This window comes from Sorex fumeus, unplaced genomic scaffold (assembly GCF_029834395.1).
Source record: "Sorex fumeus unplaced genomic scaffold, SorFum_2.1 ptg000092l, whole genome shotgun sequence".
Classification (NCBI taxonomy): Eukaryota; Metazoa; Chordata; class Mammalia; order Eulipotyphla; family Soricidae; genus Sorex; species Sorex fumeus.
Window position 1 is genome coordinate 10,408,653 of NW_026606149.1, and position 128,843 is coordinate 10,537,495.

The 128,843-nt window shown below is 62.4% G+C and overlaps 2 protein-coding genes across 2 annotated transcripts; one reads left to right on the forward strand and one right to left on the reverse strand.

Moving 5' to 3' along the window:
* Nucleotides 1–34,554: 34,554 nt before the first annotated feature.
* ZNF236 (zinc finger protein 236) lies at nucleotides 34,555–70,474 on the forward strand. Its single transcript, XM_056131506.1, has 30 exons — nucleotides 34,555–34,755; nucleotides 35,364–35,528; nucleotides 40,702–40,880; nucleotides 42,514–42,638; nucleotides 44,014–44,186; nucleotides 45,576–45,719; nucleotides 46,843–47,046; nucleotides 47,744–47,972; nucleotides 52,097–52,369; nucleotides 53,272–53,475; nucleotides 54,791–54,932; nucleotides 55,575–55,835; nucleotides 56,348–56,583; nucleotides 56,779–56,877; nucleotides 57,932–58,083; nucleotides 59,058–59,161; nucleotides 59,831–59,982; nucleotides 61,108–61,320; nucleotides 63,312–63,594; nucleotides 64,260–64,363; nucleotides 65,021–65,386; nucleotides 65,990–66,135; nucleotides 66,226–66,469; nucleotides 66,833–67,012; nucleotides 67,573–67,757; nucleotides 68,300–68,431; nucleotides 68,519–68,716; nucleotides 69,403–69,532; nucleotides 69,684–69,860; nucleotides 69,946–70,474. Exons 1-30 carry the CDS (start codon nucleotides 34,555–34,557, stop codon nucleotides 70,068–70,070), a joined length of 5,526 nt encoding a protein of 1,841 aa, XP_055987481.1. The 3' UTR covers nucleotides 70,071–70,474.
* A 6,946-nt stretch (nucleotides 70,475–77,420) lies between these two features.
* On the reverse strand, nucleotides 77,421–113,670 carry MBP (myelin basic protein). Its single transcript, XM_056131492.1, has 10 exons — nucleotides 113,562–113,670; nucleotides 104,696–104,766; nucleotides 96,574–96,655; nucleotides 88,887–89,296; nucleotides 85,501–85,578; nucleotides 79,743–79,850; nucleotides 79,424–79,459; nucleotides 79,298–79,330; nucleotides 78,078–78,185; nucleotides 77,421–77,515 (listed from the first exon to the last, which is right to left on the reverse strand). Exons 2-10 carry the CDS (start codon nucleotides 104,744–104,746, stop codon nucleotides 77,471–77,473), a joined length of 951 nt encoding a protein of 316 aa, XP_055987467.1. The 5' UTR covers nucleotides 104,747–104,766; nucleotides 113,562–113,670; the 3' UTR covers nucleotides 77,421–77,470.
* Nucleotides 113,671–128,843: the final 15,173 nt, after the last annotated feature.

The window sequence follows — 128,843 nt, forward strand, 5'->3', positions numbered from 1 at the left end:
TGTGTATCTTTGTGACTGAAACTCACACAGAAGAACCATCTCATGGGGCCGGGAGGGCAGGGACCTCCACAAATTCACGCAGGACTTGAACTCACTTGGATGAAATGAAATCAATTCACTTCCAGATCTGACAAATGGGAAGACATGTAAAGATCGAATCAGAATTCCAAAAGAATTAATTTTCTCCAAGCTACTTTAAGAAACGTAACAAATGTGATAAAATGTAAAGGGGGACGCCTTCGGTCCAGAAATAGTATTTGAGAATAGCCAATAAAGTCAGGGGGAGGGGAATCCCTAAGCTAGTGAGAGTTTCTTCTGGTGGACGAGTGGAACAGGGAGCTGGGGCAGGGCTGGTCCCCAGTAAGCCCCAAGCCTGTGCTCGAGTATGAACTCAAGTACCGTTGAGTATCCGCTGTACCCAGGACTGCCAGAGGAAAGCTCGGCTTCAGGCTGATCTCGGAGATGCCAAACAGACACAGGCAGCTGATGGCCCCAGCTCCAAAGTTCCCGAAGCATGTGGCCGCATATGCGGCCAAATGACACCACCGAATGTCACAGAGCTGACAGTCCAGCAGAGGCACAGGAAATCAGGTGGGAAAAAACTAAGGAGAAGCTCATCTCGCCGTAGCAGCCAGTAGGTCCTCAGGCCATTCCTGAGCATTCCAAGATATGTGTTGTCACGAGCACATAAAGGAGCCTAAGGTCGATCTGTGCCTGCTAAGGGCACAAGCAGGCGGGGGTGGTGGGCAGCACACATCAGGTGGGAGTGGTGTTGGGACACTGACTACCTGAGACAACGATCTTGTGAACAACTTGATAAATCATGGTGTTTCAGGTTTCATTCAAGGGGCCGGAGCGAGAGTACAGCGGGAGGGCGCTTGCCTTGCATGTGGCCGAATCGGGTTCAATCCTGACATCCCATAGGGCCCCCCGAGCACCGCCAGGAGTGATTCCTGAGTGCAGAGCCAGGAGGAAGCCCTGAGCATCGCCGGGTGTGACCCAAAAGGGGGAAAAAATCAAAGTTTCACTCGATTCACTCAATTAAAGTTTTTTTGAAAAAACAGGGGCCAAAGCGCTAAGACGGCATGTAGGGCGCCCGCTTTGCACACAGCCACCTGGGTCCAATCCCCGGCCCCCCACGAGGCCGTCTGAGCGCATCGGGAAGGGTCCCAGAGTGCAGAGAAAGGGGTAAGCCCCGAGGGTCCCCAGAACAAAACCGAAACGGATCCGCCGGAAGAGAGAACACAGAAGCCAGTAGCGGGACGCAGGCGGACGCGCGGAAAGGCGGCCGGGTCGGAAGGAGCCAAGGCCCGTCGCCGGGTGCGCGGCTCAGGTGGGTGCGCCCAGCGCTGCGCAGGGTCCCCAGACTCCGCTCGGGAATGGCCCTGAGCACAGAGCCGGGAGCAAGCCCGACACTGCCGGGTGGGGCTCCCAGACAAGCGCGGCGACGGCGAAAGAGGCGCCGGTGCCAGTCTCGGTCCGGGGCACCGCGGGAGTCGCCGCGCAGCGCCCGCGCCCCAGCGCCCCGGCACGAAGCGGAGCCTCGCCCGCGGGACGCGGCCACGGGGGGGCGGAAAGCGGCGTGACGCGTGGCCCGGGCGAGGCGAGGAGCCGGGCAGCCGGGCCCAAGCACGCGGGCACGGCCGGGCGCGCACTTCTGCCCTCGCGCGCGGCTCCGCGGCGCGGGTCCCGTCGGGTCGCACTCCGGACCCCGCGGCGGGGCTGTCGGGCGCCCACGGTCCGCCGCGCGGCCGCTTCTCACAGACGCGCGCCTGATGCCTCGCCCGCGGGCAGCGACCGTGCGGACCCGAGAGCTTCGGGCATCCAAGCCGCTTCTCCTCACAGGAGGGGCCGGGGTGCGGACGGCGGGGAGGGGGCCGGGGTGACGGGCGGGGAGGGGGCCGGGGTGACGTGACGGGCAGCGGGCAGGCGGCCTCCCGTGCGCGGGCCGCCCCCGTTCGATCCCTGCCAGCCCGCAGGTCCCTGGGCAGAGCCAGGGGCGACCCCTGAGCGCCACCGAGCACGACCGGAAACGAGGCGAGGGACCTACTGTGTGCTGGGCGCCGGGCCGTCCACTCGGGCAGGGGTCGGGCCGTCCACTCAGGCAGGGGTCGGGCCGTCCACTCTGGAGCAAGTGCTTGGCAGGCGCGCTTGGCTCCGGGCTCGAAGGGCGTCGGGGGAAGTGGACCTGGACACGTGGGGAGCAAGGGGCGGGGCTGAGCCACGTCACGTGGCCTTGCCAGCCAATGGGGGGGAGAACTGGGTGGCGTGACTGGATGCAGCATCCAATCAGCTCCCCGCTTTCCATCACGCCGGCCCCCCCTGCCCACCACGTCCAATCGGCTGCCAGGGCGGGCCGGTTGCGTTCAATTGGCTGCCAGGGCAGGCCAGTTGCGTCCAATCGGCTGCCAGAGCGGGCCGGCTGTGTCCAATCAGCTATAAGAGTGGGTTGGCCGCATCCAATCGGCTTCCAGAGCGGGCTGGCCTCGTCCAATGGGCTGCCAGAATGGGCTGGCCTTGTCCAATCGGCTACCAGAGCAGGCCGGTTGTGTCCAATCAGTTATAAGAGTGAGTTGGCCGCATCCAATCGGCTTGCAGAGCAGGCCGGCCTTGTCCAATGGGCTGCCAGAGTGGGCAGGCCTTATCCAATGGGCTGCCAGAGTGGGCCGACCTCGTCCAATCGGCTGCCAGGGCGGGCCAGCCTTGTCCAATCGGCTGCCAAAGTGGGCTGCCTTGTCCAATGGGCTACCAGAGCGGGCTGGCCTTGTCCAATGGGCTACCAGAGCAGGCCGGCCTTGCCCAATCGCTATCAGAGCAGGCCGGCTGCGTCCAATCAGCTATAAGAGCGGATTGGCCACATCCAATTGGCTTGCAGAGTGGGCCGGCCTTGTCCAATGGGCTGCCAGAGTGGGCAGGCCTTATCCAATGGGCTGCCAGAGTGGGCCGACCTCGTCCAATCGGCTACCAGGGCGGGCCGGCCTTGTCCAATCGGCTGCCAGAGCGGGCTGCCTTGTCCAATGGGCTACCAGAGCAGGCCGGCTGCGTCCAATCAGCTATAAGAGCGGGTTGGCCACATCCAATCAGCTTGCAGAGCGGGCCGGCCTTGTCCAATGGGGTGCCAGAGCGGGCCAGTCTTATCCAATGGGCTGCCAGGGCGGGCCGGCCTCGTCCAATCGGCTGCCAGGGCGGGCCGGCCTCGTCCAATCGGCTGCCAGGGCGGGCCGGCCTCGTCCAATCGGCTGCCAGAGCGGGCTGGCCTTGTCCAATGGGCTACCAGAGCAGGCCGGCTGCGTCCAATCAGTATAAGAGCGGGTTGGCCACATCCAATCGGCTTGCAGAGCGGGCCGGCCTCGTCCAATCGGCTGCCAGGGCGGGCCGGCCTCGTCCAATCGGCTGCCAGGGCGGGCCGGCCTCATCCAATCGGCTGCCAGGGCGGGCCGGCCTCGTCCAATCGGCTGCCAGAGCGGGCTGGCCTTGTCCAATGGGCTACCAGAGCAGGCCGGCTGCGTCCAATCAGTATAAGAGCGGGTTGGCCACATCCAATCGGCTTGCAGAGCGGGCCGGCCTCGTCCAATCGGCTGCCAGGGCGGGCCAGCCTCGTCCAATCGGCTTGCAGAGCAGGCCGGCCTTGTCCAATCGGCTACCAGAGCGGGCTGGCCTTGTCCAATGGGCTACCAGAGCAGGCCGGCTGCGTCCAATCAGCTATAAGAGCGGGTTGGCCACATCTAATCGGCTTGCAGAGCGGGCCGGCCTCGTCCAATCGGCTGCCAGGGCGGGCCGGCCTCGTCCAATCGGCTGCCAGGGCGGGCCGGCCTCGTCCAATCGGCTGCCAGGGCGGGCCGGCCTCGTCCAATCGGCTGCCAGAGCGGGCTGGCCTTGTCCAATGGGCTACCAGAGCAGGCCGGCTGCGTCCAATCAGTATAAGAGCGGGTTGGCCACATCCAATCGGCTTGCAGAGCGGGCCGGCCTCGTCCAATCGGCTGCCAGGGCGGGCCGGCCTCGTCCAATCGGCCGCCAGGGCGGGCCGGCCTTGTCCAATCGGCTGCCACCCCCGGCGGCCGGCGGGCGGGCGGAGGCGTTGCTCGCGCGGCGGGGGTCGGGGGGAGGGGGAACCGAACGCACCGTTTTGTTTGTTGGGAAACGGACGCCCCGGCGCCCGGCGCGGTCCTTGCTGTGGACCCCAGGGGCCGGGCAGCCGCTCCTGCGCGCTCGCCCCGCCCTGGACGTCCACTCGAGCTCCCGCCCCGGGCTGGGAGCCGGCCGCGCCTGTGGTCGGGGCGCCACCGCCCCCTGGTGGCCGCAGGCCGGAGGCGCACGCGGCGCGGCGGCCGGGACGCCCGGGGCTGGGCCGGGCCCTCGCCTCGGCCTGGGGGAAGGAGGGACAGCGCGGGGCGGCCGAGGGCAGCCCCCACCCCGTCTCCCCGCGGACACGGAGCCAGGACCCGCCCCGGCTCGGACACGAGGCTTCCGCGGGGGCTGGCCGAGCAGTGGCCGCCCGGCCTGGGCCGCTGCCGCCTCCCCGGGGGCTCCCGGGACCCCCGGCCTGATGAGCGGAGAACCAGCAGGGGTGGAGGGGCCGCGAGCCAGCACCGCCGGGGCAGGGAGGTGGACAGCCCAGCGGCGAGCCTCGGCGGGGGCCAGTGGCCTGCCCGGCTCCCCCGGCCTCCAGCCAGCCTCTGCTGCAGCGCCCCGAGCGCTCAGGCCAAGAGAAGCCCCCGGGAGATCTGCAGCTCACGCTCAGCCCGGGGGGATTTGCAGCCCACGCTCAGCGTGGAGGAGCCCCTGGGAGAGGCCCCAGCTGCCCGACTCCCCTCCGTGACATTCTGGAAGAGGCAAAACCATGAGAGCGGCGGGCGCCTCTGCCCCCTCTTACTGGAGCGCAGAGACAGAAATGGCTCGACAGCACGTGGACTCGGGCGGCTGCACATTTGTTCAAGCCCATAGAATGCAAACTGGTGTTTGGGCGGCGGTGACGGTCCCCGAGGTTCTCCACGAGTGGCCGAGCTCCTCTGATGATGTTGACAAAGAGGGCAGCCGAGTGCGGAGGCAGAAGCGGGGCTGGAAAGCGTTGGCATGCTGCTCTCTTATTTCGCTGTGAGCCCCAAAGTCTCCAGGGGAGAGTGAGTTTGGTGTCTCTGGAAACGCGCCCTCTGCTGCTGAGTGACGCTGCTGGACAAGGAGGAGCCCTTTGCCCTCCTATTTGATGCTGCTCCTCCAGGGAATTGCCTGCTTCCCGGGTGGACCGGGCCAGAGCGAGGCTTTCTGCAGCCCCAGGGAACCCACCCCACCCCGATCCTGAGCTCTGTCCGGGCGACGGCGAAGGCCTTGGGAATCAACCTGCTGGCCTCTCAGTTGTAAACCAGCAGTAGTAGCTTGTATGACCCCAGTTATAGGCTCAAACTTGCCACGCCCCTCCCCGAATCTCCGGCACCTTCCATGGGCTGTCTCTGAACTCTTCAGTAGGGAAATTCCTTCCGTAACCAAACGCTCTGCTTTGCAAGTGAACGTCCCGGGGAGAAAGCGATGCTGAAGGACGCGTGTCTGGCATTGGACAGTCCCTGCGCTATGTGCAGCCAGAGTGGCCTGTGTCCGTGACTCCCCTTGTGCAGATTTTGATTGGCCTGAGAGAGGTGTTAAGAATCTACAGCTGTGTCCTTTTTTTTTTTACACGTTTTAAATACTTTTCCTCTCCCTGGCTCCTTCGGGTTCTAAAGACTCTCAAGTCACCCCGCCCTTCAGGCCAGTCCTAGTTGGCCCATCTTGGTCAAGGCAATGCTCTGCTGGTGTGAGATAGTGGCTTCAAGAGGAGGATCTGTGGGTCCCAGAGGCCTCTGTGGACCTGCCTTCCTCCTCACCCCTGTACAGGAAGGAGAGCCGCGACTGGAGGCAGGCTGGCAGCCCTGACTGGACAGAGCTTCAGATGCCCACTAGCAACAGGTTGGCAGTTCTGACTGGACAGAGCCACAGATGACCAAGAGAGACTGGATTGGCAGCCCTGACTGGAGAGCACCTCAGATGCCCTCTGGAGGTGAACTGGCAGCTGAAACCAGAGAGTCTTCAGATGCCCCCTGGAGAGAGGCTAGAAACGGGGACTGAAAAGAGCCTGAGATGCGCACTGGAAACAGGCTGGCGGCCCTCACCGGAGAGGTCTCAGAGGCCCACCGGAGATGGCCTGGTGGCTCTGAGTACATGGCGCGTCAGTGCCCACAGGAGACTGGACTTATGGCCTGCCCAGAGAGAGCCTCTGATGCCCAAAAGAGATGAACTGGCAACTGTCACTGGAGAAAGCCTCAGAGGCCCACAGGAGATGGACTGCCACCCGTGACCAGAGAGAGCCTCAGATGCCCACAGGAGCATCTAAGCCGGGCATTTGTGCTGGGGTCAGGAGATCAAAGAAGGATCCAATGGGGCGAAGAATGTTGGATCCTGAGCAGCAAGAGGTCAGCTGCAGGGCTGCACCCCTGGCCTGGTGGTGACCAGACCCTGGACACCAGGGGCTGGGCCTGCAGTAGGCCCGGACAGTATATGCTGGGAACTAGAGATGAGGTCAGCGCGAGGCCTGGACATCACACACTGGGAACTAGAGGACAGGCCGGCGTGAGGCCTGGACATTACACACTGAGAAATGGAGTTGGGGTCTGCGTGAGGCTTGGATATCACACGCTGGGCTCCGTGGGCGGGGCCGCAGGGGACTCGTGGGGCTGGAGGCTGGCAGCTGCCGCCCCATCTTGGGGACAGAGTGAGACATGAGCGGCAGCCAGTGACAGAAGCGTCCCCGCTTGGGCTGTTCAAAGGCGATCATTGTGCTACCAGTCTGGGTGTTGGTGCCATTCACACTCAACACGGAGCAGTTGGCTGCGCGAGAAGACGACTCTGCGGTGGTGCCAGCACCGACGGGAACCACAGCTGGAAGGTACGTACCTTTCCCTGCCTCCCCCTCTGAGCCCTGGCATGGGACTTGGGCAGAAAGACCAGTGAGAAGGTCAGCCTACGTCCTGCCCACAGACACAGCCTGGAGTGGGAGCACAGAGTTTACTCTAGCCCTTTAAACTCAGAGGTGCCATAGTTTTGTGTCGGCCCTGTGACACTCTTATTTAAAAGCGAGCACTTTCCAGGACGTCCCGTTCCAGAGTCAGCAGTGAGCCCCGGTCCAGGTGCTCCCAGCCCTCCACTTGGCAGCCCAGCTGCATGGCAATCATTTTGCCACCAACTGTAGGTGTTGGATGGGCCAAAATCTCTTTCTTTCCACTGTTCGCGGGGGTTCCACTCTGCCGCCTCCCCCATCCACAAGCCGCAGGGCTTATTTATTGGGCACAAGCTGGATGTACCAACTCCCTGAGCTAAAACCCCTTGCTGGGGAACGGCTATCGTCCTGTCACTTAGCACAGTGATTCTCTTCTGTACACCAGCTGCCCGGCAGGGCATTGTGCACCATGCCCAGGGGTCGCACGGACTGCAGGGGCTGTTGCCCGCATCTCACCATGGGTCACCTCCCATAGAGCTGCTGGCTTCCCTGCGCCCCATGCGTGCTCTGCTCAGAGATGACACTCTGGCTGCGGCACCAGGATTTCCCCTTTCTCCGCATCAGCAGCTCCTGTGGCTCATCCTGGTCAACCATTAAAATCGGCTTATAACCGAGCACTGGAAGAGGAGCACAAGGCTCTGGAGCAGGGCCACCACCCTCAGGGTCCCCCATCTATGTCAGTTTGTCACTTCTGCCACGAAGAAGGGATTGGGGGACAGGCACCCAGACAGGCCCTGTGTGAGACCTGGCCTCGAGGTGGTTAGGACTGTGGCTGGCAAGCTGCCCCCAGGCTGAGGAACAGAGTAGAACAGAGACCAGATGACCTCACCGGGGTGACCACTGGGCTCTGGGCTGCCCCTCTGACCTACGGAAGCTTGTGGAACTCTGCCGTTCGAGGGTGGCGGCGGCTGCCTCAGCCTTACAGATCGCAAGGTGCCCAGAGAGGCCAGCACGAGCACTGCTGGGCACGTGCCACTTCCCCTGACGCGGTCTCTGAGACTGGGGGAGACCGTGTCCTCGCTGACCGCTCTCTGACTGGATCCCGCCCTGCCAAGCACACTCCCTCCCGCCGCCGCGCCTGTCCCTGGGACGGTTTGGTCGGCAAGTGCTCCACGAGCCGCAGGGGCCTCTAGGGGCCTCTTGGCCCCCCAGGTCGGGGCGGCGGGGCACAGTCCCAGAGCACAGCTCTCCAGGGGCCCTTCCGGCTGCTGCTGTCGGGTCTCTGGGAAGGCCAGGCAGGATCCGTCAGTGAGGGCGGGGAGGAGGCCGAGGCCACCGCCACCCTGGCTCACATAGCTCTGGGCCGACAGGGCAGAGAACCCGGGCACCAGCACGACCAGGACACACAACACCGCTCTCAGCTTCTGGAAAGTTCTGAGGCTCCTCTCAGACTCCGCTTACTCAAGGCACACGGACCTCATGCTCACGCTGTAAGTAGAGGGACACCCCCACCCCGACCTTGGGCATCAGGGGCCCGTCACCCACCACCCAGTGTCCCCAGGGCGACTGCCTGTTTCCTGACTGAGTTTTTCTTCCCAGAGAAATCCAAAGTGTGGTTGGACCAACCAGTTCAGACAATGGCTCGGCCTCAACTCCTCCACGGGCACCCCTGACGGGGCAGGAGGTACCTCGGGCCCCGAAGAGGAACCTGTACCCAAGATGGACCTTCACCCTGTCCCCCGAGTATCTGGGCGCCTCTCCCGGAGCGGGCGAGTGTGGAGCGGGGCACTACTGAATCCACTTGGACACGAGGGCTTTTGCCCGTGGTGATGACCGACCGGTCAGACATGGGAGTGGCTAAAGGGGCGGAAGTGTGAGGTTGAACGCGTCTGTCCCCAGCTCTCGCCCTCTTTGTGGCCCCGAACCTGCACGCAGAGGAACGGCAGGCAGAGCTCACACACGTGTGTGCGAACAGAGGGGCCAGCAGGCAAAGCGCCTCAGGTGACGAGGAGGCAGAAGGCAGCCACGGGGCCCCCGTGGCCTGGGCCCTGCAGAGTAGGCCCGCACAGGCGCGCACGCGCCGGACCAGTGTGAGAACAATATGCGGACCAGACCCCCGGGGTCTAGAAGGAGCCCGTGGGCAGAAGCGTCCCCGCCTCAGCTGTTAGGGGCTAATCCCCCAAGCATCTGGGGCTCATACCGGCTGCACAGACCCCCAGGCCGCAGTGGCCGGGCACCAAGTGCACAGACCCCTAGGTCGCAGTGACCACACAGACCCCCCTCGTTGCAGTGACCACACCAACCCCCAGGCCATAGTGGCCGCACAAACCCCCAGGCCGCAGTGGCCGGGCACCAAGTGCACAGACCCCTAGGTTGCAAGTGACCACACAAACTCCCAGGCCATAGTGGCTGTACGACCGCCAGGTCGCAGTGGCCACACAGACCCCCAAGCCTCAGTGACCACATAAGACCCCCCCCCCCAGGTCACAGTGGCCACACAGACCCCCAGGCCGCAGTGGCCACACAGACCCCCAGGCCGCAGTGGCCACACAGACCCCCAGGCTGCAGTGGCCGGGCACCAAGTGCACAGACCCCTAGGTCGCAGTGACCACACAGACCCCCCTCGTTGCAGTGACCACACCAACCCCCAAACCTCAGTGACCACATAAGACGCCCCCCCCGCCCCGGCCGCAGTGGCCACACAGACCCCCAGGCCGCAGTGGCTGACTGGTACTCACCGTGCCACCCTCCGCGTGTCAGAGCCCCACACACAACCACGCACGCGCCATTATTCCGTATTTCTCCAGGTTGGCACCCTTGCCCTTTGCTAGGCCAGTTTTGTGGTGTCCGGGGCAAAGGGGACGGGAGTCTGAGAACCACATGTCTGTCGTGAGCTCCACCCAGGGTTTTCCAGTTTTGTAAAGGCTCATCTAAGGGAGAAACTCAAGACGGAGAGACTTTGCCGTGGCCCATGTCTGAGGGTGGGTTCCTAACAAGGCCCCCACGCCAGGATGCTGGCTTGTCCCGCCCCTTGGGGACCCCACGCGCACTTCCCTGGGGAAAGATCTCCTTCAGCTCCCCAACCAAGACTAGTGCCAAAGAGAAATCCTCGAATTGGGCAAATCAGTTCCCGCTAAGGCTTTTCCCAAGAGAAGCCAACACTTAAGTGTGTGTGTCCCCTCAGTAGGAGCCTCGTCTGGTAAATGGCTCTTCAGCAGGTGGGCTCAGGAGTCTGGTGGCTTTTCTCACTGTACTAAGAGTGAATTCTTAGCCCAAAGCACCAAGGGCACATCCTGTCTCAGACACCCCAGATGTCAATGCCGCCTTGACCAGCCAGAATATTGGAAGTGACAAGAGCCGAGATCCTGCCAAGGAGAAATTGTCTCTTCTGGGGTTTCTTCCTATGTGGATTTCTTCTCACTGAAACCACCCTCCTTGAGAAATGCTTTTGAGACCTGAAACTCCTGCATGAACTGGGGTAGTTATGGGCGCCCTTCTCGTTCCTTTCTCAGGGTGAAACAAGCTCTGAGGGGTTACTTTTTTTTTTTTTAATCTGAAGTCAGCAGTGACGGGTGGCACTTGGCAGTTGTGTGCAGTTCTTCCCGGCTTCCCCATCTGTATTCTACGTGAATGACTTGGTGCAAAGCCAGGCCAAACATTTCAGGATTTAAGGATTTCAGCCTGGGGATTTAGGAGGCAGATATCTTCATTTGACAGGTGCTCTTTGGGGCAGCTCCCAGCTGCACCCTCTGCAGAGGGGCCATCCCTCTCCAGACGCTTGTGCACACAGTCCTGCGCCCAGAGCAGAAACCAAAGGACAGGAGTCCTGGTGCGGGGTCTGGGAGCCAGGCTCTGCTCTAGCGAAGGCCCATTGTCCGTTTCAAGCAGGAACGGCCTGAGCATCCAGGCAGGTGTGTGCCTGGTGGCCATGGGGACATGGCCCAGTGGGCCAGCACAGCCCAGGGTCTGCAGTTCTCCTGAGGCCTGCCGGCAGGTCATCTGTGGGTGAGGAGGTCAGGGTCCCAGGGCAGCAGCTGGCTGGAGGCCACCTGGTACTGAAATGGGAAGGCAGTGACAAATGCTCCAGTCTGTGACGCAGTCCCACTCTCCGACCCCAGAGTGCCTCAGACAGAGCCTGGGGGAAGGGGGAAGGCGTGGCAAGCTTCTTCCTGAAAGCCCCAGGTAGAAAATGCTGTGGGCTTGGCCATTGTCGCACCCTTACAGCCCAAGAGTCTGTCATGTGACAATAAAACTTCCTTTTCATAGGGTGAGGCCGGCCCTGGTCCCCGTCCAGCCTGGTGTGCCCACCCCTTGGATGGGAGAAGGCGCACAAATCTGTTAAGCTGGACCCAAACCCACCCCTTCGCCTGCCACGCTGCAGACCTGTGCCCGGACAAACGGTTTTCTGCGAAGGAGCCGCAGCCTGAGGCACGCAGCTGTCGGGTCTGTGTTGTGTGCCCGGCCCTGGCCACAGTGTCCCCGCCCATTTCTGCTCTAAAGCAGGAACTGGCGGGGGAACTGATCTGACAGCCTGGACGCACTTTCAACCCTGACGGAACCCAGACACCACCCTCTCCAGGTTGGGGGGTGGGGAGCTGTGGTATGACTGTGCCCCAGGTGCCCTTGGGCAGCATGTGGGGGGCAACTGGTGGCAAGAGCCGGGCAACAAAAGGTCCCAGTGTGAGGGAGACTGCAGTGTTGTTTGAGTCAAGGGAAGCCTGGCAGGTGCGGGCGTGGTGCGCACTCTGCATGTGGAAGGGTACGACCGACCAGCAAACAAAGCCAATGGTGGTCTTGGTGGGGTCCCTAGTCCTCTGTGAACTGAGTACTGGCGCCAAACCAGACTGCTGGCTGGGCTGCTAGGCACATGCTGTCAAGGGCCCCCAGGCCGCTGGCAGTCCCCGGGCACATGCCTGCAGCCTCAGACCAGTGACAGTTGGGAGGCAGGAATGGGCAGCTGCTACTCTCATAAACTGGAACAAGAGGACGACAATGGCATTACTGTTCAAAAGGGAAGGATTTTGTCAAAGATTGTGATGCAAGTATGTTATATCAAAATACATTCTTTTCTGCCAAGAAAAGTTTATAAAAGGTTTTTGCAATACTGGGAATTGAATTGTGGTCAGCCACACGCCAGGAAGGGCCTCACTTCCCGTCCCCCCCAGTCCCTTAGCATCGCTTACTCGAGGAGATATGGATGGGGTATCTGGGATGAATGGTTGTATAAAACATGGCATACGAAATATTAAAAGGCCTGAAATTCTGACTGGCTACAGTGTGGGTCAATCTTGAGGGTGCCGTGCTCAGAAACACCAGTTGCAAAGGAACCAAGAACGCTCAGGTTCACAGAGCCAGCAGGGACGTGTGTGACGGGGGCCGGGAAAGGTGAACTTGTGTTTCAGTTTGAGGTTTCCATTTGGGAGGGCGAACGAATGCTGGGTGGATGCGGCATATGCAGCACTGTGAAGCTATCGCTGATGCATACACGTGACACAGCTTTTGTGGTAAGATTTGTGTATTTTATCACAATAGAAAGCATCTGCAAGACCAGGAGGAACCTGGCTCCAAGAGGAAGAGTACCAACTTTGTATGTGGGACTCCCAGCTTTGATCCCCGTCACCTCAGGATCCCAGAGCCCCTTCAGACGTGGTCCTTGAGTACATCTGTACACGTATAGGTAAACACTAGCTGCCATATGGTCAAGCAATTGCTCCCCTCAGTGTATATCCCCGAGAACCGAGAACAGGAACAAAGGGCATGTCTGTGTGTGCAGGCAGCAGCCCGCAGGGGGCACAGGCTAAGTCCCCAGAGAGGTGGGTGGAGGAACTGTGACCCGGACACAGCACTCCACCCAGAACACCAGGATGCCGCAGGTCAGGGAATTCAGCCACAAAATGGGACTGCATTGGTGGGAACTTTCTGGAAGATGGAACACAGGGGGCAGGGTAGGAATGAGGAGTGACTGCCATTGGGAAGGAGGGAGAGATTTGAGAGGCAGATGGAGGCGGTGGCTGCTAAGACAGTAAATGCTGCTAAATTGTTTCCACTGGTTTGGCCACACAAATCTTGATCATTTAAAGAGATGTTTGTGACTAAGAAGAGCTTCGTTGTGTTTGTCTGGGGGCCACTTTCCTGCGCCCACGGGCTGGCGTCCATGCTTCGTGTATGAGAACCCTGGCTTCTCCTGGCTGGGGGGAAGACTAGCTCCTCCTCGTTGGGTTATGCACGTCACCTCTTCAGTTACCATGATGAGCCTCATTTTATCACCATGGGAACTGGAATCAAGGGCTGATGGTTGTGACGGGAAGCACCTGAGGGCTTTGGGGAAAATGCATGAGCAGGGAGAGGTGGGTGTCGCCCAGCCCAGGTGTAACTGCTATAGTTTGTGAGCATGTGCCCACAATCAAGCATGGACTCCATCTCCTCACCTGCAGTTAACTAGGCCTTAGGCTCCCCTCATCTCCTCACCTGCAGTAAATAGGCCCCGGGCTCAGTTGAGGATTACCTGGGTGCCAGGAAGCTGATTTCTGGTCTGTAATGTCGTGAAACACAGGAATGCTGATGCCTGTGGTACCATGGCAGATGTGCCCGCAGGATGAGCCCGGCGCAGTAAGGAGCCCGTGCGGTGCAGTTCTGGGGGGAGGAAAGGGCAAAAGAGACAGGCTTGAAAATCCACACGAGGCCTGAGCAGGAGCTAGACCTGCATCTGGCAGGGTCCTGAACTAGCATTTGCCACAGGGACACCCATCTGTGACCCCAGGAGAGGAGGTGACAAGGTGTGGCCCCCCTCCCCCCAAACTGCACCTTCCTTTAGATCTTCTTTCAGACTCAAGAATTTCTCCCTGAAATGAGGTTGGTTGTAACATGTTAGTAATCTCTTATACAAGGGTTTAATGGCTCCAGGGTGAAATACAACGATTTTCACCCACTGTCCTCTGAGGAAACTTTTTGGGATCATTTTCAGTGGATTATCCATAACAAGCAATACAAAATAAAGTCTTGCATTGGGGGCAGGCTTTGGGGAGGGTGGTGGGAAAATTCTAAATAGGGTGGTGGGAAGATGTATTGGTGGTGAGATTGGTGTTGGAATATTGAATGTGATATTGTGAACAACTTTATAAAAAATAAAATTAAAAAATAAAAAAAAGGAAGGTTGGTTCCGGTGAGTACAGGACTGAGCCCCCAGGGCCAGGGTGAGGCACTGGGAACGGAAATACAGGGAGGTGGCAACAGTCTGGTCCACAGGCTCAGCTGTGGCTGGAAGCCACAGAGCCCATATGTGGAACCAGAGATGGTGAACTCGAACGTGAATCTAGTCTGCACAAGCCCAGGAGCTCCTCCCCCATACATGCACAGCCTGCTTTGGGCTCCTCTTTTTGGGTCATGTTCTAGTTTGTTAAGTTGTACAGTCTGTGTGTGCCCGCCCTTCCTTCCTTTCTTCCTGCTGAATGCTTAGTCATCAACTTTCCTTTGAACACTGCTTTTGCTGTGTCCCACAACTTTTGGTAGCGTGTGTTCTCATTCTTGTTTACACGAATCTTTTAATTTCCTTTGATTTCCTCTCTATCCCACTGGTTGTTCAGTAATAAGCTATTATATTTCTAGGTGTTTGAGTTACTTCTCCTTTTCTGTGTGTGATCAGCTTCTATTTTATTGCATCATGGTCTGAGAAGATACTTAGTACGATTTCTATCCTCTTGATTTTATGGAGGTATGTGTTGTGTTCAAGCATGTGGTCTCTCTTAAAGTGTGTCCCATGTGCATTGGACAAGAACGTTTTTTATCGGCTTTTGCGGGATAAAGTCTCATATATTTATCTACAAAAACCCTCTCATATTTCTTCCTTCAAAGCAAGTATTTCCTTCCTGAGCTTTAGCCTATTTAATCTAAATACTGGAACACTGGGGTGGAGGAAGCTGATGATCAGTGAGAAGTACCAAGGAGAATGCTGCTAGTAACACTCCTGGAGCAATGACAGGAGTGAGCTGATGATCAGAGGAGCAACAGGGAGAGCTTAGCAAGTAATAGCACTAAGTGATGAGTAACAAGGAGCAGTTCTGCAGTGGCATTAAAGTCTCCACTATGGGAGCAGCTCTCCAGCATGGCCATGGCACCGGAGGCACACGGACCTAAACCAGAGCCCAGCAGCTTGCGGCAGAAATGTGAATGGACTATGCGTTAAACTACAGTGTCAGGCCCCCCTGGGAGGGAAAGGGTGTTCGTCTCTTCTGCCTCCCGCCCTCTCCCCCCCGGCAGCACGGTGGCCGCCACCTCAGAGCTTACTGGACAGCCAGGTATGAGCCGGCGGTGACGGGACAACTGCAGCCTCATGGGATGGGGGGCGGAACCGGCATGTCCTTCATGCCCTACCGAGGCCATGAGCTGCCCCCCATGAGTGGCTCTTTGGCACGGCCATGGCACCAGAGGCACACAAACCAATCTCATCATTATCCGGCTGACGGCAGAAATCCCTCCAGACTTAATTAGTAAAATATCAGAAATCCAAATTTGTACGACCGCTATTGCGGCCGCATGACATCATATGGTTTTCATAACCAGCAATAGAAAACAAATTATTTCACAATGCCTTTTCAGCATTTCTGATTGTTGGGGGGAAATTCCAAACCATAATGGTGCATCTTTTGTTGAAATAATGTAATCAAAGTAGAGAGAGAGTTAAGTAGAAATCATCTGCCTTACAGGTATCGGGAGGGGTGGGGGTGTATATTGAGGTTCTTGTTGGTGAAAAATAATTACTGGTGAAGGGATGGGTGTTTGATCATTGTATGACCGAGACTTAAACCTGAAAGCTTTGTAACTTTTCTCATGGTGATTCAACAAATTTAACAACAAGTCTCCACTATGACTGTGTTGTTATCAGTGTCTTCCTTCAAATCTATTAGCAGTCGTTTTAAGTAGTTTGCTGGTCCCTCATTAGGTGTTCATGAGTTCTTCCTGCATTACATATCCCCAGAAATGACTGTCTCTTGCTGCCTTTTCGAGCCTAAAGTCTATGTTGCCTAATATCAGTATGGCCACCTTGTATTTTTATTTTTTAGCTTAAACAATTGTCTTCAGAGGCCGGAGTGATAGCACAGCAGGTAGGGCATTTGCCTTGCATGAGGCCAACCCAAGTTCGATTCCCAGCATCCCATATGGTCTCCCCGAGCACTGCCAGGAGTAATTCCTGAGTGCATGAGCCAGAAGTAACCCCTGTGCAATGCTGGGTGTGATCCAAAAAGAAAAGAAAAATTGTCTTTCAATCTTTAGCTCTGAGTCTGTTTGCTCTGGCTATTCAAGCATGTTTCTTGCAGACAGTAGTATGTTGGGTTTAATTTTCTAATCTATCTTGCCACCATGTATCTTAATTGGTGCCTTTAATTCATTGACATTGAGAGACACTATTGTCAAGGAGTTTTGTGCCATCTTTCTTTAGAAGTTTGGTGTGATATGGGATTCATCTTGCCTTAAGGAGCCTCTTTAATTTTTCTTGTAAAGGGTTTCGTATCTATGAAGTTCTTGAGTTGTTGTTTATCCGTGAAGTTTTGTATTGTTCCTTCAAATCTGAATGAAAGTCTGGTTGGGTAAAGTACTCTTGGTGAGGCATTCATTACATTGGTTTTTCTGTTTTTAATTACAGATCACTCTTAACTCTGGGCTTGGAGATTCCATTCGGCAGGTATGCAGGTCTGCTGTCAATTTTAAGGATGTTCCTTTGTATGTAATTTTCTTCTTTGATCTTGCTGCTTTCAGTATTCTATCTCGATCTTGTGTTTTCATCATTCTCATTAGGATGTATCTTGGATGTTTTTATTTGGATCTTTTTGGTTCATGTGCTCTTCAGCTCTGGGAACTTCTGAGCAATGTTTTTGACTGCTGCTATTCTTCATCAGTGTTGTCTTCCTGGCCCTCAGGGAAATTCATCCAAAGCTCTCTTGTCATCTTTGGTTTATTTTGAGGCTTTTCCCCATCTTCTGCTGCCATCGGAGGGTTTTCTGTTTCTCATCCTAGAGCTCACAGAGTCTATCCTCAGCAGCGGCCACTCTGCTGCTGTGGCCTTCTACTGAGTTTTCCCATTTTACATCCTAAGAATTTCCACTCTGAACTCTGTTTTGGAGAGACTATATGGGGGTTGTTACTGATAGGGTCTTTAGGATTCTGATCTTTGTCCACTAACCATGTTTGGCTTCTGCACTGCTTTACCGTAGTTTCTTTGTAGTCTGGAGGTGCATGTCCCCAATGCTAGACAGGTCTCTGGGAGAGTTTCATGGGGGCAGTATCGGGGGGGGGTATGTATGGGCTGCCAACTCAGGAAGCAAGCCTTTGGCCTTTCCCACTTCTCTGACCTGTGGGAGGAGTGGGGAGTCTTGTCTCCATGGTGGCCCAGGTTGGGAGGGGAGGTTGTCTTGGCCACTGCTGGCACCGCCTCACAGTTTCACCTCCTCTCTGACCATCAGCTCCCCAGCACCCCCTTACTCCAGTACTGCTCCTTGTTAGTCATTACCGATCATCAGTTCCCTCCCACTACTGCTCCAGTATTATAACTAGCAGTGCTCTCCTATGCTTGCTGCAGTGAGTCTGGAACGGAGTCTGTCTAAACCTTCTTGCCTGCCTCTGAAGAAGCAGGTAGCCAGAGGTGGGCGTCTGCAGACTGCCTCTGGGGTGCTGGGCCCAGGACGCACAAGGCTGAGGTCCCAGGGATTTTCTTGTGGATGCTGTGATGGGGCTACACCTTGCAGTTCAGTCAAGCCCTGGCTGATGTTTCCACAAACGCTTTTGAGCTGTGGACTGCGTCTTTGTCCTCTTCTCTAGACACGCCTGCCCCATGGCGAGAATGAATAGACTGAAACAAGTTCATCCCCTGGAGTGGGAAAGTGTCATAGCTTGGGCCTGACATGGAGGGGCTGACAGGGAGTGCAGGGCCCAGCAGAGCTCCAGAGAAATTGCTGGCAAAGTCAGCTGGAGCATCTGTGGAAATGTCATTAGATTGCTGTATCGGAAACATCTCTGAGAACTTTACTAAGTGGAGAGCACTTTATCTAAGAGTACTCCATTTTAAAATACCCTCTCCACTTTAAAAAGTGTTTTATTTAGGTTTTGGGTACACCCACTGGTGCTAGGGCTTATTCCTGGGGGTACTCGGGGAACATGAGGAGCTCAACGCCAGGTTGGCTGAGTGTGAGACAAGCGACCTACCTGCTGCACTACTGATCATGCCCCAAACATTGATTTGTTTGAAAAATGCTGATCTGTAGGAAAACACAGTTCCCCGAACAAAAGCAAAGCATCACACCAGCCTCACCTTCTGTTTCTACCTGCATACATGTACACACAACACACATGCACACACACGTGCGCACATGCATACACCTCATGGGCAAACTTGTGCACACACATGCACACTCATGCACATATATACACATAATCATGTACATACACTTGTGCATTTGTATATACACACTCGTGCGTGTGCCCACGCATACACATGCATGCACTTTGCATGCAGGTACACACACTCATGCACACGCGCACAAAGGCACACACATCTTACTGCAGTTGAATAACCAGAAATGCTGTATACCTGGTAGTCCTCCTGGAAGGAGACTGAGGGTGTGTCTAGAAGCCGTGGAATGTGCTGTGGCACAGGAAGGGGCACGCCGTGAGCTTGGAGGCACTGGCACAGTTGCTCACAGGGGACAGCAGCAGGCGGCTCTTGACCAGGTGGAACACAATGGGCGCCCTCCAGGGGTAGAGGGCCGAGGGTGGGGAACAGAAGGTGGAGGGCATGGGGTGCGGGCCAGGGGTGGAAGGCAAGGGTCGGTGCTGGAGGTGGAGGGCAGTGGGTACTGGGCAGGGGGTGGGGCACACCAGGCTCGGTGGAGACCCCGAGTCTGATCCCCGGCCACGCACGGCCCGACTGCAATCCCGAGGGCTCCCTCCAGGACTCCATGAACCCTCCTGCACCTGTAGTACACCTGGGTTGGCTCCACCAAGCAGCAGGTGCACTGAGAGAGCCTGTTTAGGGTGCAGGGGTCTGACCATCTTTCTGGGGGGCTGCTTCTCCCTGTGCCCCGCCCCTGCCCTCTACCTTTGACTGGCAGATTGTGGGACAGGTCGCCTCAGGCCTCTGCCCAGCCCTGGGTGGGGCTAAAGGCGGATCAGGACCCTGAGGGGATTACACGGCTGTTCTTGTCAGCACTGAAATCTTGTCTGCCAGTCTGGAGGAAGAGGCTGGTGACTGCAGATGGGAATGAAAGCGTGCCTAGAGGCAGGCCCCGCTGAGAGCCCCTGGGTATGGGAATCTGCACCGCACAAAGGGCCTTTTACCCTGCACGGCCACGGAAATGCCAAGTACTGCTACACTATAATGTGCTGCTTGTCCACTCTGCAGACGTCTTACTGCTCTTTGTGTGACGAATGAGGCGGGGTGGGAGGGGCTGGGAGCAGGACGGGCATGTCCAGGGCCCCTTTGGCCTCCTCCTGGGCTCCACCGAAGAGGGCCAGCACTGCGGGCGGGAGGTGCCAGTGCGCCCATGGAACCCTGCAGTGAGGGATTTTTGGTTTGTTTTTTGTGTATTGATTTCTTTTTTTTGTTAGTCCCACAATGCTGTTCCTTAAAAAAAAAATTAATTAAAAAAATTGCCCAAATTTTATTAAAGCCCATGAGTTAAAAAGTTACTCATATTGGGTTTCTTACATACAACATTCTGCCACCAACCCCGCTGCCACTGTTCCCACGTTCCCTCTCCTCGTCCCCTGGGCGGGTTCTAGGACCAACACAAGAAGCCTCTCAGGGCCCCAGGAGGAGCTGCTGGTGTGTCCAGCCCAACAGCAAAAGGGTCAAGGGCCCAAACACAGCCAGAAAGAAGGAACGAGCGGCAGCAGCAGAAATGTGGAAAAGGCCCTTCTGCTCTCCTCAAAACACTGCGCACGGCAGGCGGCCGGAGCACTCTCTGGCGTTGGGAAGTGGGCTCCTCGGAGAGCAGGAGGGACACTCGGGCTTGGGGGCCTGTGAGCTCACAAGTCTGGTCTGCACTTGGCTGAGGCCTACCTGCACCCCAACACCTGGATGGATGCGGGTGACTCCAACCCCTCTGCCTCCACTAAATAATACCCGCTAGACTTGGGGAGCTGCCAACGGCTGGGCCTTGTCTCCCTCCCCCCGTGCCCCCGTGGCCAGGCTCCATGATGCATCTCTCCCTGAGCTGGCAGGTGCCACAGAGGCTGGGGGTAGGGTGTAAATAACGTCTGTGCCCTGCCACGCACGGGGTCACCCTCACACGCAGCTGCCTTGAGAAGTTTGCAAGAGCAACTGCCTACTCCACACCGAGGCTGGCTCGTCCCTGCTGCCGTTCACATCCCAGTGTCACACCCAGTTCCTGCCCTTGCATGACTGTGTCCCTGTCACTGTCCCTCACAGAGCACGGCTCACAGGCCACACGGTCCCCTACGTATGGGCATGCAGACACGGATCACACATCCCGGCATAGCTTACTTCATACCGCACCCGTCACACTGCTGATCCCACTTCTGAATATCTAATAGGTCATAGCATTTTTTTGAGGGCCAGAGAGATAGCACAGTGGGTATGGCACTGGTCTTGTGCACAGCTGACTCCGATTCCAGCCTAGGTAGCGTTTGGGATTAAAAAGCAAATGGAGCCCACGAACGGCCTCTCTGGCTCCTGATCAAGCAGCTCAACAGCCATGATCCCAGAGACTCAGGAGCAAATCTCGAAACCCAGTGGCTTTTGGCAGAAATCCCTCCAGATTTTAGTGTTAAAATTTCGGAATTTCAAAACCACATGGCCCTACTGCAGCCACGTGACATCATATGTTATTCATAACCAGCAATAGAACACAAATTGTCTACTGTTGCCTTTTCAGCAGATCTGAGTGTTGGGGTAAAATCTCAAATAATAATGGTAGGTCTGGTGTGAAAATATTGAATGTAATCAGAATAGAGAGAGTAGTGTGGAAATCATCTGCCCCACAGGTGGGGGGAGGGCGTGGGATGGGGGTATACTAGGGTTTTTGGTGGTGGAGAATGGGCACTGGAGAAGGTACGGGTGTTTCATTGTATGACCGAGACTTAGACCCAAAAGCTTTGTAACTGCTCTCACGGTGATTCAATAAATAAAATTATAAAAAATGGAAAAAAAAAGTAAGGTGGAGTTCATGCACAATTCAATCAGCTAACCAGTGACTGAATAAATAGCAGTACTCCTACAAAAAAAAAAAAAAAGCAAATGGAGACCAGGGAGATAGTACAGTGGGTACGGTACTTGCCTTGCAGGTGGCCAAGTGGGTTCAATCCTGGTATCCCATATGGTCCCTGAGCACTGCCAGGAGTGATTCTTGAATCAGGAGTAAGAGTACAGCTGGGTGTGGTCTGAAAACAAACAGAGACCAGGGAGACACCTCAGCACGTCAGGCTCAGGCCTGGCACGAGTGAGCCGCAGCACCACCAGGCCCGAGGGTCACAGCGCCAGGCAGAGCATTGCTGGGGTGACCTTGGGCCCCAAGTACTGGCGGGTGTGGCCCTAAAGAACAACTTGAAAGTAGATTCACGGTCCTGGGGTTAGTCCGTGTCTGTGCCCCTTGTTCCCTCACAGCCCCTCTGGGCGGGCTCCAACTGCAGCTCATACCCTGCATGCCCGGAGGGAGTCAGCCTCAGGGGTACAGTTCCACTGCAGCCTTCTGAGTCCGAGCGCCTGGCCACAGGGATACAGGACCCAGACACTGCCTGAGTCCTCTGGAGACAGGGACACCCTCCCTGGCTGGTGCAACGCGGGGATTCCGGTGCCTGCTGGCACTTGGCACCACAGCCATGAGGAGGTGCCGGGTCTGGGGGTGGCCCTGATGTAGTGTCTGGCTCTGGACATGAGGCCTATTCCCCATCAAAGTGGTCTGGGGGCCATGCCCAATCCCTGCTCTCCACAGGTGAGCACTCCAGAAGGTGCCCGAGTCTCCTGGAACACTCACGGGGCCAGGGGTCAGGCACGGGGAACTGGACTGGCACTGCTTCCAGCATGAGGCAGCTGCTCACCGGCCCCCGAGGCTTCCCCAGAGCGCTTCTCTTCCCTACTCAGTCTTCTACTGCCGAGTTGACTCCCTGCACTCTACACTCATACTCACACCCACAGACATTCACTCACACATCTGCACTATACACCCACACAAATTCATACACACACTCACGTGCCCACTCACTCTCACACACACATAAACATCACATGATTCTCAGGTCTCAGCATCCTGGGGTGGCTCCCCTGACCCCAGACCTCCCACCAGGTGCCCCGTTAACCCTGGGCTTCTTCCCCCCGGGGCTCTCTGATCCACCCCCACCCCCAGGAGACTATGTGTGGTTATTGTTGCTGCCGGGGATGGAGCCCAGCTCGCTCAGCTGAGCTGTCTCAGGCCCACTTCTACATGGGATATGTTTGTAACCATGAGAACTTCGGGGGACTGGAATTCTTTGGTGTGTTGCCACCTGCCTGTCAAACCAGGGCAGAGAACGGGTTTTGGCACTGGCCCCACACCGGCTCACTGATGACACAAACACAGGGAAGGAACCAGGAACTCCCATTTTTGCTCTAAACCTAAACCTGGGAAGTTGAGACCCTGGGCGGCACGAAAACGAAGGGGTTACTGTGAACTGAGGGTGGGGGCGGCCTAGGTGCAGAGGGAGGGGCTCACTGGTGGGGATGGAGCAGTGCCGTGACAGGCCACCAGGGGGAGCTGCAAGCCCCAAGCTTGCTGGCCATGTCCCTTCCAGCCTTCCTTTCACCCCCGTGCCCGTGTCTGGCCTTCTGGTCAGAGGCTGGGGTCACTCTCCTCCTGATATGGCCCAAGGGGTTAGGTGTGGCTGCTGCCGAGGGGACACGGTGTCCCTACCTGGGCTGAAGAGCAGCGCTATCTGCACAGCCCCTCCCAGCAACCTCTCCTTCACCCACTTTCTTCCCGTCTCAAAGCTCCCCTCGCCTTCGCTGGGTGGAGTTCTTCCCCAATGCTGCCCGTGAGCCCCCAGACCTGGCCTCCCCCTCCTGCTCCCAAGCACCCACCAGAGACGCAGTGGGAGATAGGGCCTTGGGGAGAGGTGGGGAACTGGGTCAAAATGAGGGCCTGATACATGGTGGCAGGACAGTCCCTTAGAAAGGACCTTGCAGAGCCCCCCTGACAAGGAGCCATGTGGGCGCAGTAGGGTAGGGTCTGGAGAGCGAGGGGGCAATGAATGTAGTGCTGAGGAAAGTACCATCCCTTGGGAGGGGTCAGCGTATGCTTAAGTGCTTTACAATCAAATCTGGATTCCTAAAGTGATGAGCACTCAAAAGAGGGCCAAAAGCAGAGGACGTATTTCTATTATGTGTCTGACACAACACTAGTGCTCCGAAGATACGAACAAGGACATTCTCCCAGTGTAGGGATACGTGCCCGAATGTGAAGAACAGAAGAGGCGGCTGGGAGGTGCTCAGCACACACATCTTGGACACGAGACCTGAATTCCAGCATCACAAAAAGAGAGAAAAATAACCATTAGCTGACAAGGGAGGAGGATCAAGTGAAGGGCAACTGAAGCGCACTAGAAAGCAGGGTCTCAGCTTAGCAGCGGAGGGGAGGCGGGGGGAGCTGGCTTAAGGGGCCAGAGGACATCCTCCGCACGGCTCTGGGAACCCCCCGCAGGCAGGATCCGGGAACCCAAACCCAGACATACAAGACAGACATCTTCTGTAGGGGTGGAGAGGGAGTGGGGTAGTGCATTGCCTTACAGTGCAGCCCACCTTGGTCGATCCCTGGCACCACGTTAGCCTAAGCAGAGCCAGGAATAGGCCCTGACCGCTGCTGGGTGTGGGCCCCCCAAACAGCTTCTAGACGTAAAACAAATCAAACTCCAAGAGTGAGGGCCGAGAGGTCCTCCAGCCCTGCCTGTCCCCTCTATGCAGTCCTGGGGCTGACACCTGGGCCAGAAGGTCCAGACTGTCCAGATCAGAGAGGAGGCAGAGGGAGGAGGCAGGGCAAAACAGACTCCACTAGATGGATTCCTCGTGCTGAGCCCCGAGGCTCCTCCTCATAAATACCCAAACGTAGGCCTGGGGTCACCATAGGGGATACGTGGCGGAGGGGCAGGACTGAAGTCGGCCACCTGGGCAATGCCTCAGCAGTGCCACTGGGTAGAGGTCAGCGGTGTCTGAGGTTCACTTGACCTACACGACGCAGATGCTGGTCCCATCGACCGACAGCCACGGACTCAGGCTGAAGCCAGAAATCGTTCTTTGCAGGATCAGATTTGCTGACTTCCTTTAGAGAAGAGAGTTTCAGCAGGTGCCAAACAGTGAAGTTAAACAGAGGAGAGAAAGCACGAGAGTTGCGTTCGTTGCATGCCTGGGTTGGGATGTTGAACAAAGTCCGAGACAGACTGTGAACCCCTCCCCTTTCCAAAGGCCTATACTACTATAGTAGGACTTTTCCCAAACTGCTCTGCCTGGGGTTGTGTTGCGAGGGTGTGGCCACTGTTCCCATAGTTTCGGAGTATTGTAGTCTTTTTCCTGTTTGTAATCTTACAACCGTCAGTTTTTGGAGCTTTTCCTTTCCTGATGGGTCTATATTTCTCCAGGTGGCGACTTCAGGGCAGGTGGCTTGGTAACTTTAACATGCTGACTTTGCATGAAATTTACATACAAGCGGTACTACATGGAAAGGATCATGCTCAGCGAAATGAGTCAGAAAGAGAGGGATAGAGGTAGAAAGATTGCGTTCATCTGGGGAACACAGTAACAAAATAGGAGACTAACACCCAAGAGCAGCTGTGATAAATACCAGGTTGTTCACTCCATGGCTTAGAAGCCAGCCGCACACTGCAGGGGCAAAGGCAGCTCAGATAGAGAAGGGAGCACCAAATAAAGGGTGTTGGGAGGATCCCCCCAGGATGGGAGACGCATGTTGAAAGTAAGTTATGGACGGAACATGATTGCCGCTCAATGTCTCTTTTGCAGACCACAACACCCAAAAGGAGAGAGAGAACAAAAGGGAATGCCCTGCCACAGAGGGAGGATGGGATGGGGGGTGGGAGGGATACTGGGATCCATGGTGGTGGGAAATGGGCACTGGTGGAGGGATGGGTGTTTGATCATTGTATAACTGAAACCCAAGCACAAAAATCTGTAAGTCTACAACTGTACCTCATGGTGTTTCACTAATAAAAATTTAAAACAAACAAACAAACAACAAAAAAACCATGCTGACTTTGGCCCTGGTTGATCCAGGCATGGTATTGATACCAGAGGCAGCTCACACTTGGATGTGGTTCACTTAACAGGAACTACAGTGCCAGCATCAGAGTTAAGTCACATCCTGGTACTCTTAGTTCCCAGGAAGCTGATCATCCCTGTCTCTCTGCTATATTAGCCAGCTAGAATTCTCAAACCAGAAGATGCAAGGGCCGAACCAAATTTGCCTTCAGAAAAAATAAAACAAAAAATGAGTGCTGGTCACTATTGACATGTTCATGCAGAGAAACTTTGGTCTGTACAGGATAGCTGACTAGCAGAGGAAGGTCAGAGATACAAGGAATGTAAAAGGAAAATTTGGACTCTAAGACATTAGATGAAATAGAGTACCACTGCCTCTATGGCTTAAAAGTGGCAAGTAAACACAGACACATGGAGTGTGTAGATCAGGAGTAAAGTCATCCACATTAAGGGCCTGGGAGACCGTACAGGAAGTAAGGTGCTTGCCTTACAAGTGGCCTGACCCTGGTTTGAAACCCTGAGCACAGAGCCAGGAATAGCCCTCGAACACTGTCAGGTGCGGCGCATGCATGTAAAAAACACTAACACTCAGCTTTCAGAACCATCATGTTGGAATGTCTCGCATACTTTCAACAGGAGAGAATGAGTAACATTCGGACTAGAAAAGGGGGGAAGTAGGGATGAGGAAGAACCGGCAGGCCAGAAGACAAGAAAGAAGAGAAAAAGTAAACTTAGAGAATACAAATCCCCGCCCCCCTCCCCAGTGCATCAATAATCACTAGAAGGCAGGACCCAGCACCTGCCCAGGAGCAGGCCCATTAAAGACTCTACAGGAACTGAGTCTTACAATGAAATACTATGTATCGGTGGGACAGGTGAGCTGCAACTACAGGCTTCAAGAATCCTCTAAACACATTTTGGAACAAAATAGCAAGACACAAAAGAATCTGGGAGGACTTTAAGAAAATGGTCAAAAGCTGGCTGGACCAATACTTCATTAATTTAGAGGTTTTCCAATTGTCAACTATCCACACTCAATTCTCAAGGCCTTTTCCCTGCAACCACACCCAAATTAACTTCTGTATATGCAGAGAACCCTGACTAAAATTTACATGAACTGTATGCAACCTTTTCTCCCTAGCCACATAGCCATATCTCTGCTTTTTCTCCCCTGTTCTTGAATACATTTCTCCTTTTCTTTCCCCTCACTTTTCTCCGACTAGGTTTCAACAAAGCTATTCTGCGTTACTATTTTGCCTCCTCCTGAAAATTTTTGTGAGGGAAGGCGACATTCTTGGAATACCTGGGCAGACGTTAGGGCCGATTTTCCTTTAACGGCAAGGAGCAAGCCCTTGCCTCGGCTGACCCCATGGCTAGCCCTGCTGTGCAAGGCCCGTAGGCCTCAGGTGCGGCTCAAGAGCTGCCTTGTTGGGACGGGGGCACGTGAGCGTCTGTGGCATGGCGGTTCTCGGAGCAGTCTTGGCCAGCCCTGACGCTCGCCGGCTCGTGCCTGGGTGGCTGAGGCGGCCGGGCCGAGGTGGACGGGCTTTGCTTGAGGCTGCCTCCCTCACTCCCCTCTTGGCCCCTTTGCTGAACTACGACCAGAGAGGCACTGAGGCGACTCCAGGGACAGTGTTCCCGGGGAGGAGCAGCCGCGGAGGGACAGGTCTGGGCCTGCTGGGGGTTCAGGTCTCAAGCCTCCTCCGCCCAACTGCAACGATCACAGTGAGGGGGGGAGAGGAGCGAGAGCGGCTCTCCCGGCCCTCCCCGGGGGCAGTCAGGGGGGCCTAGAGGGGAAGGCGAGCGAGCGAGTCAACCGGGACTGCAGAGAAAACCGGGTCTCGGTGTGGGGGAGCAGCCGGTCAGCAGAAGCCCCCCGCCAGGAAAAGCCCCGCACAACTGGTGTCGCCCCGAGCTCCACCGAGCACCGAGAGGGGCGGCGCCCAGGGCTGAGGAGACCCGGGGTCGGTTCCGAGCCAAGACGCGACACGGCTCCTTCCCGAACGCTCCCCACAAAACCAGGGGGCAGACGCCCCCAGACTCGGTTCGGGAAGCCAGACTCGTGTCGACAGCAAAGCCGGGAGCTGTGAGCGGTGGTGGTGGTGGGGGGGACCCTGAGCTTCGAAATGTCGCCGCTGTCCCCCGCCGTCCGTCGGTTGGCTCGAGCGGGTCCGATAACGTCTCCGTCGTGAGCCCGTCGCCGTGTCTGGCGCATCGGACGCGTCGGGGGAGCTCGCCGGGCGCTGCGTGCGGGCAACCCGCTTCCGCACACGCGGGTGGGCGACGCCCGCCGCGGTCCGGGGGTCCTTCCCGCACCGAGAGGCGACGAACGCCCCGCACGGCCGGGACGCGGGGCCCTCAGGGCCGACGCCGGACGCCGGACGCCCGACACGACTCGCAGCCCGGCCGGCCGGACGCCCCCAGGAGCCGCTGCGGAGCGACGCCGGAGACCGGCCCGGGGGCGGCGGGGGCCGAGGGGGCCCGGGAGAGGCCGTGGCGCCGCCCCCCTCGTCGCTCGCTCGCGGCGGCCCGGTCGGGCGGGCGCGTCTCCTCGGCGCGGGCCTCATCGAGGTCTCCTCAGCGGCGCCTCCTCGGGCTCGGCCTCGCCGTCCCCGCGGCGCCTCCGTCCCCTCAGCGCGGCCGCCGCGGCCCGGCCGAGACCTCGCAGCGCCCGCCCGGCGCCTCCTGCGCGGCGCATGCGCGGCGCCCGCCCCCAGCGCCCGCCCCCCGCCCGCCGCGGCCCGGCATGGACGCCGCCGCCGCTGAGGGCGCGGGCCCGGCGCTCCCGCCCGCCCGCCCGCCCGCCCGCGCCCCGTGACGCGCCGCCGCCGGCCGCGCCCGCCCGCCATGCCGCGGGGCCGCCCCCCGCAGCCCAGGGACGCCGGCGACCGCGGTAAGAGCCGGGCCGCCGCGGACGGATACGCGGGGCCTACTTCGCCGCCCCGCCCCGCCCGCCCGCCCGCCCGTCCGCCGCCGCGCGCGCCCGCCCCCGCGCCCCGGCCCGCGCCCCGGCCCGCGCCCGGCCCGGCCCTGCCCGGCGGAACCGGCCCGGCTCGACCCGGCCCGGCCCGGCCCGGTTCCGCTCGGCCCGGCCCGGCCCGGCCGCCGGCAGGGGGCGGTCGGGAGGGGCCGCGGGAGCCCGCCGGGTGGGCCGCGCCGCGCCGCGCCCGGGACGCCCAGGGGACGGGGACGGGGACGGGGACGGGGACGCGGACGCGGACGCGGACGCCGCCCCGGCACCCCGGCCCGGCAGGCCCGAGCAGACCCCGCCCCGCCCCCACCCCCGGGTCCACCTGCACCTGCCCTCTAGCCCCGCCCCCAGCGCCCACCCGCCCTCGGTGCCACCCTCGGTGCCCGGCGCTCTCCCTTCTCCAGGTCCCCAACCCCCCCCCCCACCCATGGGGACCCGGGCGGCCACCCGGTGGCCTGGGCCAGGGGCCCGTGGCGAGCAGTGGCGCCCAGCCTGGTGGCCGGCGGGCGGTGGAGGGCCTTGGAGACCCGCCCTGCCTCCCGCCACCTCGGCGTTCCCGGGGGCCCCGCAGCAGCCCCCAGGCCAGGTGGCCCGAAAGCCGCTGTCCCCGCGCACATCTCGGCCCGCACCCGCCCGCCGCCCTGGGTCCACCAGGCCCTGCTCCCGGCTCTGTCCGTCGCAGCCTGCACCTGGTTTTCGCGTGTCGCCGGTCCTCGGGGCCCCAGGCTCCAGCCTCGCACCCGCTCCCGCTTGGCTCCGACTGTCCGGCCCCGGCGTCGCCAGGCTGGCCCAGGCCCGGGCGCAGGTTGGGTGTCCCAGGTCCGGGTGGGTGTGTCGTGGGTTTTCCTGAGCCCTCTTGCCTCCCTGAGTAGAGCGGACGCGGTGTGAGTGGGGATGCAGCGGCGATTGCGATGTCTCCAGCCGTTCCTGATGCCTGGATCTGGTTTTCTTCCCTCCGAGTTCCCAGTCTTGCCGTTTCCATGCTGTTGATCTGTATCAGGAGCGTCTCTGTGTTGTCGATCGCAAGCACGGACCGAAGCCTCCTTCCCTTTCTCTCCTCTTCCGTGTAAGGTGGGATTGCCTCGTTTCCAGATCTTTGGTAGAATTCCCTGTGGACGCTACCTGGGCTTGGAGAACTCTTGAATCGCTTGCGCATGTTCTTCTGAACTTAAGCGGACTGAAAGTGTTTTCTTTCTCGGTAGGTAGCAGTGCAGTCGCCTGCCGCAGGCCTCCCTGCCCGCACCCAGCGTCTTACTTAGGTCCGGCGGTGGGGCGCTCCTTCCCGGTGGCTCTGTCTGTCTGCTTGCGGGCCTCAGGGCTCCTCGGGGGCTGGGAGGAGGTTTGTAGTGCAGGCCTTGCCTCTGGAGCTCGCCCGCTGCCGGCCCAGGAGCCCCAGGAGCCCGCGCACCAGGGGGGCCGGGAATGGGCCAGTACTGGGGGCGTCCTGAACAGAGCTTTGGGGAGCGGGGGCCACTTCAGGGCCTCTTCCCCCTGCCTCTTCCTCCTTCCCCTCCACTTCCTCTTCCTCTTCCCGTTCTGCGGTTGTGTTTGGTGTGTGATGTGTGTGCCCTTGACGCGAGCGTGTATCTCTTGCTCAGGAAGGTGACTGCATCTTCTGTTAGGACTAGGGCCTCGGCCACGCCGCCCTCATCCATCCTGTCAAGCCTGCCTGCCATTTTTGCAGCTAGTCATGTTATTCATTTTTAGGTCTTGGTTCCCAGGCAGTAGGGCTCGGGGTCCCTCCCGGAGGAGCTCAGGGGTCCCTGTGTTGTGCATTTGTTTGTCCCCCTGCCCTGGAGCTGTGTTAGCGACACGCGGGTGTGTGGCTTTATCTTCCTGCGTGGCCGGACCCCAGCAGCGCTCTTGGCCTGCCTCCGTCCCCCGCTCAGCCCCCCGGCTGCTGATGGTGGGCGCCGTGAATGGAAGTCATGTCTCTCCTAAGTTGCTCGTCTTTGACCTGGCCCGCCTTCTTGGCGTCACACATTCCGACAGTCTTTGCTTTTCAATGGCCGTGTTGAGTCGGGTTACACGTAGGTAGCTAGCGTTGGATTCATTGGGGGTTAATCCCACCAGGTTGGCTTTCTAGTTGATTCGCCATTTTATGTTCCCTTTCGATTCTTGCCTATTTTTGGTTTGATGAAGTATTTTATTTTATTTTTGATGAAGTACTTTAAAACTGTAATTTGCTTCTCCCTAGTAAGGTGCTCGGTACACATCTCCCCCTCCCCTCCCCCGGTGTTTAGAGAATACGATATCCTTGATACAGTATAATCGACTCTCACCACTTCCTTGAAAATCCTAGTATGTCACATCCTTTCATTCTCTTGCCACACACTTCCCCGTGTTTGTAGCGCTGTCATGTCTTGGACATGCGGCCTGTGTGTTGCTTTCATGCTCGAGGTCAGACGCACCTGCCAGGAGCCACCACGAGAGCCACTAACGCGGCACAGCCCTGCGTTGCCCCGTGACGGCCTTTCCCTGACCCGTAGAGTCCCCCGCCCTCCCTGCTGTCCGGGTGCTGTGAGTCCGTCCTTCCCAGACTCGGGCCCGGGCGGGTGGGGTGGGGGGTGCTGTTCGGGGACCCTCAGCGCTGAGACCGACATGCTCCGGCCAGCCGCGCGCTGATGGTGGGGCCTCCCCGGATTTCCCACTTGTGGTGCTTCTGGTTTCAGCTCCCAGCCCTCGAGAGGAGAGCGGCTGTGCGTCCCCGCAGCCTCCTGAGTGTGACACCCGTGCTGACTCCTTGCGGCCTGGTGTGCTCCTCTCTGCCGCCTCCCTGCCCCGCCTGGTCCCTCCTCACGCCCAGGCTTGGGTCTTTCCTGATGCAGCGACGGAGCAGCTGTTCACGTGCTTCTTGCCTGTGTGCTTCCTGCTGCGAGTTGTCCCTTCGCAGCCGTTTCTCTTTGGGCTGGGCTGTTTGTCCTGAGTTGCAGGAGTTCTCCTTCTCAGGGAGGGGGTGTCGGGCACTCTCGGTGCTCAGGGCTGCTCCTGCGACTCTGCGAAGGTGGTGCTGGGGATTTGAACCAGGGCCGCTGCCCGCACGGCAGGTGCTCCGTCCCAGTATCTCTCCGAGCCTGAATTGTCAGAACTCTCTACACCAGCTGCCGGGCCTTCGTTAAAGGGGATGGACGTGGGCGTTTTCTTTTAGCCTTTCTTGGCTTTGCTGATAGCGTCCTAGGATAATTTGATGACCGTTTATTTGCTCTCTCGGGAGCTGTCCGTTGGGTGTCGTATTGAAGGAGTCCTTGCTTGTGGCCTGGTGGGCCCCGGTGCGCCCTGGCACCGCAGGCTCAGGTCCTGTGCCGCAGGGCCTCGCACGGAGCCAGGAGCCCAGGTGCCAAGGCTGCTGGGAGGGGCCCCGGGGCCGCCTGGCCGCCACTTGGGAGAAATTATTGCCAGACTCACCGTCCTTCAGCTTTTTGCCCTGCTTGCTTTTGAGAGGCTGGTCTGGCTCCCCGGTGGGGTCTCGGGTCCACCGAGCTGGCCCTGCCCGAGGTGAAGGGGAGCTCCTGGATCGGCCGGAAGAGGCTTCTCGGGCGCGTTTCCGGACTCGGTCAGTGCTGTTGGTCTTTGTCCATCTGTCCACCAGGAGCCCCCGTGTCAGTGTCGTCGTGGTCATTCATCCTGAGATGCCTGTTGCTTCCCCTCAGGGGCTGCAGCCTGGCAGACGTGACTGTCACTGTTGTTCCAGGGACACTCTCCCTGCCCGGTCACCCAGGCCACAGGGCAGCGACTTGCTGCGCTCTGTTGTGTGGGCAAACTTGGATCTGCCCGGCAGGGAAGAGGGAACCTGCACTCAGACAGTGGGCGGGGGGGCCCCCAGACCTCAGCGGGTGGGAGTGGGGGAGAGACCCCCTAGTGAGTGTGGAAGCGCAGAGCCCGCGTCCCCTCCTCCTCTGAAGGCGCCTGTGAGGGAGCTGTCACTGACGCCCGGCCCTGGGCGCAGAGGCCTTACGAGCGGTGGACGTGACCCAGGGGAACTCGTGGTACCTCCCGGTGGACCCACGGCGCAGTGGCGGGGAGACTGCAGGAGTCTGGTGCTGCAGGAGGCGGGCGGGATGAAGGTCCCAGTGGTGGACCTTTCTGGAAGGAGCCTGCCGGTAGCTGCTTGAGGCTGGAGGCACAGGATCTCTGCCCGTGGGTGAGCGTGGGGCTGCCCTTCCCTGGGCACTGGGGCCTTGGCGCCTGGCTGCTAGCGTCCGGCCTCCCGCACGTCTGGCTCGGGGCTGCCTTGACAGGAGTGTGGCCTCTGCTTCCCAGGGACAGGAGGGCCAGCAGGGACTCGGCTTCATCTCCGTGTGCCAGAGTCCCTTCTTCCAGGGCCCGTGGACTGTGGACCTCTGGGCTGGTGAGCAGGAGGCAAGACTGGCCTGTGTCGGGGAGTCAGGTTGGTGGAGACCACCCGGCTGAGGGACCCGCGCCCTGTGGCACAGCCCAGACTGACCCACTGCGCAAGAGGTCTGCTTTCCTGGCAGGGGCCCGACCCGATGCTGCCCCAGACCCTCGTGACTGGCGCTGCCCACGGCCCTGGGCCATCCCCCCCAAGCCCCACACCTAGTGCTCTGCCCAGGCCTGCGGCGCCCCTGCTCCCCTCTCGAGCCCGCTCGCTCCTCTGCTTTAGCCCGGGAAATGCTTTCTTTTCAGTTAGATACCACTTTGTCATGGCCTAAAATGGGAAACTCCGGGTGTTCCACTCCCAGGCTCGTTCCCCGTGGGCAGCGCTGGGGCGTCAGTGATGCTGCGTCTGTGCTTCATGGGTGACCTCCCCGGCGTGCGGCCACTGCCCCTCCGGGGTCACGCGCGTTTTCCCCATTCTCAGTGTTCATGTTGGCCCGAGTGATTGCTTCAAGTTTGCCTTTGAAGCAGAGTGACGCTGTCAGCTGTGTGTGTGTATATGTGTGGTGTGTGTGTGTCTGTGTGTCTGTGTGTTATTGCCCCTGTGAGGGGAGTCCTGGCTCTTCCTGATCAGCGCTTTCCCAAACCTTCTGGAGAAGTCAGCTCTCGGCGACTCCTTGGGACTGTCTCTTCTTGTTCCTTTGGGTTTCCACTGTTCCTGCTAAGTCCCGCCTGATGCTTGGGGCACACGGAGTGATGTCCGCGGGTCTGAGGGAACCCTCTGTCCTGAAGTAGCCCCTCCACGGCCATGTGGGAGCTGAGGTGTGTTCCGGCCGGGCCCTCACCAAGCTCTTTGGGGCATGAGTGTTTGCAGAGGGAGTCGGGGACGTCTGCCTGGTCCTGCCGCTCGCAACTCCTCTCCTAATGCTCTGGAGACCCACCAGAGCCGTGGGCTTTCGGAGGCCGGTCCTGGTGACCCTTGGATCCACCATGCAGGCCCAGAGTTCTTGTTCAGGCTACACCCGGCGGCGCTCGGGGCCTTCATCTTTCTGCATGATCCGCTCTCGAGTTCGGACCGTTTCCCTGGACCTGTGGTGGTGCTTGTGGACGCGGCCCTCCCTGCTGCATTCCTGCCCCTTTGGGCTAGGAGCTCTGACCTCGCACGTGGTTGGGGACTCTGCCGGGGAACTGGTCACTTACTTCCCCGTCCCTCGTTGGGGTCTGGGAGCCCGAGGAGGCGTACAGAGGTGCGGCCTTCGGATGGGGAGTGGCCCGGTCAAGATGGGGCGAGGGGGCGCTGGGCAGACGCGCCGGGCCCGCCCCTGAGGTCGCAGTCTTCTCGAGTTGTCAGCATTTTGCAAGCTGGAGTTTGCTCTTCTCAGGGACCTGCTGGCGGGTTTTCTCTTCTGGTGCCAGCCTGCTCCCTGTCCGTCCCCTGCTCCCTCTGTGTCCTCCACCGGCGCCGGACAGTCGCCCAAGCTGGCTTGGCTCTCGGGTCTGGGCCCCCGCTTGCCCAAATCTCTGGGCGCGTGTGTTTCGGGAGATATCAGGTGGAGAGACTTAAGATATTTCCGGTCTCTGTAGAGTTAAGATGTTACATACTTACTCCCGAATGTGAAGAATTGGAGCGTGTTTACTTATCGTAAGCCGCTGTAGAGGGTCAGGATCTCTCTGTTTTAACGTCCGCAAAATCTGAGACCGTTCCACATTCATTCCTATTTGAAAGGACTTCAGAGCTCAGACCGCTCAGCGGAGCCAGAGCTCGAGCCAGTGGTGGGATCGGAGAGGAGAGACAGCTGACACGCGGGGGCTCTCCCGAGGGGAGGGGCACCCAGCGGTCTGGGAGTTGGTGCTTCTGCTGTGCGCGGGTCGGTGGGGCCTGCAGGCGACCTTCCCCCGACTCTGCCTTCGGTTTTCAACGTTTCCCCGAAGCCGCGAGGCATCCCACTTTCGCCTCTCGCCCTGACACCGTGCCCAGTAATTCCATCTCTCATCCGCCTCTGCATTTGGTTCCCAGACAGTAACCGCTCTAGTTTGATGCTTGTGATGAGAATAACAATTGGTATTTATTGTCTATACTTATGCGATTTTGTAGATGGAGTTTTAACATTGACCGCGGAGAACACTAGCTATGCCTGTCGAGTTCCAAACTCCCATAAATGTGAAATCTGTCTGCTATCTTTTCCAAAAGAGTCCCAGTTTCAGCGCCACATGCGGGACCACGAGCAAAATGACAAGGTACGTATCTCCGAAGCCAGAACCGTGAGCTTTGGAACTGGACGCAGTGTCACACTCCGCCTGTGTTAGGATCGCGCCCGTCCGGGACGTGGTCTGGCGAGGCCGCGTGCCTTGACGCGTGGCTCGGTGGCCGCACGCGGGAGCGTGGCGAGAGCCTCTGGGCAGTGTGGATCCCCTCAGGCTCCTGCGGAGCTGCCAGTCTCGCTGTGTCTCGCTCCCGCGTGGCAGAGTCTTCGCCTTCAGTGGTTTGGCGCAGCGGGTGCTGTTCTGGGCTGCGTGGTGGTCTCGGCGGGAGCAGCACCCTGGAGTCTGTCCAGGATGGGGGCGGCCGTAGGGCAGGGTTTGCCTCCTGGCCGGGGAGAAGGCGCTGCAGAAGGCTTCGGGGTGCAGCAGCCCGGTGGTCTGCGTCCGCTCAGTGGTGGGGGTCTGCCCTGCCCGACCAGCAGTCCTGTCACAGTTTCTGCTTCCCTGTTTTCCTGAGGTGGTTTTGGAGCCGGCCGGCGGCTGTCGGGGAGGCCTTGGGCAGGGCGCCTGCGGCGTGTCGGCAGCGGGGTGGCCTTGGTGCGGGAGACTCTCTCAGTGCCTTCTCGACTTTTCTCTCCGAATAGCCGCATCGATGTGACCTGTGCCCCCAAACCTTTAATGTTGAGTTCAACCTGACACTTCATAAATGCACCCACAGTGGGGACGACCCCAGCTGTCCTGTGTGTCACAAGCGGTTCTCCAGAGTGGCTAGTCTCAAAGCGCATATCATGCTCCATGAGAAGGAAGAGGTAATTATCCTGGCCTGTACGCTTCCCGTTGGTTTCTCTCATGTTCTGGTCCTGTGGAGGAGGTTCGGTGTCAGCTAGATGACGGAGCCCTTCGGGCGGAGGTCCAGGAGTCCAGGTGACCGCCCAGGTGACCGTCCCGTCTGCTTTGGCTGACCTCTGGTCCGCTGACACATCTGGCCAAGCCTGCCTTTAGGCGCCAGGAGGCTTGGCGGGGAGGACATCTGGGAGAGCAAGAACCTGCTCTTCCCTTTCCCCCTCCGTAGCAGAATGAGCCTTTGTCGGGGTCTGCAAGAGCCCAGAGTCAGGTGTGCGCCTCTGAGGGGACAGAGGCCTCGGCCTGGGACTTGGGAGGGGACAGGGAGTTCTGGATGCCCCAGAGTGTTAATTCCCGAAAGTGACTCCTGCTGACAGGCTGCATCTGGGGGGCATCTCAGGACGGGGCGGGGGACTGGTGTGGGTGTCGGTGCGGCTGGGGCTTAGGAAGTATTGCGCCCCTGCCACCCCCTGCTTCCACCCACAGTTGTTGTAAGTGACGTCCGGGAAGGAGGATGAGAGCACAGGCGTCCCCACGTCCCACCCTCTCACCGTCTCAGTGCAGTCGCCGATGACTGTTTGCCGGTGTTCCCTGCCTGGACCCCAAAACAAAGGTCTAAATACTGCATCTATAAAATGTGCATCCTAAAAGTCGAATTCATAATTTTAACATAGATGTGTATCATCTTTTTGATGTATCTTTAACTTTTAAAATTTTTTATTATAAAATGACTTCCATCCTCTGAAGCAAGGTATTGACAGGAGTCCCATTATCAATAGCTGTTAGTGGTGCTGATCGGCGAGAATGCAGGTATTCCACGCCCTCCTTTCGTTGTTTTGCTTTTCGTGATGTTCACAAGTTTCGAGTTGTTTTCTAAATGCCAAACTAGTGCTGCTGCCGTGGAGGGTAGCTGCTGACCCTCCCTTCTCTCCCTCCCCTCCCGCCTTTCTGTCCCCATCACAGTGTCCCGAGTGTGTCCCCCCACCCCTGCCCCCGGCAGCTTCTAGCTCACTGCGTCACCATCTTCAGCATCCGGGTACTTGGCCTTTCGCTCATCGGTGTTTTCCGGGGCGCTAGTCTTCGCGTGCGGACCTGTTGTATCCCGGGGTTGTTCCCACGGTGTGTTCCTGGCACACGGCTGCCTTCTTCCTGGGGCCGGAAGCTGGCGTCACAGCGCGGGCTCCTGGCTCACACGGCCGCAGAAACGGGCCTTCGTGGCCCTGTAGCGTGGAAAGCATTTGTGTCCAAGTGTGTCGAAGCTGCTCCTGGCCAGCTGCGGAGAGGGGCTGGGGCGGGAGCCGGGAGCACTTCTGGAGGCGGCCCCTCTGGCCCGACCGGGGTTGGCCGCCAGCCTCGGCTGCCGGTCTTCCCCTCATCACAGCCCGCGGCGTGGCACGGGGGTCCCCACACACAGCTGGGGAAGTGCGCGTGCTTGCAGGCTGCAGGGCGCACCTCTGGCCAGGAGACTGCCCCAGAGGACGTCTGGGTCATCACTGCTGTGGGGAAGGAGGGTTTGAGACCAGAAATGCGTCTGAGCACCCGACTCTGCCCAGTGACAGATCCAGCCCCTGTGTCAGCTGGTGATGGGGCTGCCACAGCAGTCAGCGCCGTCCTGTGAGACGGCCCCCTCAGAGCTGACGGGGGTGGGGTTGTTCGGGGCGCCCTGCCAGCCCATGGCCAGTGGATAGGCCACGGGCATGCCGACACCCCTGGGTTTCTCTGTCTCTGTAACGTGGTGTGTTGGGCTTGTTTTGATTCTATCCCGTACCCATTAGCGTCTTTTTAGCCAGATGTATTTTTCTGTCTTTCGGTTTATTTATTACTGTTCATTTTGCCCGTTTATGCCAGTTCTTTGACTCTCTAGAAGGTTCATTGTTCTGCTTGGGGGGCAGAATTAGTTCTCAGTTCATTAGCTTCACCTTTTTCTGGTGGTGCTTAGGACTGACTCCTGGCTTTGTGCTCAGGGTCACTTTGGGCAGTGTTTGGGAGACCCCTCTAGGGCGCTGGCGGTCGAACCCAGGCTGGTGGCATGCAGGGCACGCTCCCCTTTCCTGCCGTGCTGAGTTCCAGTTCTCATTACTTTCTTGGTACTGTTTTAAATAGTCGCAGACGCAAAATTTCTCTTTCTGCTCCTCTGCAGACTCTTAGAGGCGCCACCCCACGCGCGAGGGAGATCGGCCCTCGGGACCTGCTCTTTCTCTCTGCTCGCGGTGTGACAGGGCTGGAGAGCGAGTGGTGTGGGCCCCCGGGTGGGGTGCAGGGGGTAGGGCCTGCCACCACACCATCCCCCTGTGCAGCAGCTGCAGGGGGGCTGTGGCCTGCCCTGCCCTGGTGGGCGGGGGGCGGGGGGCGGCTGCCGGCGCGCTCCCGGGGCTCGGGCCCTGCTTGAGGCTGCTGCCCTCCCAGAGAAGTCGGGCTCTGAGCGCCTTGTCTCCAGGGTGGAAGGAGGAGCTGGGGTCATGGCGGGCCGGGGACAGGGGCGCCATGGGCTTCCTGTCAGCTCTGGGTTCGGCCTTCCCGAGGGCGCCCCCCTTTCATATGCGCTCGCCCCATTCCTGTCTGGCAGGGCCGCCTCCCAGGGCAGCTCCTGGACCGCCCCCTCTGCTTATTGGGGTTTCCGGTTCCCACCCTGTCCTGTCACTCGGACTCCTGAGAGGGTGCCCATCTCTGCTGCGGTGTCTCAGGCGACCCCGAGAGGGTTCCCCATCTCTCCTGTGGTTTCTCAGGTGACCCCAAGAGGGTTCCCCAACTCTCCTGTGGTTTTCTTTTTTTTTTTTTTGCCTTTTTTTTGGGTCACACCCGGCGATGCACAGGGGTTACTCGTGGCTCTGCACTCAGGAGTTACTCCTGGTGGTGCTCAAGGGACCATATGGGATGCTGGGAATCAAACCCGGGTCGGCCGCGTGCAAGGCAGACGCCCTACCCGCCGGGCTATCTCTCCAGCCCTCTCCTGTGGTTTCTCAGGTGACCCTGAGGGTTCCCCATCTCTGCTGTGGTTTCTCAGGTGACCCTGAGAGGGTTCCACGTCTGCTGTGGTTTCTCAGGTGGCTCCGAGGGTGCCCATCTCTGCTGTGTGGAAAGGATGCCTGTCAGGGGGTTGGCAGCCCTGGGGAGGGAGAGTGGCAGTTGTTTAAGGGGGAAGAGGGAGGCTGCAGGCTGTGCTCCTTACTTCAGGTGTGGGGGTGTCCCGGCCGCATCTGGGGAAGAGGCTGGGCTGGGAGGCAGGGTCAGTGCGCCTTGGGTCCTGCTTCCCCTGCCCACCGTCCCTGGCCGGGAAAGGAAGGAGGTGCTGGAGCTCATAGCGTCTCTTCCACTGTGTGTGTGTGTGTGTGTGTGTGTGTGTGTGTAATATCCTGGGCTCCCTCCGTCTCTCTTGGCATCTCCCTCAGGTGTGTGTGTGTGTCTGTCTGTCTGTCTGTGTCTGTGTAATATCCTGGACTCCCTCTGTCTCTCGTGGCATCTCTCCCTCGAGTGTGTGCGTGTGTGTGCACCATGTCCTAGGCTCTCTCGTGTGTCTCCCTCGGCGGTGTGTGCGCGCGCCCGCCGTGTCCCGGGCTCCCTCCGTCTGCTTGCTGTTTCTGGTTGTCACTCACTGAGCTGAATGCTGGGTCAGGTATGACTCCGGAAATCACCTCCTGTGATTAGGCCATTCGGAGCTCTGTGCTGGGGTAGCCTCTCGACCCTGGGTTCCTTCTCTTCTCTCTAAACCCACTTGGAGAGAAGACCCTTACCTCGGAGAGGGCTGACTGGGGTGGAGGGGCCTGGCTATGAGCACCATGGCAGGAGTCCCTGTCCTGCTCCCCTCCTGGACCTCTGGGGCGTCTGCCAGTAGGACATTTGGAAGGGGCTGCATGGCCTAGCTCCTGTGCCAGGCCTCAGGGAGGGCCCTTCCTGACGCCCCTGTCCCGCTCAAGGTCGGGTCGTGGGTGCAGCAGCTCTGGCGGGGTTGGCGCTCGGAGGTGCCGGGGTTGTGGGGGGGGCAGGCAGCAGGCAGCCTGACTCCCAGATGTGCAGGCCGGGCTGCTCCATGCTGTGCGACCTTGGACCAGAGCGGCTGCCTAATAATGACTGCTGGGCCCCGACAGCCAAGCCCCTGAAAACCGTCCCCACCAAGAACCTGGATGGACCCAAAGCCCATGGGGAAGGCCGCGTGTACCCCCTGGGGGGCCTGGGGACTGGTGGGGGTTTCAGCTCCCCGCCACCCATCGCGCTGTGTGGGCTATCCGCAGACAGCTGGGGCGATGGGAGAAACAAGGCAGGAAGGAGAACCCGGAACTTACAGGTCTGAGCCCGCCCAAGACAGGTGAAGGGCCATGTCGAGGACTCACAGCAGACAAAACACAGGAAGGAGCTGACCGCCGGAAATACAGGCTGGAAAAAAGGCAGCGCCTCAGGGACCATTAGGGCAAGAGTGAGAATCCAGCCTTTGTACCCTGAACCCCAGAAGGGCAGGACCAAGGGGTGGGAGGAAGTGTTCGGGAAGAAAATCGCCCACACTCAGCAGGAGAGGAGTGTAGCCCTCAGGGAGCACGTGGGCCCCAAGACCCACGAGACACAAGAACAAGCCGATGCTCTGACAGACTGGCAGGCCCACTGGTGTGCCCGCGGAGGACCCCCGAGCTTCTCAAGAGGAGGGGGACCTTATTCGCTTGCTGGGAGAGAACTTAAGGTGCATTCTTTGCAGGGTGAAGGGACCCTTCAGGAATGGGAGGGCGGTGGGTTTTCAGGTGGACCGGGGAGCGCTCACTGTGCGACTCAGGGAAGGAGTCCTGAGACAGGCCGGGGAGAGGGAGCCTCAGGGGGCCGCGGCGAGTTGTGCTCCACTGTGGCGACTGTGAGGCGTGTGACTGGAGGGTTCCCGTGTGTCTCTCCCTGCCACGGACTCTGGGCACCAGCACCTAGTAACCTCATTTGAATGAGGCTCACCGACATTTTAAAGACCGGTTTTAAGTTCTGTTCATCCTTCTCCCTGGGTTTCTCTGTTTTCCTTCCAGTAAAGACATGGGTTTCACGTGTTCGCACTTGGGCGTCGTGGTCTGTCTTTGGAGAGGAGAAAGCACTGTTTCCCCTTGGACCCACGCGTGCCTGGCTGACGCTTCTGCGTGGTCGCTCACGGACGCCTCTCCCTTTCCTCTCCAGAACCTCATCTGCTCCGAGTGTGGGGATGAGTTCGCTCTGCAGAGCCAGCTGGCCGTGCACATGGAGGGCCACCGCCAGGAGCTGGCCGGGAGCCGGCCACTCACGTGCAAGGCCTGCCGGAAGGAGTGCGAGACACCCCTGCAGCTGAAGGAGCACACGAAGACCCACTACAAAGTCAGGTGCGGGCGCTGCGGGCGGGCGGCCTGGTCCGTGTGGCTCCGTGGTCACAAGCAAGGGCCGCCTAGGGACACGAGCGCCGCTTCCGGCCTGGAGCTCCCTCTGCAGCTCACACCGACGGAGGAAAGAGCCGTGGAGACGGAGAAGCGGCGCCAGGGCCCGGGAGATGGCACAGTGGGTACAGGGCTTGCCTGGCATCCCTGATGGTCCCTGAGCACGGCGGGGCGTCACCTGCCGCCCGCACACCGAAGAAAGAGTGTCAGGGCCGGAAAGGTGGCCCAGGACTGGGGCACACTTGCCACGCCAGGTCCCGAGTTGGATCCGAGTCGGATCCGAGTTGGACACCATGGGCACTGTCGTGTGTGGCCCAGGTGTTCCGCAGCAGTTTGGGCCGTGAGCAGTGGACTGTCCGCCCCACCCGGCTGGGCCAGATGTTGCCAGGCCTGGCCGTGGGGCCTGCTGAGAAAAGGGGACTCCCTCCATCCACCAACAGAGAACGTCGGCTGCCTGGAGGGAACTTTGTGGCAGGTATTTAGAGACAGACGCTGGCCCTCCACCATGCAGGGCAGCGATGGGACGAGACACCAGCTCCTTCTGCCTGCAGTGGATCAGCCGCTCCCGCTGTGCGTGGGACCAACTATCCGTTCTGTGATGGGCACAGAGCCCTGCCGGCTGTGTCTCTCCTCCCTGCTGAAGAGCTGCCTGGGCGGGGTCAGGCGTGTGCGGCGGTGCCTGGGCCCTGCTCGGTGCCAAGAGCCCCACCTTTCTTCGGTGACACTCTTTCTTCGGTGTGGGGGTGGCGGGTGATGCCCCACAGTGCTCAGGAACCATCGGGGATGCCAGGCGTCGTGTTTGACGCTCCAAGAGCCCCAGCTCGGATGTCTCCCCTGACCTGCTCCCGACCCAGCCTTGCCCCTGTGGTTTTGGGGGGAAGAGCCGAGGTGTTCCCTGTTCAGGCGAGCCAGTGGGTTCCTGGAAAGGCAGCGCCCTCATCTTGGTCACCTGGTCCCCATTCGAGTCTCAGGTGCCCCAAATAGCGGCAGCCACGCCCCTCACAGAGGCCCCTGGCCACTTGGTCAGGGCGTGAGCCCAGGCTGAGGTCCAGGGTTCTAGCACGGCTGGTGGACACACTGAGGCTCCAGGACTCAGCCCGTGGCCCCCTGAGGCTTCATGACTTGGGGGAGGGGGGTCGCGGGAGGGAGTGGTGGCTGGGGGGGGGGCGGCCGGGGGGCTTGGTGACGACAGCAGCAGCCCTGGTGGCGGGTTGGGGCGGGAGGGAAGGGCCAGAGGCCCGGGGTTTAGGCTGAGGGGAGAGGTGTCCGGGGCCCGCCAGCCTCCGCGCCCTGCAGAGCTGTGTGTGGGTGGTGAGTGCTGGAGGGAGCCGACATCCATGCAAACACCTGCACGCGTGCCGCGTTTGACGCTCCAGGGAGAGCTCGTCTCCGAAAACAGTCATTTCCCCTCCGAGCCCGGGGAGACCAGGGCTCTTCCATGGGGCATGGAGGCCGCTTCACCGTCCAGAGTCTACCCTCGCCTGTCTGCAGGTGCCTGGAGGATGCTCGGTGGCCGAGTCCCCACGGAACTGTGAACTTGGAGCAGGCGTTCACTCAGCCGGCCTTTCTCTTGTCCTGACAGGGTGGCGAGTACGAGGTCCTACAACCGAAACATCGACAGGAGCGGGTTCACCTACTCATGTCCGCACTGCGGAAAGACGTTCCAGAAGCCAAGCCAGCTGACTCGGCACATCAGGATCCACACAGGTAGGCCCTCGGAGCTCGACTGGGCTGGCTGGAGTGGTCCCTCTGCGGCTTCATTTCTCCCCTTGAAAGACGTGAGCGGTCATTCTGTCTTCGTCGGAAGGACAGAGGGAAGGTGCGGGTGTGCCTCGTCTGTGACGGGTCAGGGTGTAGGGAACGGTGCTGGTGTCCGTGCTGATGAGTTCGTGTGGTGCTCAGGGTCCTGGGCACCCGTGGGGGCGGCCAGATGCGAGTTCACACTCCCGGAAACGGTTCCTGGGTCCCGTCTCTCTTGCTTGCTGGCCCCGCGGAGCCTTTCAGCCTCGCCGTCGGGACCCCATGACAGTGTCCCCAGAGCTGGCCAAGGGGACTGCTTGCCAGCCTTTCCTGCCCACGGCCTGCCCACTGCATCCTTCCCGGGGCTCCTGCCCTACCGCTTGGTCACTGAGCTAACGTGACTCCCACCTGTGGCCCCTGCATCCTGGGGTCCGGGGAGCATCTCTGACTGAGACGGCTGCGCTGCTCACAGGGCTCCAAGGAGGAAGGACCCGTGTGACTGCCCTGTAGCGGGACTGACTCGTGTTGTGTTGTTTTTCCTTCCACGCCCCTGACGTGACCTCTCTGCTGCGTGGCCGGTTCTCAGCACACGCCATGTTGTCCCCGATTCCGCTGTGGATCCCGGGAGTTTTGGGTGCGATTTTGCGGTGTGACTCAGGCTCATTTGACTTTGTTTTTTCAGAACACCAGAGTTTGGTGGTTCCTTAGAGCCAGGGAAGCAGAAAATGGCATCTTGGGTCAGGGTGCGTCTGCGGGGGCAGAGCCAAGTATCCAGACCGCAGAGACACAGCCCGACGCCACGAGACCCAACCTAGGAAGGGGCTTGTCAAGAAGGAGGCCTGGGTGTGGTGGAGGGGGCCTCGGGAGGGACCCTGGGAACGGTGCTGGAGGGAAACGGACTCGGTGCTGGAGTACTGGGTGTCAGAAACCCAGCTGTGGATGACTGGAACTCACAGTCCTTTAATAAAAGAAAACTTAGGAAAAAGGAAGGAAGAAAATAACACCTTCAAAAACGTGACGAGACGTTGGATTTCCCAAGTGTTAAGCTCGAGTTTATCTTCCCCCACTTGCCGAGGCCAGCCTCTGCTGCCGAGCGTGTCCCGGCCCCTTGATGTGTCAGTCCGTGAAACATCAGGCGAAGGATGTTCCGGACTCGGCCAGCGGAGAGCCAGAGCGGAGAGACCCTCGCGCCCCCTGTGCCCTCCCCCGCCGCGCGGGCTCTGCGCCCTGCGCCCCCTGCTCGCGGCCAGCCGCCCTCATGCTGGGGGCAGAGCCCGTGGACGCTGGTGGGGGCTGAGCGGCCGTGCGGGCGGTGCAGGGAGTGACGCTGCCCTCTCCCCAGGTGAAAGGCCCTTCAAGTGTAGCGAGTGTGGAAAAGCCTTTAACCAGAAGGGGGCGCTGCAGACCCACATGATCAAGCATACAGGTGAAAAGCCCCACGCCTGTGCCTTTTGTCCCGCGGCCTTTTCTCAGAAGGGGAATCTCCAGTCCCACGTGCAGAGGGTCCACTCCGAGGTAAGTGGCGCAGGGGCCGGCGGGGGCTCCGTGTTTCCGGAGACGGAAAGTCCGAGTCGCTCGGACCTGTACGTGGGGCGATGCGAGTGGTTTCTGCCTTCGTACTGGCAGCTCTCGAGAGCCGAATCGTTTGTTCGCGTGTTTGTCAGTGCTCGGGGCTTACTCCTGACTCTGCACCCAGGAATCACTCTGGGTGGGCGGCGGGGTCCCTGTGGGTCGTGGAATCAATCCTAGGCCAGCTTCCTTCCCACTGTCCTCTCACTTGGCCCCAGTATTCAGCGTCTATGGAAAAACACGTGAAAACAGTCCCCGCACGGCCCAGGTCCCAGGGCCGAGGCACGCTCACACCTTCGGCAAGCTCGGTTCAGTGTGAGGGAAAACGAAAGGACACCTGAGGGGAGCAGGACGCTCTGCCCTGGCCATTCCTGTGGCGCTCTCGCTGGCTCCGTTCCCCGCCGCTGCTGCCCACGCGCTCTGGCCCAGATTGCGCGTGCTGCCCCCGAGCCGTCCTGGGGCTGCTCAGAGGCCGCGGGGCGGGCCCTGGGGCTGAGTCTGCTCCCCGAGCCCCAGCCGCCCCTGCCAGGCCACTTCTGTCACTTTGGTTATGTCGCGAAGTGGCTACGCATAGGAAAGAGTGGAACTGGCGAGGGGCAGTGGCCAGTGGGCGCCGTCCTTCCTGACCTGTGTTAACCAGCAAACTCTGGCGCTTGCACCGGGGAACATCGAGCTGGCTAAGGTGTGGGGCCTACAGGGATTCGGCAGGCCCGTGTGCATGGAGCCAGGAACCCCTGAGCCCTGCTGGAGAACCACCCCACCCCACCGACGATGGGAAAAATGAGCACTTCAGGAAATGAGCATAGTTATTACTGGACATTGTACCCAGTTCCGGTAACTGAAAAATATGTTCTTTTACTTCTAAACGAGTTCAGATTTATAGGAAAGACAAAAATTTCAAGCAGTCTCCTATCGGCAGTACGGATTAAAGAGTCAGGTGGAATCCGGCTGATTTAAGGAGAGCCGTGTTTAGGAGATGATCTCTCTCGCTCTCTAATAACACTGTAGTTTGCGGTAATGTAAGTGCTTTTATCGGTACTTGCACAAAGTGGGCTGGAGTAATAGCACAGCGGTAGGGCGTTCGCCTTACAAGCGGCCAACATGGCTGACCCGAGTTCGATTCCTCCGCCCCTCTCGGAGAGCCCGGCAAGCTCCCGAGAGGATCTCGCCCTCACAGCAGAGCCTGGCAAGCTCCCCGTTATGTATTCGATATGCCAAACACAGTAACAACAAGTCTCATGATGGAGACGTTACTGGGCCCGCTCGAGCAAATCGATGAACCAAGGGAGGACCGTGACCGTGCACAAAGTCATGTTTCTCTTTTTTCCCTTTAAGGTGAAGAATGGCCCTACGTATAACTGTACAGAATGTAGCTGCGTGTTTAAGAGTTTGGGCAGCTTGAACACGCACATCAGCAAGATGCACATGGGCGGCCCACAGACCCCCACAGCCTCCTCCGAGACCGCACAGGTCTTAGCGGTAAGTCTGGAAGGCGCCGTCCTTCGGGGCTGCGGAGGCCCCTGGCCATGGCCATCCTGGGGAGGCGTGGGGCCGCTGGTGGCCTCTTTAGACTGATGTGGGATGCTCTGACTCAAAGCTGATTACTCTTCATGAAATCCTAATTCCCGCAGTCAGAGGTGCGGTTGTCTTTCCTCCCTCTTGTGCCATAGCTGAGACTTGACCGTCCCGTCCTCAGTGGACAGTGATGGGGGTCATCTTAACGTTGAGCTGTGGGGAAGTGGAGCGGTCTTTCCGGGTACGTGTGTTTGGGATTGTCCGGCTCAGAACACACACCCGCTCTCCTGTGCCGGAGCCCGTGGCTGGTTTGGTCTGAGTCAGCTCCCCTCTCCTTTGGGGACAAGTCACAACAGCAGAGGCGGGGCCCGTCGGTCAGGACCGGGGTCTGAGCGTCCAGCTGTGTGGACACGCTCGCTGTGCCACTGTCCTGGTCCTGCCCAGTGTCGCTCATTTGGATTTTGCTCTAAAACCCCAGTGCACGTTAAGTGTTTGCTTTTTTCTCTTTTCTTCAAATATTTTCAGCTTGGACGGATTTTGGACGAGTGTTTAACTAACTTTTAACCCTGGAGAATAATTAGGGAGATGGCACTGTGGGCGTCTCTCAAAGACGCTGTCCAGCCTCCGGGGTCGGTCTCCTGGCCTTCTTGCTGGGTCCCTCTAGCTGTCCCTTGGGACACCTCGGAGTGTCCTACGCGAGTCAGATCCTGTCATCAGGGCGAGTTTGTCGTCTGCGTCTCAGGACTTGTTTGGCGGGGTCCCTCCTGCTCCTCCGAAGCCGAGTCGGCCTTTGTCCTTCACGGTCCTTCCCTCCAGGCGGGCGGGCGCTGACCTCCTCCCCCGCCGGGCCTGCTGGCTTCTCGGAGCAGGCGGACGGAGACGGTTGATCTCCGGGTCGCTCTAGAGCAGATTTTGCCCAAGAGCCAGTTCTCGGACGTGGGGACCCCCGTGGCGCGGCAGCGCCCTGTCGTCTGAACGCGGGAACTCCCCAGCTCTCGTGTGTCCCTCCCTCCAGGGCGGCCGGGTCTCACACAGCAGGCGGGGGCCCCGACCAGGTCTGCTTCTCACGCGCGTGTTGCCCTTGCAGGCCACGCTCTTCCAGACGTTACCTCTTCAGCAGGCGGAAGCCCAGGTCGCGCCCACCCCGAGCCAGCAGAACGCACAGGCGGTGACCGACGTCATCCAGCAGCTCCTGGAGCTGTCGGAGCCGGGGCCAGTGGAGGCCAGCCAGGCCCCTCAGCCCGGACACCACCTGAGCATCACGGTGGGCGTCAGCCCCGACATCCTGCAGGTGAGGCACGCGGGCGCTGGCAGGCGTCCTGCAGGTGACGCCCCGCTCCCCCGCTCCGCGCCCGCCCGTTGAGCAGTACCTCTGGGCTCTGCACACGCCCCAGACACGCCCGTCCGGCTGTGGCTTCTTCCTCCGGGGAAGCAGGGCTGCCGAGAGCTCTGGCTTGGCGGAGCTTCCTGGAGTGTGGACAGTTCACCTGGTTCTCTGTGGGGCCCTGATGTAACTGTCTGGAGGTCCTCGGAGGCCCTCAGGGCTGCCGGCCACTGCCCCCGAAGGCCAGTGCACAGGGGCCTCCTCGTGGGAGAGCCGAGGCTGCCGAGTTCTTGTCCAATTGTCCCACTCCGCTTCCGTTTCCGGAGCGGGCCCCTCCCCCTCCCCGTGGACCGGCCGTGGTGGATTCTCGGGGTCCATGGCAGCCAGACAAGGCCCCTGCCGACTCCACCTTAAGGGTGGGCGGGGTCCCCGCCCCGAGTGTGGCGCCCAAGCAGACTTGTCTGGGGACGGGGCCGAGGGCCTGGCTCGCTCCCTGCGGTGACTTGCCTCCAGCCGAGGGACGCATCCCGTGTCATGGTGGGGAGGGGCAGTCGTGGCGCCCCGGGAGCGGGTGGGCCTGTGGCGCGGCTCCCGGGGCTCCTGCGGGCTGCGCGACTGTCTTGGCCTCCGTGTCTCCTAACCTCTTAGTTCTGTTCTGTCTCAGCAAGCCTTAGAAAACAGTGGGCTGTCTTCAATTCCAGTTGCAGCGCCTCCCAGCGACGCCAGCCCAGCCAGGCCGCCCAGCGCCCAGCTGCAGCCCGCGGACATGGCCAGCGTGGCCGGGGAGCCGGCGGAGCCTGCCGACGGGGAGCCGGACAAAGAGCAGGACAGCCCCGAGAAGCTGGACAGGAAGGAAAAGAAAGTGCTCAGGAAGAAGTCCCCCTTCCTGCCGGGTAAGCTGCAGCCCAGGGAGGACCCCTGCGCCTGCTCAGGCCCGGGCGCCCAGCCCCATGCCGCTCGCCTGCCCGCTTCCTTCCGCTCTCCGAGCTCTGGCCTCTGGGCCAGTCGCTGGGCTCCAGTACTGGAGCCCGTGTCTCCCTGTCTCGGCCCCGCGGCCCCGCCCCTCCCGCATGTGCACACAGACTTCATCAGCACTAGGGTTGCCCCCCGGGGGCGCCAACCCCGAGGGTGTCCGTTGACTCACGCTCCCAGGGCTCGTCTGCACCTTTCCTACTGTCCTCTGTCCAGCCCTGAGTCACAGCACAGTCCCCTGCTGGGCTCCCTGGTGCTGGCCCCTGCAGCCTGTCCCCTGCCCCACGGCCCCGGACTCCGTCAGGGCAGCGGCCAGCGCCGTCTTCACCTTCAGCCTTCCCAGCTGTCCCGGGGCAGCTGCGGATCCTCTCGCGAGGCGCAGGGTCCTGGCAGGCGAGGCGGGGTGGGCGGGCCCAGCTCGGGTCTGCTCCCCTTCCCCTGTGCCCAGGTGCGGCTGCTGTCTGACCAGCGGCCGGCTCTGCCCTCGTGGCCGGGGACCAGCTCTGGCAGGTGCAGGTGCCCGGGCCCTGGCGGCCGGTGTGCACACGTGGGGGCTGCCGTGCCAGAGTGCCAGGGCCCCGACTGCCCGTCGGCGGGCACGGCCAGCTCAGGGCTGGCACAGTGAGCGAGCGTCCGCTGGACTCTGCCTGCGCCCTTCCCCGCACCGCCCTGTCACCCCCTGCCCCGAACAGCCCCTAACCCCGCCCTCCCCTGCACAGGCCCCGCCCTTCCCAGCTCCACCCTCCGTGGCGTCCGTCCCGCCTCCCGCAGCGGTGCCCTGCCCGGGTGTGCCTGGCACTGAGCAGGAGCACAGGGTGCCCAGGCTCGCCGGGGGGTCAGGGCTGTCTTCCCCACGGCCGCCTCACAGCGCCTGTCCATGCCCCAGAGCAGAAGCCAGGTGGGACGTGCGGCCAGAGGGCAGTGCCTCCCAGGGCCCAGGCAGCAGCCCCGAGGTTGGCTTCGGGAGCTCCAGCCCTCACCTGCTGGGCAGCCCCTCGCCCTGGAGACGCCACAGCCTGCCCGGTAGCATGGTGCGGCTGCGTGGCGCGGGGTCCAGGGCATGCCCTGCTGGGCCCCCATGTGCATCAGGCGGCCCCAGAGGCTGGCTCAGAGGTGGCAAGTCCCCGCTGCCCCGTGGCGACGGTCTCACCTGAAGGTGGCCGCAGAGAGGCTGTGGGCCGCCAGGGCAGGATACGCCGCTTCTCTCGGCGCCCCTTCCGTCTCGCGGGGATGAGGGGCCAGAGACCGCTGCAGACGCGCGGCCGGACCGGGGGTGTCCGGCTCATTGACGGAGACGGGGGGCAGCCCCAGGACTCAGGACACGCGCTCATTCTTCTGGGAGAAAGACTGTGGGGCCCATTTCCTCACTTTAACCCCGAGAGGCAAGACTCGGCCCTTCCCTTCCTGTGTCGCCCTGTGGGCCGGCCTTAAAGAGGCCATTCAGCAATGACTTCACTTCCGAGTTTGGTTTCACCTGCTGCCTTCAGGCTCGAGTTCCAGGTGTTGCTAAGTAAGCCTTTAAGCATCTGGCCCATCCCAGCAGTTGGCCGTGTGGGTCTGTTTCTCTCCTCTCCTCTCTTCTCGCGTCTTGGCTCGCTGCTTTCGAATCTCAGCGCTCTTCATTCCTTCTCCGACTTCTCTTTCCTTGTCAGGATATTTGTACGCAAGCTGTTGCCACTGCACACTTGCCAGTTCCCTGTGCGAGTTATTCTGGTAGGGCCAGAGAGAGAAAAACAGTCCAGGGCACTTTGCCCTTAGTCCAAGACACCTGCTTTTAAGTGGCTTTTCCCAGTGAATCTCCACGGCACGGGCCCCTGGAACGTCACTGGTGGCTGAGACCCCCGTCTGGCCCCAGTGACCTGGGTGGGCACCGGCACGGTGCCCTCAAGCCCTGGCATCGACCACGGTCCTGACTCAGAATCACGCCCCCCAGAGTTCACATGATGCTCACACCCCACTTTCTGGCAGGAAACTAAATAGGCAGAGCAGGCCTCTGGCCGTGTTTGGTGAGTAGTGGCCGTGTCTCTCAGAGACGCACACCCTTCCCGGGCCTCACTCCTCGGCACAGTTCTCAGACTTCTCAGTTGGCGGAAGGAGGAAATGGGATATGTTCTTTCCCCCTCACAAAGCCCTCTGCCTCGGGGCCAGAGCGATGGTCTGTGTGTCCAGCGCCTGCCTTGCCTGCGCCCAGCCTGGCCCAGTCCCCGCACCGCACGTAGTCGGGAGTGACCTCTGAGCAGCAGGAAGCGCCCAGGAGGGCGGGGGAGGGGGTGTCGGACACAGTTTGATTAACTGGTTCAGTCTTTGGTGTCAGCTGGGTCCCTCCCCTGGCCTTCCCTTGGCCTTCTTCTCGGTGTCTGATATCTGATGAGTGAATGGAGCAGACTTTTTCCAGAGCGATTCTGCTGGGCGTTTTAAGTGCTGTGTTTCAGATGTCATTTCACTTAGCTTCTTTCCCTTAGTGAGGAACAGTTCAGACCCGACCCGGGAAGCCACCAGGAGTGTTTGGCTGCAGGGAGGGAACCGTGAGCGTCTGGCCTCCAGCTGGCCATGGGCGTCGCTGTTGGCCCGCCTGAGCTCTTTGTGGGTCTCCTCTGTGGCGTCAGAGCCTGCGTTTCCCGAGCTTTGCATTTGTAGCGTGGGGCTCTATTTATTTTTAAACTGAACCACCGTGAGTTAGAGCATTATAAAGCTCTTCGTGACTGGGTTTCGGTCATCAAATGTTCCAGCACCCATCCCTCCTCCAGTGTCATTTCCCAGCACCTGTGTCCTCAGGTTCCCTCCCCGCACTCAAAGCCACCCCCTGCTGCAGCCTGCCTCTGTGGCAGGCACCTCTCCTCTCTCTCTCTCGCTCTCTCTCTCTCTCTCATCTCTCTTTCTTTCTCTCTTTCTCTTTCTCTCTCTCACTTAAGGCATTATGGTTGCAGTGCGATGCTGAAAGGGCATCACACACATCCCTTACCTGCTTTCGACACTCAGTTCCTGTCCAGAGTGGTCATTTCCAACTAGTGCGATCACAATGGGCCTCCTCTACCTCAGCCACCCTCCACCCCCCACACCACTGACCCACCACTGACCAGTCCTCCGGGCTGTTTTCCCGGGTTTTGGTTATTAGTTTCATATGTTTTCATATTTTTTAATATCCCAGAAGCGGATGCAGTCCTTCTGTATCTGCCCCTCTCCTTCTGACTCGTTTCACTCAGCATGACACTCTTCAAATCTGTCCTTTTATAGACAAACTTCATGTCTTCGCTTTTCCTAAAGGCTGCATAGTATTCCGTAGTGTAGATATACCGTGGTTTCTTTATCCGTTCGTGTGTTCTTGGGCACTCGGGTTGTTTCCGGATTCTGGCTGTCGTGAACAGAGCTGCAGTGAACATTGGCATGCAGAAGCCGTTTCTGCTGTTGTTATTGGACCCCCAGGGTATATTCCCAGGAGTGGTTTTGCTGGGTCAAACGGGAACTCAATTTCTAGTTTTTTGAGGAATGTTCATGTTGTTTTCCAAAGAGGCTGGACCAGTCGGCATCCCCCCAGCAATGCGTGATTCCCTTTCTCCCCGCATCTGTGCTAGCACTGGTGGTTCTAGTTCGTTTGATGCGTGCCCGCCTCTGAGGTGGGAGATGCTGCCCCCTCGTTGTTCAGATCTGTGTCTCCCTGATGGTTGGCAGTGCAGAGCATTTCCTCACCCAGCCTGTCTCTCTGTGATGCCTGCAGGGCTGGGCAGGGCCCAGGCTGTTCTCCCGGCACTCAGGCCTAGGAGCGTGTGTGTCTGTGGCTCCTGTGCTCACTCGTCGTGGAGAGCTGCTGCCGGCCCTGGGCCTCTGTGGTGCTCCCAGCCTGTCGCCTGCTCCCAGAGACTCGGCCTCTCTGAGTCCTCGGTGCTCAGTGGCACAGATTCCGGCTCTGTCCAGAATCAACCTATCCTCTGCTGCGGCCACGCCACAGGCTTCCGGTGCTGACCCCGGCGGCCCCTGCAGTGGCCTGGCGTGGGCACGTGCGGTGTCTTGGCCCAGGGGGACGGTTCTGCTCTGCTCTCTGCCTCAGGGTCCATCCGCGAGGAGAACGGGGTCCGGTGGCACGTGTGTCCCTACTGCACCAAGGAGTTCCGGAAGCCCAGCGACCTGGTCCGCCACATCCGCATTCACACCCACGAGAAGCCCTTCAAGTGTCCCCAGTGCTTCCGGGCCTTTGCCGTCAAGAGCACGCTGACTGCCCACATCAAAACCCACACGGGCATCAAGGCGTTCAAGTGCCAGCACTGCATGAAGAGCTTCTCCACCTCGGGGAGCCTCAAGGTGCACATCCGCCTGCACACAGGTGCGTGTCCACCCTGCCTCTGCGCTGGGCACACGCCACAGCGCACCCACCCACGGCCTTGGCACACCTGGAAGGCGGCGTGCATGCCCTAGCGTGGGGGCCTGAGTGTCACCCCAGGGTCACATGGTCCCTGACATCTGGCCCTGGTGGCCCCCAGCACTGCCAGGGAGCAGAAGTGAATCTGGGCAGGGGTTCAGGCAGAGGCCTGGGAGGGTCCCCACTTCACGGGCCCCTAATTGCCCCGTGAGAGACACCGGCAGTTTCTGTGGGCTCGGGTTGGGCTGAGGCCTGGGCTTGTCTGACGGTCACACTGCCGTCGGCCGCCTTGGCAGAGCCTTTCCTCCACTGGCCGCAAGCGCAGGTCCGAGCCCGCCTGCCCACGGGCCGCCCTGCCCCCCTGTCCCGGCCCCCTTACCTGTGGCTCCCTCCCCAGACCCCGTGACCATTGAGTCAAATTGAATTGATTTGGTCACTTCTGTGTCCTTCTTTGGAAGTCTGCATTTTTATTTTCCGATTTAATCGTGAGGGAAGGGGCTTTCCTCTCCCAAGGGAAGTGACTGTCAGTCGCACACTGCCATTGTCATTACCCGTCGTGAGCGCGGCCCGGCCGTTGCGCTTCCCTTGCGTGGGGCACTGGCGCGAGAGCGGACGTTGCCCTGTTTGAGCGGTCCGTGGCGTGACGGGCAGAGGCTTTCTCCTGAGAGGACGCAGTGTCTCACTCTGCTGAGGCCGCCTGCGCAGGACGGCTTCCTGGGACACGTGTCGTGGCAGCGTGGGGCGTGGGTGACGGCGAACGCGGGGCCGTCGGCCTGAGTCAGGCGGGTCTGCGCGGCAGTGCCGGCCGGGGTGCCGACGGCAGACGTTGCTGGAGTGAGTCTCCCGTGTCCTTTCGTTGCCGGCAGGTGTCAGACCTTTCGCGTGTCCTCACTGTGACAAAAAGTTCCGGACCTCAGGCCACAGGAAGACTCACGTTGCTTCCCACTTCAGGCACACGGAGCTGCGGAGGCTGCGGCACCAGAGGAAGCCCGCCAAGGCCCGCGCGGGCAAGGGCAGCGCCCCGGTGCCCGACGTGCCTCTGCAGGAGCCCATCCTCATCACCGACGTCGGTAAGGGCCGTGCGCTGGCCAGAGGGGGGCGCGGGGGCTCCGGACCCGGGCGCGGCGGGAGGGGGCTGCTGAGGAGTGCCGCCAGCTCTCCGGCTCCGTGTTTCCTTTGAATCACCGCAGATTGCGGTTCTGCTAGAACCGGGGGGAAGGAAACTGCGCGGGAGCAACTTCCGAAGAGGGCTTTCCTGTGTCCTAGGACAGTTTCTGAAACTTTGGTCCGCTGGGCGGGCTCGTGCTTTTACGCAGCTCCTGTGTTCATGGCTTCGGCGCGGCAAACCAGGCTGGGGGAGAAAGAATTTCAGACCACGCGTACTGTCGTGTAGCCAGATTCAAACTGTAGAGCAACCTGCAGTCAGGAAAGCCATAGTCCGTGTGTAGGACAGTCCAGAGCCTGGGGCCAGCCAGCCTGCCTGCCTGTCCATCTCTCTGTTTTACAGTCGTCAATCATGATTTGCTGCGTTCAGTATTCCAACGCCAGTCCAGTCCCACCCCGTTACACCTTCCCACCACCATTATTTCCAAGTTTCCCAGCTGCCACCCAAGCGTGCCCCAACAGCAGGCCTTTATTTTGTATTACTCGTTATGATTCACTAAAAATGATCAAAAAAGATTTCCTCAGAAGGAAGTGTGTGAAGATTCTTGTAGCTCACCCTGGAGCAACTTAGCCCTTGTAGAAGAGGTGACTGTGACGGGTCAAGCCTTGTGTGTCAGCATTTTCGCACTCAGGATTGGTTGCCTTCGCTCTGCGTCCGGTGTGTGCGCCCCTCCTGGTACGAGGCGTGTAGTAGGAGAGGCCTTGTGGCCGCCTGCAGCCTTTCTTGGAGTGTCTCAGCCCCGCTGGCCTCCGGAAGCGGGCGCCACCCCCCCCCAGGTGCTGGATGATGTGGGGGTGCAGGGGCTTGCTGGCGGTGGGGGGCTCTCTGTGCGTTCCCTGGAAGTGCGGAGTAGGTGAAGACAGAGGCTGGGGTTCCGCTGAACCTGAGCAGTGTGAGAATGTTTCGGGTGACTAGAGAGTGGATCGGTGACTGTGGGTTTTGTTTGTTCCGTGAAACAGGGTAATTTTTGTTGAAACTTGCTTAGAAAGCCCAAGTGGGGAGAGAGAGAGTGTGTGTCTGAGAGAGAGCGTGGCCTTCTCCAGAGCGGAAGGAGACGGAAAGGCGAAGGGACAAGCCAGCCAGAGGCGCTCGGGCGAGTCTGATGCCGCGGCCGCTGGCGCCGACCCGTTGGCGGCAACTTCCTGTAGCTGTGCTTGGAAATTCAGGGGGAATGGATTCGACAGGGAGTTGATTTTTCCTGGTTTTCTTTTCTTTCCTAGGTCTTATCCAGCCCATTCCACGGAACCAGTTTCTCCAAAGTTATTTTAATAATAATTTTGTAAATGAAGCAGATAGACCCTACAAGTGTTTCTACTGTCACCGCGCATATAAAAAATCTTGCCACCTTAAGCAGCACATCAGGTAAGGCCCTGCTCAGTACCCAGGGCACAGGGCATCTACACACCTGGCGGGTAGGGGCTGGAGCAATAGCACAGCGGGTAGGGCGTTTGCCTTGCATGCAGCCGACCCAGGTTCGATTCTCAGCATCCCATAGGGTCCCCTGAGCACCGCCAGGAGTGATTCCTGAGTGCAAAGCCAGGAGTAACCCCTGAGCATCACCGGGGGTGACCCAAAAAGCAAAATAATAATAATAGTAATAATAATAAGCACCTGACAGGTAGGGCTGCTCAGGTCCCAGGGCATCGAAACACCTGTAGGGCTGGGGGTCTGGTGGATTTGTCAGGTGGTTCGGGACGGGGGACTGGGCGCATCAGCTCCTGGTATTTAAAATGCCGCATAGGCCCCGCAGTTGTGACACTCGGCATTTTTATGTTTTAGTGTCTTGACTTAAATACTTAGCCCCGATTCTGCCACCGGGTTTGAGCCCCCCTCCTGGTCTGGAGTGTGTTGCCCGTTGGAGCGCGAGGGCAGCTCAGGCTGTGCTGGCCGAAGGTGGTCAGTGCGGGTGGCCAGGCGTTTCGGGCGCCGTCTGGGTGGCGGCGAAGGTGCTGCCGGTGGGAGCGTGGCGGTGAGGGACTGAGGCCTCCGTGGCCGTCCGTGCAGGTCCCACACCGGGGAGAAGCCTTTCAAGTGCTCGCAGTGCGGCCGCGGCTTCGTCTCGGCGGGCGTGCTCAAGGCCCACGTGCGCACGCACACGGGGCTCAAGTCCTTCAAGTGTCTGGTCTGCAACGGCGCCTTCACCACGGGCGGCAGCCTGCGGCGCCACATGGGCATCCACAACGACCTGCGGCCCTACATGTGCCCCTACTGCCAGAAGACCTTCAAGACCTCCCTCAACTGCAAGAAGCACATGAAGACCCACCGGTGGGCGGGGCCAGGGGAGCGGAGGGATTGTCGGGTCACCTGCGGCGCGTCCCGGGCTCTCGGGCTGCTCTCCACCCTCGGGGCCAGCTCCGGGGGGGGGTTTTGCCTCTGATGTCTTTAGCCGGAGTCGGGCCAAATGCTTCTCGGCCTGTCTCAAAAGGCTCACCCGGAGCCCGGAGGCGGCCCAGGACCAGAGCACTTGCCTTGTCTGTTGAGGCCCTGAATTCGATTCCTGGCACCGCCAAAAACCAAATACAGGGTAGTCAGAAGTTAGACGCAAACGCAAAAGAGGTTTTTTCCTTTTAAATAGACGCAGAGCAGAAAGATTAGCGGCAGTGTCAAGGGCTGCCCGGTACGGCTAGGTGCCGAGGGTTCTGGGAGGAGAGTCCCGGGCAGCCGTGGCCGATCGCCCCGCGCCTCGCCCTCTTGCGGCTGACGCCCACCCTCCCTTCGCGAGCCGCCCTCGCTCCGGCCCGGCAGCCCCGGTCACGCGTGTGCTTGCCTCCCCGAAGCTACGAGCTCGCGCAGCAGCTGCAGCAGCACCAGCAGGCCGCCTCCCTGGACGACAGCGCCGTGGACCAGCAGAGCCTGCAGGTGGAGATGGAGAGCGGCGAGCTGCCGGCGCCCCCGCCGCCCGCCGCCGCCCAGCCCGACGGCCTGCTGGCGCTGGACTCGCAGCACGTCGTGGCCGCGGGAGAGCCGGGCCTGGCCCCGCAGCTGGCGGGGACGCCGCTGGAGGGGGACGAAGGTGCGGCACGGGGTGGTCCGGCTCCCCGCGGCCGCGGGCACGTGCGGGGGGGTCGCCTGTGCTGCCCCCGGGTCGGGAGCGGCTCTCGGCTCCCGGCTGCCCGCGTCCTGGCGGGGCCCCCGCGAGCACGGACGTGGGGGCGGCGCGGGCCGGCTGCGGGTGGGCTTGACGGGGCCTCGCCCTGTGCCCCTGCAGATCGCTTCGTGAGTCCTCAGCACAGCCTGCCGGGGCCGGCCGGCCAGTTCGAGGAGCAGGCGCCAGCGCAGTCCTTCGCCCCGGCCGCCTTGTCCCAAGGTCAGTGGCGCGCGCCGTGGCCCTTCCGGGCGTCTCTGTCCGGCAGGCCCCGGCGCTTCCTGGCCAGGCCACGCTGGCAGGCGCCGTCCGCGTGGGCACCGACGGGGGCGCTGCTGGGGCCGCGCGCATCCTCCACGAAGCGCTTCAGCCCCTCTCGGGAGTCTCCCGGCCGGGCGGGCGACTGGGAGCCCCTGTCACTGAGGTGCGGAGCAGGCCCCGTCCTCTGGACGCCCGCTCGTGGCTTCAGCCTGGCCCTGGCTCCAGGTCAGGCTCGGAGCTTGCTGTCACCTGCAGCTCCGGGCACTCGCTCTCACCTCCCGCACAGCGGCCGCTCTCTCGTCCCCTCACGGTCACTCTCGTGGCCCCTCTCAGCTCGCATTCACCTTCCGCAAAGAGCTCGCTCTCACGGTCCACACAGCTCACTTTCACTTTCCTTCACAGTCACTCTCACGTCCCCTACAGAGCACCCTCCCGCGACCCCAAGGAGAACTCATTCTCACATCCCGCGCAGAGCTCACTTCCACGTCCCCCCACAGAGCTCACTCACGCATCCCCTCGCAATTACCCTCATGTCCCCTCACAGTCACTCTTACGTTTCCTCACAGTCGCTCTCACGTGCCCTCACAGTCGCTCTCACGTCCCTATGCAAAGCTCACTCTCACGTCCCCTCACAGATCCCGTTCACATACCACACGGAGCTCACTTCACATCTCCTCACCACCACTCTCACGTTCCCCGATAATCACTCACGTCTTCTCACAGTCCCTCCCACGGCCCCACACAGAACCAACTCTGTCGTCCCCTCACAGATCACATTCACGCGCCACATAGAGTTCGCTCTCACCCCCCCTCACAGCTTCCTCCTAAGTACCCTCACGGTCACTCCCACGTCTCCTCACAATTCGCTCTCCTGGCCGCTCACACTCTCACGGCCCCACACAGCTCGCTCGCATCCCCTCGCGATCACACTCACGGCCCCTCCCGCAGCTGACTCGGACGTGCCCCCGTCCACACTCGCGCTCGCGGCCCCCGGCTCACGCGGACGCTCTTGCAGGTTTCCCGGTGGCCGACGCCTACGGTCAGCCGGCCGCGTTCCCGGCGGTCCAGCAGCTGCAGGACTCGAGCACGCTGGAGTCCCAGGCCCTGTCCGCCAGCTTCCACCAGCAGAACCTACTTCCGGTCCCCAGCGCTGACGCCATGAACGCGGTGAGTGCCCGGGGTGGGGGCGGCGGGCGAGGCTGTTCCCTGCGGGCTCGTCCCACGACGTCGGAGACGCTGCTTCCCTCGCGTTCTTGTCTGTGGGCCTCGCTCGGGTGCCGGGCCCAGTCGTTCCCAGCGAGGAGCCGGAGCTTGGGTGCTGGGGGTGAGGCCCAGCCCCCGCCCAGAGAGCGCGGGTGGCACCGCCACGCTCTGGAAGCGGCAGAGTTCACCCTCCTCGTCGGGGGCGGGGGGCTTCTGAGTTTTGCTTTTCACTTTTCCGAAAATCGTTTTCGAAGCGACGCCTTTTTGGCTCGCATGGCGACTTTTCCCTTCCTGGTTCGGTGCTGTCTCTCCTTGCGCGCTCGTTGGGCCCTCGTCGGCGGGGCGCTGGGTGAGACACGCGCAGGACAGACGCCCCCGCTCTCTCTCGCTCTGCCCAGCCTGGCAGCGGCCAGTCACTCGCTCTCTGAAGACGGCGCTTGCGGGCCTCGAGCCTCCGCCAGCCTGGAGTTTCCGGTGGCTCCGTGGCATGTGGGCAGCTGCCAGTGGCCCCAGCGCCTGGGCTCTGCTGCCCTCGGGCCCCTCACTGGGCACCCCGGGGTTCTACCAGCGGGTCTGGCTCCTGCAGTAGCTGGTCCCCCCCAGTGAGCCTGGGCGCTTGGGGTGTTCCCAGGCCCCGGGCACCTCCTCACCCCTTTCTTGCTGTGTCGGTGAGGTCAGGCCCGTGGCCCTGCTGCTCCCGGCGTGGGAGGCGTCCTGTCAGCTGTCGGGCCGAGTGCGGAGACGTCGTTCCCAGGGAGGAGCCCCGTGTCCACTCTCAGTGTGGACGCACTGTGCGTGTGCCCTAGGACGATTCCTGGAAGGGTCCGCGCGGAGCCTGGAGTTGGGAAAGGGCCGCCAGCGCTGGTCAGCGCTGCTTGGGCTCTCTGTGCTGACCTGTCCATGCTCAGGGTGTCTGCTCCGTGCTTGTCACATTCCAGACGCCTCACCTGATCCAGGAGTCCTCCCAGGAGGAGTTGGACTTGCAGGCCCCGCGCACCCACTTCCTGGAGGCCAGTGAGGACCAGAGTCGGCGCTCGTACAGGTGGGTCCCTGCGTGGGGTCTCAGGAAGCGTGGCCCCACTCACCCTGCAGACGGCTCAGATGGGGCTCTGAGGGCACGGCCCCCCACCCGCCTGCCCTGCAGATGGGGGCTCCGGCATGGAGACAACCCCTACCCCACAGTGGGACCTGCCACATTGGCTCCCGTCCTGCCACAGTCACACGCGCTTTTGCCCAGGACGGGCTGGCGCGTGTGTCTGTCTGGGCGCCCCGCGTGCAGCTGGCCCAACACCTCCCCCCAAAAGGGTAAAAATGTGCTTCTTTGATGTTTTAAATGATGCTTAAGAGAAACTTGGAAATGTACATTTATACCCCTTTTGGGGAGGTGTTGGGCCAGCTCTCAGTAGTGCTCAGGGCTGGCTCCCGGCTCTGTGCTCTGGGATCAGGGTGGGGCTCGGGGTCGTATGCGGTGCCGGGAATTGGACCATAAAGAGCCTCGCGGGGGCTTGGCCCAGACAGCCGTGCAGACCGTGCTGCGCACTCGCCTCGAGAGCCCCGGGAGCATCTGCGCGGCGTGCTCGGACCCGGAGGCAGGGAAACTCAGCGGTGCTCTCTGCGCGCTGTGCCCCCGTTACGGGAGCAGAGACCGGGGCTGCAGGAGCCGGCCGGGGGCGCGACCCCCAGGCCACGGCCGTGTCTCCTGTGGCGGCAGGTGCGACTACTGCAGCAAGGGCTTCAAGAAGTCCAGCCACCTGAAGCAGCACGTGCGCTCGCACACCGGGGAGAAGCCCTACAAGTGCAAGCTCTGCGGCCGCGGCTTCGTCTCCTCCGGCGTCCTCAAGTCCCACGAGAAGACACACACGGGTGCGTGTTTGCCCCCCAGAGGTCCCTCCCGCCGCCCCTTCCTGTGCCAGGCTTCGTCCCGCGACCCCTGCCCGCGTGGGGCTCAGGTCTTCTTTCCGTGTCACCTCGGCCTGTGGCGTCTGGACTGGGCCTGCCTTGCCCCGGGAGTCTGTCCCCGCTGCCGTGTGTCCTGGCGTGTCCTGGCCGTGCCGGGAGGGGCCGCTGCCCGCTCCCGGGCTCGACGGCGTCTCTGTGACCACAGATGCTGCTCGGCACTCTTTCATGTTCTGTCTGTTTCGCTTTCGTGTCGCACTCGACAGTAGTTGTGGGCCCCTCCTAGGTCTGCTCTGAGATGGCGGGGGCACTTGGTGACCCCCCCAACACACAGCTGCTCTCCGGCCTTCCGCTGTCCCCCCAGTCCCCTTCGTTTCCCGGCTGAGAGCTGTCCGTGGAAGCAGCCCCTGTCGTGGATTATTTGTGCTCTTCCCGTTGACTCAGCAAGGGTTTCCCCGTGTGTGCTGTGCTCTAAGGGTGCTCGTCTCAGTCGCTCTCGGTGACGTGTCTGTGGGACAGTGGTATGTGTCGTGTCAGTCTACCCGGTTCTGTCCATCCGCGTCCCACACAGCACTTTGCTAGGAAGTAAAGGGCGAGGGGGCTGGAGACACGGGTGGGCGCCTGCTTGCGCGTGCCAGACCTGGGTTTGGTTCCTGGAGCCCCGTGTGGTCCCCCCAGCCTGCCAGGAGTAACCCCTGAGCATTACTGGGGGTGCCATAAAGACCCCCCATAAAGACGGTAAAGGTATAAATGCCCCCCACATTCACCTCGACGCGTGGTCCCCGTTGGTGCTCGGGAGCACTGTCTCCGCGCGGGAGGGACGAGGGCAGGTGTGCGGTGCCTAGCTCCTGCAGCTCCCAGCTCTCCTCAGAAGGTCGCACCCCAGGGGCTTCTCCTCTCTCAGGCTTTGTGGGGCGACCTAGTGGGAGTCGCACAGGGCGCCCGGGGGGCCCAGGCTGCGGGGAGGAGGACGGACAGGAGAGGGCATGGCCGGGCTGGGCCCCAGACGGGGGTTCGGGACGTCCCCTCGCCCCCGTGAGGTGCGCCTGGGTCCCGGCTGCCGAGGGGCTGAGGGCCGTCCCCTTGTCGCAGGCGTCAAGGCGTTCAGCTGCAGCGTCTGTGACGCGTCCTTCACCACCAACGGCAGCCTCACGCGGCACATGGCCACGCACATGAGCCTGAAGCCCTACAAGTGCCCCTTCTGCGAGCAGGGCTTCCGCACCACCGTCCACTGCAAGAAGCACATGAAGCGGCACCAGGCCACCCCTGCGGCAACGGCGGCCACGGGAGAGGCCGAATCAGGAGGTACAGTGCTGGCCACCACGTCCGGCCCCCGGGGGGCTGAGTCCTGCTCCCAGTGCGACAGGTGTCCAGGACTGCAGGAGGCAGGAGAGGATGGCGGGCCCTCAGCCTGCCCCCACGAGGAGATCAGCACGGCCCCTCCCCACACTCACACACGCACACACTCACATGTGCACACTTGCACACATGCACACTCATGCGGTTGCACACATGCACACACACACTTGCACATACACACATGCGCGCACACACGCACGGGTGCACATGCACGCAGTCACACACAGTCACACCATGCACACACACACGCTCACTTGCACACACACATGCACACAGTTGCATACATGCACACACGCAGGTGCGAGGGTGGAGCTTTAGCGAGACACTGAGCTCCACGCAGTGGGACCCTCCATGTCCCCCGCTGAGGGCTGCTCTAGGCACAGGTTCAGTCAGGCCACGGGCCTTCCCGGCACGATGTGGCGCGACCTCTCCCGACATGGACCCACAGCGGCCATTCAGCTGCGGCCACCGTCCTCAGGCCCCACTTCCCTGCCCGACGGGCGCTTTTCCTCTGCCCTTGGTCTCAGGCACTGAGAGGGGTCCCCGGTGGGCACTGCCCGGAGCACACGTCTCCCAGCAGCAGTGCTCGGCACCTCTGCTCTTGGCTTCCGGCAGGCCCGGGCGTGAGGTCGCTGTGCTGAGTGGCCGCTGCAGGCACACCCGTCCTGGGAGTCGTTCCCAGCCGGGCGGGGCCAGGGCTCTGTCTGCAGCCATCCTGATGGCGGGAGCCCCTGCAGCACTGTGTCCTGGGTCTGGCTCCCCGCTCCTGTTTCCGTAGAGGGGCAGTAACGGAGTTTCAAGGAGCTGCAGACCCACCCCCCACGTCAGGGTCCCTCCCCCAGCCCTGCCCCGACTCCACAGGCTCGTTTTTAAGATGATCATGATGGTGCCTGGGTTTTAGCGCACGCTCACCACCTCGACCAGTGTCCCCCGGCCCCTCCTCACCTGACACGCTCCCTGTGCCCCTCTCGCTCTCCCCCTTTCTCTCTCCCTCCTTTCCTTCTCCCTCTCTCTCGCTCTCTCGCTCTCTCGCTCTCGCTCTCTCCCTCTCTCTGTCCCTCTCTCTCTCTCTGTCGCTGACTATCTCCTGGTTTCTGACTGTCTCTTGGACTTTGTCTCCCGGTTTCTCCTGGATTTTGTCTCCGGCCGTCCCTGGTCCTGGCTGGCTGTCCTGCTGTCCCGCTGTTGCGCTCCTTCTGTTGTCACTGCTCTCGCTCTGTCTGCTGTGTTCTGGGTCACTTTGAAGTTCAGGGCATGATCCCCCTGCATTTCTGCCGCTCACTTCCCACTGCCCCGCGTCTCTGTAGGTTTCGTTCACGTCAACTCAAGGTTCATCCGTCATACTTCCTTTTGGAGTTCCTTTCTGGGCCTGTCCTCCGTGGCCACCGTCTCCTCTCTCCCACCCTCTTCTCCTTCTCCCCTCCTGTCTCTCCCCTCCCTTCCCCGTTTATTCTAAGCAAAACCACCCAGCTAGCGTGAGACGTCACTGATTCGGGCTTAGCCACTGTCCAGGCCGCTCGCCGTTCCCTTGACGTTCCTCAGACTGAGCCATCGTGCCTTCAGCCGAAACCAGCTAAACGGTTGTCCTTCTCCGTTGGCACCTGATGGCAGCCCGTCGTCGTCCCCGTGCGTGCGCACGCTCGGCTGAAGGCGGCCACCCAGTCCTGCCTTTTCCTCCTTCCCATGAGCCCGTCACTGCGGCCGCCTGCTGGCTGCGGGGCTGGCTCCCTGAGGGCGCTGTGTTCTCGCGACCCGGTCCCCCGTGTCCTTGCTGGTGCCGCCCAGCCGGCCCCACCCGCAGCCTGCGTCTCGGCGGAACCAAGACCCTTCACCTCTCGTGGCAGCTCGGCTGTGTTTCCCGTCGTCGTTGAGACGCACTATCTCGTTTTTTTAGGAACTTGGTTTTTAGTTTTGGGGTTCCCTCGTTGTTCACTCAGACATGTGCCTGGAGGAGGAAGAGGAGAGCTCGGACAGAGGCGCTCTGCGGAAGGCGCGGCCCGAGGTCATCACGTTCACGGAGGAGGAGACGGCGCAGCTGGCCAGGATCCGGCCGCAGGAGAGCGCCACGGTGTCCGAGCAGGTGCTCGTGCAGTCGGCCGCCGAGAAGGACCGCATCAGCGAGATGAAGGACAGGCAGGCGGAGCTGGAGGCCGAGCCCAAGTACGCCAACTGCTGCTCGTACTGCCCCAAGAGCTTCAAGAAACCCAGCGACCTCGTCAGGTGCGTCACCGCCGCGCCGCGCACCCGGGCTGGGCTGAAGCCGCACACGCTCGCTCGCGGCCTCCTGCCCGGCCCGGCCCTCGGGCCCAGCGAGGCTTCCTTCGGAGCTCCTTCGTGGTCCGGGACTCGCTTTCCTGGAGGCTGTGCCTGGCTCGGTGGTCGTGGGGGTAAGAGAAGGGAGGGTCAGTTCTCCGTCTGATCTGATTCTCTCGGCCCAGAGCTGCCGGGTGAGCGGGAGGCCGCAGAGACGAGGCGTGAGCGTGTCGGCAGGGAGGGGGCGTGGGCAGAGGGGGGCCGGGGACACTTGGGGCGCAGCGCGCCATGAGCGAGTCCCGCCTGTGGACAGTCCGGACGATGGGGCGTGGCTGCAGCCGGCGACCCGTCCTCACCCCCTGAGCTGGCCCCAGCCTGCTGGGCGCCCGGCAGTTCTCACCTGCCTTCTGACGGGCACCCAGCCGCTTTGTTTCCGTTTGTCCCGCGGGTCTGGGGTAGTCACTGGGGCGTCCGTGATGTGTCTGTGTTGAGTTCGGCGAAACATTTCCATCTCACGAATTTCATCCAGCCCAGAGTCCGCGTGAGGTCTTTGTCCGCGTGGCTAGTGGCCATTCAGAGCCCCAGCGTCCTCTGTGCGGTGAGAGGACGCTCACGCGCTGCTCTCTGACCAGGCACGTCCGGATCCACACCGGGGAGAAGCCGTACAAATGTGACGAGTGCGGGAAGAGCTTCACGGTCAAGTCCACGCTGGATTGCCACGTGAAGACGCACACAGGTGGGTGCGGCCCTTCCACCGCCCTTCCCCTGCGCCCGGCACACCTCCAGGAGGCAGAGCGCTGAGGAGCCGGGAGCCAGGCAGGAGCACATCCTGTGCGGGCTGCTGACTGGGGGCACGTGGAATGAGTCCCTCCGATCTGCGGGTGCGGGCACTGAACCAAGCCGGGGGCAGCGGCAGGTGTCAGCTGCCCCTCGCACTCCTCCTCAGGGCTCCCAGACACCACCGGCCTGCCGCGCACCGGGGTGGTGTCGGCCCAGGCCCTACATGCCAGCACGGTCTGTGTTGCCTGTGTGTCTGTGCGGTGTGGACAGATGGGCCGGTCAGCGCTAGCCTGCGGTGTAGACAGGCCGGAGAGCCCTGGGGGGCACTGGCCTGTAGTGTAGACAGATAGCAAGAGAGCACTGGCCTGCAGTGTGGACAGATGGGCCGGTCAGCGCTGGCCTGCGGTGTAGACAGGCCGGAAAGCCCTGGGGGGCACTGGCCTGTAGTGTAGACAGACAGCAAGAGAGCACTGGCCTGCAGTGTGGTGGACGGGCTGGGGGGCGCTGACCGGAGACTCTGAGCCCTGCAGCCGTCGCCTCCGGGATCCCGGGACTCCCTGTAGGGGGTCTCAGTGGGGCCCCCCGCCACCGTCTCCGCTCGCCCGCCCCGCAGGTCAGAAGCTGTTCAGCTGCCACGTGTGCTCCAACGCCTTCTCCACCAAGGGCAGCCTGAAGGTGCACATGCGGCTGCACACGGGCGCCAAGCCCTTCAAGTGCCCGCACTGCGAGCTGCGCTTCCGCACGTCTGGCCGCCGCAAGACCCACATGCAGCTGCACTACAAGGGGGACCCCAAGAAGGCCCGCAAGCCCGTGGCCCGGGGCTCCCCCGAGGGGCTGCCGCCCGGGAGCCTCCTCAGCCCCTCCCCCGCCGACTCCAGCGTCCTCATCATGAACAACTCGGTCCTCACGGGGCAGCTGGACCAGAGTCTGCTCCAGCCGGGGCTGGTGGGCCAGGCCATCCTCCCCGCGTCCATGTCGGGTAAGGCACCCGCGGGCCTAGTTCTCTTCCGTCGCGGGCACCCCCACGCCCCCCAGCCCCGCCGTCCCCGCCCCCTCTCAGCTCTTTGGGTCCGTCCTTGACCGGGTTTCCCTGGCACTCTCCCAGCCCAGGCGCACTGGCCGCCGGGCCCTGAAGCAGGCAGAGCAGCCGTGGCCTCTGGCTGGTGGGGCCCGTGGGGAACGTGGCATGGCTTCGCCGGCGCCTCACAGCCCCGCACCCTGCCAGGAGTCTGACTTCCCCCACACCCGGCAGTGCTCGGCTGAGTCTCGGCTCTGTGCTCAGGGGTCCCTCCTGGCTGGACTTAGGGGGCATTTGTGGTGCCCAGGATCGAACTGGGTTGGCTGCGTGCAGGGCAGGTGCCCGACCTGTTTTCCGGCCCGCCAGCCTACCTCCTGGATGCAGACGGGGGCACCGCTGCCCCGCATTGTACCCGGAGGCTGCGGCCACTTCCTGTTGGTCCCCGGGGGGCAGCTGTGCCCACACGCTGCTTCAGCCCTGGCCCCCGCAGCTGTGGGCTCCCCGTGCAGCGTGCCAGGAGGTGCCTTCGTGATCACCGGCTGTCGCTCGCTCTCCTCCCTGTAGCCAGCGGCGACTGGACTGTGTCCCTCACGGACGGCAGCCTGGCCACCCTGGAGGGCATCCAGCTGCAGCTGGCCGCCAACCTGGTGGGGCCCAACGTCCAGATCTCCGGGATCGACGCCTCCAGCATCAATAACATCACGTTACAGGTGCGCTGCCCGCGTGGGGCCCCGTCCCCCACCCACGCTGCCGTGAGCCTGCCCCCTGCCTCCCCAACACCCGTGTCCACTGCTTTCCAGATTGACCCGAGTATTCTGCAGCAGACGCTCCAGCAGAGCAACTTGCTGGCCCAGCAGCTGTCCGGGGAGTCCAGCGCGGCGCCCCCCAGTGGCAGCTCCCTGCAGACCCCGGACAGCACGGTCCCGGCCAGCGTGGTCCTGCAGCCCATCTCAGGCCTGTCCCTCCAGCCCACCGTCACGGCCGCCAACCTGACCATCGGGCCACTGTCCGAGCAGGACTGTGTGCTGGCCGCCGGCAGCACCGGTAAGAAGCCACCATCCGCTGGCAGCACCGGGGCCGGGGCCCGCCGGGAGGGCGTTGGCCTTGCACGCGGCTGACCCGGGTTTAGTCCCCGCGTGCAGAGCTGGGGTCAGCCCAGCACCTCGCCAGGGTGGCCAGTGACTAAGCAAAACCCACTCAGCCCCGGCAGCTCGGCTCTGGCTGAGGCCACCTGCGCGGCCTGTGCTCAGGCCTCACTTTCCTCAGGGACAGGATGGCCGCGCTGGCTTGGGCTCCCCCGGGGCTGCTCCTCTCCAGGCCGGGACTGACTCAGGGAGCATTGGGCTGGCCCCGGCCGCCCTTAGCCAGCGCAACTCTGTAACTCTGTTCTCTTGTCATGCTGACCAGGAGCCCAAGACCTGTCTCAGGTGATGACCTCACAGGGCCTGGTGTCCACCTCCGGCGGCCCCCACGAGATCACCCTGACCATCAATAACTCCAGCTTGAGCCAGGTGCTGGCGCAGGCTGCCGGGCCCCCCGCCGTGTCCTCCTCGGGCTCTCCTCAGGAAATCACCCTGACCATCTCTGGTTAGTGGTTCATGGCGCCAGCGTCTTTCCTCATGATTTCTGTGTCACCTTTTCCTGGGACTGGCCCCTGCCTGGGAACTGCGCATGCTCTGGGTGCTTCTGCCTCTCCCCGGGATTGGCTATGTGCCCGGGAGGGGAGGCAGAGTGGTCGTTCCGGGCAGTGCCGGGACCTTGGCCCCTTCTCCTGTCACCGTGCCCGGGGCAGAGCGGTGGAAGGTGGGCTGAGTGTTGGGCGGCCTGGGGCCACTGGGCGAGGGGGACTTGTGGCTCCTTCCCTGTCCTGCAATTTGCTGATGACCTCCTGAGGTGCATGGGGTCCCGACTGCATCCCGGCGGGGTCCCAGCTGGTCCCATTTGGGGTCCCAGTGGGGTCCCAGCTGGTCTCGGCAGGACGTGATTCTGAGAATCACCGTCGGAGTTCGGCAGTGGGTGGGCCATGTTTCCCTGTCTCTGTCTCCCAGGAAGGGGCTGACTGGCCGGCGGAGCCTGGCCCGGGAGGAGAGTCCCTGCTGGCCGGGGCGGGACGTGACCCCCTGAGCTGGCTTCTGTCCCTTTCCCAGAGCTGAACGCTGCCGCCGGGAGCCTCCCACCAGCCACCCCGCTGTCCCCGTCGGCCGTGCCCGCGCCGAGCCTGCTCATGTCCTCGGGTGTGGGCGGAGACGCCAGCCTCACGCTGACCCTGGCCGACACTCAGGGCCTGCTCTCCGGCGCGCTGGACACGGTCACGCTCAACCTTGCCTCTCAGGTGGGTGCAGGCCCTGTGCAAGGCTCCCGGAGACCCCATCCACGCCCCCATCCTCTCGCCTGTCGTCCGGACAGTCCCTTCCTTGGCGTTTCCACTGCTGAGCGCAGGGAGGAGAAGCCAGAAGCCCGGGTGCTGGCGGGGGAGGGCCAGGCCGGCCTCCCCGGGCGTTTCTGGCACAGGGACGCGCCCTTGGCCGTGCACCTGTCCTGCCTTCCTGGCGGTGACTCTCCCCTCCCCGGCCCTTGAGCCGTGGGAAGCTCATTAAGGGCGGGAGTGGTCGGGCGCCCTGTGCAGTGTGCGGGTCTGGGTGCCCTGGCACGGCCGCCGGGCCTCCTTTCGAAGGACGCCCTGGCCCTCTTTTTTGTGAGCGGTCTGCGCCCCTCACACCCTGGCCCTGCTCTGCTTCTGCTGCTCCCTGGGGCCGGGGCGTGGGCTGGGAGGTGGTTGCAGCCCGTACTGGGCCGGGCGTGGCAGGCGTGAGGCCACGGAACAGCGCACGTCGCTGGCTTTGCGGCTGCCCCCGACACGCGTGGTCTCTGCAGGGCCAGCAGCTCCCCGCCTTACTCACGGACCCCGCACTCTCTGGCCACGGCGCCGCGGGCTCCTCGCAGGTCATCCTGGTGAGCCACACCTCGCAGCCGTCGTCTGCCACGTGCGAGGAGATTGCCTACCAGGTACCCGGGGCGGCCCCCGGCCCGGCCCTGTCCCAGGGGGCTTCCGTCGCCATCTTGGGCTCAGCCCCGCCCCTGTGCCCCTCACAGGTCGCCGACGTGGCCACCAGCCTGGGCCCGGGCGGGCCCGCCGAGAAGGAGGGCCGGCTGCAACCGTGCACCGAGTGCGGGCGCAGCTTCCCGTCGGCTGCACTGCTCCTGCAGCACAGCCGGGAGGCGCACGGGCGGGAGCGCATCCACGTCTGCGCGCTCTGCAGGAAGGCCTTCAAGCGCGCCACGCACCTCAAGGTACGGACGCCCCGGCCCAGACTCCGCGGGGGACCTCAGAGTGCCCGGCCCGTTGGCCTCATGCTCCCCGCCTCTGGGGCCCGTGTGGCGGCGCGGTCGTGCGGCTGGGGGCTAGCCCACTCGGGAGAGGGGCTGTGGGGGCCACGGCGGGACCGAGAGGCCTGAGGCCCGAGGGCGGGGCGTCGTGCCTCACAGACAGCCCGGCTGCTGTTGTGTTTGGGGTTCGGGCCCGAGACATATCTCGGCAGGTTGGAGCCTGCAGGAGCCTGTACTCAGCCCCTGGTATCACATACGGCCCCCTGAGCACTGAGCCAGGAGCGACCCCTAGCCCAGCTGCCAGCCCTGGTTCCCTCCAGAACAAGGTTTGGGATTGAGAGACTTAGGTCGTGCTAGGAAGTAACAAGAGACACCGTGAGCGGGCCGGCCCCAGAGCCCGCCTCCCCCACGGGGACAGTCGGAGGCGGTGTGAGAGATGCACATGGACCCCCGGACATGGGGTTGCTGTCCTGGTGCGCTCAGGGTCCCGGGGGCAGCCCCAGCGTCGGGGCACAGGGACAGTCCATCGGCCAGGGAGGGAGGGAGGGTACCCGCTGCCTGCTAGCCCGGGCCGGCCTTGGGGGCCGAGGGACCGGGCACCCGGGCTGACCCGGATCGGCAGCCCCCAGCGCTGTCCTCGCTCCTCGCAGGAGCACATGCAGACGCACCAGGCGGGCCCCTCCCTCAGCTCACAGAAGCCACGCGTGTTCAAGTGTGACACGTGCGAGAAGGCGTTCGCCAAGCCCAGCCAGCTGGAGCGCCACAGCCGCATCCACACAGGTGAGGCCGCGCGGCGCTCTGGGCAGCCGTGACCCTGGCGGGACGCGCGCTCAGCCCGTGGGCCTCGCGGCCCGGGCGCCCGAGTCCTTCGCTCGGGCACAGCCCGGGTGGCCAGCGCGCTGCCGGGGCCTGACGGTGCGCGTTCCCGCAGGCGAGCGGCCGTTCCACTGCGCGCTGTGCGAGAAGGCCTTCAACCAGAAGAGCGCGCTGCAGGTGCACATGAAGAAGCACACGGGGGAGCGGCCCTACAAGTGCGCGTACTGCGCCATGGGCTTCACGCAGAAGAGCAACATGAAGCTGCACATGCGGCGCGCGCACAGCTACGCGGGTGAGCGGCCGGGCGGGTGGGGCGGCGGGGGCGAGGGGAGGCGGCCCGGCCGCGGGGCTGACGCCGTCACGGTCTCCCGCCGCAGGCCCCTTGCAGGCGGCTGCCGGCCCGCAGGAGCAGACCGGGGAGGAGCTGAGCCGGACCCTCCACCTGGAGGAGGTGGTGCAGGAGTCGGCCAGCGAGTGGCAGGCGCTGACCGACGTGTTCTGACGCCGCCGGACCCCACCCTGACGCTGCAGCTGCTGGGCGTGGAGAGCGAGGCCCGTGGAGCCCCCCGCCCCCCGAAGCTTCAGGTGTTGAGAACGTTCCCGCGGCAACGTTTTAGCTCTCCGTTACCTAAGGAATCATTGTCTTTCAGAGACTGCAGGGAAGAAACTGGGGAAATGTGAACACGTGGTTGTCGCTTGTCCACAAATCACTGAACTCAGGTACTCCCACGGGCGGCGCTGCTGCCTGCGTCCTCCACGGCCAGTTGACTGGACCCTGCTATCGTGTCGTGTGATTTCCTTGTCTCAGCAAAGAGGGAAGCCGACGTGGGAAGGCCCCGCGTTTCCTTCGTGCTTCCCGTTCTGAGAAGCAGAGCTCGCGAGACCCGCTGGGGACGGTGCCCGGGGCGGCGTCCTGGGCACTCGGAAGTCGGTAGGCACGGAACTCGGCACGCTGCCCGCGCTGGCACCTTGGGCGGTGGCGGGGCCACCCTCTCTCCACCACGGCGAGTGGCCATCAGAACCAAAAGGCAGTGTCCGGGTGTGGACTCGGGGAGGGAGCAGACCTGACACGGGATGAGGGTCGCGTGTCCCTCGCGGTGACGCCACACCTGCTCGTGACGGGCCTTCAGGCGCGCGGGGCCGGCGGCCGCAGAAAGCACAAGCCATACGCTGCAGGCCCGAGGGTGGTGGCCTGGCCCTGGCCACCCGCCGCCCCGGGGCCGCTGCAGAGTCTGAGCGAAGAGGCCTCGTGCGCCCCGCCGCCGTCTCGTGCGTCGGCAGATGGACTTTTCATTTCAGGGAATTCCTTAGTATCATCAATGGTGCCACATTAAACCTGTCGCAAACCAAATCCCAGCCCGTGCCGGGGCCGAGGGCGCGTCCTCCGCAGCATTCCAAAGACGGAACGTTCTGGACTCGACGGGAACCTCTCCTTGGCCGTTATTTATATGTTCTCTCTAGAATACCTGTGTACATAGACGCGCGGCCCTGTGTGGCTGACAGTGTTTGTAAATAACGCACTCGCCCGGGCGCCGCCGGTCAGTATTGGGCTCGGGCGTGGGGACGGCCCCTGCGTTGTCACGGAGACGAGCGGATGCTCTGTGGCGAGGGTTTCGTTTTCCTGAAGAATAATTGCCTTTATTTTCTCTCATTGCCTCCCTGGTTTCCGAAGAGAGTAGTTTATTATAAATGTTGTATGGACTTTGTACATTCTGAAGAAAGACTTTTCACCATTATTTTTTTGAAAGGGCATCTTTTGATTTTTTTGTTGTTCACTTTTGGCATCTGTATATAAGTGATATTGATGGTGATATAAACCCTTTTGTTATGTGAAAATATTTAAGTCAGAAAACTGTTAAATAATATTACTTTTTATCAAACTGCTTTGTGTATCGCATATTTTTTAAGGGGGAAAAGCCTTATTTGACTGATTCTTGTGATACTGGACTTACTCTATGTCCTAAGTTTTTTCATGAATGTTACTGTGTGTACCTGGCTGTCGTCAGTATATTCAGAACAATGGTGATTGTGCCAGAGTTTTAAAGGTTCTACTTTTTAAAATGCACTTTTTTCCTTACAATTTTATATTTAAATATTTTAGAAATGTTGATTTTGATGAACAAATATCCCCAAAGTTGAAATGATCGGATTTAAAAATTTTTGTTCTTGCAAGTTAATTTATTTTGGTTTTCCTCATTAAATGCCACCTCAGGACAGTCTCCAAGGGTCCCGTTCCTAATCGTCCAGAAAGCAGAGTCAAGAGAACTGTATCGGTGAGCTGCCTGCTAAGTAAGGCCTTACCACGTGAATTTAAAACCTATTCTTATTTTGGTTAAAAAAATAAAAGAATAATCTTTTGTGAGAATTAGTTCGCAAAAAAGGACATCAGTAGATTCGTTTGATTTTCTTCCGACTCTTCAATGCTGCTTCTTTGGGGAACATTCCTCAGAAATGTCAGGTTTCATCCAGGCACAGTTTCCCCTGGGCCTGTGCTGGTGTCCGGGCCCGCCTCTGGCCTTAGCGCCGGCTGACCTGTCTTCTGACAAGACAGTCTAGTCTCCTGCATAACCAGGGTTTCGAGGGCAGATACCTGTATTTTCAGAGTCTCATAGCAAATCTGCTTTGGAATAACAATAAACAAAAAATGAAGTCAGGACATGTGATCAGTTTTTTTCCTCTGAAGTATTGGTCACTGTGCTCTGCCACCCGGCTGTTGGCTCAAGTCCCCGCCAGCAGCGTTGGTGGGGTCAGACCCGGGGCCTGGGGACAGTGTCCTCTCCCAGCAGGGCTCTGTGTGCAGGCCATGGTGGGCAGCAGGAGAGGCCACGTGGAAGTGGCCATGCGTGTCCAGCCAGGAGCAGATGAGGCCTTGGGAGCCCAGACAGCAGGCCCCGGGCCCGTCCCCCGGCAGGGTGAAGCACGCGTGCACACGGGTGCCCGTTCCCGGCGGGCCTGGACTCTCGTCTGTCTGGGGACCACTTCCACCTGGACCCAGGCGCCGCTGGTCAGGCTCCTGCCAAGTACCCAGGTCTTGCCCACAGCCCGAGCTAGCCAAGCCTGTGCGTGAGTGACAGAAACCTTGGTGAGCGGAAGGGGTGTGCGTGTGTGTTGGTGTGTGTACACGTGCGTGGTCCACAGGCAGGGCTCAGGTAAGGGCACACAGCTGCCCCCTAGTGGCAGAACTTGTGCAGCCCGCCAAGATGCATGCTGGGTCCAGTAAGTGACCGTGGCTCAGACTTGTCTTGGACACATTTTTTTTTTTATCTTTGGGGTCACATCACCCAGGGGGAGGCTTGAGGGACCCTGGGGCAACTGTGTGTCAGGCAAACCCCTGCCTGCTACTATTGCTCCCACCCAGAGCTCTTTCGGGAACCTCAGAATTGTTGGTGGCGCAGACGTGGATGCTGTTTCCTTAACCCAGTGCTGTCTCAGAAGTGGGTATCTAGGGCCACGGCAGGTCCGTGGGCTGTGCGTGTGCAGCAGTTTGCTGAGAGTGAGGGCCGGCGTGTCGATGTCTGGGGGACATTCGCCTGTGTCTGCTGATCGGAGGGACGTGGGAGTGGAGAGCCAGCTCCCGGGGTGCTGCCTCTTAGTGGCTTCCAGAATCGGGGCAGTGAGGGGGGACCGGGGCACCCCTGGTCTTGGCTGTGGAGACGACGGGTGTGCCGGTGGCTCTTTCCTGCATCTCCCGCATCACAGCGCCCAGCCCAGTCACTATCGGCGGAGTTCAGGTGCTGGACGACAGCCCGCGTGTCCCCTTCTGTGGCGCTGGGCCTCATCAGGGCCCCCGCCCCCAGGGCTCCCAGTGTGAAGCGACCCTTGGCCCTCAGTCGCTTGTCTCCGCCCCCTGTGCTCCCTCCACACTATCTGGGGAGATGACAGAGAAGCTGCAGGAGCATGCGGGGACCTGCCCGTTACGAGCACCCCAGCTTCTGGCACGGGCCACTCGGGCCCGCAACCTGAGAAGCCACCGCCCACTTCCAGACTGTTCTGTGGGCCCGGGGAGCTGGGGGGGAGCCGCCCCTCATTCCCTGGCTGAGCCCCAGTCTGCAGCCTGCAGCGGGTGGGGAGATTCCTGCTGTCCCCTCAGCCCCTCTCTCCCCTCAGCCCCATTCTCATCCCTCTGCCCCGTTCTCTCCTCTGCCCCGTTTTCTCCCCTCAGCTCCACACTCCTTCCTCAGCCTCGTTCTCCCTCCTCAGGTCCATTCTCTCCCCTCCGTTCCCTTTTCTCCCCTCAGCCCCATTATCTCTCCTCAGCCCCATTCTCCACTCAACCCAGTACTTGCCTCAGCCTCATTCTCCCCTCAGCCCTGTTCCCCTCAGCCCAGTTCCCTCAGTCCTCTTCACCCTTCAGCATCATCCTTGCCTTGAGCCCTATTCTCTTCCTGAGCCCCGTCCTCTCTCCTTAGCCCCATTGTCCACCTAGCCCAGTTCTTGCCTCAGCCTCATTCTCCCCTTAGCCCCCCTTCTCCCTTCAGCCCTGTTCTCTCCCCTCAACCCCATTCTCTCTCCTCAGCCCCATTCTCCAATCAGCCCAGTTCTCACCTCAGCCTCATTCTCCACCTCTGTCCCCCTCTGCCCTCAGCCCTGTTCTCCCTCAGCTCCATTTTCTCCCCTCAGTTCCCTTCTCCCCTCAGCTCTATTTTGCTCTCTTTGCTCAGCCCAGTTCTCTCCCCTCAACTTTTGTTTCCCTCTCAGCCCTGCTCTTCCTCAGCCTCCCCTTTCTATCCCTTCAGCTTCATTTCCCCTTCAAACTCATTCTCTCCCCTCAGCCCATTCTCCCCTTAGCCTGGTTTTCCCCCCAGCCTGTTCTCTCAGCGCAGTTCACCTCAGTTTCTTTCTTAGCCCCATTCTCTTTCCAATTCTCACCTCAGCCTCATTCTCCCCATCCACCCCCTCTCCCTCAGGCTTGTTCTCTTCCCCTCAGCCCTGTTCTCTTCCTCAGCCCTGTTCTCCCCTCAGCCCCATTCCCTCCCTTTAACCCTGTTCTCCCTTTACCTCAGCTCCTTTCTTCCCTCAGCCCTGATCTCTCCACTCAGCCCTGCTGTCTCTCTTCAGCTGCATTTTCTGCTCAGCCCCGTTTTCCCTCAGTCCTTTTCTTCTCAGTCCTGTTCCCTTCAACTCTGTCCTCCCTCTCCTCCGTTCTCTCTCCCCTCAGCCCCATTCTTCCCTTAGCTTCATTCTCTTCCTCAGTCCCATTCTCTTCCCCTCAGCCCCATTTCTTGCTCAGCCCAGTTCTTGCCTTAGTCATGTTCTCACCTCAGCTCTATTCCCCTCAGCTCTGTTCTTCCTCAGTCCCATTCTCTCACTTCAGCCCCGTTCTCCTCTCAGCCCTGTTCTTCCTCACCCCCATTCTCTCCCCTCAGTCCCGTTCTTCCCTCATCCCAGTTCCCCTTGACCCCATTCCCCACTCAGCCCAATTCTCACCTCAGCCCTGTTCCCTTCACCCCAGTTCCCCCTCAGGCCCATTCTAATCTCTCAGCCCTGTTCTCTCCCTTCAGCTCCCGTCTCCCCTTGACTTTGTTTTCCCTTCAGCCTTATTCTCTCCCCTCAGCCCCATTCTCCCCCTCAGCTCTGCTCTCTCTCCTGAGCCCCATTGCCTTCCTCAGTCCCATTCTTTCTCTTCCGCCCCTTCTCTGCTCAGCCCAGTTCTCACCTCAGCCTCTTTTCCTCCTCAGCCCAATTCCCTCAGTCTCCTCTCCCCTCAGTTCCATTTTTTCCCCTCAGCCCCATGCTTTTCCTCAGTCCTGTTCTCTCTCCTCAGCCCATTCTCCACTCAACCCATTTCTTGCCTCAACCTCATTCTCCCCTCAGTTCTGTTCCCTGCAACCCAATTCCCTTTAGCCCCCTTGTTCCCTGAGGCCTGTTCTCCCCCCGAACCCCATTATCTTCCTCAACCCTGTTCTCTCTCTTCAGCTCCATCTCCACTCAGCCCAATTCTTGCCTCAGCCTTACTCTTCACTCAGCCATGTTCCCCTCAGCCTGTTCTCTTAGCCATGTTCTCCCCTCAGCACTATTTTCTCCTCAGCCCCATTCTCTCCCCTCAGCCCAGTTTCCCTCAACTCCCTTCTCTCCTCAGCCCCATTCTCCACTCAGCCCAGCTCTCACGTCGGCCTTGCTCATCCCTCCTCCCTTTTCTCCCCTCAGCCCTGTTCTCTCCTTTCAGCCCTGTTCTCTTCCTCATCCCTATTCTTCCCTTGGCCCCATTCTCTTCCCTCGACCCCATTCTCCCCTCAGCTCAGCCCCCTTCTCCCCTCAGCCCTGTTCTCTCCCCTCAGTCCCATTCTGTCTCTTCTGTCCCATTTTCTCCTCAGCCCAGTTCTCATCTCAGCCTCATTCTCCCCTCAGCTCTGTTCTTCTTCAGCCCTATTTTCTCCCCTCAGCTCCCTTTCGCCCTCAGCTTTGTTTCCCGTCTCAGCCTTGTTCTCTCCTGCAGCCCTGTTTTCCCCTCAGCCCTGTTCCCTTCTACCCTGTTCCCTCAGCCCTGTTCTTCCTCTGCTCCATTCTCCCCACAGCCCTGTTCCCCTCAGCCGTGTTCTCCCTCAGCCTCGTCCTCTCCCCTCAGCCCAATTCCCTCAGTCCCCTTCTCCCCTCAGCCTCATTCTCTCCCCTTAGCCCCAGTCTCTCCCTCAGTCCCCTTCTCTCCCCTCAGCTCCATCCTCTGCTCAGCCCAGATATCGCCTCAGCCTCGTTCTCTCCTCAGCCCCATTCTCTCCCTTTAGCTCTCTTCTCCCCTCAGCTCTCTCCTCAACTTCTCTCACCCTGTTTTCCCCTCAGCCCGCGGAGTCCTCAGCAGCCGCCCTTGGGACTCCAGGCCTGCCAGCCTTTCTAGAAGGTGCCCGAGCCCCTGGGTGGGTCCGTCCCACCTTCTCCCACCGAGTGAGCACCGCAGGCGTCCACAGCCATGGAGGCAGAGGGAGCGGGGCTGGGGGCAGACGCAAATGGAGGGGGACCTGGGTTCTGGTGAACTCTCCGAAAGCGCCCGCTGGCATTCGCCAGGGTCCCTCTCTCCAGGCACCGTCGTCACCGGGGGCCGCCGTGGCTCCCCACAGCCCAACACAGAAGACGGTGTGGTGCCAGTAACGGTTTATTACGGTCCCACGTGGACACGGTGCCCTTCCCCGGCCGCGGGCAGCGGGGTTTTCCCCACCGGGGAGGTCACTCAGTCAGTCAACGTCCCGCTCAGAGACGGGCGGGAGGGTTTGTTTCTGGAAGGTTCTTCGGTGTGTCTCAGCCTCTCCTCCCGGAGGCCGCGGATTACAGGACGTTCCAAAAGCCCCGAACGGGCAGCGTTAGGTCGGGTTAGCGCGGGCTAAGGGGGGTGCGCCCGGGAAAGAAGGGGTGAGTCCGTTAGGGGTGTCGCGGCGTTAGACCAGCTCTCTGCCCTGTCCCCGTGCGGGGCGGGACGACTCTCCGAAACGCTCTCTGCGGGCTCCCGCGTCCGGCTGGGCTCGGGGCAGGCCCGGCCGCTGTCCCGCTGCCCCCGCGTGCCCGTGCCCGCTGCAGGCCGCCGCCTCCTCGTCCTCTCGCTCGCCATCGCCTGGGCGTGGGCGGCACCGGCCCCGGCCGCCCCGTCTGTGCCGCGCCCGCCCGTCGCGCCTCACGACGTACCAGACCCTCAGTGACGTCTGCGCCGCCCCAAAGCGAATGGAAGCTGGGGTGGGGGCACGGGGGGGGCTGGGGTCCCGCGGGGCGTCTTCGCGGACGCACCCCACAGCCGGGGGCAGGGTGCAGGCGGGGGCAGGGGTGCGGGACCCCCGGGAGAGGCCACCTGGGGGCAGGGTGGCCGCGTCTTCAGAGGGATGAGAGTGTCAGTAGGTGGGTGCCCCCGAGTGCGTGTGGGGGGTCGGCAGGGGAAGTTAGGGGCTGCGGGGGCTTAACAAGCGGGGGTCGGGGCGGTCCTCAGCGTCGAGCCATGGGGGACCCCGAGCGACTGTCTCTTCCTCCCTGCAGAGAGGGGAGCAGAGTCAGGGGGCAGCGGGGCTGGGGCCTGGGACTGTCCAGGGAGAGACCCTGGGGGTGACGGAGGGGTCCGGGCGCGTCCGCACTGGCTGGCCTTGCTGTGGGGGGCGGGAGTGGGAGGGGTGTGGAGTGGGTGCGGACCGGACCCTCCCTGCCTGGGCCCCGACCTATGGTGCAGGCGTGGGGACAGCCCCGTGGACTCGTCCAGCACCTGGGGGCACCCCATCGAGAGCGGGATCGGGGCCCCTTGGGGGTCAGACCCCTGCAGCTGCCCCCGGGCCAAGTTCCCCAGGCTGCTCGGTGGCCGCGTCGCCCTGGCTGCTGCCATCTGGTGGCTCTGGTCAAGGGGCGGTGGCCAGCAAACGGGCAGAGCACAAGCCTTGGACGCTGCCACATCCAACAGCCGTCAAGCCGATGCCCTCTGTGCCCAGCAGGGACCCGGCTCCCCGCCCGCCCAGGGGCAGCGCCCTGCAGAGCCCGGCGGTGACGGGCAGCAAGGCACACCCGGGCATGCCCTCATCTCCCGCCCGCCGACCGCCTGCGTTACCAGCTTGAAGATTCTGGAGAGAGTGCTCTGGGCATCGTGGGCCCGGAAGCCCTTGTGTGCCGACGCGCGGCCTCCGTAGCCGAATCCCGGCTTCTGGCCCTCGGCGCCCTGTGGGGAGACAGGCGCTCAGGGCCGCGGGGCAGGGCCGCAAGGGTGTCGCCCGCCGGAGCGCGGGGAGGAGCTGAGGCGCGGGTCCGTGTGCTCCCGGGCCTGCGAGGCCTGGGCAGAGGGCACAGGCACCGGGCAGGGCAGAGGACAGTGCCCGCAGCCGCCACCCTGCGGAGCCTCCGCGTGCAGCATCTCCTCACGGGCTCCCGGATCCCGGAATCCCTGCAAGTGACCCTGACGCAGCACCCGTCCGCGGCCGCACGGCACGGGAGCACTGTGGGGGAGAGCGGGAGCGCCTCTGCCTGCCCAGCCCGGAAAGTCCAGGCCTCTGCTCGCTGCTGCCGCCTGCTGGGACCAGAGTCAGAAACAAGCTGTGAGCTGGGAAAAGGGCCTGTGGTCAGGGGTTGCCCAGTCGGAGACACTCCTGCGGACGGTCAGGAAACGCAGGGCTAGAGGGAAAGAAGGCCCTGCCCCTCCCCCCTCCTCCTCTCCTTTCTTTCTTCCTTCCCCTTCTTTCCCCTTCCCTCCCTCCCTCCCTTCCTCCTTCCTTCCTTCCGTCTTCCTTCCTTCCTCCCTTCCTTTCCTCCCTTCCTTTCCTCCTTCCTTCCTTCCCACCGCTCCTCCCTCACCCCTTCCTCTCTCCTTCCTCCCTTGCTCCCCTTTCTCCTCTCCCCTCCCCCTCGGCCCCCCCCTTGGTCGAGCCCACCCCCTCTTCTCAGCATGCACAGCAGGGCCTCGGCGGCGAGTGATGTCTTGAGGCCCCGACCCGCCTCCGGCCCGCTCTGCCCCTGGGTTCTTCCTCCAACTGGGCTCGGACGCCTCCCTGGGGCGCCTGACCGCTCACAGGGAGCTCCTGAGGGTCCCGCACTCAGGTGACCTGGGGACAGGATGGGGCGGGGGGCTCCAGGCCCGGCTCTGGAGCTGCTCCTCGTTGTCTGTTGGAGAAATTGGGGGTTTTCCCGGAGAGCACTGGCCGCGGGAGTCCAGGAACCTTTGGGAGAAGAGGCCTGGGCGGGTGGGGCTGCCGGTGAGAGGCAGCGGCCAGCGGGCCGGGCACCTGCAGAGGAGGGCGCCGCGTGGGCGGAGGGGGAGGGGCGAGGGCGCGCACGTACCCAGCTGAATCTGCTGAGGGACAGTCCTCTGCCCTGCGAGGAGAGAGAGAGGGTGTCGGCCGCCGTGAGGGTGCGGCCCCTGCTGGCCAGGACACGCGGGGTCTGGGGAGGGGTGGTGAGCCTTACCTTGCCCTGGGACGGAGGGGGCGTCCGCGGGGTCACCTGCAAAGACAGGGCGGTCAGCGGAGGGACAGGGTCGGCGAGGGACAGTCACCTGGCCAGTGCCATCGGCAGAGTCCAGCACTCCGGGGGCCAGGGACCGCCCAGCGAGTCCCGCTGAACCTGAGGACCGCGGCCGCCTGCTCCGCGTGTTGGAACAACAGCTGCAGGGAGTGACGAGCCCCGGGACCCCCCCCTTGCCCATCCAGAGCCCAGACCTGTCCCCGGGGCCCTGACCCCCAGCACTGGCCGGGAGCACTCACGCCCTTGCGTGGGGAGCACTCACAATGTTCTTGAAGAACTGGATGACGGGGTTCTCATCCTGGGCCCGGCCGTGCTGGGATTTCTGGGGCAGGGAGCCGTAGTGGGTGGTTCTGGTCGCGTGATGGGTGTCCTGGAAGACAGCGGGGGCCACTCAGCACCGGCTCGAGCGCCGACTCAGCACCTCGGTGTCTGGGTCTGTGGGACTCAGGGCCTGGTGCCTGCGGGAGGCAGCGGCTGTGGGCAGGGTGAGGGCGGGCCGCCCCGCCGGGAGCCACGCAGGCCATGCCAGCCTGAAGGCAGTGGCTGAGGCCCGCGGAGGGGCCGACCTCCGAGGGCTGAGGGGTGTCCCGCTCTCTCCTCTCCCACGGCTCCCTTGGGCTGCTGCTCCCCGGCCCTGACCCTGCCCATCCGGCCGGTCACTCACCTCCGCAGACTCAGACTCTGTCCAACTCCAGAACCAAGAACTCAAACCCAACTCAGACCAACCAAAGGACTGAAAGGGTCCCACCTCTCACCCCCTGACTGACCGAGAAGCTCTGATGTCAATGGCCAGGCGGGGCGGCCGTGGCCGTGAGCCTGACCTAGCTCACCACTCAAGACGGGCCAGTCCCAGGGGGTGGCACACGGCCAGCCCGGGTTCGATATCTGACACCCCGTGAGGTGCCCGGAGTCAGCCCCGAGCATCGCGGGTGTGGCCGGCCCTGCCCTCGCCCTGTGGGGTTAACACACAGTTTGCTGCTCAGAATCTGACGCGCAGATGCTGGCCCGTCTCTACTGACCCTGCCTGGCCCCTGGTCACTCCAGGGAGGCCGGGCCATGCTGGGGTCTGGCAGAGGCTGGGCGCACGCGGCCGAGCTTTCATTTCTCACCATCAGAGCTTACTCGGCTGTGGGGTGGGTGTGAAGGTCGTGCTGGGTGTAGGCGTGTTTCACGAGGGGTCACAGCCCTGCTCTGGACCCTGCAGGCTGGGCTGGGGGCTCTCTCCACGCACGCGAGGCCCCGGCCGGGCCCACCGGGAGGGGTGTCTGTGGGGACCTCCAGGAATGCTCGGGAGACTCAAGGTGCCGGGAAGCACCTGGGCTGGCCTCACACGAGGCGTGTGTCCAAACCCCTGCAATGTCTTTGACTCGTTTCATGATTTTAAAAAAAATTATGCTTTAAGAAACACCCACCGTGGGGCTGGAGTAATAGCACAGCAGGTAGGGCGTTTGCCTTGCACGCAGCCAACATGGCCGACCCGGGTTCGATTCCCAGCATCCCATATGGTCTCCCGAGCACCGCCAGGAGTCATTCCTGAGTGCAGAGCCAGGAGTAACCCCTGAGCATCGCCGGGTGTGACCTAAAAAGCAGAAAAAAAACCCCAAACAAACAAACAAACAAAAAACAAAAAAAACACCCACCCTGGGTGGTGGATTGTAGCTCGAGGTCAGGGGTCAGAGGTCTTGACATGGACGTGGTTGGTGGGTTTGTGGCCCTGGGCAGGGGATGAGCACGGGGCCGGGCCGGGGGCAGGGGAGACGCAGAGCCAGGGCCCGAGACCCCCGAGGACACAGCCCTGCATGAAGGTGCACGTCAGCTGCAGGGACGCACAGTGGGGAGGAGGGCACCTCCTCACACGTGGCCAACCTGGGTTCAAGCCCCAGCACCCCAGAAGGTCCCCCGAGCACCCGCAGGAGTGATTTCTGAACAGAGAGCCCGGAGTCAGCCCTGAGCCTCGCCGGGTGGGACCCAATCCACCACCACTGACAGCGAATAAAAGAAAAAGCAGAAAGGCAAGTTGCGGAGCTTGTGGCGGGGGCGACTGGCCGGCCTGGAGGGGCTTCGCGGGGTGCGGCCTCTGGGCCCAGCAAGTCAATACGAAGACCCTGTGGCAGCCGTGTTTCTCCACGCAAGCAACGGACAGCTGCAAAACCAACGCTTCTAAATGCCGCCGTAGAAAGGGCAGCGAAGCTCTAGGCCAGCGGCGGGGCCGGGTCCGGGGGAGGCGGCGGGCCCCAGGCAGACACCCATGGCCGCGCTGAGAGGCAGAGACGGTGCCCACCAGTGTCCACTGTCTACTGCGAACCGCCGGTGCGCCGGGCCCACACGGGATGTGCAGGGCTGACCCCCAGCCTGGTCACTCCAGGCTCGCTGCTCCGTAGGAGAGGAGGGTCAGGGGCGGACAGACGAGAGACCGGGGCCCGCGGGGCTGAGGCGGCGAGAACCCCCGAGACACAGACAGAGGCCACGCGACTCACAGCAGGACACGCTCCCCGGCTCCCAGCGGGCGGCAGCTGACCGGGGCCTCCCCGTGCGCCGGCCTGTGGAGGAAGCAGGACCCCCTCCCTGGGCAGTCGGCTTGCGAATGCACTGCCCCTTTCTGGACGGCAGAGTGACAGAAGCCCGCGGTGGACTGTCCCCGTCAAAGGCTGCCGTGGACTCTCCCAGCTCGTCCACTCTCACAGAGGCTGTGGACGCTGGCATGGCTGCCGGTGGCCCCTGGAGAGAAGACGTCCAATCTCCGTGTCCTCTCCTGTCCAGAGCAGCCACATGCAGACCTCTGACCTTTAGGCCAGCCACACGCAGACTTTTGCCCCTTGGGCCAGCGGCTCCTTTCGGGGAAGCAGAGGCCCCGTGCCCGCAGCCTGGCACCGAGCTGTGGGAAGGACAGGTGTGTAGGGGCTGCCCTGGGCTGCCGTGCGTGAGGGATTCAGGCTCCGCGAGAGGTCGGTCCTTGAGGGCCCAGCCCACAGACACAAGCCGCAGGCCTGTCTCTGCAGCTGCAGGCCTGGGGGTCTGTCCCCCGTGCCCAGAGCACACACACAGCCCCAGGGGCCCGGCCCTGAGGCGGGCAGTGTGGACCTGTCACATGCGCACGGCCCCCAGACGGCTGTAGCCCGAGGCCTGCCCTGAGAAGCACCTTCCATCCTTCAGGGTCCCTCAGGACTGCTGACCTCTCTGCCCAGGCCCCGGTCACCTGCCTGCCTGCCGCAGGCCCCTGGGTGCAGAGGGGCCGTCCTGCCTAGCCGCTGGCCACTGTCTGTCCAGAGGCCTCGAGGACAGGCCGTGCCGACAGAACCAGAGGCGGGGCAGCCCTGCGCTCAGCTGAGCTGACCAGCATGAGGCCCCACATGGCCTGAGGAGGGACACGGCGTGAGGCCACAGAGCAGGACGGGAGGGACAGGCAGACCGTCCACGTGGGGAGGGCGGAGCCCGGGTCCGACCCTCCTTTGGGGCGGGGAGAGCAGGGGAGTGGGCACTGGCCCTGCGCGGCAACCCAGGCTGGACCCGGCATCTGAGAGGGTCCCCCGAGGTCGCCAAGAGTGACCCTGAGCACAGAGCCAGGAGTCAGCCCTGAGCACCCCCGGGGGTGGCCCCCAGTTCTTTTCATTGTTTTGGGCCCCCCCGGGGGTGCTCAGGGGCCACTCCTGACTCTGCACAGAGAAATCACTCCTGGCGGGCTCGGAGGCCACTCGGGATGCCGGGGATCGAACCCGGGCTGGCTGCCTGCAGGGTAAACGCTCTACCCACTGCGCTATCTCAGAGGGGGTTTGGGCCATGCCCGGCAATGCTCAGGGGTGACTCCTGCAGGCTCAGGGTCCATGTGGGGGCCGCGTGACAGGCAGATGCCCACCCCCTGTCCTCCGCCTCGGGACAGTCCTCAGCTGTTTCAAAACAGAAACGTCAGCTCCATGAGGCTGTGCTGTGCTGGGCTGGCCTGGGACTCGCCACCTCCAACCACCTAAGGCCGATGAGACCTGGACGGTGGCAGTCAGCCTCCTGGGAGAGCTGGGGACGGACACTTCCGAACTTCCGCCTCCTGGGCGCTGACGGGGACAGAGGCCAGCGAGCCTCTTCCCAGTCCTGGCACGGGCCTTGTCAGGATGCCAGGGCCCAGGCCCCGCAGGGCGCCTCGGGGCTCAGCCGCAGGGTGTTGGTCCTCAGTCCAGCGGCTGCTCTCAGGAGACCCCCGTGGCGGGGGCCAAGGGGACACAGGGTCCGTCCCGATGGCCCAGAGGCTCGGTGTTGGCTGACTCTGCTCTGGGGCGTGTTGCAGGCTGTTGAGGGGCAGCGAGGTTGGGGCAGGCGCCCAAGGGCCCCTCCCCCCGCCGCCCAGCCTGTCCGGTGCCCTGGAGCCCGGGCGGGGGAGCCATGACACGCGAGTCCAGATCCGGCGGGGCAGGGCAGCGCTGCTGCCTCTGCAGGGAACAGTCTCAGGTGAGCGACGGCTCTGTGCTGGCGTGGGCCAGGGTGGGGTCTGTCCCACGGCGGCTCTGGGAGGCTGCTGGGGGCCTGGGGTCTCCGGGGGGCCGCGCACACGGCTGGCAGAGAGCAGACGTGCCGGGGAAGCCCGTGGTCCCGGCCTGCGGAGATGAGCTCAGGACGGGCGGCAGTGAGGTCGCGGCTGTCCTCCGACTCGCCCGCGGGGGGCAGTGTGGGGCCGGCTGGCGGCCTCTGTCTGCGCTTCCTTGCCGGCTCTGGTCCTGGGCACGTCCCACGTGGGAGCACGGGGAGCGAGCAAGGGGGGCCAGGTGCCTCCGACCCTGCTCCATACTCAGGTCAGCCCTTCGCTGGGTGGGGCTGACCCCGGCCGGCCAGTCTGGAACCTTCTCTCTGGAGGGCAGCGGCCAGGCCTGTGGGGAGGCCGCAGGGGCCTCGTGCTGCTCAGACACCAGCCAGGACCCCCTCGAGCGGCTCCCTGGGTCCAGCTGTTCTGTCGTGTCCAGCAGGGGTCAGCGGGGGTTGTGCCGCAGACGGGCCATGGACGCCCCCCGTGGAGCCGGCACTTGGGTTTCCGGGTGGCCGGGCCGGCAGGGCGTGGACTGTGCTTGACTGGGCTTGGGGACGGCGGAGGGTCGTGCCCAGGGGTCCCCGCTGGACACGGCACACGGGTCTGCCGCGGGCTCTGAGGAGTGGCCGCTGCTCCAGTGGAGACGCCCACGGACGGGCAGGTGCTGGGCGCAGGGGCTGGCAGGGGCAGTGGCAGCATCCACGGGGCGGCCTGGCTCCCCCAGCCCTGCCCCCACCCACCCTCCTCTGTGCCCGTCTACAGCCGAGGACCAGTGAACCAGGAACAGTACGGCACAGCCGGGCATCTCCCCAGGACAGAGGTGACAGAGACAGACAGAGACGGAGAGAGATGGAGAGACAGCAAGAGACAGAGACAGAGAGAGACAGAGATAGAGGCAGAGAGATGGAGAGTCAGACAGAGACAGAGATGGAGAGACAGAGATGGAGAGAGAGAGAGGATGAGGAGACAGAGAGACAGACAGAGGCAGAGATGGGAGGGGCAGAGACGAGGAGGGCGAGCCTGGTGCAGCGGGCAGAGACCCCGCTCCCGGCCCGAGGGTGGGGAGAGACCCTGGCTGTGCTGTCTGGGCAGCCCCAAGGGTGGGTTGGTCTTTGGGCCTTGGATCCCGGAGCCTGCCCTGGGCCCCTGTGCTGGACCCAGTCCCCTGGGACCCAGGGACGGGGCCTCCAGGCCCCCGGGGCCACCGGTGGGAGGGGCCAGTCCACCTGGGTCAGCCCTGGCCCAGCCGAGGGTGGCCAGCGGGTGCCTGGACCCTCCCCAGGAACAAGCACTGCCCCGCCACCCCGTGGGCCCACCCAGCGCGGGCTTGCGGGCAGGGGTCCGTGACCACCACCCAGCGCTGGCCCCGCTGCCCGGAGTGGCCGCCGCCCGGCCGCCCTCTCGTCCCGTCACCTGACTCAGCGCCCGAGACACGGTCCCGCGGGCCAGCAGTGCCTGCGACGTCCTGGGCCACGCCGCCCGCCCCAGCTGCGCCCCTGGTGCCGCTTACCTTGAACACGGCACACAGGCCGTCTGGGCGGCACGCTGGGCCGGGCAGGGAGCTCGGGCGCGGCCTTGGCCGGGGCACCTGCCAGGGACAGAGTGTCGGCTTGAGTCCTGAGCCCAGGGGCCTCCAGGACAGGGTGCGAGAGGCGGGCACCCTGCCCTGCGCAGGGACGGGCTGGGAGGCAGGGCTGAGGCGTCCTCGGGGCGCGCGGGCCTCGGCTCTGGGCTCAGTGCTGCGGGGACGGGGCCCCGGGAAAGGCGGCCTGGGTGCGAGTCACAGACCCCAGGCTGTGGCTCGGGAGCTCGGCTGGGCCGTCCCTGGCTGCGGGACGGGGCAGGGGTGGGCGGAAACAGCTCAGCAGAGAGGGGGTCGGAGGAGAGAGGGAGAGAGAGACAGAGGAGAGGGAGAGACAGTGAGAGGGAGAGATAGAGTGAGGGAAAGAGATGGAGGGAGAGAGAGGGAGACAGAGACAGAGAGAGACAGAGAGACAGAGACAGAGTGAGAGTGAGGGAGAGAGAGGGAGGGAGGGAGGGAGGGAGGGAGGGAGGGAGAGAGGGAGGGGAGGTGTGTGTACCAGGCGGGAGGTGGAGGCCCCTGGTGAGTGGGGTGACGGGTGAGGGGTCAGTGTGGCGCCCAGCGAGTGTGGGTGCAGGTTGCTGAGAGCGGGCGGGGGAGGGGCAGTCTGGGCAGCCCCCAGCGGCTCTGGTGCCCGTCAGTGGGCGCCCCTGCAGGAAGGCGCCAGCCCCAGCGCCGCCAAAGCTGCTCAGAGCCGGGCAGGCGCTTAGCCCACCCCGGACGCCCCAGCTTCTGGGGTGCAGGCAGGGGGGACCTCCTGGCGGCGGCAGGTGGGGCCTGAGAGCTGAATTCCACCGCGAGCACTCGCCGGGCAGGGTCTGGGGTGAGGCTGGGGCCCTCCCCCATGTCTCCGGGAGTCATCAGAGGCGCCTCCCCCTTCACCGAGCCTGGGGGCTTTGGCATGGGGGGCCGGTGCCCTCTGCCCGCTCTGCTGCCCAACTCTGACCAGGGCCCCAGGGAGCCAGGGCCAGAGAGGAGCTCCCACCCCCATCTGGGACAAAGACACAGGCGCCCAGCGTGGGGGGAGGGGCCGGGCCTCAGGGCCAGGGTGGGGTCGTGTCATTCGTGACCTCCATGAGTTGGGGGAGCCAAGTCCCCGCACCCGTGTGGAGCATCTTGGAGGTGCAAGCGCGCCCCCTTCCTTGGCCAGGGTGGGCACCCGAGACCTGCGCTCCGAGTGCTCGGCCCCTGCACATGGGTAGTGCGGTACAGGGCAGAGCCCGGGCGCAGACACGAGCTGAGCTTCTTCTCTGAGCAGAGCGCCGCGTCCGGGTCTCCCCACACCAGGACCATCCGGCACACAGACCACGTGTGCCACTGTCCACACTAACACCCGGAGGTCACATCCTCATGTGCCACTGTCCACACATGGCACCATCCACGTGAGCCACGGTCCACGTGCCGCCGTCCATTAGTGCCACCGTCCAAGCATTGTGCAGTCCACGTGTGCCACTGGCCACAGCCAGCAGCAGCCGCCACTAGCAGCAGAGGCATGCATGGCGGCCCAGACACCGGGAGTATGGTCCCTCCAGGGAACGGTGCTGGGCTGGGCGGGGGCCAGGGAGTCCCTGTTAGGCAAAGCCATGGCTTCCCCGTGACTCTCACAGACGGAGGTGCTGAGCCCTGCGGAGGGTTAGAGGGGCCGGAAGGGGCATGGGGTCGGGGGAGGAGAGGATTGGCCTCCGGACCCCACCGTCCCGGGCCCCAACTCAGTGGCCACTGGCCCCACTCTTACTGGGCCCTCGTGTCCTCCAGGGAGAGCTGAGCAGCCCAATGGTCAGACACGGGGGCTGCCCCCTCCGGCCGGGCAGGGAGCAGTGCCCCCCAGAGCTCTGGCATCTCCAGGGAAAGAGACTGAACTGTGCCCAGAGCGGCCCGCTGGGGGCAGGGCAGGGGAGGGGCAGGGCCCCCAGAGATGCCCCCCGCCCACATTCCAGGGCCCGAGAGCCCAGGGCTCCTGAAAGCGCCTTTCACCAGCCCGCCAGGAATCTGCCGCCTCCGGGAATTTGTCAGGCGCCCTTGAATGTCAGCGGAGCCTGCAGGGGGCTGCCGCATTCCCAGGGCCGGGGGCCGGGTGCCACATGGCTCGGGAGGGGAGGGGGCAGGGTGACACCCTCTGTGTGGGGCGGGGCGGGGGGCACGCACAGGAAACTCCTGTGCACAGAGGAAGAGCCAGTGACCCATGGCCACGCATAGGCTGGGGGTGACCCCTGCAGAGGCCCACACAGGGACCCCAAGACACACACCACAGACGCCCTGCAGAGACCCACACAGGGGCCGGCCAGAGAGACACCACAGAGAGACACCATAGAGAGACACCACAGAGAGACACATCCAAGAAAAACCCACACAGGGGCCCCCAGACAGACACCACAGAAAACCAGGACCCCCAGACAGACGTCACAGAGCAGACAGAGACCCCCACCTAGACACCCCGAGACAGAGACACCCCAGACAGGGACCCCAGACGGAGCCTTTGCAGGGCTGGGCCTGGGGAGCCGCAGGGCCTGTCCCCGGGGAAGCAGGGGACACAGGGGCCCACACTCAGAACTCCACAGCGCCCCGCGGGCAGGACGGTGCCAGAGGCCTTCCTCAGCAGCCCCGGCAGCAAACAGACGGACACTCTCGAAATCCTAATGCCAGGGCTTTAAAACTCTTTATTTTTTTCAAATCCCACAACAACGGTGACTTTCACGGACAATCTAGCCCAACGCTCTTGTTTTCTTTTGCAAGCAGATGCCTGATTCCCAGGGTCCCTGTCTGAACGGCGAGAACACGGACCTTTGGGTGCCGCTGCGGGCCCAGAGACGCCCCTCCCGCCTGTGGCTGCCCAGGCCGCCCTGCCAACCCGGCTGGAAGACAGCAGGAGGGTCCCGCCTGGCCCCTACCTGCACCGGGACCAGGGGGCCGGGGGCACAGTCATGCTCTTGGAGGGGGTGCCAGGATTATTACAGAGCCTGGGCCGGCCCTCCGGCCAGCCCTGCCCAGAGGGCCCCAGCCGGGGGGGCTCTGCTGCCCGGCCCCTGACCCGCCTGCCTGAGAGGTTGGCCCCCTCCGCCTGCAGAGGAAGCGGCGCACCCCCCCACCCCCCCGCAGGACCCCCGCCCAAGGGCCCCGGCCCGGGGGTCCCCCACCCGAGCGCACGGCCAGGCTGGCCCGGCGACTCCGGGACGGCAGGATGGGAGCCGCGGCACAGCCTGCCCGCCCCCTCCTCGCCCACCATCCAGAACCTTCTGAGTCTCGGGGGCCGGGGGCCGGTGCGGGGGACAGAGGGTCCTGGCGCGCCCGGCCCCGCCCTAGTCCTCGGCGCTCACCTTGCCGGAGCCGCGCTTGGGCCCGGGCCGGCCCCCGCCCAGCAGGCGGCCCAGCGAGTCCAGGAGGCCGGTGTCCCGGCGGCGCGGCAGGAAGCCGTGGCGGACGTGGTCCATGGTGCTGGCCGAGGCCAGGTACTTGGAGCCGTGGCGCTGCGACGGTCTCTTCTGAGCCATGGCGCTGCCCGCGGGGACGCTCTGCGGCTCGTCCGACTCCGAGGGCCGCTCTTTGAAGGTGTTGTCCTCGCGGCCCGGGGCGTCTCGGGAGAAGAGGCGGGTCAGGTGGGGGCGGCCCCCCGGCTCAGCTGGGCTGGCACGCGGCCAGGCATTCTTGGGGCCCGCTGAGCGCCTCGAGCCAGCCGCGGCGGCGCCCTGGGACGGGGGTCCATTGTTCCCGGCCGCATCTGCCTCCCCTGCGAACAACAGCGGGTGTGAGCACACAGGCTGGACAAAGCCGCTTTCTCCCTGGCCGCGACGCGCCCGCCAGCACTGGGCCGGCTCAGCTGTGGCACACGGCAGCCGCAACGCCCCGGGCGGGCGGGGTGGCCCGCGGACCCCCGGGGGACCCCACCTGAGGGACCTCTCAGAGAGAGCGGCCCCTCGCAGACGAGGCGGCCCCCGTGTCCCTGGGCAACGGGAGCCTCAGAAGGACGAGCGCCCCGGGTCCCGCGCCCCTCGCCGACAGGCCCCTCCCCGCACACCCCCAGCAGGAGCCGGTTCAGGCGTCGCCCTCACCTGGCCCACATGCTCATTCCTCGAGCCCACCCTGCGCTGCCACTGCCTGGACCCCTCAGGGGGGCCCGGCGAGAGTCACGCTCTGTCACCTGTGGTCCTCACTCAGCTCTGCCCTGTCTGCGGGCCAGGGGCCGGGGCCCCGAGGTGAGCACCCCCAGCCCGCCCGCTCCCCTGGGCAGAGGGGCTGCGCTGCTGTGACCACTGCCTGACTCAGAGCTGGCCCCGGGGTCACTGGGGTGGACGCGCTGAGCCTCTGGGCCAGGGCCGGGGCAGCTGATGGGGGAGCACCAAGCTCTGTCTCTGAGAAGCAAAAGGCCCAGGCCTGGAGGGGGGTGGACGCCAGGGTCTGTGAGGCCCCCGGTGACCTTCCCAGAGAGGCCCCCCACCCAGGGCACTTTCCCGAGAAGGGTCAGGGTCCCCAGGCCCGGGGAGAGGCCTGGCCAGGGGCGTCTGTGCCTCTGGAGGGCTCCCAGGTCGGCACACAAACCCCCCCATGGCCACGGGCATGGCAGGGCAGCAGCCAAGCTGCAGGACGTGTGGTCAGCCCAGGGCACAGTGGCCAGACCCGGCAGGAGCAGCTGGAGGACACAGCACACAGAGCTGCAGAGGGCCCGGGCACCGTGCAGGGCCACGCCGGTCAGCTGTGCCCAGGGCAGTGGGGGCCGTGCTGGTCAGCTGTGCCCAGGGCAGGGGCCACACCGGTCAGCTGTGGCCACTCCCGGGGGTGGGGGCTCCGGCTGGCCGCTGTCCTGCGGCGGGATGAGAGCGGAGGTGAGGGGCAGTGGGGCGTGGAGCCAGCCCCGCCCCCGTGGGCTCTGCTGCGTGGGCCACAGGCGGCCTTTGTGCGGCTGAATGGGGCCTTGTGAGGAGCGGGCGTGGGGTCGGGGCCCGGGGCCGGGAAGGTGTTGGGGTCTGGCCTGACCCGCAGCCCCCCGGGTGGAGCCGGTCTGGCACGGAGGGACCCCAGCCCCGCACAGCAGCCTCGGGACTGTCTCGGGGAATGGGCGGGAGCAGGCGGGAGCCTAGAGGGGGGACCCTGGGCTCTCCCTGCAGTGCTCGCGAGCTCCTGGGACGGCAGCGTTGGGCCAGGGGCAGCCGGGGTGCCAGGGAGATGCCCCCCCGGCCACCGTCCAGTGTTCTGGGTGTAATGGAGGGGCCGGGACCCCCCGGCTACCATCCAGCGTAATGGAGGGGTGGGCGCTGCTGGGTCTCAGAGGCGGCGTGTCCCTGAGGTGTGGCCGTGGCCTGCTGGCCAGGACCCCGCGGGCCTCCTCTTCCTCACCCGTGGCCAGCCCCTCGCCCCAGGGCCACCCACGGGAAGATGCCAGGCCGGGGACAGCGGAGCCCAGCCCTGGCCGCACCGTGGCCGTCGTGGGAACCCTGGCCAAGTGCAGACATGGGCCTCCCTGTGCCTGACCCCTGACCCCTGACCCAGAGAGCACAGTGGGAGATGCCCAGCTCGGGGCACCCTGCCCACTGGCGCTGGACCCCGCGAGGCAGAGGCCCGGGGCCACAAGCCATTGAGGGGGACACCGCTCTCAGCACAGACAAGAGTCCCAAGGCGAGTGCCCCCTGCAGAACAGAAGCATAGTGTGTGTGTGTGTGTGTGTGTGTGTGTGTGTGTGTGAGCATGCGTCTTGTGTGCATGTGTAAGTATGTGTCTGTGTGTCTATGTGTCTGTGTATGTGTGTTGTATGTATGTGCATGTCTGTATGCATATGTGTGCATGTGTGTCTGTGTGTGTATGAGTGCATATGTATGTATGTCTGTGTGAATGTATGTGTGTGTGTCTGTGTGAATGTGTGTCTGTATGCATATATGTGTGTCTGTGTATCTGTGAGTGACTGTGTATATGTGTGTGCATATGTGTGTGTCTGTGTGCATATGTCAATATATGTCTGTGTGTATATGTGTGTGTCAGTGTGTGTCTGTGTATGTGTGCATATGTGTGCGTCTGTGTGTCAGTGTCTCTGTATGTGTCTGTGTGTCTGTGTGTGTCTGTGTATCTGTGCACACCCCAGGGCTTCCTCCTGCCCTGAGTCCGGGACTCCCTCCTGATGAAGCCCCAGGGGCCACCTGGATGCTGGCAGTGGGCCCAGGCGAGTGCCCCCCGCCCTGTGTGGCCTCCCTGGCCCTGGACTCGCCCTTCTTTGGCAGACAGGGACAGCTCCCAACCCACCCAGGCCACCACCGTCCCCCGTGGGTCCAGAGCCCCCCTGGCATGGCTTACGGGGGGTCTATCCTCACCTCGCCTCCCTCAGAGGCCCCTCCCTGCCTTGGGGTCTGCTGGGTGCGGGGTCGGGGGCTGGAGCAGGGCCCGGGACAGGGGACCCAGCTCTGCGGGGGACGGACCCTGTTGTTAGCCGGTGACAGAAGGGCCCGGCTTGTCCCTCTGCACCTGAGGCTGTGGGTGGATCCCCTCGTGTGCGTGCGCCAGCTGGGGGAAGCTTCTAGAACCCTGGCACACCACTGCAGGACAGCGCAGGGCATGGTCTGGGGCGGGAGGGAGTCCGGGGTCATGCCCAGCACCCTGGGTGCAGAGGGTGGGGGGCCATCGGGGCAGAGACCCCAGCCCATAGCCTCGCCTCGGGCGCCCATGTGCTGGGCAGCCCAAGTGGGTGCCCACGTCCCCCCATCGGTGACGGGCCTGGGGCACAAAGGAGCTTCAGGACGGGCACCCCTTGCACAGGGCCCATCTCGGGAGCAGGGACACAGGGACAAGGGCACGGGTGGGCTGAGCTGCCCAGGTCAGCCTGGGCTGGCGTGAGGGGTCAAGGCAGAGGGGGTCTGGCCGCTCGTGCTCGGGGCCAGTGCTCGGCTGGGGGCAGGGGCGTCACCAGCTCCCTCCCACTGCACTCGGTGACTGGGCCCGTCAGCCTATGGCACAGCCAGGGGGCCAGCAGGTCTCAGGACACCCTCAGGGAGCCCCGAGCAGGAAGGGGCTGGCCTGGCGTGGCAGGGCTGTCTGGGGGGCCGGCCCCAGGCAGAGCCAGGATGTGGGGACCCAGCAGGGGGTCTCGAGGGCTGAGGGAAAGGCAGGGAGTGGGCGAGGGCAGACACCCTCCCCCCCCACCCACGACTTCAGATACTTCCGACCGGTGCCCCTTCCCCGCGGGCTTGGCCTGGCTGGACCCGCACACGGACCCCGGCAGCAGCAGCACGGGGGGCACAGCCTAGTTTCCCTTGTGCCCCCCAGATGGGGAATGTGCAGTGTGGAGCCGGGTGGGGCCCCGGGCGAGCAGGGGGACGGCTGTGTGGGCCCAGAGAGGCCCCGCGCCCGGGCGCCCGTCCCCTTAGAACATTTCCACCAACGCCGCCCACCCGCGCCAATGGCCCCTTTGTCCACCCGAACATACGGGTTCGCTGTGCTCGAAATAGCCCGGCCGGAGCCGCCCACAGGGGGTGGGTCACGGGAGCAGCAAGTTGGCCGGAGGGACAGGGCTGGGGCAGTCGGGCCCTGGGCATCGGGACATGGGCCTGCCCCAGACAGGGGACACGCAGGACACGGGCCTCGACATGTGGGACATGGGCCTGCCCCGGGCAGGGCGGGATCTGGGGGCCGGTGGGGCTGATGCTCGGGCCAGAGCTCTGAGGTGGCCCTCAGCCCTGGCTGGAGGGGCCCTTCACCCCAGGGTGCCCGGGAGCCTAAGCAAGGCCTGAGCAGGCCGTCCGGGCCACCCGCCCCAGCACGCCCTGCAGAGGCCCTGTCCCACAAGGCCAGTGTCCCGGGCTGCCCGTGACCTCAGCCCCGCTGCCCTGCAAACCCCACCCACGGATGCTGGTGGGTCTCCCTCGCCGAGGGTCTGTGGCGGGAGGCCGGGCGGGTCCCTGAGCCCACCTTGTGTCCGTGTGTCTGTCTGTGCTCACCTCCACGCCCCTTGTCCCTGGGGCTCAGACCCTCATACGTTGTCCCAGGCTCTGTGTGTGTGTCTGTGTGCATCAGTGTGTCTGTGTGTATCTGTGTGTGTCAGCGTGTCTCGGTGTGTCTGTGTGTGTCTGTGTGTCTGTGCACACCCCAGGATTTCCTCCTGCCCTGAGTCCGGGACTCCCTCCTGATGAAGCCCCAGGGGCCACCTGGATGCCGGCAGTGGGCCCAGGCGAGTGCCCCCCGCCCTGTGTGGCCTCCCTGGCCCTGGTCTTACCCTTCTTTGGCAGACAGGGATAGCTGCACACTGGCTCAGACCTGGAGCCCTCAGCCCGGTCAGGCCTGGCCACACTGCCCGTCCCTGACTCCTGTCTGCACACCCTCGGCAGGTGGCGACCATGTGAGCCGGAGTGGGACCCTGGGCACGGCCGTCGAGGCGAGTGGCTGCCTGTCCCAGGCTGGCGGAAGGACAAAGACAGACGCCGGGCTGGGCCCGAGAGTCACCTCATCTCAGCAGAGGGTCAGTGTGGTCCGGGCAGGACAGGGCAGGACGTGCCAGCGCGTGGCAGCCTCAGGCCAGGAAGGGGCCAGGCAGGGCCGCAAGGTTCCCACAGGGTCAAGCTGGACGTGGGGAGCATGGGGAGGCACTGGCTGGTCCACTCGGTCTACTCCCGGACGCCCACAGCCCCGAGGGCCAGCGTGAGTGCTCGGACCTGGGTGGCATCAGGACCCCAGGGCCCAGTGGGGAGAGGCCCAGCGGGGACGGGGTCTTCGCTGAACTTGTGTGCAGGTTGGGGGGGGGGGGTCCCGGAAGGCACCTGCTGTGCCCACGGAGGGCAGGTCCCCATGTGGCCCTGCCCAAATGCGTGTCTCTCCTCTGCACCCGCGTGTCCTCTCCTGCCCTGAGGGAGGCCCCCACTGGGCTGTCAGACTCGAGGCCGTGTGCGGAAGGGGCTTTTCCCGAGGGGCAGCTGCACTGACTGGTGGTCAGTGCCATGCGGCAGCCCTCCTGTGCCCTGAAGGCCGCCACCACCGGTCAGGGCAAGGTCCAGCGGGGGCAGCCCTGTGTGCAGGGTGGCGCTGGGTGGGGCCTGGGACCTGCCTATCTGCAAGGCAGGCAGGTGAGGACGGGCAGGCCCGGCCCAGCCCCTGACTGCGGAGGGTCTCAGCGGCTGCCCCCGACCCAGGCGGGGCTATGCTGGGGGGTCGCCTCTCCCGGACGCTCCCGCTGAGGTTCCTGCCTTCGCCCAGGCAGTGGGCGCCAGCCGGACCCTCGCAGACCTTTGCCCGGGCCAGGGCACGACTGGACACAGTACTTTCTGTCCCCACTGCCCAAGAACAAAGGCCCCGTGTCCAGCCCGGCCGCCGAGAGCCACACACAATGGCGGCTTTCAGGAGCGCGTTGCCAACGCCGAGCGACCCCCACGCAGCCGTGCGGCCGTGCCAGCTGGTGCCAGGCGCTCCGGCCGCGGGCAGACGCACGGCAGCTCTGGGGATCGAGAGCCGGGTCAGGCTGGGCAGAAAGTCAGACAGAAAACTGCGGTTGTACAAGGAGACGCCACCCAGGAGAAACCGGCACCGGGCGCTCCCAAGGCGACCTGCCGTGGGGGGGTCTCACAGCCCGGCGGCTGCACCGGCCCCTCTCAGCACGTCAGGGCAGGGCGGGGGCCAAGCTGGGCCGCTCGTGTGTTTGCTGTTTGGGACGTCACCTCAAGGCTACACCATGGCACTCCATCCCATCTGCCAGAAGGGGGCCGGCAACGCACTGGGGGGCTTCGGGGGGCTAGGGGAGGGGGACACTGGCTCTGTGCTCGAGGGTCACTCCCAGTGGGCTCAGGGAACCCTAGGGGCTCCCGGGGATCTAACCTGGACTGGCCGTGTGCAAAGCAAGAGGCCGCCTCACTGTGCGAAGGCCACCCGCACCCTGATTTTCATAGATACGCCCCCAGAGCCACGAGTGTGAGGGCCACACTGCCCGCCCGTCCACCGCCCCGAGCCGTCCTGCAGAGGCCCTGCTAGTGGCGTCTCCCGATTCTTCCCCCACAGGACCAGGCCGTCCCCCGAGCCAGCGCACGGGGGCAGCTCACCTCAGGCGACTCGGCCAGGCCCCAAAGGTCCCCAAGGGTCCCTGCAAGCCCACGGTGGGCGGGTCCCGCTCCGGAGGGCCGAGGCCCAGGAGAGCTGCACACACTGCGCAGGGGGCGGGCGCGTGCCCAGGGCGGCTGGGTGGCTCCTTGGGGCCAGTGCCCCGGGGCTCACCGGGCACCCCTGCCCCCAGCTCCTCCTGGTGTGGCATGCTCGGGCCGGCCCAGCGCAGCCTCTGCCCCTGCCCCCACCTGGCCATGAGCCGCCTGCCCGCCCTGCGGTGCCTCGAGGTGCCCGTGGCCCCGGGTGCGACCCTGGCTGTGCTGAGCGGGCGTCTCCCCTCAGCCCCACACCTGCAGGGCCGGCTGCTGCCTGGGGAGACCCCCGTGCTCCCGGGAGCACCGCCCCCCGTGGCTCCAGGACCAGCCCGTGGACATGCAGCCCTGCACTGACAAGCCCGGCCCCGGCCCGGGGGCCCCTCCAGCTGGGCCTCCTGGTGCCTGAGGACCCAGGCAGAGACCAGCCCAGTCGCCAGCGGAGGGTGGGCCGGTGGCGTCCCCAGTCAGGCCCTGTCCTTCCACCTCTGTCTCCCAGGGGATGGATGCCAGAGGGCTCGGGGCCGGGGACAGGAGCTGGGCAGGGCTGGGCCAGGCGGCGCCACCCTGGTGGCAGCACCCCAAGGTGCCTGCCCTCGGGATGGAACGGGCAGGGCTCAGAGAACAGTGCTCAAGCTCGGGCACACGCTGAGTGAGGTGTCCCCGGGCACGGGGCTGTCCGCAGGCAGGAGGGCAGGAGGTCACTCAGGCAGCAGCAGGCCACAAAGGCCACAGGGCAAACCCTCCGGAAAGGTCGTAGGACAAAGGTCAGAGATCAAGGGACCAGAGGAGTCGGGTGGCCATAGCCTGAGGACGTCTGCTCCTCGGGAGCATGGCGGGCCTGGGGTGGGGATGGACAGGGCCATGTCGCCGTCGCTGAGTGGACACAGGGCCCGCCCCGGCCACCTACCGAACACGTCGCTGTCTTCTGAGGCATCACGGGCGAGGGCGTGCCTGCTGCTGTCCCCGTCTGCTCGGCTTGCGGCTCCAGCCTGTGGAACAGGACAGTGACCGTGAGTGCCCGCGGGCCTGGCCATGCCACAGGGCCACCCTCAGAAGCAGGAATGGCCACAGTGCCCACGGCCACCCACGGCCACCAGCACATCTCTCTGAGCACTGTGCCCGGAGCATTTGCGTGTTCTGCAGCGTGAACCCCTCCTGGCCACTTCCCTGCATCCTGCGGAGCTGCAGGCAGACACTGGGCTGCGGCCGACCTTTGTCCAGCAGTGGCCTGACGAGGGGCTCCTGCACCCTGACCTGGGACACGGCCGGGCGGAGCCTTCAGTCACTTATTCCAACCCCCCCAGGGCCGCCCTTCCCCTGGAGCCCTCTGACAGCCATCGGGAGCCCTGACTCGGACGCCTGTGGAAGTGGACAGGACGGGTGGCTGGCCGCAGGGACCAGGGGAGCTCGACCTCCCGGGCCGCAGGTTCGCAGGCCCCACCCAGGCCTGGCTGTGGCCGTCACCCCTGACCCCTCGGACACTCGGCGACCCCCACGCTGCCCCAGGCCCTCAGCCCAACCTCCCCGACTCAGGGCAGTGTCCAGTGGCTACAAAAGGGTCCCTACAGCCGTGTCCAGCAGCAGACGCCCCGCAGGGCCCAGCGCTCTCCCCTGGTGCTCCTCTGCCCTGGGCTCTGTGACAAGCTGTGCCGTCTGCGGTGACGTAAACGTCTGCGATGGCACCAACGAGAGCAGAGACGTCCCCGGATGGAACCTTCCAGCCAGAGTCCCCCCGCGCAGAGCTCGGGGATCAGAACATGACCCCGGATACCCAGCTCAGTGGGCGGACACAAGGGATCCCCGCAGCTGGGGCTTCGGGGGGCTGCCAGGGCTCAGGGGCCTGTGGCCTCTCGTCCACAAGAGGGACCGGCCCTGCCAGGCCCACAGCAGGGCCCGTGAGGCCCCTCACGGGAGCAGAGGCCCCAGGGCTCGGCAGCCAGGCACCAGCCTTGAGAACTTGCCAGCTCAGCTTCACCCTCTGCTGGGAGGAGGGAACTGCGGCGAGCTCGCCCTCTGCTGGGAGGAGGAAACTGCAGTGATCTTGTCCTCCGCTGGGAGGAGGGAACTGCAGCGAGCTCGAGCTCGCCCTCTGCTGGGAGGAGGGAACTGCAGCAATCTTGTTCTCTGCTGGGAGGAGGGAACTGCAGCGAGCTCGCCCTCTGCTGGGAGGAGGGAACTGCAGCGAGCTCGCCCTCTCCCTCACGGGAAGGGAGCAGTGGGGCCTGAAGGAGAGTGAGATGGCAGGGAGGGGGCAGGAGACGCTCTGAGGGGCTGCAGCAGGCCGGGTTCCTTCCCCAAACCCACCCAAAAGAAGAAGAATCAGGCTTCGGAGGGGAGAGATGACTTTCGCCTTGGCTGGCGGGCCAGCGGTTGCACCGTCTGTCCCCGCTCTGTGCAACTTCAGCACCCAAGGGTGTGTCTGCTCACAAACTGGGCCAAGGCTTCTGACAACGTTAGGCTGCTGCTGAGCTCAAGACTGCGGACGGGAGGGCAGGCGGCTCCCAGCTGCCCAGCCTGAGTTTGGGACCCGGCTGGCCTGGCCACCTCAGCCGAGGCCGAGAGGGTCCTATCAGAGACAGTGGCCTGGGGCGGGTGGGAGGCCCTGCAGCCTTGTGGAAGGGGTGCGGTCTGGGGCAGCCCTCCATCACCATGGAACTGTGTTTCAATGGTGTCTGCTAATCACACACGTTAGTTTTACAGTGACCCTCAGGCTGAAAACTCGGGGCCCTCCTACAGACAAGGGGTCTGAGGCCTCCAGGAGACACTTGTGCTGGCCCAATGGATCAGAACCAGCACTGCCAGGGGGTTGTACTTTCCTTAAAGCTGGTGCCGGAGATTGGGGATGCGAGCCATCCCCCCGCCCCCCGGCCCCTCCAGAAACACCCCCTGCGGTGTCAGCTCCAGCCGCTGCATGTGCGTGGTCACGCCAGCACCCACCTCCAGGCCGGGCTCGAGGGTCCCTCGACTGTTTCCTGGGGGCTTAGCCTGGCGTGAAGGGGCCTCTCCCCACTACAGCCACCCAGAGCACTTTCCCTCCCGTCAAGAGACCGCCCTCGCCCTTCCCGGAGCAAACGCTCTGCTACTGACCCAAGGAGTTCACTGCAGTCTGAGTGTCACGGACAGTTCTCGGGTGAGAAACAGACTCGCTGCGTGAGTTCAGCCCAACATCGAGAGTACAGTCCACACCCAACACGACTCAGCCCGGCTCAACCCAATCCACAACACAACCTACCACTACACAAACCAACACAACCTAATCCCAGATAAGACACCCAACCTAACACAGTACAACCCAACACAAGAAAACCTCACCACAATACAGCCCAAATCAATACGACTCGACCCACAGCACAACCCAACACAGCACAATACAAAAACCCAACAACGCAAGGTAATCAAGTGTGATTCAATCCACCACAATACAGCCCAACACAATCCAACAGAATCCAGCACAACACAACAGAACCCAACCAAGACAACCCAACGTAACTTAATCCACCACAATACAACCCAACTCAACACAGACCAACCGAACCCAATACAACAACCTAACACAATCCACTTAACTCAATCCACTCCAATATAACCCAAGTCAGCCCAACCCAATACAACATAACACATAAACCAACACAACATATATCAATCACCACACTACAACCCACATATCTATCACAACATAACCCAGTGCAACCCAACCCAACATAACAAACGACATCACACCACAATACGACACAACAGTAAAGAACAGACCCCAACCCAACCTAACACAACCCAATTAACACCACACAATGCTAAGGACTTAGACACAACACAACAGTCAGAGAGCCTGGACGCTTCGCTAAGTATGGGGCAAGAGAATTTGACATACCAGCCAAGGGAAAGGGGTGACACAGAATAACACTGTCCAAGAGACCCCTCCCTCTGAGCACGGGCCAAGGTGCAGGAAGCCAGGCCGGGTCCCCCAGGGATGCAGCCAGTACCCCAGCGGGGAGACAAGCCCCCGTGCCAGGTGTCTGTTCCCGCGAGCAGAACCCCATCCAGGTCCTGGGTGCTGACTCACAACTCAGCAAGCACGGGTAAGGGGGACGCAGGGCTGAGAAGGGACAACCCCCGGCATGTCACGTGGATGCCTCCCGCGGCTGGGCCCCATGTCCAAGAAAGGACTCATGCGCCCGGACCGAGGGCAGCACCAGCCGCGGGCCTCTCATCTGCAGTGCCCAGCTCTGGGGAAGGCTTCTTCCACGGCTCTCGGGAAGGCCACCCCCAGCCCGGAGCCCGTCCTGCCCGCGAGGGGACCTTGCACACCTCCCTGTGAGGCCTCGCCTTCCGGCATGCGCCCAGAGGGCTGAGAGGCTGATGTCCAGTGTCCTGCCTTGCCAGGCATGGTCCCTTGCGTCTCTGGGTGCTCTGGAGTGCGGAGAGGCCTCTGGGAACACACCCCAAAGTTTCTTTTTGGTTTTGTGGCCACACCTGGCAGCGCTCAGGGGACCAGACATGCCAGGGATAGAGCCCACGCCAAGGCCAGGGCCCTCCCGCTGTCTCTCCCCAGCACCCAGAGCTTTCGAGGGGCGACTCCCAGAGTCCCCGGCCCTGAGACAAGCAGGCGTGCTTGAGTGGAGGGGCAGGTGCCTTTATTTGTCCCTGAAAGGCCACAGGTGGGTCCTTCGAGTGTTGTGGAGAAAGACACGTCCCCCCGCCTGACCTCAGGAGTACCCAGGTGCAGAGCCGATGTCCCCCCCTTGGCTGTCCAGCTGTCCAGTCTCGGCTGCAGGAAGGCTCTGAGCCCTGACGAGCGTCAGCCGAGTGAAGATGCAGACTGGGAGGAACCACTGCCTCAGTGGCGCTGGCCCCACCACATACCCCAGGGCCTTCCCTCGTGCCTCCTGGACGTCCACCTGATGCTCCCTCACCAGAGGGTCACCAGCCCGCAGCGCTGGTGTGACGAGGTGTGTGCTGGTGTGTGCTGCTGTGTGCCAGTGCGTGCTGGTGTGACAAGGTGTGTGCTGGTGTGCGCTCATGGCTGGTGTGGCCTGGGGCTACTGTGGGCATGTGTCATGTCTGCTCTGAGGCCACAGGGCACTTGGCAGGGAGAGGGCAATCTGCCCCGTGAGGCGGTGAGAGGCCCCTTGCCCTGGGGAGATGCCCAGGATGCAGCCACCCCAGGAGACCCCCGTGACCCAGCAACCGTCTGTCAGGAAGCCATATGCCTGGGCAGGCCCTGCTCTCTGCGGCTGCAGCCTGAGGCTGTCAGCGACCAGCGGAGGCAGGGTTGGGGGGGAGGTCCACAGAGGGGGCAGGAGGCGGGCAGAGGCGGGAACAGGGGTCTGCACCCCAAACACGGGTCTGTTCCGGAAACTTCTGCTGACCACCCTGGGCAGTCCTGGGACTCCCCCAGGGACATGGCTGAGGGGCAGGAGGTCCTGGCGGTGGCACCGGGAGTCCCTCAGGCTCAGGCACCCATGCTCACAGGAGCCTCTCGGAGCAGCTGGGAGGGCCAGGCTGGCCCAGGGTCCCGGCACCCGGGTGACCCACAGCCACCAACCGCACCTCCAAAGCCACCCATGAGCCGCTGCTCTGCATCCTTGGGGCCAACAGCACCCAACCTCCTGGGCATGGACGGGAGGGGTGAGTGGTCAGGGCAGCCAGGGACACTCACTCCAGTGTCCCTCCCCCCAACACTCCCAGAGAGGGGCAGATCTCTGGGTCCCCCTCACACCTGTCTGTCCCCAGAGACAGGCTGGGCCGGGCACCTTCCCCTCCCCCCAGGGCCTCTGGGATGTGCCTGGGCAGTGCCCAGCTGCCCCCGACCGCGGTGGGCAGGCTGGACACATTCTCCAGTGACTGGAGCTGCAGAGGTGCAGACCCAGGGCTGCATCCGGTGCAGCGAGTGGTCCCTGGCCCTGCCCTGACCCCTTCCCACTGGTGGACACCCACAGGGTCAGCGGAGGTCTGTGCACACACAGGGCATGCCAGCAGTTCGCTAGCACACGAATGAGAAGGACCAGACAGGCTGCGGCTCCGAGACAGGGTCCACTCGCAGATGGCCGGCAGGACACGCCACCTCCCGGGCCCGGGGCTGAGAGCCGGGCAGGCAGGGGTGCAGCCCGAGGCTGGTGCCCCGTGGCCATGCCCTGTCCAGCCTCCCCAGCTGCACGGCCACCCCTTACCCTCCTCGGAGGAGGAGCAGGAACTTCCTCAGGAGGCGCGAAGCCCCTGCCCAGACATCAGACCCCGGGCCACGGTGGCCCCTGAGTGCCTGTCCAGGGCTGGGCTGCGGGGCACCGGGTGGATGGGCTCCAGGCACAGGCTGACCTGGGGGGCACGTGGTGTGGCCAGACCTGGTGGGTGGCACAGAGAGAAGACAGCACGTACGAGAGAGAGAGGGGAGAGAGAGAGAGAGAGAGAGAGAGAGAGAGAGAGAGAGGAGAGGGAGAGAGAGCGAGAGAGGGGTGCGTCTCTCACCCACCCCAGAGAGTGGATGGCTCGCCCCCCTCAGGTGGGCTGGGGGGCGCCCCCAGGAGAGGGGCTCCGGGTGGGGCAGGAAGTTAGGGTGGGGCAGGAGGAGGGTCTGAGGGTCCTCTAGGAGGTGGGCTGCGCTGGAACTCTGGGTCACAGACACCCCTAATCTCTCAAGCTCCATCATTCAAGGCTGCTCTGTCCCCAGAGGCTGACCTGGGCTCCCAAGCACTGGATCCAGTGCACAGACAGAGGGAGAACAGCTCACAGACAGAGGGAGGAGGTCAGCACACAGAGGGAGGAGGCATCTGCTCACACCAGAAGTGTCTCCCAGGTCTGGGTCACAGAGTTCGGTTCTCCACGAGACCCCCACGCCCAGGGTCCCAGGGAGGTCTTGCAGCAGCTGGGCAGGTTTCGGGGCAAGGGTGTGTCACTGGGAACCGGGATGTGGAGGCTGAGGGCTCCAGGGGTGAGGGGTGGGGGACTGGTTCCTTCCAGGCTGGCGTCTGGGGCTACCGCAGTCACAGGATGTGGAGGAGGCGGGTGGTGCCCCGGGGTGGGGGAGGGGATGCCTCCCTGTCACGGCACCGCAGGCAGATGGAGCTTCCCCTCTGCAGCCTGAGAAGAGGAAGCTCTCCCAGAGCAACCGCAGGGACAATGTGGAAGAGGGGGGCATGTGGGAGGGGTGAGGCCACGAATGTTAGGTGAGGCTACGTGTGTTAGGGGAGAGCCACATGTGTTAGGTGAGGACCACGTGTGCTAGGTGAGGCCACGTGTGGTAGGTGGGGCCATGTGTGTTAGGTGAGGGCCACATGTGTTAGGTGAAGATCACGTGTGTTAGGTGAAGGCCATGTGTTAGGTGAAGGTCACATGTGTTAGGTGAGGGCCACGTGTGTTAGACAAGGGCAATATGTGTTAGGTGAGGCCACGTGTGGGAGGCGAGGCCACGTGTGTTAGGTGAGGGCCACATGTGGTAGGTGAAGGCCATATGTGTTAGGTGAAGGCCACGTGTGTTAGGTGAGGGCCACGTGTGCTAGACGAGGCCACGTGTGTTAGGCGAGGGCCACGTGTTAGGTGAGGTCACGTGTGGTAGGTGGGGGGCCATGTGTGTTAGGTGAGGGCCACGTGTGTTAGGTGAGGACCACGTGTGCTAGGTGAGGCCACGTGTGGTAGGTGGGGGGCCATGTGTATTAGGTGAGGGCCACGTGTGTTAGGTGAAGATCATGTGTGTTAGGTGAAGGCCATGTGTTAGGTGAAGGCCACATGTGTTAGGTGAGGGCCACGTGTGTTAGACAAGGGCAATATGTGTTAGGTGAGGCCACGTGTGGGAGGCGAGGCCACGTGTGTTAGGTGAGGGCCACATGTGTTAGGTGAAGGCCATATGTGTTAGGTGAAGGCCACGTGTGTTAGGTGAGGGCCACGTGTGTTAGGCGAGGGCCACGTGTTAGGTGAGGTCACGTGTGGGAGGTAAGGCCACGTGTGTTAGGGGAGAGCCACGTGTGTTAGGTGAGGACCACGTGTGCTAGGTGAGGCCACGTGTGGTAGGTGGGGGGCCATGTGTGTTAGGTGAGGGCCACGTGTGTTAGGTGAAGATCATGTGTGTTAGGTGAAGGCCATGTGTTAGGTGAAGGCCACATGTGTTAGGTGAGGGCCACGTGTGTTAGACAAGGGCAATATGTGTTAGGTGAGGCCACGTGTGTTAGGTGAGGGCCACATGTGGTAGGTGAAGGCCATATGTGTTAGGTGAAGGCCACGTGTGTTAGGTGAGGGCCACGTGTGCTAGACGAGGCCACGTGTGTTAGGCGAGGGCCACGTGTTAGGTGAGGTCACGTGTGGTAGGTGGGGGGCCATGTGTGTTAGGTGAGGGCCACGTGTGTTAGGTGAAGATCATGTGTGTTAGGTGAAGGCCATGTGTTAGGTGAAGGCCATATGTGTTAGGTGAGGGCCACGTGTGTTAGGTGAAGACCACATGTGTTAGGTGAAGGCCATGAGTTAGGTGAAGGCCACATGTGTTAGGTGAGGGCCACGTGTGTTAGACAAGGGCAATATGTGTTAGGTGAGGCCACGTGTGGGAGGCGAGGCCACGTGTGTTAGGTGAGGGCCACATGTGGTAGGTGAAGGCCATATGTGTTAGGTGAAGGCCACGTGTGTTAGGTGAGGGCCACGTGTGCTAGACGAGGCCACGTGTGTTAGGCGAGGGCCACATGTGTTAGGTAAAGGCCATGTGTGTTAGGCGAAGGCCACGTGTGCTAGGTGGGGCCACGTGTGCTAGGTGATGCCACATGTGTCAGGCAAGGGCCACGTGTGTTAAGTGAGGCCACGTGTGTTAGGTGGGACCACGTGTGTCAGGTGGGGCCGTGTGTGGGAGCTGAGGGCCCACGGCCACACGTGAGGGTGGCCGGTGACTTACTTGGCTGCTGGGAGGTGTCGGATGTGCCCCCCTCCAGTGCAGGCGTGTCTGCCCCCAGCTGCGTTGTTCTGAACCGTCAGATCTCAGAGAACAGCGCCTGAGCTGCCCTCCGGCCAGCACGGGGCCACTGCGGGCGCCCACATCTTCAGTGCCGGCATCTTACCTTGCTGCCCTTCTCGAACCTGGGCTCGTGCTTGCCTGCGTGGTTCCCCATCCTGGACGGGGGGTGTGAACCTGAGGGAAAGAGGAGCTGTTAGCTTCCGCGGCCGCCCCAGCTGTCACAAGCGAGCGCAGCCTCGCAAGGGCCACGCACTGTGGGCGGCAGGGAGGGGCGCGGTCTGGGGAGGGCGCCCCCGTTAGAGAGACGCGGGGTGTTCCCCTTTAGAGAGATATGGATTGTCTCCCAGCTAGAGGAACACAGGGTGTCTCCCAGAGAGAGACGCAGGGTGTTCCCCTTTAGGGGACCGCGAGGTGTCTCCCAGCTAGAGGGACGCGGGGTGTCTCGGCGGGGCGTGAGCACAGCACCCCACGTTGCCTGGGTGCCCCAGCAGGCTGGACAGAGCAGTGGACACACGGGAGGGCCAAGCAGGGCTGTCCACATAGTGGTCATCACCGTCAGCTGTTCACGCGGACACGTGCCCCGGGGGCCTCTCATGTCCCCATGGGCCACCCCACCCCTGCTTCCTACTGCCCACCCGCCCCACCGCAACACTCTGGGGGGGGAGGACGCGTAGGACAGGGCAGCGCAGGAGGGGATCGAGGGCCCCGCGGGCTGGACAGGAGAGGCCTTGGTGCAGAACACAGCCCCCCCAGCCAGGGGTGCATCTCTCACCCACCCAGAGAGCGGACGACTCACCCCCTTCGGGTGGGCTGGGGGGCGCCCCCAGGAGAGGGCCCCAGACCTGGGGCCAGGAGCCAGCGGGGCCCCAGGAGCTGGCCCTCCCTGGGGACACTCGGAGCCATGAAAACAAACGCACGTCACACGTCGCAGCAGAGGCTGGACCGGCTGGGGGTGGGGTGCCCAGGGGATGGGGTGCTCACGGCCCTCGGTGGAGGCTGGCCCAGAGCGCGTGTCGGAACCGTGACTCAGGCCCAGGCAAGACCCTGCAGGCATGCTGGTCTGAGCGGCAGAAGGGGACCCTGCCCGGCCAGGGCGGGCACAGACGCCTCCGGAATCTGCCTGGGTTCCCGGCCACCGGGAGGGCCGTGCAGCCGGGCTGGAGCTGGGCTTCCCAGGACAGGCCTGTCTGATGGAGGAGGCTTCCGGGGTGAGGCGCCGAGCCCGTGACAAGAGGCGCCTGTGGGGGCACCCGGGGACCAGGCAGGCCTGAGCCTGAGCTCAGAGGCCCGAGGCCCTGCCCACTCCCGGCCGTGAGGCCCGGGGACCCACATTCCTCTGGGCCCCGTCACCGGCAGCAGCAGGTGGCACCTGTCTGACTGGCCCGGCCCGAGGCACTTCCGGGTCCACGCCTGCATCTCTGCTCCCTCGGAGGTGCTCTGGCTGTGGCCCACGGGGCATGGGGGCTCAGGTGCCCTCGCCCCGGGTACTGTCCTGCGGCCTGTCCCCCACCTCCAGGGAGAAGCTGACTCAGGCAGGAGGGCCCAGGCTGCTGCCCCGCCCTCCCAGTGTCTACATCCAGAACCATCCAGAACCTTCCAGGTCCCGGCCAGTGTCTGCGGGCTGAGTTCCCTGCTTACTCTCAGCCTCCAGCACGGCCCTGGAGGGGCACCTCGGGGTGCAGAGCCCAGCGCCCGGGAGGGACCCTCCCCACAGATACGCACACATCTACTCCCCCACATGCACGCACACAGAACGCACACGCGCAGACACGCTTGCCTGCCTGTGTGCACACCGAGCGCACGTGTGCAGCACCCACCCTCCCGGCCTCCGCCCCTCCCGGCTCGGGCAGCAGTGCAGCTTCTGGCCCCCAGCAGCGCCCCGGGGAGCGAGCCGTTATGGGACCATGACATGCCCGCGGGAAGCCTGCCTGGCTGGTGGCCTGGGAACAGGGCTGAGGGGCAGTGCCAGCACGCGTGACCCAGGCGCTCGGAACACCAGAGAAGTTCTCAGAGGCAGGAGCAGCGCTGGGGGTGTGCGTGTGAATGTGTGAGTGTGTGTGTGTGTGCGAGTGCGAGTGTGAGTGTGTGTATGTGTGTAGGAGTGTGTGTGTGTGAACGTGTGACTGTGTGGGTGTGTGTGGGCTTCTCTCTGCCCCCTCCCTCCGTGCCCCCTCCCGGTGCCCTGCCCTGTCCCGTGACCACTCTGATAGTGATCTCTGTCCCCTCCACTGGCCTGGAAGAATGTGGTTTGGGGACATCACCTGGCGGGTTTCAGTGGACATTCCTGAGGCCTGATGTCTCACCTCCGTGCCCAGCTGACTCAGGCCAAGGTCATGGCCCGGGTCACAGGGAACCATCCTGACTCCTGCCCCTCCTCCGCCCCCACCTGGGACCCCCGAGCTCCACCCAGCTCTGGCGCTGCTCCCTGCAGTTTCCTGGCACCCCCAGCCACACCCCTCCCTCTTCCCCTCACCCTGTTTCTGCCCCCCCTCCCCTCACCCTGTTTCTGCCCCCCCCCCCACCCCCGGCTTGGCCTGTGGCTGCAGTTAATCAATTAATCCCTAATAAAGGACGATATGGCAGTTGGCTTTATGGTCCCTTTTTGATCTTAGATTAGACCTTGGTGAACTGAATGTCAGTTAGTGGAAATTCAAGGATCTCAACTACAAACGCGGGAACCGCCTTCTAGGAACACCCACCCACCATGGTCTTCAGTGGCCTCCGTGTCCCATCCTTCCTGGCCAGCGGCAGTGGTGAGCATGGGTGCGGCCTTGCTGGCTCTGAAGATGCCCAGCCTGCGTTCCCGCCCCCCCGTCACGCCCACCTGTGGGCAGGACCTCTTAGAGGTGCCCCTTCTCAGCAGGATACTAAGGATTACTGCATCATTAAATGAGCCCTGGAGAGACATCGTCTGAAAATAACACGGCCAGTCAACCTGCCCTTCAAGCCATCTCACTTATCTTAAGTAGTGGCCCCCTCTCTGGCCTGCCTCCCTCTCTTCAGAAACAAATATCGCTGAGCACCCCACCCTGGAAATCTTCCTTTTACAAGTAAGCAGGGACCACCCCCAATATATCCAAGGCTGCTGCCCCCCAGCAGTGCCCACACCCTCTGGGCAGCGGACAGCGGTGCCCCCACCTGGCAAACATGATTCAGCGGCAAGGGCCACCATCTCCCCTCCGGCCCTCGGGGCAGTGGGAGCGCCTGGGCGTGCAGAATCAGCCGCCTCTGATTTCTACATGGGCATGCGCACGGATAAGCATGTTATTGCATGCATTGTGCATGGATAAACATGTTGTTTGCATGCATGTGTGTATGGATAAGCATGTTATATGCATGCATATGTGTGTGGGCAAGCGTGTCATGTGCAGGCATATATGCATGGATAGGTGTGAACTCTGCATGCGTGTGTGTGTGTGTGTGTGTGTGTGGACATGCACGTCCTACTATGAAGGCTATCCTGGCATGTAGGAGTCTAAGGCCCATGTTACCAGTTCACTAAGCGCTGTGATACTCTATTCATTAGAGACCTACTCTCCAGTCGTCATTGTTACTTTGTATTCATTTGCAACTTGTTTTGCAACTTGTTTTCTGTTGCTCGCTGTTACTTTGAGTTTTGTCTATGTTGCTACTTGAAATGCGTAATTGACTTGAACTGCTGGGATTCAGTCACGTGTATTTCCCTCTGTGCTAAGTATCGAGATGCGTGGGCTTGGCTGAGCAGCTCAGCGGAACTCTGCAGCATGAAACACACCAACACACAGGGAAGGTCTGTCCGGGCAGCAGTCTCTGCTCTGCTCATTAAGCCGGGAAAGAGAGAGTCAAACAGCGAGAGCTGGAGAGCAGAGAGAAAATTAAGCCAGAGAGCAAACAGCCGAGAGCAGAAACCAAGGAAACCGAGAGCAGGAAGAAGAGGGGAAAATCAATGAAACAGAAAAGGAAATCTTTACAAAAATCGGCAACATCGATAATCCTCTGGCCCAGTGACAAGTGCGGCGAGGTGACCGCCCACCCGGCAACGGCCCACGCCTCCCTATCCCCGGCTGAGAGATCCCACCCCCGAGGAGATCCAGGACCTCGGTGATCCTTTCCCGCAATAAAACGGAACTTGGGATTGAAAATTTCTTACCCCCCCAAAAAAACAAACAAACGCCCACAGGTCCTCTATGCAAAGGCTTGGGGGCACCAACGGCCCACCCCCTTCCAGAGACGGAGCATCGGGGAGCACTTCGGCTCCTGTTCGGAGGCCAGCGTTGCCCGGATGGCCGGCCGGCCCGACAGAAGCATTTCAAGTGCCGTTTCGCATGAACTTAGAAGCAAAATTGCCAAATGAACTCTTAGTAAAGTGAATCCAGCCACGCAGAGAAACGTTTGCACGTACAGTGACTTCATCCCAGATCCGCGAAGGGAAAGCCCATCCCTAGGATTCATCAGAAGGACAAGTCGATACGCACAAAGGCACCTGCGTCCTATTTTTTCTTTTCTTTCTTTCTTTTTGGGTCACATCTAGTGATGGTCAGGGCTGGCTGACTCCTGGCCCTGAACTCAGGAATTACTCCTCCCGGTGCTGGGGGACCCTACGGGATGCTGGGGATCGAACCTGGGTCGGCCACGTGCAAGGCAAACGCCCTCCCCGCTGTGCTATCGCTCCGCCCCCCCGCCCAAGCATCTTCAAGCCTGAAACAACATCTGACAAGATGGTCCAAATGAGCATCTCCTGAGAAGGCCGCAGCAGGTGGGAAAGGCCTCCCCCAGGGCCCAGCCACACGGCGCCCAGGCTGAGCGGAAGCGGGGACACACAATCCCAGCTCAGCACCCTGTGACCGTCCCTGAGCAGGGAGGCAGGCCAGGGTGTGGGACAGAGCCTGGTGGGAGACAGGCACCCGCGCTCTGCAGACAGGCGGCCGGCGCGGAGCACAGGAGGGGGCAGAACCTCCCAGGATGGAGGCAGGGGATGGGCAGAGCCTCCCTGGAAGAGGCTGCAGGAACCAGGCAGCCCACGGATTTCCCCTCGTACCCGCCCACAGACCTGGCGGCAGTGAAAGGGGCCCCAAGTGCGCAGAGCCCTGGGACATGCCCCGGGACCCAGCCCCAGATCTGCTGACAGTGACAAACCCGCGTTACTGAAGGGAAAGTGCCTCTGCAGAGGAGCTGACCCGGAAGCAGGGAAGACCCAAAGGCAACTGTCCCGGCGCCCCCAGAGGCCTGGGAAAGGGAAACGAGATGGTGAGAGTTCTGTGGAATGGGCAGACCTGAGCAGGCTCCTCTCTTTTTTTTTTTGCTTGTTGGGTCACACCCGGCGATGCTCAGGGGTTACTCCTGGCTCATGCACTCAGGAATTGCTCCTGGCGGTGCTCGGGGGACCATATGGGGTGCTGGGATGTTGGCTGCGTCAAGGCAAACGCCCTACCCGCTGTGCTGCCGCTCCAGCCCCATGAGCAGGCTCCTCTTTAGGTGACTGTGGGACACAGGGGACTGCAGGGTGTATGTGGGCATGGAGCACTGGAAAGGGAGCACTGGGAAGGGAGCACTGGCATGTGGCACTTGGGAACACTGGGGAGGGAGCACTGGGAAGGGAGCTGCATGCCTACCAGCTGTTCAGCCAAGGGTGGAGGGGAACTGTTTCTGCTGCTGAGGTCACACGGGGCTCGGAGGAGGACAAGCGTCTCGACTGCCAGCACAGGCCAGACACAGAGACATGCAAACGCAGAGGGGACTGAGGCCAAGGTGAGTCCATGGGGGACGGTCCTCGCCGCAGTCAAGGGCCGGACCTGTGGGCAGGGCAACAGCAAAGCCGCACCCTGCTCCCCGCCCCTGTGCCGCTGCACGGAGCCACGAGCGAAGAGAGCATGCGGAGGCCGGGCCCACCACGGTGACAGCCCCCCACGGCCCAGGAGAGACACAGGGTCACCGGGGCACGTGCAGGAGCCCCAGGGACGGCACCAGAGGTGGGAGCAGCCGGAACTTCAACTGACACTGAGACACAAGCCCGCTCCAGGGGCGAAGGCCTGGCCCTGGGTCTGGAGACCCCGCACACACAGGGTCAGTCACTGTGGGGGCGCTACTCTCGCAACAGCCAACACACACCCGAGTGCCACCCACACCGCTGCAGCAGGAAGTGCACAAGAGCCAGACACACACTGCTCGCGTGATAGATACCACCACAACAGCCAAACACACAGCGCCACAGCACACGGCACCACAACAGGTGGAGGGCAGTGTCACACTGGAACACAGTGCACAATACCACACAGCCTGAGCTCACATGCCACGGTGCACGCAGCCAGAGGGGGGGCCTGTCCCGGCAGGGAGGGGAGGGCGCAGACGCAGGAGAATCCTGCACACCGGCCACACTCGAGCCCGGGCGGGCACCTACCCCCGGAAGTGAGAGAGTCTGCACAGTCCAGCAGTGGGTGCCGGCACCTTCCGAGCAGGGCAAGGGCAGCCTGCAAGAGCGGGAGGCTGCCGGGCGGGAAAGGCGGAGCCGCACTAAGCCCGGGAGGGGCCTGCCTGCCGGGAGGGGCCGCTCAGCTCGGCGCGAGCCCGTCTGCTCACAGCGGTTGAAGTGACGCAAGGCAGCAAAGGGGAACAGAGATGTGGCAAGTCCCCGGGAAGTGGGCTGTGGGCAAGGCTGCAGGGGCCAGGACGGGCAGGAGGGCTGTGCCCACACCCACCCGGCGGGCAGGCTTTGCAGGTACACATGGAAGACACGGGCCACACACGAGCAGCGCTCCACTCACTGCATGGGCACACGCCACGCACACGCATGCACACGCTCGCACACGCTCGCACGGCCGCCATCTCGGGGCGGCTGATGAGGCGCCCCGTCTTTCCTGGCTCTGCCAGGAGCTCCCGGGTGCCCGGCTGCAACGGCCACTTCCTGTATCTCTGGCCCTCGAAACAGTCCACACGCGACCCAGCGTCCCTCCTCCGGGCTGTCCCGGCCATTCCCTGCCCTGGGCTTCAGAGGCTTTTCTCTCCCACCTGCTGTGACGCCCCAGGGCTCTTGGCCCTGCCCGTCTGCAGGCACGGGTCTCCTGGACGGCTGCCACGGCGCCACGTGACCTCCTGTGCCAGCACCTCCCGGCGGTGTATGGCCCCTGCCACTGGCACCGGTGCCCGTGCCGCCCCAGGGCCTGGGCAAGCTCTCGGCTCAGGCAGGCCCCCTGGCTGGGTAGACAGATGGACAGGTGCCCAGGCAGAGGTGGTCCAGCGACCTGGAACCCACGGGGGAGGTGACTGGCACCCACATGCCAGCCCACCGGTGGGCACGGAGCTCTGATGGGCCGTGGGGGCTTCCCTCGGGGCCGCCTGGTGGTGCCTCAGTTCCCTGAGAGCAGACGGAGGGGCCAGAGACAACGGACAGCGGGTTATTCCCTGAGCTTCGGGAAGAGCAGGAAGCGCTGTGGCCGGTACCCCCTCTGGGACGGGGACACGGAGGCGGGGGCTTCCCAGCCCTGGCTCTGACCACAGATGTCACCCCAGCCGCTCCCCAAGCATCCACCCGGCCACAGGGCGAGTTCTGGGGACTTTCAAAGAGGCTGTGCCCAGAGCAGCCGCTGCCCCAGGGAGTTATCTGGCCCCGGCAGGCAGGCGGTGGGGGGTTCCGCCCCTGGCCAGTCTCCCTCCGCGTTTGCACAGTGGCCGGCGGCTCCCTGCTGCCTGCCAGAAGCTGCGCGTGCAGCTCACCAGGGTCCCCGGTCCCGTGTCCCAAACCCCAGCACCCCGGCCGGGACAGACGCGGAGCAGGTGTGACGGGTCCTGTCGGTTCCCCTCGTCAAACTGGAAAGCAGCCGGCGACCGTCCCTGCCCGGCCGAGCCCAGACTTGCCCCTCGGTCCCCCGAGAGGCGGGACACGGCCAGCAGTGACCCCTAGCCCTGGCCACAGCCCCCGGGGGCGCCTGCGGTGCCGGTGAGTGGGGGAGGGGCGCAGAGGCGTCCAGGTGGGCCGGGGCACCGCAGGGGCCGGGGCGCGCAGGGCGGAAGCGGCGCGGCGCGGCGGTCCCGCCCCAGCGGCCCGGGGAGCGGCTCCTGGGGGAGGGGACGCGCCCCCCGCCGGGACCCCGGCCCCCGCCCCCACCGCGCGGCGCCTCGGCTTCCGGGCTTGTCCCCACCCGCGTCTCCACCGCGTCTCCACCCGCGCGGCCCGACCCCGGGCGCGCCCCCCGCACCCACCTGGCGGCTCCGTGCTTGGCGCGCGCGGGCGCGGGCGCGGCGGGCCTGGCAGCTCGGGGCACCCGCCTCCCGCCTCCCGCTTCCTGCCGCAGGTGAACACGCCCGCGCCCGCCCACCTGGCCCGCCCCGCCGCCCGGCCCGGCCCGGCCCGGCCCGGCCCAGCTGGCCCGGCCCAGCGCGGTGGGGCGCGCCGCCCGCCCGCCCGCCGGGGGCTGCGGGAACCCCCGCGCCTGGCAGACCCTCGCGGGCGCCACTCAGCAGGGGGGGGCCTGGGCAGAGCCCGAGTGAGGGGCCACTGCTTGCAGGGACACCTGAGACCCGCTGGCCACGCTCCTGACGAGGGTGAGACCCCCCAGTGACGCCCTCCGGCTCTCCCTGACTGCCAGAAAGGTGCCCCGTGTGTGTGCGCGCGCGCGCGTGTGTGTGGAGGGGCGACCCCAGGCCCCGTGCCCAGGACGAAGACAGAGGGACAGAGGGTCCAGCTGCCTTGTCAGTCGCTCAGGGCACCCCTACCTGCCTGGGAACGTGGGTCAGACAGAAGTGCGGCTGGGGTCCCCAGAGTGGGGGCGGGTTGCGGTGCTGGGGGGATGCAGGACCCGCCCCTTCCCCACTGTGGGGGGGGGCAAGCCCTGGGGTCATGGTGCTGGGGTCGGGGGAGGAGAGGGGGTCTGGGGAGCCGGGGCTGCTCCTGCCCCCCCCAACAGGAAGAGGCTTGGGGTGGAGGCCGGAAGCCCGCAGGCCGTCTCCCACCAGGGCTCCCCATCACAGACCCGTCCTGCGCAGTGAAGTGGTACCTGTGATGGGGTCAGCAGTCTCTTGGTGCCCAGAGTGGACTGAGGCCCAGGACGCACAGAGCGAGTGGACACGGGCCCAGAGTTGGCCCCGGCTGCAGAGGCAGCCCAGCCCCGGAGCACAGCTTCCTCTTTCGGTTTTTGTTGTGGCTGTTTTCGGGGGTTCGTGCAGGCGGCCCCAAGGGCCTTTTGGCTTTTCTCCCGGGACGGACTTTCTCCAGGGACGGACAGGCATCACGCAAGCCGGGCTCTGAGCTGTCTCCTCCTGGGGCAGCTGCCTTCAATTCGTTTACTTTTGGTTTGGGGGACACAGCGGTGCTCAGGGTTTATCCCTGGCTCTGTGCTCAGGGTCACTCCTGGGGGGGGCTCAGGGGATCAAACCCGGGCCAGCTGCATGCAGGTAGGTCAGTGCCCTCCCCGCAGGGCTATCGCTCTGGCCCACTGAGCACCTATTTTATTTTATTTGCTTTTTGGGTCACACCCAGCGATGCTCAGGGGTTATCCTGGCTCTGCACTCAGGAATCTCTCCTTGTGCTCGGGGGTCCCTATGGGATTACAGGGATCGAACTGGGTCAGCCGTGTGCAAGGTAGACGCCCCCCCCCCCACTTTGCTAACGCCCCAGCCCCGACCTGAGCTCCTATTTTAAACGTGTGGAAAAATGTGAGACTTGCAGACCACAGCCAACTGCACACACACACACACGCACACACACACACACTCACTACACGCGTACATACACACCTGCATGTACACATGCACACAAACCCGTGTGTGCATGGGCATCCAAGACAACGCATACACATGCACGCATGCGTGTGCACGCACACGTCTATGCAGAGAGCATGAACACACAGACACACATCCACACAGAGGCGTGTACATAATTGTACGCATGCACACACATGTACACACACATGCATGCATACAGACACACACACAGCACTTGCTGCTGTCACCTGCGGACAGGCCGGGCTGCGTGGGGAAGACTGGCGCGGGCTCCTGCCACCTGCCTCCTGCTCTGTGGCCTGAGACTGCTGTGCCCAGAGGCACTGGCCCAGACTCCTCTCAAGCCACAGTGCCAGCGTGGGCCGCGGGTGCTCCAGTCTGGTGTGTGAGTTCACAAATAAAATGCAGGGGGTGGAGGAGGCTGCTGTGACTTGGTGCATTCGGTGGCCCAGAGTGGCCTCCACACCTCCCCAGGCCTCCCCAGCAGAGAGACAGAGAGACGGGACCACGCCTGATGGCGGAAATGGCCCGTTCAATGCAGAGCTTCCAGCAGACTTATAGAACACCTGAGGGGCTCGAGTAAGGACACGAGTGATTGGTCATTGACATAGATAAACAGAGGAAGTTCTCTTGGGGAGATCAACTCAAGAAGACACTCTGTCTCTCGGGGACATCCACCTTGCTCTTATCTTTCTCTCTACTTGTATAAGTTATCAATACCTGCAGTTGTTTGGATAAACACAGTAAGAGGCAAACATCCCGACACTCAGTTCTCTGGGCTCTGAGAGCAAGCAGGGCTTTTACTGTAAGTCCCAGACTAAGTCCTCAGACCGGTTCAGCCTGTCCTTTCCCGTGGGGGTCCTGTCTCTAAAGTCTTAACAGCTTGCCCCAAGTCCATGCATTTATGCTTTCTGGAATGTCCCATTTTGATGCCGGGTAGCTTTGCCACTCGCCCCGGGTCCATCCCAGTCCCACGGCGGGACCTCCCTTTTGGGGTGTTAGGAACTGCAGCCACTGAGGCCTGAGTCAAGTAATTAGGACCAAGTAATTATGCCCAGGAGCAGATAGAGTTCAGCCAGTCAACTCCCAAGTAGAAGGAGCATAGCCCTCATGGTCTTTCTGTGTTCAGCCAAAGAACACTGCTCTCTAGTAAAATATAGAAGGGCTGTAGGGGAGATAGAGAAGCAGGTACAACCAGACAGCACTTCGAATACTGCCTGCACTGTCCTCCCGTTGTTCATCGCTTTGCTCGAGCGGGCCCAAGTAACATCTCCATTCTGAGACTTGTTGTTACTGTGTCTGGCATATCGAATATGTCACGGGGAGCTTGCCAGGCTCTGCCGTGCGGGCGAGATACTCTCGGTAGCTTGCCGGGCTCTTCGAGAGGGGCGGAGGAATTGAACCCGGCTCGGCCAGGCTGGCTGCACGCAAGGCAGACGCCCTGCCACCGTGCTATCGCTCCAGCCCCACTTCAAATACAAAGCAGTACAAATACAAGTTCAGAATTACCAGAAGGCTTTGGCTTATAAGTAATCAAGACTGACTAGGGAAACCGAAACAACGAGAGGTAAAATACAAGGGAAAGGTTAAAGATAAACTTCAACTAAATTAGGGGTGCTTGCAAGGGCACGACAAGCTTCTCCAGGAGGAGGAAAGGCGGCAATTCACCGATGAAGCCTAGAGCAGTTGGGGTCACTGTCCGGCAGTGCTGCATGGCTCTGGGTCTCGGACGCTGGCCGTAGCTGCAGGAACTCCGAGTGTCAGCAGGGAGACGAGGCCTGTCTGGGGCTCCACCTGACTCTCGCCCTCCCGGGGAGCCTCCCATGCCGCTCTGTCCAGCTCCGGCGTCCAGCTTTGTTTCGGTCGGGCCTTTGGAGTCACTGCGTCATCGGCAGCAGGCAGGCACTGAGGGCCCACAAGTAGCATCTGGACCACAGGGCTCCAGCCGGACACTCTGGACAGATCCGTGCGGATCTCTTGCTGCCTCTGTCCGGGTGAGCTGAGCAGCTCAGGGTGCAGTGGGCAGGGCGGGCACCCCGGAGGCCATCCTGACCAACGGTGACCTCGTCAGGGTGGGACTCACAGTCTCCGAAGATCTGCCCAGTGGGCCCCGTCAGCGCTGATTGGCTTGGACACGGCTGGCGCCCACCCTTCCAGGAGACTCGGCTGGTGTGGGCAGGACCCTGGAGTAAGTGACCCCAGGCCCTCACACTCCTTCCCAACCAGCTGGCCCGCACCCCCGCCCCCCCCAGTCCTCAAGATCCCAGCACTGCGATGTGATTTTCCTTTACTCCCAGTGAACTTTAAGATAATAATCGCCTTCAGCAAGACGTTTCCCTGCTTTTAAAGATCAGCCTTGACAGAGCTGAGCCGTAAAGTGCCTCCCGGCCCCGGAGGCGGCTGCTGTGCTGGCACCTGATGGGCCTTTTGTGCTAATGCGGCCTCAGAACTTCTTTAAAACCCCAAATCATCCTCTCCCAGAGAGCGGCAGCCGGTTCCTGCTGATTGCTATTGTTTTTTTTTCTTTTTTGCATCACACCTGGCAATGCTCAGGGATGACTCCTGGCTCTGCACTCAGGAATCACTCCTGGCGGTGCTCGGGGGACCATATGGGATGCTGGGGATCGAACCCGGTTGGCCACCTGCAAGGCAAACGCCCTACACTGTACTATTGCTCCAGCCCCTGATTATTTTTCAGAAAAGCAAAATCTCGAATGCTGTTCTCTAAACCTGCGTCCTTACCTGGGTGTGTGTGGGAACGCTTGGGCTGCGTGCACTGCCTGGCCACCCAGCATAGCATGGCAGAGCACAGAACAGATTCAGGAGCATCTGCAGTGCTGTCCTCACTGTGTAGACCTGCAGGCGAAGCCGAGCCGGGCGGGGCCTGCGGGTGGGGCAGGCAGACTCTGCTGTGTGTCCATCCAGCACGGTCTATGGGCTCAGGGCGCTGTGGCCAGTGTATGTGTGTGTGTGTGGGGGGGGGACAGCTCTTCCACGGGAAGTGTGGGCGCACCAGGGGCTGCCATGCCACAGGAGAGGGGTCTGGAGCCGTGAGCTCAAGGAGGCCAGCTGGAGGCTGCCGCCTCGTTCCGACCCGCCTGCTGCTGGAGTTCTGGGGAAGGAAACCAGACAGTCGGTCTGTGCCTGTGCCCCCCACAGCTTAAGTCAAAGGGCAGGGCAGGGCTCTGGGCTAAGATCAGAAACGCAGGCCCAGGCTGTAGTTTGCCACAACCTGGTGCCAGACCCCTGAGCCGCCCTGGGAACCTGGAGGGCCCCGGACACTGTCACCTGCAGGCTGGTCTCGATCCACGTCCCGCCCTCGCTGCCTGATACCCCAGCTGTCAGCTGACCAAGGAGAACGCAGGTGGTGGGCTGCCCTGGACCCAGGGCCGGGTCCCCCCTCTCTGGTGTACTTGGGGTGCCAGGTGGGACCAGCTCATCCGTCTGTGGGAGAGGCCACGAGGGAAGGGCAGCCCATGCCCAACTGGACCCTCCGTGCCTTCCGTCAATTCCAGCGTGTCCGGCTGTTTCCACACTGTCCTCAGGCACCTCAGAAAAGCCGACTTGCGTTGTGCTGATTTGCACGACTGCAACGCCTGTGGCCACCAAGTTCAGGGAGTCGGTGAGAAGCACCCAGGTTAGTGATGCGGCCCCCGCAATCCTGCCATCGGGCTGGGCCCACTCGGGAATTTTGATTCTGCTCTGGTGTGCGTATTTCTATTTTCTTCTCTGTCACGTCCGAGACAGGAGGGCTAAGGCTCTTAATTTTTTGGTCGCATGTTGCAAACACGCCATAAATATTCATGGAGCACAGCATTGGAATGTATTTGAGCCGCATGTTGGTGATTTAGTATTTGTAAGGAATCATTCACACTATAAGAAATCATGGCACTATAAATCAGGAAGATATACAAAAACATCATGGAAAGTTGGAATCGCACAAAAAAGTCACATCGTAAAACGTTTCTGGATCTTTGGGTGTTGTTGGGAAACACGCGCTTAGGGTTAGTGGCGATGCTTTTGTTCTTTTTGGGTCTCGCCAGATCATTATGAGGAAGGAACCGGAAGACATTTCCATAGCAGTTAGCTTTATTGCCAATTGGAAGCCTCATCAATATGGGGATTTGATCTTTGTTCCCTCCGATGGTCTGGATGGCAGGAGACTGAGGCGGGTGAGCAGGGCGGGTGGGTGCCAAAGCCACAAACGCCTGCAGGCTGAGTCGCAGGCGGCAGTGCCAAGGGGAGTTGGGACCCCTTAGGGGCGCCTTGGTCGCCGGGAGCCCTGGCAGTCCCTGCTGGAAGGTCACACGCAGAGGCCGCCAGGCCCCTTCCGGGCTCTCCCTGGGCACGCTCTGTGCCCCGTACAGGTGCTCAGCGTGTTGGTACCACCGGCACTCAGCTTCGTCCTGGTGCTTCGGAGCGACTCAGAGGAGACACCCCGTGTCCGAGCTCCTCTTGAGGCCCCGTGGGGTGTCTCTGGCGACAGCTGGGAAAGCTTCTGCATCCCCGGAGCGTGTGAAGAGCAGACTTCGGACCCGGAGTTGTCGCAGAGAGGGGGACAGGGTCCCCAGCTCAGTGTCCCCGGGGGGTGGGTGGAGGGGCACCACTAGAGCCAGGGTCCTGGCAGGCATGTGGGCACTGGGCGGGAGGAATCCTGCCCCCAGGCATGGGCCTTCCAAGGATCCAGCCTCTGCCCACGGCAGCTGCCACAGTGATTTACACTTGGGGGCTGTGGCTTCCCACGTGCCGTGGGCTCAGGAGAGTGGGAGGGGCCGCGACTCACTGTGACGTGGGTGCAGGGCGGGGTGACGGGCAGCCCCAGGGACCTGCCACAGTGCCGTCCTAGCTGGGGTCCCCTCACACTGCGGACACTCAGGCCTCACCGTCAGCCGTCCCAGAGGCCCTGACCTGACGTCCAGCGGGGGCGCGGTCCCATCTCGGGGTCAGTGCCCTGCCCTGGGGCCTGGCTCTCACCCTCTGTCGCAGAGGTTCCCGGGGCAGTTTCGCAGGTACTGCCTGAGGGTCAGGCGTGTTTGCTCCAGAGAGTCGCGAGGCTGCGCGCCCACTCAGGGTGGGCAGGGCGGGGCTCCAGGAGGCTGGCCAGGGGTGTTCCCTGCCCAGGTCCTGCAGGGAGGACCCCTTGCTCAGACACCGGCAGGGTCGGGCTGTGCCGAGTCTGGCCGGGCCTCTGCCCCCGCGTCTGACCTTCCCTCTGGGCGGCACCTGGAGTTTTGAGCGGGGGGGGGGCAGGAAGCCCCCTTCCAGAGGCCACCGTCTCCCCGAACACGGGGCTGCTTGGCCTTACACGTTCCCGGGGCCGCTGGGCCGGGGCCGGCCAAAGGCCCCGTAGCCGTCCGCCCGCACCTCCATCTCCCGAGGCCTGGGCTGGGCTGGGCAGTCCCAGGCTGCCAGGGGCCTGTGGTGGCCAACGCCGGGCGGGCAGCAGCCCCAGAAGCCACTTTCAGCCCTGCAGGGTCGGTGGGAGGACAGGGCACGGGTGCGAGTACAGCTGCGCCTCTCCCCTGCCCTCTCTGCTCTCGAGTGCGGCCCTGGGCACCTGGGCCTGTCTGTCCCCCGGGCACCTGAGCCTTCTTCCCGCCCCCCGCTGTGTGGCGTGCCAGGTCGCCGGGTCTATTTTTACCTCCAGGAGACGCTGTCCCCCGGCACCTTCTCTCTCGCCCTCGGCCGCCTCCGCGGTGTTGCTTTTAGCAGGTCAAGGTGGTGACAGGCGCTGCACTGAGCAGGGTTGGCGGGAGGAGTCGGGGCCTCTTGCCTTGGGGGCCAGGGAGGTGCAGTGAGCACAGCCCCTCAGGGACAGGGACCCACTGGAGGGTGACTGTTTGGGTCCATGGAGCTGTGGTTGGGATCTGAGGTGACTGGCTGGGATCTGAGATGACCAGCTGGGATCTGTGGTGACCGTGGCTGGGATCTGGGGTGACTGGCTGGGATCTGAGGTGACCAGTTGGGATCTGTGGTGACCGTGGCTGGGATCTGAGGCAATCGGTTGGGATCTGTCGTGACTGTGGCTGGGATCTGAGGTGACTGGCTGGCATCTGAGGTGACTGACCAGGGTCTGAGGTGACCAGTTGGGATCTGTGGTGACTGTGGCTGGGATCTGAGGTAATAGGTTGGGATCTGTTGTGACTGTGGCTGGGATGTGAGGTGACTGACTGGGATCTAAGGTGACTGACCAGGGTCTGAGGTGACCAGCTGGGATCTGAGGTGACTGGTTGGGATCTGAGGTGACTGTGCTGGAATCTGAGGTGACTGGCTGGGATCTGGGATTGGGATCTGTGGTGACGATGGCTGAATGTTAGTCTCCCCTAGTTGATCATTTCAGCTGTCATAGGGCTATGAAAGCAAACATGGTTTACATGCAAAAGCCATTTGGAAAGCAGTCTTAAAGGTTTTTTTTTATATTCTAAGGAAAAATATGAGAAAATGCACATCCTGCATTAAATTTTCAAATAAAAAAAGTCTGAAACTAATATCTAAGGACAGAAGAAATAGGGGGCAGGAGGACTGACGCCCTCGGTTGGAACTGCCACAAGCATGTGGGGCAGAGGGCAGCTGGGACAGAGAAGGGACCATTGTGACAGGGATAGCTGGAAATGGTCACTCCGGACAAGGCTGAGTGCTGAAAGGAGGGAAAGGGATAGACACGATGGCCTCTCAGAACCTGTACTGCAGATCAGAATGCCAGAGGAGGGGAAGAGAGAGAGACAGAGACAGAGAGACAGAGAGAGAGAGAGAGGAAGAGAGAGGGAGGGAGAGAGGGAGAGAGCGAGAGAAAGGGAGGGAGAAAGAGAGAGAGGGAGAGAGAGGGGAAGGGAGAGAGACGGAAGGAGAAAGAGGGAGAGAGGAGGGAGAGAGAGGGAGAGGAAAGGAGAGAGAGGGAGGGAGAGAGAAGGAGAGAGGGAGAGGGTTGTGTGCCTGCCATCGAGGCAGCTGGGGGGGGGGGGGGGTCAGGGCAACCTGGTGCTTGGAGATGTGCCCTGGCGCAGGGGTGGGTGTTGGATACCGTGTGGCTGAAACCCAGTCATGAATAACCTTGTAACCTTGGGAAAGAAAGACGATGGCGCTTTAAAAAAATAAAGAAGGTTGGCATCGGCAAAAGTAAAATATTTTATTCTAACTGCATCTTGTAGGAAGTCCTCGTTCTCTCCTGTGTGATTCCTCCCCTGTGCCCTAAAGGGCCGCGAGCTCCACCTTAGTGGACAGTCGCACGGGGAGGCCCACAGCCCCGGGGCCCGAGTGGACGGAGCCTGGGTGAGCCTGTGGACCTGTGGACCTGTTTCCTGCCACGCGCCCGGCGGGCCCTCCAGCCTGGGGCCACCTCACGGCCTCCGGGACCCGCCACCCTCCCCCCCACAGCGCGAGGAATGGGGGTGATTTACAACAACGCAGTTGGCAGCCGGACGGCCACTGGCAGGGCGAGTTTCCGAAGCTGAGTCAGAGAGTGTCACGGCCTCCCTCCCTCCTGGCATTGGAAAACAACCTCCGAGCATGAATCATTCGACTATAAAATTAAAGCGTAGTCTTTACATCCCACATTTCAAGCTTTTCTCCTGAACATTTTCGCGACGGTGGGTTCCAGCTCCCTAACCCAGTGCTGCAGCCCCCAGAAGCGGCCACTGCCCCCCACGGCCCCTCACGTGCGCTGCCCCCCCTGCTGTCCTCATTTCCCAAAGCCTCGTTCTAGTGTGTTTATATTTTTACAGCCTGATATTTCTGTTTGGTTTCTTACGTAAACACAAGAAAGCGAGTCTTCCTTCTGCTTGGCTTTTCAGGGTTCAACCTTGTGCTATGTGAGACGAATCTAGAGCTGTGCTTTTAAAAAGGCCCTACTGGTCGGTAAGGGGCAGGATTCCAGGGCTGGAGCGACAGCACAGCGGGGAGGGCGTTTGCCTGGCACACGGTCGACCCGGCTTCAATCCCCAGCATCCCAGAGGGTCCCCTGAGCACCGCCAGGAGTGATCCCTGAGTGCAGAGCCCTGTGCATCGCCAGGTGTGACCCGAAAAGAGTGGAGTAGGATTCCATGAAGGAGTTATCATCTAATTTGGAAGCACAGTCAGGAAGAGCAGTGTACAACAATGTCAACCTTGCTGCGTGGACGCAGGTGTCACGGGCCCGGGGGCAGCTTTAACTCTGCAATGTCGACCGTGGGCCCTGCGTCCCCCTCCCCGGAGGCCAGGAAACGCTGAGCTGATGGGCTCCCCCATCAGGTCGGAGCAGGGCAGGGCGGCGGAGCGTCTGTTCTCCTCCAAGAACGCGGCCCTGGGCAGTGGGCTCCTGGGAGGAGGAGCCAAGGCCAAGGGGAGGAGAGTTCCGGAAGGTTCTTCAGTCCCAGCAGCTGATGGCAAGGACAGCTCCTTGCCCGCCCTGGTGGCAGAGAGACGAGGAAATGCCCCGGCGACCGACGCACAGAACTTGAAACAGCGTCTCTGGGGGGCTGGAGGGAGTTTCCAGAACAGTGTTCGGAGGCATGGGGGCCAGGCGGGCCCCCGTGAGCAGAACAGAGAAGAGGGACCCACCCCCACAGGCCGGAGAGACGCGCCTGAGTGCAGCCTGCAGGGGTCGGGGGCCCTCTGCCAATGATGGCATTCACACGCCTGCACATAGAGCACACGAACACGTGATCCTCTGCACACGTCTGCACACACCAGACACATCTACACACAACTGTACATACATACACATACCCATACGCACTCATACACATACACACTCTTACACACACCCCTATCACACCCATACACACCTATACACACACCCATATGCACCCATATACACCCACACATACACCATACACACTCATACACACCCATACACACCCATTCACACATACACACCAAAACACACACTCATACACACCCATATACACCGATATACACACACACCAGAACACACTTACACACCCATATACACCCATACACACATACACACCAAAACACACACTCATACACACACCCATAGACACCCATACACACACCCATATACACTCGTACACACACATGCACACACCCATGCCACTCATACACACTGATATGCACACACACGGTCGTCCACTTCACCCAAGAACTCCTCCTGCTGGTTGTTTTTCTGGAAACCCTGGCGTCAGGAAGGGCCCATCCCTCCAGGCAAGGGCAGTGTTGGGCCCGGTGGCGGGCGGATGGCTCACTGCCCTGGCTGGGGACGCCGCAGGACCCCAGGAACAGGCACAGGATGGGGCGGGGGGTGCCCGCAGGGCCCCAGGGAGGAGGGAGTGGAAACCCTGGGATGGAAAAATCCCTTTGAAATATCATCCAGAGCACTTAGCGCGGGCCTGTGCCGGCTGGCGGGCAGAGGATCTCTCTAATCTGATTTGGGCCGTTCGCTGTGATCCTCCAGATCCTCTGTGAGAACCCAGTTATCACAGCTGGGCAGATTAAAATGCTTCTGAATGCGTCATCCTCCCTCCCTTCCCGAGCACACAAGAGCCACCGGGAGCTGCCCTGGCCGGAGCCGCAGCCACACAGCCCCCCCCCTCCCCCCCGTCTGTGGAGCCCCCAGGGCGGATGCCGGGACCCCGGAACTGGCCCCGTCCAGGCTCTTTTCCCACGAAGGCGAGTTGGTTCCGATTTCAATCCCACGGCAGTTTTGGCCTCCGCTGGCTGGGTCCGAGTGGGCCGTGTGACGTGGGGGAGGCTTGCTGGCCACCTGCCCCTGCCCTGGGCAGTGTCTGTGGGCTGAGCTGTGTCCGAGGACACCCATCAGGAGGCGGGTCATGTCCCTGAGCCTCCAGGGCTACTTCCCCCGTGTCACATGACCTCCTGCACCTCGTTAACAGCACTTCCCTCCAGACCCAGAGTCAGATGGAATGTTCCGGACCACTCTCCTCAGAGCAGGAGAGGTAGCGGCCACCCACTGCCTTCACTGTCTGCTGCTCCTGGAAACTTGGACGAATGACCTCACGGGGGTGGGTGGCGTTGACATCTGGACTGTCAAGGTGGGCATCCAGTGTCCACCCAAGCCGCAAGGGGCCAGCCATGTCCCCTCTCATGGCCCCAGTGGCTGCCGAGTGCCTGCCCAGGCCCACTGGCTCTCCTCTGTCTCCAGGGCTTTGAGGCAGACAGACCCACGGGCCGGTCACTCTGTGGTTGTGCCTTAGGTGGACACACGCAGGGCAGCTGCTGGCGTGGGAAAGGCCCGCAGTTGGACCTGGGAACCGGCCCTAGTCGGGTGGAGCCACTCGGGTCCTGGGCCCACGCACAGGTGATGAAGGTCTGGGATTCACAAGGTCACTCACGGTGGACACACGATGGCCCAGCCCCCATCCCGGCCCAGCATCCACCTCCCTCCGCCAGGTCCCATCCCTGCGCCGTGGCCCCCTATGCCCTCATGTTGACTCTCGGCCGAGGGCTGCCGTGGCTCTTCTGTGTGGGCTTAGTTTGGGGCCTGGGGGCAACGCCCATTGGCTTGTAGGGCTCTCCTCACTCTCCTCGATCAGGGGCCGGCCCGGTGCTGGGGACCAGTGCATGCCAGGCGGGGCCCGAGTCCTGGAGCGTCTCCGGGTCCTGGCGTCCGTCTGCGTCCAGCGTGCCCTGAGCCACCCAGCACTGCTCATCTCGTGGCTCGTGACGTGGAGGCTCCCGTGGACCCACTGATCCCCACGTCTCTCCTCGCGCCATTTCCGCTGGGATCGCCACACGCCAGGACCCGAGGACCATCCTCCCCTGTGTGCCCCAGCGCGGGCCCGGCTGTGTGCGTGACGGGCCCTCAGCCAGCCATTGGCACCGTTGCTGCCTGTCCTGCTGCTGGGACGCTGCCCGTGCAGCTGTCAAACGGCACAAGTGCCCGCCTGTCGTGAGCAGGATTCTCCCAAGCAGACTGGCCGGCCCAGCTGAAGGACAGAGCGGATCTGGGTGAGTTTTCTAGGGGGCTGGTGTGTAAACACACAAAAGGACCAGCTAAGGGGAGGGCAGCAGCCTATCTCTCCCGCCACCCGTGTTCGGTAGTCTCAGGCCGTTTCCCCACTCCACGGAGGTCGATGGCGATGGTCAGGCGAAGGAAGGAAACGAGGCCAAGCTGGTTGATCTTAGCAGCAGTTTATTACATGCAAGAAATGTATGTCATGGAGGCCTCAGGAGTCCTCAAGCACATGCACCCTGAGAGAGCCCCCCAAAGAGTCCCGAAAATCCCCTTATATACATCATGGTACCGCTAAAGGGCCAATATAGTGATGTCATCAAAAGGAGTTACAGAAAGAACATTGAGGCAGCAAACATACATAGTTTCTTTACATCCACAGGCCAGTAATCTTGGCCTCACCTTTATAAACTACTTGGATTAACACATCAAAGACGAGTCTGCTAGAGCTTGGAGCCTACATCTCAAATATCAGCCTGCCTGGAGCCAGGCATCTACATCCCCAAGATCAGGCCTGGCTTAGCACCTGGGATCTGTATACCCAAGGCCAGCTAGGTTCCTGTGAGATAAGAGAAACTGCCTCAATATACCGAAATCATTTACTGAAGGCAGTTTGAAGGGGAGAAAGTTCAGTCTCATCCAAGCTAGTCAGGACACAAAGGAAAACTGCTTCTAGGACGTGTTTCTCCTCTCCTTGTCCAACCAACATATAAGCATACATATAATTTTGTATGGACACAGTAAGAAATACTTTGAGCTTATAGAATTGCTCTCCTAGGGCCATCTCGATCTCAGACTGCAGTGCTCAGGCCAGATATCTTTCCTATTTCTAGCAGCAGGGCCCTAGTCTCGTCGTTGCTCTTGGGTCATGACAGCATTTGCCTATGATCAGCCTCTTAACCTATAGTTAAGGATCGTGGCACCTTGGTCTGGCCCATCGCGATGCCAGGGTAGCACATAACTTACTGGCTTGCCCTGGTTCCATCCAGTCCCACGTCGGGACCCTGCCCTTGGGGTGCTAGGAAGTGAGGGCAACTGAGGCTTAAATTGAGAAGGCAGATGCCCAGGAGTGAATAATATTCAAAGCCAGTTAATTCCTAAGTTACGGAGCATAACATTAATTAATTGTCTTCCTGTGTCTATACAAAAGGACATTGCATTAAAGTAAACTATTCAAAAGACATGAGGAGAGGAAAAAGGCAATATTAACTTACAGTACAGCCTCAGTGTCTAAGAAGAATGAGACCTTATGAATTGGTTGGGGAAGAGATCATAGAAGTGGTCACAGACAGACAAAGTAATGGGAGTGACTCTGGAGCACTGTGATAGGTGCAACCTGATAAACCTAAGATCCGTGTACTCCAACAGGCTGGGATGGGCGGGGCGGGGGAGTCTGTCTGGCAGGGTGTCATCCTCCACGAAATCTTTTCTGCAGAGAAACAAGAAGCCTATCTCCACATTCCTGGGGGGCACAGCTGTGCCCAGCCCCTACCCCAGCTGCCGGGGGTGGGGGGCCCAGGCACGTGCCGAGCTGCTCCCACAGACAGAAGCAATGCGACAGCCGCCTCCCCAGGCCCCCAGGGCCGGCCTGCACCCGTCCAGCCTCCACGGCACCCATGCCTCTTCCTGCACTGTCCCCTACCCTTAGCACAGTCCTGTCGGTGGCTGGGGGAGCATCGGGGAGCGTCCCGCATTGGCCCTCCAAGCGAAAGAAGCCGAGGCATGGACGGAGGTGGCCGCAAGGCTGGGGACGGGTTCCATGCTCTCCCCGCCCCTGTCCAGGGTCTAGCCGCCTCTCCCCACACAACCCTCTCTCTCGGGCTCTTCACACAGGCATGCACCAGCGACGGGGCGTGGCAGGCCAGTCCCCAGCAGCTCCACTCTCAGGGGGTGTTCAGAGCTGGGTGGGGGGCAGAAGGCCCCCGGGCCCCTCGCTGTGACCCGTCTGGCCACCTCCGCGTGGCCTTTTTCTGCTCATTCCCTTGAAGCTGCCCCTCGGGATTTGCTGCTGGAAAGGAGAAGACCCTGAGAGCCCAGCACTGCCTCGCTCGGGGGGCTGCGGGACGTGGGCAGCCCCCGGGCAGTGTGGGCTGGCACTCGGGGGTGGGGGGCAGGCGCCGTGTGTCGCAGCAGCATGCGAGTGTCGGGCCCAGAGTTCAGCCCCCTTTGCCTGGGGCTATTTGTGAGCTGCCCCCGCGCCCCTGACTCAAGAAGTAGCCGTGGTCGGGGTCTCCGTCACCTCCCTGCACTGCCGTGTGTCCGGACCCTCTTGCTTTGCTGGTGGCAATCGCCCCTCCCCCTCCCTCCCGCCTGCCCCTCCCCCACCCCAGCTGCCGGGAGCTTCCACAGATGTTCCAGGACCATCACGGGCGCCGCGTGGGAGCGAGCTCAGGGCTGGCCTGCAGGAGGTGTCACTGCACAGGGGTGGCCGCGGCTTCCCACGTCCACTTCACAGACGGTGCCGGAGGCCGCGGTTACGGGACAATCCAGCCTCCCCTCTGCCTCTGTCTCCCCCAGAGCACCTGTGCCGCGGTCGCACGCGTGGGCAGAGCTCGGTTCCTCACCCCTGTGCCCGCAGCCATGAAGGTCTCTGGGCATCTCCGGCTGCGGTTACTGAAACAGGCGCCTGTGCTCTCCTCTCTGACGGCCTTTGAGACAAGAGGATCTGGCCACTTCTGCGCAGAGCCCATGGGCGCCGTTCACTGCAGGGCGAGGCTGGGGGCGTTCGCTCTGTCCCCACGGAGCATCCCCTGGAGGGACGCTCCCATCTCTGCCCCTCTGTCCTTCAGAGCTGAAAGGGAACTGAAGCGGCTCCAGAGCCCGCTGGGTCATCCCTGGGCCTCACCATGCGGCAGCGGGTTCCCTGGTCCAGGGTCTCCCGCCAGGTGCTCACGTGGTCTGTGGAGCCGTGATTCTCCCGCCCAAACGTCTCTGGGCCCCGGTGTGCATCTGGCTTCCAGCTGAAACGCCCACAGCTCCCTGCCCACGGAGTACCCCCACCCCCCAACGGCATCCGCTGTGGACTGCCTCCTGTCCCGAGGGGCTGCTCCTGGCCCCGTCTGCCCACTAGGAAGCCGGTGAATCTCTCCCAGAGGCTCTCCGGTCTCTCTCTGTGGTGACGCCCTCCCCGGCTCCCCTGAGGCCCAGTGCTGCGGCCAGTGGCTGCCTGGCCGAGTGTGCAGAGCTGGGGGCGGGGGTGTATCTTCGTGCTTCCTCCTGGGGAGTCTGCCCTCAGGGTCCCCCAGAAAGCCCGGGCCCTGTCCCCATCTGCCTGCCGAGCTTTGGTCCTTTATGTCTCGCCAACTCCAAGAGCGAAACGTGCGGCTGGCTGTGGGAACTGAGACCACAGGTGACCAGGGACGCCCCAAGGAAATGAGTTCTGGAAGTCACAGAACCGAGAGTCCTAAGGTGACATCAGCGCAGCCCCACGGGGTCGACCCCCAGAGGAGCCCCAGCAGGAGCAAAGAGAGGACAGGGGTCTGAGAGACGGCCCCTCCACTCTGCCCCTGGGCACCCCAGGGACGGCCTGAGGCAGAAAGACCCTGGCGGCCTGGGAGAGCCCGGAGAAGCGCCATGAGGAGGTGCCCGCCCTGACCAGCTCCTGTCCCTGCCGAGGGCACGTGCTGCCTGACACGCGTGTCCCCTGTCC

Excerpts from the sequence above, each read along its gene's own strand:
- ZNF236 (XM_056131506.1), top strand. The coding sequence starts at position 34,555 with ATGCTTGTGATGAGAATAACAATTGGTATTTATTGTCTATACTTATGC. Across the intron at positions 47,047-47,743 it reads TCAGCCCCGACATCCTGCAG|CAAGCCTTAGAAAACAGTGG; the intron begins GTGAGGCACGCG and ends GTTCTGTCTCAG. Across the intron at positions 66,136-66,225 it reads TCAATAACATCACGTTACAG|ATTGACCCGAGTATTCTGCA; the intron begins GTGCGCTGCCCG and ends ACTGCTTTCCAG.
- MBP (XM_056131492.1), bottom strand. The coding sequence starts at position 104,746 with ATGGGGAACCACGCAGGCAAGCACGAGCCCAGGTTCGAGAAGGGCAGC. Across the intron at positions 89,297-96,573 it reads AGAAGACAGCGACGTGTTCG|GGGAGGCAGATGCGGCCGGG; the intron begins GTAGGTGGCCGG and ends TGTTGTTCGCAG. Across the intron at positions 79,460-79,742 it reads TCCAGTTCTTCAAGAACATT|GTGACCCCGCGGACGCCCCC; the intron begins GTGAGTGCTCCC and ends CTGTCTTTGCAG.